This window comes from Nomascus leucogenys, chromosome 2 (genome assembly GCF_006542625.1).
Source record: "Nomascus leucogenys isolate Asia chromosome 2, Asia_NLE_v1, whole genome shotgun sequence".
NCBI lineage: Eukaryota > Metazoa > Chordata > Mammalia > Primates > Hylobatidae > Nomascus > Nomascus leucogenys.
Window position 1 is genome coordinate 110,313,008 of NC_044382.1, and position 121,896 is coordinate 110,434,903.

Below are 121,896 nucleotides of genomic sequence, written 5' to 3' on the forward strand. Positions count from 1 at the left end.
TCTCCCTGCTTTCCATGAATGCACCATCATTTTGGAAGAAAGAAGACTACACTCATCAGACAACAGTACTACAATAGTGGACACAGATGGTCAGATTTAAGAGTCATCTAATTAATCATAGAGAAACAAATGTTTTTGCTGCAGTGTTGTGATGAAAACTTTGTTTAAGATTAAGCTTGATATTCAAAAAAGAATTCCTTGCCAAAAATCTCATTGCAATATGTTTTAAAGTATATCTGTACATAAATATTTCATGTCACTTTAGACCAATAAAGCCAAATGCCACCAATATTTCCAGCCTCCCTTCTATGAAACAACATGTTTATATTTATGGAAACTGAGTTCACATTAACCACCAAATAAGTATGTGTCTACTAGCTTCTTAAGAAAACTATTCACAAACAGAAATGAGACCAATTACATGATGTACTTGGGTTTTTTTTTATTTTATTTTATCATTTATTTGAGAGGAATAACTGGTTTAGATGTTATCATGTTTCTCCATGGCCTTAGTCAAAGAATTCAGATATGCAGACCAATTCTCGCTCTTTATGCACGGTTTTAAAACAGAGTGTAAAATGTACTTGGTGCTTTGCTCTTCATGGCTAAGAGATGTGGTGCTTTGCTCTTCATGGCTAAGAGATGTATGGAGTGTGCTGAAGGGGTTCAGTTCAAGGCACATTTCACTACACATTATAAAACACTTATAAGATAATAACAATTTTCAATTATATCCAGTGAGGCAGCAACACTCAAAGGAGATTTTAGCAAAATATCCTTCCTAGTCTTCCAAATAAGCAGTGCTTTTTCATCTAGAGGCATGTTTTTCAAAGTGTAGTTGCAATTTTCCATGGACATGTAAGTTTTTCTTAAAGCATAGAGCTCTGAAGCAGGACTGTATATTCAATTTTCTTTCCCCGTCATTTTATTTTTATTTATTTTTTTTTTTGAGACGGGGTTGCTCTGTCATCCAGACTGGAGTGCAATGGTGCAATCTTCTCGGCTCACTGCAACCTCTGCCTTCCGGATTCAAGCGATTCTCCTGTCTCAGCCTCCTGAGTAGCTAGGATTACAGGCACATGCTACCATGCCTGGTTAATTTTGGTATTTTTAGTAGAGACGTGGTTTCGCCATGTTGGCCAGGCCGGTCTCAAACTCCTGACCTCAGATGATCCTCCCACCTCAGCCTCCCAAAGTGCTAGGATTACAGGTGTGAGCCACCACACCTGGCCCGCTTTTTTTCTTTACTACCATAAGGATCCTTGTTCAGCCATCCTCCATCCTCCACCATTGTTTTGCTTTCTCTAGTTTCACCATCTCTCTCCTTCATTTACCGGTGTTGCTTTACTGTCTTTTCTCTCTCCTCGCCTTCTCCTTGTCCTTTTCTCTTCTTCCTGTTCTTCTTCACACACAGCCACAAGAACTTTTGTCTTCTGCTCTCTATAGAGCCAGATGTTAAGAAGTGTGTTCCCCCCATACAGTGTGATCTGAGAGACAAATGGAAGCTACTCATGAGCAAATAATGACACCCCTGCAGTGGCAGCAGTTCTTATTTTCCAGATGATCTGTGGACAGGTGATCAAAGCGGAGCCAATAATAGCACCCTACTCATAGTTGCTAAGTTTGGGGCAAGGGACATGAACCAGGCTAAATAGAATCTTACCCTGGCGAATTTTCTGTTGCTTCTGATAAAAAAGAACTTCCCTCTGGATAGAAACTAAAAGAACATGACTTCAGGGATGCTCAGGGCTAGGCTCTTTATCGAGGAGAGAAGCCTGAAGGAATGAAGGTGGCACTCTGAGAGAGAGAGGAGTGGTAAAGGAGGATCCATGTTGCATAATTTCCTAATTTTAGTCTATAAACACAACAAGGTTTAATGTTTTTTACATCCATTTTTATCAAGTCTCCTTCCTATTTTTCGAATAAATATTGTATTTACTTTTAAATATTTTGCTATCGTTATTAGAGTTCAAACTGTTTCAGTTATTTGCAATTGAATAAGTTCTAATTAATATAACTATTTTATACAGTCCTATTCCTTGCCAAGACTTTCTGATATTACAAATTCCACTTTTAAGTTGTAAGGAAATTATAAGGAAATGTTCACAAACATTCCGACAGAGATGTAATAAGACACTACATCTATGGAGAATGATTTGTTGATATTGACCAGAATATAAAATGAACCAAATCACTGACCTCACAATCCCACTTGTAATAATTCAATCTAAAAATATACCCACTCTGTGATAGAATTTATATATGTGAGTATGTATACTTCAGTATTTCTTTTTTTTCCTTTTTCTTTTTTTATTATACTTTAAGCCCTGGGGTGCATGTAAAGAAGGTGCAGTTTTGTTACATAGGTATACACATGCTCTGGTGGTTTGCTGCACCCATCAATCTGTCACCTACATTAGGTATTTCTCCTAATGTTATCCCTCCCCTAGCCCCCCACCCGCCAACAAGCCCTGGTGTATGATGTTCCCCTCCCTGTGTCCATGTGTTCTCATTGTTCAACTTCCACTTATGAGTGAGAACCTGCAGTGTTTGGTTTTCTGTTCTTGTGATAGTTTGCTGAGAATGATGGTTTCCAGCTTCATCCATGTCCCTGCAAAGCACATGAACTCATTCTTTTTTATGGCTGCATAGTATTCCATGGTGTATATGTGCCACATACTCTTTATCCAGTCTACCACTGATGGACACTCCTCCTTTTTCTGCTAATATCAGGCCTAAGGCTATCCTATTTTTCCCAAGATGTCTGGCTAGTAGCCCCTAATTGCTCAGCTATTCCTTTAACAGCATCTCTAGTGTAGTTAATAGATCACTGTTGGTTGTAATAGGTGTGGTTTATCCAATTTACATTTTATTAATTGTCACCCATCAAAATATTGACTCAAATCCTGCAACTATTTGATTTCAGGCTTTAAATTGATCTGGTATACCCCATGGGACTCTAATTATGTCTAAATAGACTTGAGAGTCGAAAGACCCATAAAGGGCTTCTTTTGCTTTACGATGTCTTATTTTTCCTTTCTCTGGTTTCTGAAATGCCAGGGTGAAAGGGATAGCTACTTCAATTACTTCCGTTACTCAGCAGAGTGTCCAGTAAAGGCCTACCATAATATCACTACACATCTGCTCAGGGAAGAATAAGGGCTGACTGATTGGTAAGCTTTTGAAAATTTTTAAGCTCACTGTATCCCTTCAGGTCTCCAAGGAATGCTAAGTTTCCTCCCTGCCATGAGAGACACGAAGTGAACTTAGTGTTGGGAGATGGAAGCTGGATGGTCCTCAGGGGCTGACCCACAGGGTGTCAAACTTCAGGATATAGCAGAGAGAGAGGTTGACACAACTTGTTACCCCAGGCTGTAGAATCCTGGAAAAGAGCTACCCCAGAGCCCAGGCCTAGATGACAGGAAGACCACCCTACTGGAAAAGGGATAATCTGGGCCTCTGTCCTGCCATGTGCATAAGCATAACAATTGCCTTTGTTTAACATGTGGACAGAATATTTAATCCATTTTAACCAGGTGTTTACATCTTTATACCCTGTTTCAATAGCTATGGTTTGCCTTAGGTGTCCTATTTCTACTACTGAGACCTTGCTTTTGTCATTTGGCATGAGGTGCATCATAGTTTGATTTTGTAGGTTTGGGAAAGGGGCAGCCACAGCAGGTGGAGGAGGGAGAACATAGTGCACCTTAAAGAAGTCTATAGGATCCTTTCCAGTGACCTCTGCTCCTAAACCACAGAAGTGCTCCAAAGTGGGGTTAGAGTTGCTAATGGTAGGAATAGTAATGGATATAAGCACTGGGTAAACCACCAACAACTTTAAACAACCAAATTTATTTTAGGACAAGAATTTACCATATAACATTCCTTTTTACATAAATTCTCCCTCTTCCCCTTTTTTTTCTCAAAGATGATAACCATTCTTTTCAAAAGCGAACTTCTTTCATGTCTGCAGACTAGACTGTCAAAGGCCACAAGACTAGAAGTTAGGATAATACATGTTACACTGTTAACTTTTAGCAAATTTTACTTTTGTTGAAAACCTTGTAAGTTTTGGATTTCAATTATTCTTTGCTATTAATAAGACCTCGTTTAGTCCATATTAACTTAGAATTCATATAGACGGCTCCTTCCTGTTTCTGTAAGTACTTTAAGGCTTGGCTGAGTGCAAACAGCTCCCACGTTTGAGCAGATCAATTATTATGCAATTTTCCAAACTCTGCTTCTATAAGAGTTTCCTTATCACTTACTGAATACCCATTGTGTCTTTTTCCCTCAATCACCTGGCAGGAAACATCTATCATCCTGTCTGAAGGGAGGTCCTCCTAGGTCTGGTCAGACTTTTGTATGGTAATTAAGATTTAGATCCCCTGTTAGGAAACCTACTGGGTTAAGGGCATTTTCAGTGGTTAATGTTAAATCATCTTTTTCTAACAGAATAGCCTCATACTTTAAGGTTCTTGAGTCAGTAAGCTACCTTTCTGCTTTTTTTTTTTTTTTTTTTTTTGACTTAGGGTAGTTCTGACCTGATGAAGTGTGCTCAATGAGGTTTCCTCTAAACGTCATTTTTCTACTTTCTTCTAAAAGTCATTTTTCTACTTTCTTCTGTTAGCAAAGCAGTTGCTGCTACAGATTGAATGCATTTGGGCCATCCGCGGGCTACTGGGTTTAGGAAGGCTATGGGTTATCCGTCGCCTCAGTGCTTTCGGGCTACGCACTTGTTTACACTGACAACAAGGCGGTATTGGAGTGTTATAGGGTCACAGAGAAGACCTTCAATTACTAATTATAGGTTTTAAATTTACCCTGGCTTTTAAAGGAATAGGGTACACTGTTTTCTCTTTACTACTTCTACCTCTCTCTTTCTGTCCCTCTCTTTGACTCTCTTTCTCTCTCTCTTTGACTCCCTCTTTGTCTGTCTCTCTCTCTCTCTGCCTCTCTCTCTCTCTGACTCTCTGTCTCTTTCACTCTTTTTCTCTCTCTGGCTTCCTCTCCCAGTTTCTCTTTCCTCTCTGCTGCTTTCCCTGCCTCTGCCAGCTGCTTATGCTGCTGTTCTCCCCACTCCTTCCCCTTGCCCTACGGGAGGGACCGGCAGGAGTGGAGCTGCTCTTTCTTCCCCTGAGAAGAAAGGAAAGGGGAGTTCTGAATATAAGATTTTCTTACTACTGGAGGTTTGTGTGAGGTTCAATCCCCTGAAATTTGCAGAAGGCTCAACCTCTCAAACCAGGGATGTCTCGCCTTGCCTGTCCTGGAAGGCTCAACCCCTCAAACCAGGGGGTATCATGACTTGCTGCTCTGGAAGGTTGACCTGTTTCCTCCCTTTCCCCCTCTGAAGGTCCCTTGCACGCTTCCTAATTATGTTGTCCTCTCTGGCTGCTCCCCCAAGGAAGAATTAGGCCCCTCTTAGTGTTGGTGTGCCAGTATAAATCCCACAGCAGGATCAACCCTAAGTCATATGAGGTAGCTACGGAACCACGGAGAGGACCCACTTACTCCGTCCAGCAGTAGGACTTGTCAACATCAACACGAACAACACCGCAAGCAGAGTTGTCATCATTCACGCACGCACACATTTAGCCCTGCAGAATTTGACCACCAAGGAAGTACTTTACTTACTCCCATGGCTTCTCCTTCCTTGGTCTGTGCACAGAGTCATCACTGCAGTATGTGAGGATCCTTAAGCTAGGTTGCGGGGCTGTTTCTTTTTGTGTTGCTGAGAGCTTGGGTTATTCTTTGCACTGGGTGGGTCCTGATTTCTCACCCCTCAGGCCGCCATAAGGGAGTGGGGCATGTCTCCTCATGAGAGAGAACCAGAGAACACCTCTGGAGGGGAATGTAATCCCACCCGAGCCCCCAGGTTTGTATAAACAAAGTTTTGGTGCTGCAAAAGAAATAGCACTCAAATATAATATTTTATTTTTAATTATCAGCAAGACAATGTACTTCTATATAAAGATGTGCCCTTACAGATGGAGCAATGGTGAGCACACACCTGGACAAGGGAGGGGAAGGAGTTCTTATTCCTGATGCTCGTGGCCCCTGCTGCTGTGTCATTCCTCTAGTGGCTAGGGTTAGACCGCACAGGCTAAACTAATTCAGACTGGCTGATTTAAAGAGAGTGATGAGGTGAGTGGTTTGGCGGGAAAAATGGTTATGGCAGAGCAGGAAATCGGAATGTGTCAGGGTGGAGAATGAGTCACGGTGGAGCAGGTAATTGGAATGAGTCACAGTGGAGCAGGTAATCTGAATGAGTCACAGTGGAGCAGGTAATTGGAATGAGTCACGGTGGAGCAGGTAATCTGAATGAGTCACGGTGGAGCAGGTAATCAAAATGAGTCATGGTGGAGCAGGTAATTGGAATGAGTCAGGGTGGAGCAGGTAATCAAAAAAGGTTGCTTTATAAGAAAGTTAGTATTAAAAGTAAAAGGCAAAGAATTGAACATATTGACATATTGATTCATTGAAGAGAAATTTAGAACTTATATCTAACACTGGAAATAGTTGTTTGGGTATGACACCAAAAGCACAGTCATCCAAGGAAAAAATAGACAAATGAGATTGCATCAAATTAAAAAGTTTCTCTACAGCAAAGGAAACAGTCAAAAAAAAAAAAAAAGGCAACCTAAAGAATGGAAGAAAATATTTGCAAGCCATACATCTGATAAAGGGTTAACATACAAAACATATAAGGAACACATACAACTCAATAGCAAAATAACAATAACCTGATTTTAAAATATGGAAAGGAGCTATGAAAACACAGACATTTCTCTAAAGAAGACAGACAAAAGAATGACCAACAGGAACATGAAAAGGCTTTCAACAGCACTGTGAAATGTGTTGTGGAAATGTACATCAAATCTTCAATGAGGTATCACCTCATACCTGTTAGAGTGGATATTATCTCTGGGATTTTCCTTCAAGGGGCTGACACTCATTCTGCAGATTTTAATACTACTGTTCTCTTGGTCTCCCAGAATGTATCAACAAATTTCTTTTCTAAATAGTCAAAATCATTCATATTCCTGTAAGTAAGTAGTTCTTTTTTTTTTTTTTTTTTTTTCTGAGATGGAGTCTCACTCTGTTGCCCATGCTGGAGTGGAGTGGTGCAATCTGGGCTCACTGCACCCTCTGCCTCCCAGGTTCAAACAATTATCCTGCCTCAGCCTCTGGAGTAGCTGAGATTACAGGTATGTACCAACATGCCTAGCTAATTTTTGTAATTTAGTAAAGACAGGGGTTTCATCATGTTGGCCAGGCTGGTCTCGAACTCTTGGCCTCAAGTGATCCACCCACCTCAGCCTCCCAAAGTGCTGGAATTACATGTGTGAGCCACCGTGCCCAGCCAGTAAATAACCCTTAAAACTGGTTTGTCTGTTAAAATATATTTCAGTTAAGTTGTCCAGTTACGCCACATAAAAACAAAATCAAGCAGAAATGGCAAGCATAATCATTATAGCCAGGAAAAAATCTCCCTGATTTCAGAAATGTTAACTGTCTGGGAGTATGTATGTATGTGTAACTATTTATGTACACACATGTTTGATTATATATACAGAATATTCCTGGAGATATGGGAGAGAGTGGTAATAAGGGTTTTCCCTAAGGAAAGAGCCAGATGTTTTGGAGACAGAAAAGTGGAAGGGAGTATTTTTTTTTTATCTTATATCCTATATATCAATTGAATTTTATTCCGTGAACAAATATTACCTTTTCAAACATAACTTTTAAATATTAATTAAAATTCTACTCCTATTGATTTATTCTCTTGTGTTAAGGCAATGTTTTTTAAGGGATACTGTATTAGAGTTCTTCAAAGAAATATAACCAATAGGATATATATCAAGAAAGATTTATTTTAATGAATTGGCTCATGTGATGGGCTGGCAAATCCAAAATCTGTAGGCCAGACCAGCAGGCGAGAAATTCTAGCAGGGTTTCTTTGTGGCAGTTTTGAAGAAAATTTCTTTTTCTGCAGGAAACTTCACTCTTTGTTCTTATAGCATTCAGCTGATTGGATGAAGCAGGCTATGGAAGGTAATCAGCATCACTCAAAGTCCACTGATCATAAATGTTAACCGCATCTGAGAAATACCTCCACAGCAACATCCAGACTACTGTTTGACCACACATGTGGGCACCGTAGCTAAGCCATGATGACACATTATATATTCACAGATAGTATATGGACAACTAATTGTGTACAACTGATTTGAAATGAGATATTAATAAACATTTTGAAACAGTTATATACGATACTTCTTTCTACATGTGCTTGAAAAAAGATAACTAAAGTATTAATTCTAAGATATCAAGCAGATTACTGCAAATAATAATTCCAAGTCTATTTAAGATAGAATAAAGGTGTTAAGTAATAGTACAAGTGGTATGTGGCAAAAAGTTGGAGACGGTGCTAAAATGACTGGATTTTGATAAACCTTGGCCTAACACCTGCACCCCTACAAAGAAAAATATCCTTTAATAATGAAAATATCCTTTAATAATGAAATAACAGATACTTTCCCAGGAGTTAATTTTGATGAATGAAAGCTGTATGCTAAGGATAGCATAGCATAGCAGAGTATCTTAGTTCATTCTAGCTGCTGTAACAACATGCCATAAATTGTGTGACTTATAAACAAGAGAAATTTATTTGTTATAATTCTGGAGGCTGAAAACTTCAAAAGTGAGACACCAGAAGATTCAGTGTATTATGAGGGCACATTTTCTGGTTCATGGTTGGCACCTTTTCACTGTGTCCTTACACAGTGGAAGGAACTAGCTAGGTCTCTGTATTCTCTTTTTATAAGAGCATTAATGTAATTCATGAAGGCCCCACCCTCAAGATCTTATCACTCACAGAATCTTCACATACTGATACCATCAATTCTTATGACATATTTTGTTTTTAGTTTTGTTTCTTTCATAGCTGTTTTTTTCTTTCTAGTTTTAGGTCAAGGAGAAATACATGAGAAAAAATAGTTTTAAATGAGACACATCATTTAAGATTACAGGAGGAAACAAATGCTAATATGGTTTGGCTGTGTCCTCATCCAAATCTCATCTTGAATTCCCATGTGTTGTGGGAAGGACCTGATGGGAGGTGATTAAATCATGGAAGCTGGTCTTTTCCATGCTGTTCTCATGATAATGAATGAGTCTCACAAAATCCAATGGTTTTAAAAGGGGGAGTTGCCCCGTACAAGCTCTCTCTTTGCCTGCCACCATCCATGTAAGATGGAACTTACTCCTCCTTGCCTTCTGCCATGATTGTGAGGCCTCCCCAGCCATGTGAAACTGTAAATCCATTAAACCTCTTTTTTTTCCCAGTCTCCAGTGTGTCTTTATCAGCAGTGTGAAAATGGACTAATACAGATGCTGAGAAGCAGTGGGCTAATTGCAGGAAGTTCACGCTGTTCGAGTGAATGTTATCAACTGGTCACATAATGAGCAATACTTGGGTGGAAGCACAGACTATTCAACCACAGTTATAGAAGAGAAGACAGAGTAAAAACATGATGATGCAAGTCAGTGTGCAGAGTTGGAGGTGCAAAGATGACATCGTTTCTTAGGATTGCTCAGATTTTCTTGGGAAAAGTAGAGATAAAATCAGCAAAGAGTTGAGATGAGGGAGAGTTAGTCTAGACCTTTGAGATGGGATGAAATGGGCAAACAGTTTTCTTGGAAATAGAAGAATGAGTGGACACTCTGCCTTTACTTCTATAACTGTGGTTACATAGTTCATGCCCTTACTCAAGTCTTGCCCATCCTGTGACCAGTGGATACCATCCACTCTGACATCAAGAATCAAACTAGACCATTGCTCCTCAGCATGTTCAATGTCTTCTTCTGTACTGGGTAATGGTTTCACTAGACAATCCTGAGGACCACTTAACATTTATTATCATAAATTTAAAATGAGAGCAATAATTGGATGTTTTTCTCTAACCACATTCAGCTAGTTGGGGGCAAGCAGCTAGTGCATAGAAATTTGGATTTAAAGAGTCTTTTGCTGAACGAGTACAATTGATGGAGAAAAAAGCAAGGGAGTTAGATGCTCCTGTACTTCAGATTCTCGTAGCTAATCATCACCAATCCTTCCTGCTACCCTGGCAACTCACTGCTTGCATGCATGCACGGACACACACACACACACATACACACATCAGATAAACATAGCATTTACATGTCATATGAATATTCATAAGTTTGCTGCATACTCAAGTATACTATGTACAAGCATCTTGAAGATTTTAAACCATGTTGAGTTGAACTCTCACAAAGGAGACAATATAGCATATGCTGACAAATCAAAATAGCTTTTGATCAGCTCACGGAAACCGTAGACACCAGGTAACATATGAATTCAAGCATCCAAACATGATGCCTTGTGAGTAATTTCTGATGCAAAAATTATAACAAAACCCTGCTACTATTAAGAATTGAAACATTAGTCAACCCAATTTGATGTGAGGTTAAGAAATATATAAATAAGTATGTTTTGATGGAAGAATATAAACTATAAATTTTAGAAGCTGATACACCATGTGTGGTGTAAACAAAATTTGAGCACTGCACATAGTTGCTAATGCTACAATATTATTCCTAAACTGTCTTTCTGATTAGTTTTTCACTTACTTAAATCATTCATGATCATTACGTTTTACTTAATTTATTTGAGAAAAAAAAAAGATGTGATGTGAATATTTTAGCATTACTAGGAAAAACAAAGTAACAATTTAGTCTTCCAAGCACCTGTTTATTGGTACTAACTTACACAAGTAGGAAAATCAAAGAATAACATCTGTTGAAATATCTCCCAATTTATATTATCCTCTTTGTGAAGTTGTTTCCCCCCTCCATACTCCCTGCCTGTGATCTGGATATCAAGAAAAAGAGAGAATACAATTAAGAAAGGACATATTGACTTAAGGGAATTGCTGGCACACAAGAAGAGAATAGAGAGGTATCCCTTGAGGTCCCAAGAAGAAAAGATGATGGTGAAAGAGGTCAACCCATGACCTCATTTTTCCTTTCTGGAAAAATCCTAATGGGCATGGTGAATCTTGAGAACAGGAGAGAGGGAGAGAGGATAGTGACACATTTTATCCAAGATACCCTGGGAAGGCTGTAAGTCTCTAGAGCAGGAGTCAGCCGATGTCTATGAAGGGTCAGATAATAATTTTAGGCTTTGTGACCCAGGTGGCCTCTGTCACAACTACTCAAACTTCGTCCTCCTAGCACAAAAGCAGCCATAGATAACATATAAATGAATGTGTGGCTGAGTTCAAATACAATACTTTTTCACATCAGGTGGCAAGCGGATTTGGCCTCTAGGCTGTAGTTTGCATACCCCTGTTCTAACAGAAGACTTGTATGTGGCCACGTTCAACATGACGTGTCAGGAATCATATAGGGTTGGCAGCAGGACATGGTTAAAGAGATAGCCTAAGGTTGCCCTCTCCTCTGGCTCCCTTCCAATTGTGGGGACCCTAAAGAGTTTTAAATAGTTTTCCTAAACCCTCCTAAAGAGATATAGTGGACCTTCGGAAGAATATACGATTGGGATAAAGACAATGCTCTGAGTACCTATTTTCTTATCCATGGCAAAAGGTGGTGTCCGTGTATTTCAATAGTAAATGTCAGCACAATGCCCAAGCATCCATTGACCCAGCACAGCAATCATTAGTTCAAAGAATCTATATAACTAGTCACCTAGTCACACCAACAGCAGAGGTCAAAGAAAATCACTGGATTCCACAGACCTTGTATCCTGATAACACTATGGAGACATATAAACCCCATATCATATTACCAGAAGGCATGTTGGCAAACAGCTGAGGATGACAGAAAAAACATTTGAGAAATTAAGTCATCCCAAAAAGAATTAAGTTTCCAAGTTAACTGGAATAAAAGGACTTAAATTGCTGGATTTGAAGAGTTTACTGTATTGCAAATGAACATAGTGAGGTGTGGATGGGAGGACATGGGGACTCTGTTCCACCCTACAATGTCAAGGCATTAAAAAGATCATGAGAACTCATGGACACAGGAAGGGGAACATCACACTCCGGGGACTGTTGTGGGGTGGGGGGAAGGGGGAGGGACAGCATTAGGAGATATACCTAATGCTAAATGACAAGTTGATGGGTGCAGCAAACCAACATGGCACATGGATACATATGTAACAGACCTGCACACTGTGCACATGTACCCTAAAACCTAAAGTATAATAATAAAATAAAATAAAAAAAGAAAAGATCATATAAATTATAGGATGAAAAGAAACCTTTTTATTTGAATAGGTAAGTATCAAAAATAAATATTTAACCCTACTACACATGATTTCACATAGAATATTTCTTGTTCCTAGAAAACTAATTTTGTGAAGAAAAGACGTTAATTCAATGGCTATACTGACAATTGTGTACCCTTCCTGTATATCAAGATAGGAAAAAAATCCCAATGCAATTTTCACCCTTAAGTCAAAGATTGTTACATGGCTTGAATTCTAAAGATTGTTACATGGCTTGAATTCTAATGGGAAAACAAAAATCAAACAAATAGTATGGTCCCACAGAAAAATGATTTTTTTTTTTTAAATTATACTTTAAATTCTAGGGTACATGTGCACAACATACAGATTTGTTACATAGGTATACATGTGCCATGTTGGTTTGCTGCACCCATCAACTCATCGTTTACATTAGGTATTTCTCCTAAAGCTATCCCTCCACCAGCCCCCCACCCCCAAGCCAGCCCTGGTATGTGATGTTCCCTGCCCTGTCTCCATGTGTTCTCATTGTTGAACTCCCACCTATGAGTGAGAGCATGCGGTGTTTGGTTTTCTGTCCTTGGGATAGTTTGCTTAGAATGATGGTTTCCAGCTTCATCCACGTCCCAGCAAAGGACATGAACTTTCCTTTTTTATGGCTGCATAATATTTCATGGTGTATAAGTGCCACATTTTCTTAATCCAGTCTATCACTGATGGACATTTGGGTTGGTTCCAAGTCTTTGCTATTGTGAATAGTGCCGCAATAAACATATGTGTGCATGTGTCTTTATCATAGAATGCTTTATAATCCTTTGGGTATATCCGAGTAATGGGATTGCTGGGTCAAATGGTATTTTTAGTTCTAGATCCTTGAGGAATTGCCACACTGTCTTCCACAATGGTTGAACTAATTTACACTCCCACCAACAGTGTAAAAGTGTTCTTATTTCTCCACATCCTCTCTAGCACCTGTTGTTTCCTAACTTTTTAATGATCGCCATTCTAACTGGCATGAGATGATATCTCACTGTGATTTTGATTTGCATTTATCTGACAACCAGTGATGAGCATTTTTGCATGTCTGTTGGCTGCATAAATGTCTTCCTTTGACAACTGTCTGTTCGTATTCTTTGCCCACTTTTTGATGGGGTTGTTCATTTTTTTCTTGTAAATTTAAGTTCCCTGTAGATTCTGGATATTAGCCTTTTGTCAGATGGGCAGATTGCAAAAATTTTCTCCCATTCTGTAGGGTGCCTGTTCACTCCGATGATAGTTTCATTTGCTGTGCAGAAGCTCTTTAGTTTAATTAGATCCCATTTGTCAATTTTGGCCTTTGTTGCCATTGCTTTTGGTGTTTTACTCAGAAGTCTTTGCCCATGCCTATGTCCTGAATGGTATTGCTTAGCTTTTCTTCTAGGGTTTGTATGGTGTTAGGTCTTACATTTAAGTCTTTAATCTATCTTGAGTTAATTTTTGTATACGATGTAAGGAAGGGATCCAGTTTCAGCTTTCTACATGTGGCTAGCCAGTTTTCCCAACACCATTTATTAAATAGGGAATCCTTTCCCCATTGCTTGTTTCTGTCAGGTTTGCAAAAGATCAGATGGTTGTAGATATGTGGTGTTATTTCTGAAGCCTCTCTTCCATTCCATTGGTCTACATATCTTTTTTGGTACCAGTATCATGGTGTTTTGGTTACTGTAGCCTTGTAGTATAGCTGGAAGTCAGGTAGCGTGATGCCTCCAGCTTTGTTCTTTTTGCTTAGGATGCTCTTGGCTATGCAGGCTTTTTTTTTTTTTTTCTCCATATGAACTTTAAAGCAGTTTTTTCCAATTCTGTAAAGAAACTCAGTGGTAGCTTAATCAGGGTAGCATTGAATCTATAAATTACTTTGCCATTTTCATGATAATCATTCTTCTTATCCATGAGCATGGAATGTTCTTCCGTTTGTTTGTATCCTCTTTTATTTCATTGAGCAGGGGTTTGTAGTTCTCCTTGAAGAGGTCCTTCACATCCCTTGTAAGGTGGATTCCTAGGTATTTTATTCTCTTTGTAGTAATTGTGAATGGGAGTTCACTCATGATTTGGCTCTCTGTTTGTCTACTATTGGTGTATAGGAATGCTTGTGATTTTTGCACATTGATTTTGTATCCTGAGACTTTGCTGAAGTTGCTTATCTGCTTAAGGAGATTTGGGGCTGAGATTATGGGGTTTTCTAAATATACAATCATGTCATCTGCAAACAGAAACAATGACTTCCTCTCTTCCTACTTGAATATGCTTTATTTCTTTCTCTTGCCTGATTGCCCTTGCCAGAACTTCCAACACTGTGTTGAATAGGAGTGGTGAGAGAGGGCATCTTTGTCTTGTGCTGGTTTTCAAAGGGAATGCTTCCAGTTTTTGCCCATTCAATATGATATTGGCTGTGAGTTTGTCATAAATAGCTCTTATTATTTTGACTCTTTATCCAATTTGCCAGTCTGTGTCTTTTAATTGGGGCATTTAGCCCATTTACATTTACGGTTAATGTTGTTATGTGTGAATTTGATCCTGACATTATGATTCTAGCTGGTTATTTTGCCCATTAATTGATGCAGTTTCTTCATAACGTCAATGATCTTTACAGTTTGGTAAGTTTTTGCAGTGGCTAATACCGGTTGTTCCTTTCCATGTTTAGTGCTTCCTTCAGGAGCTCTTGTAAGGCAGGCCTGTTGGTGACAAAATCTCTCAGCATTTGCTTGTCTGTAAAGTATTTTATTTCTCCTTCACTTATGAAGCTTAGTTTGGCTGGATGTGAGATTCTGGGTTGAAAATTCTTTACTTTAAGAATGTTGAATATTGGCCCCCACTCTCTTCTGGCTTGTAGGGTTTCTACTAAGAGATCTGTTGTTAGTCTGATGGGCTTCCCTTTGTGGGTAACCCGACCTTTCTCTGTGGCTGCCTTTAACATTTTTTCCTTTATTTTAACCTTGGTGAATCTGACAATTATGTGTCTCGGGGTTGCTCTTCTCGAAGAGTATCTTTGTGGTGTTCTTTGTATTTCCTGAATTTGAATGTTGGCCTGCCTTGCTAGGTTAGGGAAGTTCTCCTGGATAATATCCTGAAGAGTGTTTTCTAACTTGGTTCCATTATCTGTGTCACTCTGCAGTACACCAATCAAATGTAGATTTGGTATTTTCACATAATCCCATATTTCTCAGAGCCTTTGTTCATTTCTTTTCATTCTTTTTTTCTCTAATCTTGTCTTCTCACTTTATTTTATTAATTTGGATATCAATCATTGATATCCTTTCTTCCACTTGATCGAATTGGCTATTGAAGCTTGTGCATGTGTCCCGAAGTTCTTGTGCCATGGTTTTCAGCTCCATCACGTGATTTAAGGTCTTCTCTACACTGTTTGTTCTAGTTAGCCATTCATCTAACCTTTTTTCAAGGTTTTAGCTTCTTTGCGATGGGTTAGAACATGCTCCTTTAGCTCGGAGAAGTTTGTTATTACTGACCTTCTGAAGCCTACTTCTGTCAACTTGTCAATCTCATTCTCCACCCAGTTTTGTTCCCTTGCTGGTGAGGAGCTGCAATCCTTTGGAGGAGAAGAGGCACTCTGTTTTTTGGGATTTTCAGCTTTTCTGCTCTGGTTTCTCCCCATCTTTGTGGTTTTTATCTACCTTTGGTCTTTGATGTTGGTGACCTACAGCTGGGGTTTCGGTGTGGATATCCTTTTTGTTGATGTTGATGTCCTGCTTCAGCTCACCCTCTGTGGGCTGCACCCACTGTTCAACCAGTACCAGTGAGATGAACCAGGTACCTCAGTTGGAAATGCAGAAATCACCCGTCTTCTGCATCGATCCCACTGGGAGCTGCAGACCGGAGCTGTTCCTATTCAGCCATCTTGGAAGCGGCCAGAAAAATGTTCTAAAAATTCAAATAGCTGGTTTCTTTCTGTTTGTTAGTTTTCCTTCTAACAGTCAGACCCCTCAGGTGCAGGTCTGTTGGAGTTTGTTGTAGCTCCACTCCAGACCCTGTTTGCCTGGGTATATCACCAGAGGAGTCTGCAGAACAGCAAATATTGCTGCCTGATCCTTCCTCTGGAAGCTTCATCCCGGAGGGGCACCCACCTGTTTGAGATGTCTGTCGGCCCCTACTTGGAGGTATTTCCCAGTCAGCCTACCCAGGGGTCAGTCATCCACCTGAGGAGGCAGTCTATCCATTTTCGGAGCTCGAACGCCATGCTGAGAGAACCACTGCTCTCTTCAGTGCTGTCAGACAGGGATGTTTAAGTCTGCAGACGCTGTCTGCTGCCTTTTGTTCTACTATGACCTGATCCCAGAGGTGGAATCTATAGAGGCAGTAGGCCTTGCTAAGCTGTGGCAGACTCCACTCAGTTCGTGCTTCCAGGCCTCTTTGTTTACACTGTGAGCTACTCAAGCCTCAGCAATGGCAGACACCCCTCTCCCGTCCAGCTGCAGTGTCACAGGTGGATCTCAGAGTGCTGCGCTAGCAGTTAGCAAGGCTCCGTGGCTGGGGGACCTGCTGAGCCAGGCACGCAGGGGATCCCCTGGTCTACCAGTTGCTAATACAGTGGGAATAGTGCAGTATTTGGTCAGGAGTGTACCATTTCTCCAGATACAGTTTGTCATTGCTTCCCTTGGCTAGGAAAGGGAAATCCTCCGATCCCTTGCACTTCCTGAGTGAGGTGACACCCTGTCCTGCTTCAGCTCACCCTCTGTGGGCTACACCCACTGTTCAACCAGTACCAGTGAGATGAACCAGGTACCTTAGTTGGAAATGCAGAAATCACCCGTCTTCTGCATCGATCATGCTGGGAGCTGCAGACCAAAGCTGTTCCGATTCAGCCATCTTGGAAGCGACTAGAAAAATGTTCTAAAAATTCAAATAGCTTGTTTTACTTGTAAGGTTAGAAATTTGCTTTACTTTACCTTAATATTAGTTTGTCTACTTCCAAATTTCAAATGATGAAATGCCAACTTGTGAATACTACCAATGACTGAACAGTTTTTAAATATATGACTTTAATCCAAACTGAGTGATAAACAGAGAGAAATTTTGACTTGGTAACAGTAGCTTTTCCACCCTAGGTAGACTTGCTCTTCCTTTAGATTAAGAACCCCTGAAGACTATCCCATGTCATCTTTGTATCACAGTGGTGGTAGTTGGGAACAAAACACAGAGTTGATCCATGTTATTCTAAAGGCAACTTTCCTCTAGCTGTTTATTGTAGTCACATGCCAGTTTCTAAAATATTATAACCAAAGACAAAAATTGAGCTCCATTTTCCCAGATGACTTTTCCAAAATATCAGTGACAGGGTAAGTACAAGAGTTTGGCATTATGGCCGTAGTTTAGAATTAAAATTTTGGTTTTTTTTTTTCATTAGTTCTAAAGCATTTCTATTAGGATACTTCTTTAAAGCCTCAGTCAATGAGGTGAAAAGCCTTTCCAGAAACCCCATGCCTATTATTATGTTACTACAATAAAGCTTTTGCAAAGGTCCCTGCAATTTTTTTACATTAATAGATGCCTCATTCTCGAAAACAGAGATTCTCGCTCAGAATATTGTGAGAAATGGAAAGAACAGATCCTCAAAGTTACATGTAACTAACAGTATGTGAAAAAGCAGGGTTGAATGTTCAAAACAAAGTAGTAAATCAGATATTAAGAAGTAATACCATATTTAATTATAAAAATCTGTATTTTTCCTGACAATTTCTAATTGACGGGTAAGTAAGAGGTATACAAGCATCCAGGTTCTGATCTATGGATACTTTCAACATATTCATTAAATCTTACCACTGAATGAAGAAGAACGACTGTATTTAAGAGTTCCTTTTAATTAACGATGTAATTAAAAATAAAAGAGCACTCTTGAGACCTCTATTTCCTAATATTTATTTCTTTTAACTATCTAATTCCACAGAGTAAAATGTGTCTAATCATGAGGAAAAAAGGTCAATCATCAAACCTTTAAGTTTTGAACTTGGAATTTTCAAGCAATATTTTTTGTGAGATAAATAAAAACAAGTCAATGTACTTATACTTGTTAAGAGTTTATCCTTTTCTACTACCAAGGAGATAAGTAGATCTGTAATATTTCACTCCTAAGAGAGTTTTTCAAGGAAGGAAAACAAAATATTCTTGAAGTGAAGACTTTTTTCTGATTTTTGAGAAATATTAGTATAATGAAGAGATTATTTTAAGTGTGATTAGTGGGGACAGAAAGAACCAAAGTTTTTAGAGGATTATGACCCTTGATACTGAGAAATAGATTGGGAAGTAAATCAAAAGAAAAGGAGAAAAATCTAATGCAGTCATTTTTTTTTCTGAGACAGCAACCTTGCAGAGTTTCTCTAGGGATGTTTCACAATTTCCCAGCTCTTCATGTTTGCCAGTGGCAAGAAACGCCAAAAGAATGGATTGAGAGGGTGAGGAAGGAGTCAATCGTAGATTAGAGGAAGGTGAAGAGAGGTCTAGTAGAGAAAGTAGCATTCACATTTCTATTATGAATTCCCTGCAGGGGCAATGCTGGCCCAGATGTCTTTGATACTGATATAACCTAATTTCTGAGTTATTTTATGAAGAAAAGTAAAAGTTACAAAATACAATATATTAGAGTATGAAATATTCCAATATATCCTTGCCTACTTCATAGTGGGCACTTAATGAATCAATAAAGATTAGGTATATGAGAAACCTGTTTTGTGCCTGAAACTGGTTCAAGTGTCTTCACATATACTAACTTCTTTAGTCTGCATAACTGTTCAGGGTGGTTTTAACAGATGAAGAAATAGAGATTTGAGAAGGTTAAATTGCTATTTGTTATCTAAGCTTACTACTATAAAATGAATGAAAGAATATACTTTAAGGCTGTATAGGTACAATAACATCAGGATTCCACTCCCTCTTCCCTCCACACAACGCACAGAAAAGATGTCTTTGAGCAATTTTGGGTCTAGTAAATAATTGTTCTTAACAACTATAACTAAAGTTAGTCCAGGAAGTGAGCTTCAATACTTATAATTAATAGCATACATCATAAAATTTACTGTATACTAATGGAAACCCTGAATAAGTAGAAAACAATAGAAATAATCTAGATTTTTTAAAAAAATATTTTTGACTTTTTCTGGTAATTAAAAAGAAACAACAAAATGAAATACATCAGTTGCAATAACTATATTTTATATTTTGTAACTTTTACAAAATATATTTTACAAAAAATATTTAACTTTCACTGGGCCATCTCCTAATAATATGCCTAGCACTAATGTTTTCACCCTGCCTAATTAACCTTTTTCAAAGATTTTTAACCAAAAGGATCATGACCATCTCACAGACAACTACCCCAAAACATCTACAGACAACGTTACTCCTGCAGTCTATCTGAGAGCAAAGAATAAAGATAGCCCAGGAAATGAGTTTCAATACTTATAATTAATAGCATACATCATAAAATTTACTGTATAGTAATGGAAACCCTGAATAAGTAGAAAACAATAGAAATAATATAGATTTTTAAAAAAATATTTTTGATTTTCTGGTAACTAAATAAAAAGAAACAACAAAATGAAATACACCAATTGACAATTGAACTGGTTTCAAGCACAAAACAGGTTCATAACTAATCTTTATTGATTCATTAAGTGCCCACTATGAAGTAGGCAAGGATATATTGGAATATTTCATACTCTAAATTTCTGAGGCACATTCATGACTAGGTCAGTAGCAGAACCTGAAGCATGACCCAGCAACCTTGTTACATACTAGTATTCTGTCCCTAACAATGGTTTGTGAGAAGTCCTTTATGTACTTCCTACCTAGGCTATCGGGAGGCTTTCTACCAGAAACTCAGAACTATTACAGCACTGACTAGTCAGCAATACCAGCATCATCTGCAGCACATGAAGATTCTTGCTGGGCTAGAGGTCTGTATAAGGCACCCTGGCTCTAGTTCCACCATGTTTCTCTTCCCTGACCCATGGTGCTACACTATCATTCCAGTCATGACCTTGCTTTACTGCTTAGGGCAAAATTTCTACCAGGTCATAGGTAAGCCGCATAGGAAAATGGAGCCTCATAATAAATATGCCATAGAACAAAATGACTGACAGATAATATCCTGTTATAGGAACTCGGAGGATAGGTAACCCATTTGCTAGATTTGTGTGACAATGAGTGTAATTTCTGTGATTTATTTAAGGCAAGAATGTCCACATCTTCTTTAAAAGATTAGGCAACACAATAAAATAAATGTATGTGTTATGCTAGCATCATAAGGACACGTTGACGTTTCTTTTCATTTTATGACAAGTGTTTTACAAGTTTCTCTCTAATGTTTTCATAAATCAGTAGTTAAGTATATAAAATTATGATTCTATATCTCTAGAAAAAATCACAGAAACCTTTCTTTAGGTGATTAACTTCAATATTTTCAAAATTCATAGATCTTAAATGTTAGCTTAAACTTTAAGCCATCAACCTTCTGACATTTCCAGCTTGCACTATACATGACACAAGCATACTCCCACAATCAGAGACTCAGGGACTTTCCTCATGGGATGAACTGAAGGGATACGGTTGGGCATTGACAGTATCTTGGTAGAGTAAGGAATGCTTGTAAGAGTTAAAGAAAGAGAAAAGAAACATGAAAAGCAGCTTAACAGTCAAAGACAAGTTTATTTTGGAGAATAAATCTGAGAGGGGCTTCTGGCTGATTTCAATCAGGAGCATTCCCTCTTACAGATAAAAGGTATTTAAGGGTTTAGAGGGTGGGAACTTACTGCAGGCTCGGAATGTTTCTGTGTGAAGGAGAGTTTGATTGAGGGGTTGGAATGTCTCTGGTCAGAGGGGACGTTATCTTAGGATTGGCATGTTTCTGGTCAGAGGGAGGTTTATCTCAGGGTTGGAATGTTTCCAGCCATGCTGACATTAGCCATTAGGCTGTTTTGGGGCTGGATTTAGATGGTTTTTAATCGAGGGGAAACTTAAAATGGTGGTGTTTGCCCAAGATGGTGATGCTCCTGCTCTGTCAATCCAGACCCTATAGTTATAACAGGACAAAGGGCAGTGTGTTCTTTCTGGCTACTTCCTGCTGAGGTGAGGAGGGAGAATTCTTTGGTCTCAAATTGACTGTAGGAGTAACGTTGCCTGTAGATGTTTTTGGGTAGTTGTCTGTGAAATGGTCATGATCCTGTTGGTTAAAAATCTTTGAAAAAGGTTAATTAGGCAGGGTGAAAACATTAGTGCTAGGCATATTATTAAGAGATGGCCCAGGAATGGGATGACCCATGATATGATTTTGTTCCCAAACCAAGAATCTATTTGGTTGTTTCGGTATTCTTGTAGCATTTTAACCCTTTCTTTAAGTTTTTCAGCAGCATTTCTTAATTGGTCTAATTGGATGAGATAGAAGCAACATTCATGGCAATGTTCCTGCTCTGTCAATGCTAATGAGTCAAAAACATTTAAGATTGTTTGAATCTGTGTGACTGAGAAGCAAGTAATGGAATAAGTATAGTCAAAAAGAACAGCAGTGTTTGGACTCTAAATCTAGTCTTGGTAGCACTGGGCAAGTGAGGCTATTGGGACAATCAGAAACATGTGTCTGAAACCTGAGAACTGATGTGGGTAATACACAGCATGAACAAGGCTGAGGTTGGTAACAGTAGAAAAACTGACATCTAGGAGGCAAGAAGAAAAAAGACCCCCTAAAAAATAAGCATAAAGATTGAAAGAGAGCCAGATTTTAGTGGCATTGAACTAATAGCATTATGCTAATTTTGTAACATAGAATTTTTATCCAAGTTAATTTTCTTTGAATATTATTAGGTTGGGGCAAAGTAGTTGTGGCTTTTGCCATTGAAAGTAATAGCAAAAGCCACAATTACATTTGGACCAATAATAATTCAGAGATGTACCAAAGTTTATGGAATATCAAATTTTAGGATATTAAGTTGCACCTATTGCTGATTTAAGAATGGCAATAAGACGAAATATACAGATTAACATTTACTAAAATAGACATTGTTTCCTGAGAGTCAGTTTTCTAGTACTGCTCAATATTTTTCCACCTTCAGAAATATTACCCTCAGGACATCCATAGAACAAATGTCAAAAACTTACAACTAGATTTTAACTTGATTTTATTTTAGTTAAACAAGGTTTTAACCACTCGGAATTAACTAAATTCAAACCTAGTTTTAACACTACCTTAAACGCATTATTTTAAATCACTTCAAATTAACAAAAAAAGAGAGAAGTTTGTATAAATGCCTGCATAAAAAGGAAACAAGGCCTCAAACAACCTAAATGTTTACCTTAAGGCACTAGAAGAAGAACAAACTAAGCCCAAAGTTAGCAGAGGGAAAGAAATAATAAATGTTAGAGCACAAATAAATAGAGAATAAAAAAATCAATAAAACTGTATATTTTTTTAAAAGATAAATAAAATTGACATAACTTTAGTTAGACTAAGAAAGAGGACTCAAATTCATAGAATCAGATATAAACAAGGCAACATTACAACAGATGCCTGAGAAATATGAAGAATCATAAGAGACCATTATTAACAAACACATGCCAACAAATTAGATAAGCTGGAAGAAACAGGAAAATTCATAGAAACACACAACCCACCAAAACTGAATCCAGAAGAAAAATAAAGCTTGAACAGACCAATAACAAAGAAGACTGAATTAGTAATTAAAAATCTTCCAAAAAAGAAAAGCATAGGGCCAGATGGCTTCACAGCTGAATTCTATCAAACATTCAAAGAAAAATTAGTACTAACCCTTCTTAAATTCTTTCAGAAAATAAAAAAAAGGAACACTTCAAAACTTACTTTATGAGCTTATCCACTACAACCAAGTCGGCTTCATCCCTGGGATACAAAGCTGGTTCAACATATACAAATCAATAAATGTAATTCATCACATAAGCAGAACTAATGACAAAAACCATATGATTATCTCACTAAATGAAGAAAAGGCCTTTGATAAAACTCAACATCACTTCATGTTAAAAATTCTCAATAAACTAGGTATTGATGGAGCATATCTCAAAATAATAAGAGCCATTTATGACCAACCCACAGCCAATATCATACTGCATGAGCAAAAGCTGGAAGCATTCCCTTTGAAAACTGGCATAAGGCAAGGATGCCCTCTCTCACCATTCCTATTCAACATAGTATTGGAAGTTCTGGCCAGGGCAATCAGGCAAGAGCAAGAAATAAAGGGTATTCGAATAGGAAGAGAGGAAGTCAAATTGTCTCTGTTTGCATACAACATGATTCTATATTTAGAATATCACATCATCTCAGCCCAAAATCTCCTTAAGCTGATAAGCAACTTCAGCAAAGTTTCAGGATACAAAATCAATGTGTAAAAATCGAAAGCATTCCTATACACCAACAATAGAAAAGCAGAGAGCCAAATCACAAATGAACTCCCGTTCACAATTGCTACAAAGAGGATAAAATACCTAGGAATACAGCTAGCAAGGGATGTGAAGGACCTCTTCAAGGAGAACTACAAACCATTGCTCAAGGAAATAAGACAGGATACAAACAAATGGAAATATGTTCCATGCTTGTGGATAGGAGGAATCAATATCTTGAAAATGGCCATACTGCCCAAAGTAATTTACAGATTCAATGCTATTCCCATCAAACTACCATCGACGTTCTTCACAGAATTAGAAACAACTACTTTAAAATATGGAACCCAAAAAGAGCCTGAACAGCCACGACAATCCTAAGCAAAAAGAACAAAGCTGGAGACATCATGCTACCCAACTTCAAACTATACTACATGGTGCTACAGTAACCAAAACAGCATGATACTGGTACCAAAACAGACAGATAGACTAATGGAACAGAATAGAGATCTCAGAAACAAGACCACGCATCTACAACCATCTGATCTTTGACAAACCTGACCAAAACAACCAATGGGGAAAGGATTCCCTATTTAATAAATCATGCCGGGAAAACTGGCTAGCCAGATGCAGAAAATTGAAACTGGACCCCTTCATTATCCTTTATACAAAAATTAACTCAAGATGGATTAAAGACTTAAATGTAAAGCCCAAAACTATGAAAACCCTAGAAGAAAATCTAGGCAATACTATTTAGGATATAGGCACAGGCAAAGATTTCATGATGAAAACACCAAAAGCAACTGCAACAAAAGCAAAAATTGACAAATGGGACCTAACTAAAAAGCTTCTGCACAGCAAAAGAAATTATTATCAGAGTGAACAGAAAACCTACAAATTTGAGAACATTTTTGCAATCTATCCATCTGACAAAGGTCTAATATCCAGAATCTGCAAAAAAAAACTTAAATATACAGGAAAAAAAACATCAAAAAGTGGGCAAAGGACACGAACAGACATTTCTCAAAAGAAGACATTTATGTGGCCAACAAATACATGAAAAAAAGCTCAACATCATTCATCATTAGAGAAATGCAAACCAAAACCACGGTTAGATACCATCTCACACCAGTCAGAATGGCGATTATTAAAAAGTCAAGGAACAAACAGGTGCTGGCGAGGTTGTGGAGAAACAGGAACACTTTTACACTGTTGGTGGGAATGTAAATTAGTTCATCCTTTGTGGAAGACAGTGTGGCAATTCCTCAAGGACCTAGAACCAGAAATACCATTTGAGCCAGCAATCCCATTACTGGGTATATACCCAAAGGAATATACATCATTCTATTATGAAGATACATGCATGTGTATGTTCACTGCAGCACTGTTCACAATGGCAAAGACATGGAATCAACCCAAATGCCCATCGATGATAAACTGGATAAAGAAAACGTGGTATATACACACCATGGAATACTATGCAGCCATAAAAAGGAAAAGGATTATGCCCTTTACAGGGACACAGATACAGCTGGAAGCCGTAATTCTCAGCAAACTAACTCAGGAAAAGAAAACCAAACACTGCATATTCTCACTCATAAGTGGGAGCTGAACAATGAGAACACGTGAACACAGAGAAGGGAACAACACATACCAGGGCCTGTCCAGAGGGTGGGAGAAGGGAGAGCATCAGGATAAATAGCTAATGCATGTGGGGCTTAATAGCTAGATGATGGGTTGATAGGTGCAGCAAACCACCATGGCATGCATTTACCTATGTAACAAACCCACACATTCTGCACATGTATCCCAGAACTTAAAATAAAATAATTTTTTTAAAAAAACTTTTTTTGTGAAGCTAGCATCACCTTTATACCAAAACTAGAAAAATACAACACAAGTAAATAAAGCTAAAGGCCAATATCCCTGATAAACATAGATGCAAAAATTCTCAATAAAATACTAACAAGTCAAATTCAATGGCACATTAAAAGGAACATACACCATGACCAAGTGGTATCTATTCCTGGGATAAAAGTATGGTTCAACATACACAAATCCATCAAGTGATACATTACACTAACAAAACGAAAGGGGGAAAATCACCTCAATAAACGAAGAAAAAGCATGTGAAAAGTTCAATTCTCATTCATGATTAAAACCCTTAACAAAATAAACACAGAAAGAACTTACCTTAACACAACAAAGACCATATATAAAAAGTACTGCTAGTATAATCAATGGGGAAAATGGAAAGCTTCTATCTCAGATTCGATACTAGACAAGTATGCCCACTCTCACCACTTCTGCTCAACATAGTACTGAGAGTCCTAAGCAGAGCAATTAGACAGAAAAAAAAAAGAAACAAAAGTTATCTAACTCAGAAAAGAAGAAATGAAATTATCTTTGTTTGCAGTTGACATAATAATATATGCAGAAAACCTTAAAGACTAAACAGAAATTTTATTAGAACTAAGGAAAATTCAGTAAAGTTCCAGGATACAAAATCAGGATACAAAAATCAGTAGCATTTCTTTTTCTTTTTGAAACAGTCTCACTCTGTCACCCAAGCTGGAGTACAGTGGTTCAGTGGCATGATTATGGCTCACTGAAACCTCTGCCTCCTGGGTTCAAGCAATTCTCCTGCCTCAGCCCCCCAAGTAGCTAGGAATACAAGCGTGTGCCAACATGCTCAGGTAATTTTTGTAATTTTGGTAGAGATGGAGTTTCACCATGTTAGCCAGCCTGGTCTCGAACTCCCGGGCTCAAGTGATCCACCCACCTTGAGCTCCCAAAATGCTGAGATTACAGGTGTGAGTCACCATGCCCAGCCAATCAATAGCATTTCTATACAATAATAACAAACTACACAAATTAAGAAAATAATTCATTATAGCAACACAAATAATAAAATAGGAATAAACTTAACAAAAGAGGTGAAATACTTGTACAATGAAAATTATAAATTTCATTACTGAAGGAAATTGAAGAAGACACAGATGAATAGAAAGGCATCTATTGTTCATGGATTAGAATTAGTATTGTCAAAATTTCCACACTACCGAAAGTGGTCTACAGATTCAATGCACTCCCCATCAATATCGCAATGCCATTTTCTACTGAAATAGAAAAAAAAGTATTAAATTCATAGGAAATCTATAGAGACTTGAATAATGAAAGCAGTCCTGAGTAAGGAAAACAAACCTGGAGGCATCACACTTTTTGACTTCAAAATATGTTACAAAGCTACAGTAAAGTAATCAAAACACTACGGTGACGGCATAAAAACAGACATAAAAAAACAGTACAAAGGTTCCGCAAAAAATTTAAAAGTACAACTACCTTATAACCCAGGAATCCTACTTCTGGGTATAAACACAAGGAAAATGAAATCAACATCTTTAAGTGATACCTTCACTCCATGTTCACTGCAGCATTATTCGCAATAACCAAGATATGCAATCAACCTAAGCGTCCATCCATGAATGAATGGATAAAGAAAGTGTGGTATATATACACAATGGAATCTTATACAGTCTTTAAAAGGAAAAAATCCTGACATTTGTGACAATATGGATGAATCCAGAAGCCATTGTGCTAACTGAAATAAACCAGACAGTAAAAGACAAATATTGCATGATCTCACTTATATGTGGATTCTGAAACAACCAAACTCACAGAAATAGAAAGTAGAATGGTGATTTCCAGGGACTGGTAGTGGAAGGGAAAAATGAGGAAATGTGAATGATAGGTCTGAAATTTCAGTTATGCAAGTCTCAGTTATTCAAGTTCTGGAGACCTTACATACAGCAATGTGAATATCGTTAACAGTACTGTATTGTACACTTAAAATTTGCTGAGAGAGTAGACCTTAAATGTTCCCATTACACACACAAGCGCACACACACACACAAATCAATGATTAGGAAATTTTTAAAATTAAAGACAGCATATTTTGTGAAAAGCTAGTTTATAATCCTAGCTATTGTATTCATTATTAGATACCCGTAATATAGTCATTTGTTCCAAACAACTTTTGCCTTTGTTTAATAAGAAAGTTGTTTCCATATTTTCCTAATTCAGAAAGAACTTAAAATGGCACTGCCACTGCAAAGTTAGCTATTGTTAGGATTGCAAATGTTGCTCTCCTAATCGATACCGTACTTCAGGTCCAGGTGCCTAGCAGTTTTGTGACTACAGAAAATATAAGGCAATAAAAGCATGCCAGAAATGTGCTAGCAGGAAGAAAGGGGAAAAAGACAATGAGGTCCTTTTTGAGAGATTCTTCAGGCTTATGATCTCTCATTGTAGTATCTTAGCAGCAAAAAGAACTGGTTTTATTTTTTTGTTTAATGTTAAAACTTCTAATATCCAGATATTAAATTAACTCAGTGATAATTTCAGTAAATTAGTTCTCATTTTTTCAGACTTTTAGCTTAAGCCTGCTTATCAGTAATGGAAAAATAATGATTACTTTCGTCAGAGTGTTTTATGGTAACTTATCCACAGATATTAGGTTAACAAAGCCATGTGGAGCACATAGTTCTTAAAGTCCATATTGAGCCAAAATTGATCTCACATTAAAAAATCACAGAACTTGTCTTTCTGACCAATTCCTGATTATTTTCATGCCACAAGCTGACAATATTTAGTTTTCAATCAAATAAATTTAAGGTCATGCTTCTGACCATAAAGTATTCTGTCTCCACATATTTTTATTACTTTGTTTAAAAATGTTTACTCCTATAGGATTTTGTGTGTATGTGCAAAACCTGGAAGTTATAATATTTAATCAATTACAAAGCAGATTTACTTTCAAAAACTTTTGCATAGATGCTAGAAATGACTAAATGCATGTCTATAAAAGACTGAAAAAAAACTTGGCAATGAGACAAAAGACTTTTTGCATTCCCTTGATTGCCTAAATTCTTCACTTTGGAGCTGATTATTCTGGCATCATGTAGAGTGTAGACAAGAGTATTAGTATTCTGTCTATTCTAAATTTTCAGACAAATCACAGTTCTCACAAATTGGCACTTGGACAATGTCTTCAAACTCCATGTTTCACTTTGAGATCCATCAATTTTTGGGCAACCTCTTCTTAAGTACACATGAGAAGTACAGCGAAAGAGGATATCCTACGAAAGGTGTCTCAAAGCTTCAGCAATCATAACTGAAGGAACATTCTAGATATTGCACTAGAAAATTCACTAAACCCTTGTAAGTCATTTTTCCCTGTAAAATAATCACTTCTGCTCTAAGAATCAAGAGGTTATTTAACTTTAATTTAGTCTTTATCAAAAAATATTCAAAGAGTTTGAAATGTCAAATAGTTCTGAAAGCGTAACAAACACAAGTTTTCACGTATCCCTACCTCTTCACCTCTCCCATACACAAACACCATCCTACTGACCACAGGCAACCATTTTCATGTTTACTGTCTCTTTCTTGTTATTTATTTACTTCTCTATTACTAAATAATATATTTGTTGTCAGATCTTTGTTCATCAATTCTAGCTATTATCCTTTTGCTTCCCATTATAGTAAGTGAAAATATCAGGTCCCTTACAATCTATCTTGCCCTCCACTCATCTACCCACCATAATATAATTTTTGCCTAATCTCTATTTATTCATGTATTGTTTGTATTACCACATATTTCTTCACCAAATAAGTATATTACAACTATGTGTCTTTCCTGTCGACCCTTGTGGTAGTGTTTGCCTGGCAATTTTTTTTACTTGCATGTTACTTATTTTTGAACCACGGGCAGTTTTTCCTGAAACAGGACCATTTCCCCATAATAAGCTAAAAGCGCTTCTTGGGAAAATATAATTAAAATAAAATCTCGTCCCCGTCCAGAAAACTTCTTCACAAAGGTAAAAGAGAAATAAAGCAATTTTATTATCTAATAAGCATTAAAACCAGAATGTGATGTGCATCATAGCATAATCCACTAAAGAGACTGCAAGAGCAGAAAGGATTATCGCAGTTATACAGCCAAATAGATACAACTCACATGCATATTCTCAGAATAAACAATAACTAGTTCCCCAGTAAGACGACCTATCAGCACCATCTGTTATACGTAGAATTAAGATTTGTAAATTTACTTAGTAACTGAATTGGCTTTATCCAAAGGAAAAATAAACTTCTCATATCTTTATAACAGGAGGTAGTTTGAGACCAAGGACCTGACTACCTTAGGTTCCTTCCCTTCCATACAACCTGGGAGATAGGGGCTTTATCTTCCTTGATGATTACATTTCAAAGAGATGGTTCCCAGGTTTTGAAGAAAAAGACATTCCTGGGTCATTAAGTGGGCAAGAGGCTCTTTTAGCTTTTGAAAAGATTTACATACATTTCAAAGATACAGAAATAAGTTACAATTACAGGTTTTCTAAAATAAATGCTCTAAGCAAAGGGACGGGAGAGAAGTCTCTTTCCTTATTTTCAACAGGGAGAATTAAACCTTTTATTTTTAATTTGCATTTGCCTTTACACACCCCATCGTATAGTAACAAACCCACAAAAGCCCTGTGGAATATTTTAAAAATTTTTAGAAAAGCAAAGCAATACTTCATATCTGTTGAACTTTGTACAAACTGCTAGATTGAGGAATACAGCATCTTAATATTTAATTGTACTGTATTCCTTAGGTGACGTCGTATCTTTGCAAAGCTGGGTCTTCAACAATCGCTATGATAAAAAGAAATTACTTGTGAAAATCAATGTGAGATATAAAAGGAGGAAGTCGGTATCCAATCCAATTTCGAGGTTTAAGTTGTGCAGTCTCCGACAGGTACACACATTAGTAATTGTGATTATTTAAGAATGAAATAAAAATATATTAATACACTTTATGAGTATTGTTTTCCTATAACTATCTAATTTTAGGAAATAAATATTTACTAATTTTTGGACCTATTTAGTTCATAAAAAAGTTAGCCATTTCTTAGGGTCTAGGTATTCCAGGAAAAAAAATTACGGAAACATTGTTTGCTGTGACCAGAGAAAATGTGAGAACCCCTGGACTAGTATCTAATCTATGCAAAACTGCTGTACTAATTTATAGGGTTACAGTAAACTCACCTCAGTGTGTACGCCTTTTCTTCCTTTTTTTTTTTTTTCTTTGAGACGGAGTCTCCTCTTTCACCCAGGCTGCAATGTAATGGCATGATCTCAGCTCACTGCAACCTCCGCTCCCGGGTTCAAGCAAGTCTCTTGCCTCAGCTTCCTGAGTAGCTGGGATTACAGGCACCCGCCATCATGCCCGGCTAATTTTTGTATTTTTGTAGAGACGGGGTTTCGCCATGTTGGCCGGGTTGCTCTTCAACTCCTGACCTCGGCCTCCCAAAGTGCTGGGATTACAGGCGTGAGCCGCCACGCCCGGCCCTTTTCTTCATATTAATGGCAGAAAGATATTTGCTCCCTCCCATCCTCTGAGAGTTAAGGTTATATTCATTAGAATGGGAATAATTTGAAGACAATCTTTTCACCTGGGAGGAAAAAAACACGAATCCAAGATGGCGCCTAACACGCTTTGTTTACCCTCCCCACCCCCAGCAGGGGTCCGCTGCTTTATTGTCATGGGAATAACAAGTCTTATTATTCACATATGTGCATGGGAGTGAATTTATGAAAAAATAACTTTCCCCCAAAATAGAAACATCCATCCAACAGAGCACCAGACCACCTGGGCCTAGTAATTCACTGAAAATTGGGAAAATGCTCTCAAAACACATCCCTTCATTAACCAAATAGTTATTAATGTGTAAGTACAGCAGTTTTGTGACTGGTGAGGAGGATATGACATTGGAAAAGTCCAATCTGCAGCTAGATAAATATAGCCCATTGCATCTCCATTCTTGGTGATTTTATGTATATACATTGTGTATCTGCAATGTAGCTAATTATCCAACCCATAAAGGGAAATAGATAAGGAAAGAAACAAGGAAAAGAAAAAAGAAGTTGGCCAGGCGCGGTGGCTCACGCCTGTAATCCCAGCACTTTGGGAGGCCGAGGTGGGCGGATCACAAGGTCAGGAGATTGAGACCATCTGGCTAACGGTGAAACCCTGTCTCTACTAAAAATGCAAAAATTAGCCGGGCGTGGCAGCATGCGCCTGTAGTCCCGGCGGCTGGGGAGGCTGAGGTGGGAGAATGGCGTGAACCCAGGAGGCAGAGCTTGCAGTGAGCCGAGATTGCGCCACTGCACTCCGAGAGCCTGGGGGACAGAGCGAGACTCCGTCTCCAAAAAAAAAAAAAAAAGAAAAAGAAAAAAGAAGTTAACCTGTATGCTATCAACTATTGTATGACTCTGTGTTCTTTTATAAGTACTAGATTCATGAACCATTGCCAGAGAAGGTCATTCACTTTAACTGCAATAAAACACAATAGCAAAGTAATTTTCTTAATCTCTTTTATGAGTTTCCTTTCGTGCATCACATTTCCATCCCTCATTTCTTTTGTCTCATTTCATGTCTTCTATTATAGTGGTTTTAATATGCTTACTCCCCAATCTCTTATTGGCCCACATTCAAACCATTTACTGTAGCTTTAGTGCGTCTGAGCCTGTGTTATCTCAGCCTGCTCTGTTCACAGCAGCCTTTTCTGAGTACTCTTCTTCTATCAGAATTCAAAGCAGAAAAATAGGATCAATGTCTGTCGAGGACACTGTGGCTTAGTTTTTCAGTTTCTAGCAACTAATTGCTCTGTTATACTCATTCGATTAAAACCACAAATCCATTGACAGATATGCTGTTTAATAAAAAAACAATAGGCTAAGCCTGACTGAAATTTAAGAAGGGCTTCTATGTTAGTGAGTCCCTGAATCCAAAATCAAAAACCTAGCAACCACAGGATAAGCTACACAAAACGTGCTTACAGAAACTTCAGACAAATTGAAACCAAGCTAAAGAATTTGCATCCCCGTTACTCTCTTAACAGCTTTCACATTTCCCTCAGTTTCACTAAACTTTAGACTTGCTTTTTCCTGATTCTAGGCACCTGACATCTCTTTTCCTAGAGCACTTACTCTGAAAAGCTTGTAATTCACTCTTTCCCTGCCCCTTCGAGATGTAAATACTTTTAAAGGTCTCTTGCTGATTTTACAATTCAGGAATGTCTTTCTCAAATAGCTAGGGGCCATCCCATGAAAATTCAATCATAAAGGAAGGTAGTGCCCCTATTTCCCAGTTTTTGCGAGAGAATAGGAGCCCAACTTCAGTGGGCTCCTCGCTCTAAGTTGTAAAACTACCTCCTGTCTTGAAAATAAAAAAAAATAAAAAAAATAAAAAAGTTTACTTTTTCTTGGATTAAAGCCAGCTGGCAAACACAGATGGCCTATGAGCTTTCTCTCACTCCACCTCCTAAACACTCTACCTGGTTTTTTTGAGCAGAGTTGAGTTCTGGTCTTCCTCTTCTATTGCAAATAACCTTGAATAAAGTCTTCCTTGTCTATTTAACTTTGCTTGATGCAGTTTTTGCTTTGACACCCCAAGGCTGGACAAAATTACAAAAATTTTTTAAACTACAAGTTTTACTTTATAGCTTTTTCTGGGACTGGTTCTGGGCTATCAGCCAGGTATTGTAAAGCTGGAAAATAAGAATTCAAAACAAACAAGCATTTCCATTTCCAGTTTACATCAGAAGTGATTCATATTGAAGATTATTAAACTGTCATATATTCATGAGAGAAATAATGCTTGAAAGTAAAAATTAAACCAAGAAATTAAATATTTTGTCACTCTCGATTTTTCTCTAATTATTTCTTGAGAATATATATATAGGTAATACAGGAAAATGTTTAGTCTATATCTACATATGGCATTCCATTTATTCTGCTTTTACATAGTAAAATCCAGTATCTATTCAATGAAGGAATTTTAAATGATGTTTATATCTTATCCTTTCTTTGAAATTATAGTCACTACATGCAATATTTCATGCTAGTTTATAGTTCACTGTTGACATAGGGATTGCTGATGGGTTTAGAATGCAAAGGCAACAGATAAGGTACTGCCGTTACTCAAAAAGAAGAAAGCAAGCAAGGTAGAATGGTGGGAAGGGAAGTTAGATGTTGAGGTCAGTTGCTGACAAATTGAGTTTATGATGATTATGATTTACCCCAAAAGAGATGTCTGCTATGAGCAAAGACATGAGAAGACAGATTAGGCTTGGAATTGGGCATTTGGCAAGCATGAGGGAAGGGGGAGAATATTCTACAGAAGAGAGAACTCGAAGTCTTCAGATGGAAAAAGATGAAAGAGAGAAGAGATTAATATATTCTAGAGAGCGGAGAGAAATTAACTGAGCAAGGTCCCAAAGAAGATGATCAGGAAGATTCATAATAGAATGAAAGGACTAGGTTAGAAGGGACCTCTTTGCCACTGACATGAGATGAAATAATAGATATATGTTAATTTGTAAATGGGAGGTAAAGTGGTGTAAATGAAAGCTGAGAATGATCCTATTTAATAATTTGTCTTTTCTCTCTGAAGTAAGAAGTAATACCATCCATGGCAAATAATATTAGGATGCAAAGCACAATAGAAGCTTCTAGATGTCTGCGCCATTATGGAGATAGCTCTAACTAAACCAGTTTCGGCATAGAGCTGTGCAAGTCATTTGTGATCAGGCATTGCTTTGTAACATTATGTCAGTTCATCACTTTCTAAATCACTAAAACAGCTGTCACTGTCCTGCATAAAAATCTGAGTTGGTGAGTCACTTTCATCATGTGTTGTGGTGACAATTTGAACACTCTCTATTGTATGCTTTTACTGCTTTATTGACTGTATGTAAGCACTGGCTGGCAGGGGTGGAGTATACTTGTGTATAACTGGTGTTAAGCTTGACTCTCTAAACACCTCCTCAATAAAATACCTTGTAAAAAATTGAATTGTTTTAATAAAATTGACTAATTCCATATCTGCAGACATATCTTCTTTACTGTGCTTCACTTTATCATGCTTTGCAAGTTTTGCAGTTTTTACAGAGTGAAGGTTTGTGGCAAACCTGTGTTGAACAACTCTATCAGTGCCATTTTCCAACAGCATAGGTTCCCTTTGTGTCTCTGTGTCACATTTTGGTAATTCTCACAGTATTTCAAAATTCTTCATTATTATCTGTTCTGGTGATCTGTAGTCAGTGCTCTTGGACGTGACTATTAAAATTTCTTCTGCAGTTTCCTCACCTCTCTTAGCCTTCACAGAATTAAAGAGAGTTTGAGCCTTGCCCTGGGTTAGGCTTTGGCTTAAGGGAGTGTTGTGGCTGGTTAGATCTTCTATCTAGAACACTCAAACTTTCTCCATATCATTAATAAGGCTGTTTTGCTTTCTTATCATTTGTGTGTTCACTGGAGTAGCACTTTTAATTTCTTTCAAAAGCTAATTCTTTTTGCATCGACAACTTGGCTGTTCAGTGCAGAAGGCTTAGCTTTCAGCCTATGTTCACTTTTTGACATGCCTTCTTCACTAAGCTCAAACATTTCTAGGTCTTGATTTAAAGTGAGAGATGTGTGACTCTTCACTTGAACACATAGAGGCCATTGTAGGGTTATTAATTGGCCTATTTTCAATATTGTTGTGTCTCAGGGAATAGAGAGACCCAAGGACAGGGAGATAGATGGGGGAAGGCCCTGTCACGGAGCAGTCAGAACACACACAGTATTTGTTTATTGTTTGCCATCTTAGAGTTGTATAGTTCAAATAAGGCAAAACAGCCTTATTAATGATATGGAGAAAGTTTGTGCATGAAGGCTAAGAGAGGTGAGGAAACTGCAGAAGAAATGTTTGAAGGTCTTTGCCTAAACCAATGTCTAGAAAATAACAGATATTGGTTAGTGAGGTTTAAAGAAATAAGCCATCTTCCTATTTAGAAGTGCAATATGAAGCAGCAAGTACGTAGAAGCTGCAGCAGGCTACTCAGAAGATTTAGCTTAGATCATTGATGAAGGTGGCTAAACTAAACAACAGATTTTCTTTTTCTTTTTTTAACATCTAATAATTCATTTTTTTATTTCAATAGGTTTTTTGGAATCAGGCGGTGTTTGGTTACATGAATAAGTTCCTTAGTAGTGATTTTGGAGATTTTGGTACATCCATCACCTGAGCAAACTACACTGTACCCAATGTGTAGTCTTTTATCCCTCGCCCCTCTCCCACCCGTTCCCCCAGGTCTGCAAAGTCCATTGAATCATTCTTATGCCTTTGTGTCCTTATAGCTTAGTTCCCACTTATGAGTAAGAACATACAGTGTTTGGTTTTTCATTCCTGAGTTACTTCACTTAGAACAATGGTCTCCAATTACATTCAGGTTGCTGCAAATGCCATTATTTTGTTCCTTGTTATGGCTAAGTAGTATTCCATGGTATGTATATACCACAATTTCCTTATCCACTCATTGATGGATGGGCATTTGGGCTGGTTTCACAATTTTGCAACTGAGAACTGTGCTGCTATAAACATGCATGTACAACTATCTTTTTTGTACAATGACTTCTTTTCCTCTGGGTAGACATCCAGTAATGGGATTGTTGGATCAAATAGTAGTTCTGATTTTGTTCTTTAAGAAATATCTACAGTTTTCCATAGTGGTTGTACTAGTTTACCTTCCCACCAGCAGTGTAAAAGTGATCCCTTTTCACCATATCTATGCCAACACCTATTATTTTTTTATTTTTTGATTACGGCCATTCTCACCAGAGTAAGGTGAGTGTTATTTGCATTTCCCTGATTATGAATGATGTTGAGCACTTTTTCATATGCTTATTGGCCATTTGTATATCTTCTTTTGAGAATTGTCTATTCATGTCCTTAGCCCACTTTTTAATGGATTGTTTTTTCTTGCTGATTTGTTTGAGTTCTTTGCAGATTCTGGATATTATTCATTTGTCAAATGTATAGATGGCAAAAATTTTTCCCACTCTGTGGGTTTTCTGTTTCCTCTGCTGATTGTTTTTTTTTGGTGTGCAGAAGCTTTTTAGTTTACTTAAGTCTCATTTATTTATCTTTGTTATTGTTGCATTTGCTTTTGGCTTCTTGGCTATAAGGTCTTTGCCTAAGCCAATGTCTAGAAGGGTTTTTCCAATGTTATCTTCCAGATTTTTTATAGTTCCAGGTCTTAGATATAAGTCCCTGATCCATTTGAGTTGATTTTTTTAGAGAGATGAGGATGCAGTTTCAGTCTTCTACATGTGGCTTGCCAATTATCTCAACACCATTTGTTGAATAGGTTGTTCTTTCCCCACTTTATGTTCCTGTTTGCTTTGTTGAAGGTCAGTTGGCTGTAAGTATTTGGCTTTATGGGTTCTCTATTCTGTTTCATTGGTCTATGTGTCTATTTTTATATCAGTACCATGTTGTTTTGGTGACTATGGCCTTATAGTATAATTTGAAATCAGGTAACGGGATGCCTCCAGATTTGTTATTTTTGCTTAGTCTTGCTTTGGAAATGTAGGCTCTTTTTTGGTTCCATATGAATTTTAGGATTGTGTTTTCTAGTTATGTGAAGAATAATGGTGGTATTTTAATGGAAATTGCATTGGATTTGTAGATTGCTTTTGGCACTATGGTCATTTTCACAATATTGATTCTACCCACCCATGAGCATAGGATGTGTCTCCATTTGTTAGTGTCATCCAAGACTTCTTTCAGCAGTGTTTTGTAGTTTTCCTTGGAGAGGTCTTTCACCTCCTTTGTTAGGTACACTCCTAAGTATTTTGGAGTTTTTTTTTTTTTTTTTTTTTTTACAGCTATTGCAAAAGGGGTTGAGTTCTTAATTTGATTCTCAGCTTGATTGCTATTGATATATAGCTGAGCTACTGATTTGTGAATATTTATTTTGTATCCTGAAACTTTGCTGAATTAATTTATCAGTTCTAGGAGCTTTATGGAGGAGTCTTTAGGATTTTCTTTGCATACAATTCTATCATCAGCAAACAGTAAGAGTTCGACTTCCTCTTTACCAATTTTTATGCCCTTTATTTCTTTCTCTTGCCTGATTGCTCTGGCTAGGATTTCCAGTACTATATTGAATAGAAGTGGTGAGAGTGGGCATCCTCATCTTGTTCCAGTTCTCAGGGGGAATGCTTTCAACTTTTCCCTATTCAATATAATGTTGGCTGTGGGTTTGTCATAGCTGGCTTTTATTACATTAAGATAAACAACAGATTTTCAATGTAGACAAAACAGCCTTCTATTGAAAAAGATGTCATCTAAGACTGTGCTAGCTATAAAGAAGTCAATGCCTAGCTTCAAAATTTCAAAGGGAAGGCTGACTCTCTTGTTAGAGGTAGCCAGCATCTTTAAATTGAAGCCAATGCTCATTTACCTTTCTGATTTTTCATAAAGAATTTCATAATTTCATGAATTTCATAATTCTTTAGGTTCCTAAAGAATTATGCTACATCTACTCTGCTTGTGCTCTACAAATGGCACAACAAAGCCTGGATGACAACACATAAACAGAAAAAGCTCCTGGTTTACTGAATATTTTAAGTCCATTGTTGAGACTTACTGTTCAGATAGTTTCATTTCAAAATGTTACTGCTCATTGACAATGCACCGAGACACCCAAGGGCTCTAATGGAGTCATCCTCATGAATGATTTTGAGACGTTCAAGATTTCAGTGAAGGAAGTAACTACAGATGTGGTAGAAACAGCAAAAGAATTAGAATTAGAAATGGAGCCTGAAGATGTGACTGAATTTCTATAATCTCAAGATTAAACTTGAAGGAATAGGATTTGCTTCTTACGGACAAGCAAAAAAAGTGGTTTCTTGAGATGGATCTACTCCTGGTGAAGATGCTTTCAACATTGTTGAGATGATAACAAGGGATTTAGAATATTTCATAAAGGTAGTTGGTAAAATAGCAGCAGCAGGGAGTCAGAGGATTGACTCTAAGTTTGAAAGTAGTTCTACCATGTGTCAAATGCTTATCAAACAGCATCACATGCTGCAGAGAAATCTTTCGGAAACAGTCAATCAATGTAGCAAACTTGATTGTTGTCTTGTTTTATGAAACTGTCACAGCAACCCCCACCTTGAGCAACCAACCACCACCTTAATTATTCAGCAGCCATCAACACTGAGGCAAGAAACTTGACTATCAAAAAGATTACAACTTCCTGAGGGTTCAGATGATTCTTAATATTATTTTAACAATAAACTATTTTTAATTAAGTTTACCAACTTTTAGAAATAATACTGCACATTTAGTAGACTACAGTGTAGTGTAAACATTAACTTTTATAGGCACTGGGAAACCAAAAACACTTGTGTGCCTTGCTCTATTGCAATATTTGCTTTGTTGCAGTGATCTGGAACCAGACCCACAGTATCTCTGAGGTATGCCTGTATTTACAGAAATCCATGGGGCTCTGAGAATAAATATTGACAGAGTACCTCCGTCTCTGTCAATATCTTTTCTATCTCCCATTGCTCAATCATTTTTGGAGCTCACAATAGTTCTTTGCATTAAGTAAAGGGTCAATAAATGTTTCTGGAAGATGACTGTATTGTCTTTGACTTTTTGTTTAAATCTTGTATTGCTTTACTTTTAAACTTTTCATATATTTATGCTTTATTTCACCAATTAGATTTTAAGTTTTTGAGGAGAGTAACTCTAGTTACAACATTCCATATTAAAGCCTGAATTGACTTAAAAAGAAAACTTTGGAAGAGGCATTTTGTAAGAAAATCACATTACATAATTCATCCCATGGCTAGCAAAAAATGGTTTGAGAATTATAAGCACAATTGACATATTTTTAATCGAAATTATATAAGAACATATCAATTTTTACAGATTTGATTTTTAAATTTTATTTTGAAGCAGTCTTACTGATATTCATGGGAGGAAATGCTAGTACTAATAGTAGAACATGTTAATATTTTTAGCATATACAGAATTCGTGCTCTTCAGTGAGAAGACAACCTTGTAAAAATTTTGAAGTTTTTTATTTTTTAGTACATTTTTCCAAATTCTTTTTATGGATGACAATATAAATGGCTATTCAGTATCTTAAAATAAACTATAGAATAGTACAAAAATTTGCTTTTGGTCAATATCTACAGTGAAACTTGTGAAATGAGAAACATGTGCTATTCTATTTCCAATCTAGAAAGGAGGTGAAAATAGTAAAAACTGCATCCACAAAATAATTCTCATTCGTTACTAGTTTTTCTTTTAACTGGAAATCTTTTCCAATGATCTGCAATGAGAAAAGAATTCTTGCAAAATTAGTAGGAGTATGGGAACAAAGAAAATGAACAAATGTAAATGCAAATGCAATTTTTACTCCAAGAACAGAAAAAAAGTTTAGCAAACAAAGCACCTTGTTGTCTTAGTATTATAGAAGCAACACCGCCACCTTCTGGTAAAAATAGAAATTGCAATCCCAGAAAGACTGAAAGGACATTTAACACATTTTTTTTCTTTTTTTCTTTTTTCTTTTTTTTATTTGTTGATGGTCCAGAACTTAGAGAACATTTTCTTTTCTTGAGAATATCACGTTTTTATGTCTAGGGCCTCAAATTTGTTCAATTGCTTAATTAAATATGATTTTTAGGATTAAAAGAAATACTGTATAATACCCATGACTAAAAGTTGTGGATTGTGTTCCTTTTAATCTATAAAGTGAACTTCAGCATATACTAGTGAAAAGAGAAAGCCTGAACTTTGGAGCCACAGATACCTGGATTCAAGTTCTATCTCTGATTCTACCTTTGTGGCCTTGACAAATTAATTTCCCTGGGTTTCAGTTGTTTCACATGCAAAACAATAGTGGTGTCGTGAGCATAAAATGTGTGATACATCTAGTACATTTTGTCACACCGAGTAGATAAGCAATAACTGATAACTACCTTATTTTCATTAGAATTACCTGATTTCTGCTATACTTTTTTTGAAAGTGTTTTCATGGATAATGTTATTCAACATGGTTTTACTGCTTATAATTAATTTTCAGACCTTCAAATCAGCTGTCAAAGATACCTGGTAGCTGGGCGTGGTGGAGCATACCTGTTGTCCTAGCTATTGGTGAGGCAGAGGCAGGTGGTTTGCTTGAGCCCAGGAGTTCTAGTCTGCAGTGAACGATGGGGGTGCCACTGCACTCCAGATTGGTGTCAAAGTGAGACCATGTCTCAATAAATAAATAAAGACATATGGTAATTATGAATACATTATTTACTTATATCAAAGGAAAGCCAATAACAGATTTATTTAATCTTACCAGGCCCCAAACAGGATGTATATAGGACAAGGAAAAGAGAGGGAAGAAGGAAAAAATTAGAACGTATCCGATATTGTGATTTACGTTCCCTTTCCTTGGGTAAGCTTTGCTGACAACAGTCAGAGACCAGTCAAAATATTGTGTCATTGTGCAGCCAGATGGATCAGTTGTTTCCATATTACTAGCAGAGTATGTCCTAGGATGTCTTTTTTTTATGTCTGAGTAGAGTGTCTTTAGCACCTGTACCTTAGTTATGCCAAATCTGCCCCGTTTTCCTTATCAGAATTTCTCATATTACTATCACCATATGTTGCCTGTACTCTGCCAAACTACTTCTGGATCTATTCATGAAATATCCAGTAGTGTTATATTCATACTATTACTGAAGTAGCTCACGAATGCAGAGAAAGAAGGAATTTACCAAGCGGTGTTCTCTAATTTGTTGTTGTGGTTATTTCTGAAAGGAAGAGCCCTGGCAAAATTTAAAAACAAAGAAATTTCTCTTTACTCTTTCCCAATTTTCTGACACCCTTTCTTCTCCAATTAACCTCATCCATCTTAAAGAACACATGCTTCCATATTTTCAGAAGAAGCCCAAGTAATGTCTTAACCTCAAAATTACCCCATTATTTTTCATGTCTCTTTCACTTTCAAAACTAAATGTTTATTCTCTGAGACTAAAGTTAGAAATAAGAAATCATCATTAAATCACTGACAACAAAAAGTGAGTCATGTCTGCCTCCCGCACTGCATCTTCTTCAATGCGATAGTTTATATTCAGCAGTTTGCCATCCTAACTTTAGAATCACCTGGGAAACTTTTAACAAGTTAATTTAATTTGTCCTGGATGGAGCTTGAACATTGTTAATTTTAAAAATTCCACGAGTGATTTCAATTGTAGTCATTGTTGCCAATCCTTAACCCAAACCCTAGTTAATAAATTTCACGAGGTAAGGAATAAGTTTCTTCATAGGTTTGGAAGGGAGAACTGTACTAAAATTATGTTTATTTTCTCTGTATAAGTAAAGCAAGAATACAAAGATAGTAACTGGAAGAGGTGGGGCTGATAGGATTCAATCTATAAAGGGCCTTATTTTTATCCCATTGCTATCTTCAAGTATATTTTGTAGGATCTACCTTCCCCACTCCCTTGACAACAGTCTAAGATTTCATAACTATATGGTAATTTTAGGCATTAGAAAAGTCTCATTTCTCTTATACCCCCAAATTAGAACTCACTCATGAAAAAGGTACCAATAAGGGAAGAGAGGGTAGTTCTTCATTGGTCTGTTTTGTTTTCTGTGCTCTTTGCATCAGGAAAGGGATGAAAGAAATACAGGAAGAGGGACAAAATCCTTACATGACCAAGGCCTACACCATCTTCTCTTGGCAGACACTGGCTGACTTCCACACCCTCCGTTATGGCATGGCTTCAAAGACTGCTTCATTTATGAGGTGCAATATTAGGTCCATGTTTACCTCTGAACTGATCAATTCCCAGAAAGACCGACGCTCTTACAGAACTATCCTCCTTTGTTCCTTACTTTAGTAGGAAGGACCTCACAGCAAGGAGCACCTGAGGCAGAGTTCCATCAAGTATAGTAATGCCTCATGGCATCTTATTGCATGGGAAATTCTCATCCTCAGATGTTAGGAATGCAGCTATTCCTGTAAGACTCCCTATCTTTGCACTGGGGGCCCTAGTCTTAAGACAGTAACCCATTTCAAAGTTCCTTTACACTTCAACATATTGGGGTTCATACTCCATTCTGATTGGACTGCAATTCAACAAGCATCCAACTAGAAATATTTTATCAGCCTCCTCTCTTACGCCTTCATCACTAGGGATTTCTCATTCAACTTGGTGGAACCCATCAACGCTGTTTTTTTGTTGTTGTTGTGGTTGTTTTTGTTTTTTTTCTTAAAATAGCTTATTTTTTAAAAAAATCATTGTTTCTAATATTACATTCTAAAATGTTCAAATCAGTGTTATTAAGGAAAAAATACGGTATCACAAAATGCACCATTTTTAAGTACACACTTCAATGATTTTTAAAAAAGACACAAACATTGCCATCACTGCTGTGCCATTCTCCAATGAAGCATTAGCCATATCGCCAGAGAGCTCTAGTTTTGTTTTTTGTTAGTTTGCTTGTTTTTTAATAAAGAATGGTTGTTGTTTGGAAAGCAACATCTGTCTGCTTACATGTGCTCACTACTGCTGGATTACCAGTATCTCTGCCTCTTCGACAAACAGAGTCTATTCCATCTTTTCATGTGCTTATTTGCCATATGTGTATCTTTTTTGAAGAAATGTCAATTCGGATGCTTTGCCCGTGTATTCATTGGCCCATTTATCTTTTTATTGTTGAGTTGTAACAGTTCTTTATATGTTCTGGATGCAAATGAGTCCCTTATCAGATATATAATTTGAAAATATTTTCTTCTACTTTTGGGTTACGTTTTTAATTTTTATGGTATTGTTTACAGCATAAAGTGTTTAATGTTAAGTCAAATGTTTCCATTTTTTAATGTTGTCATTGTGCTTTTGGTGTCATATCTAAGAAACCATTGTCTAACCCAAGATCACCAAGATTTACCTTTTTTTTCCTTCTAAATGTTTTAGAAGAAATACTTACAAACTTTAGCTCTTACATTTAAATTTATGGTTTATTTTGAATTTAGTTTTATATAGATGTGAGGTAGGGGTCTAACTTCATTTTTTTGCATATGGATAAATTATCATTTAAATCAGTTAAGATAAATATGAGAAAAAATATATATATATAGTCTTTCATATTCACCCATGTACTTACCTTTTCTAGTGCTCTTTATTTGTTCATGTGAATTAGTTACAATCTAGCGTCATTTCTTTTCAGCCTTTTCAGCACGTCATTTCATTTCTTTCAGAACTTACTTGAGTGTTTCTTGTAAGGCAGGTTTGACAGGAGGAAATTCTTTCAGTCTTAGTTTATCTAGGAATGTCATTTCACCATCACTTTTGAAGTATATAGTTGCTAAATATATATTTTATAATTGTTTTTTTCTTTCAATACTTTGATTCTGTCATTCCCCCCTACTTTCTAGCCTCAATTATTTTGGAAAAACGTCAGCCATTAGTTGCATTGTTTTCCTTCTGTGCATGTTGACTGGGTTTCCATTTGCTGTTTTCAAAATATTCTCTTTCAATAGTTTGAATAAGATGCGTGTAGCTATGAATTTGTGTTCACCTTTCTTTGGACTTTGATGATGTTCTTGGCTATGTAATTTAAATTTTTCAGCAAATTGGGAAGTTTTTAGCCATTACTTCTTAAAATATTTTTTGTCCCTTTACTTCCTTCTATGATTCCTATTACCTTATATATTGGTATGTGTGATGGTTTCCCATAGTTGCTGAGGCTCTTATTTTTACTTATTCTTTTTATTTTCTAGTCCTCAGAATAATTGGGAGATCTTCAAGGTTGCTGATTATTTCATCTGACATTTCTAATCTGATGTTGTTTCCCCAGTGAATTTCTCCTTCATTACAGTTATTATACTTTTCAATTCCAAAATTCCCCTTTCTTTTCTATAATTAGTCCTTATTAATATTCTCTTTGAGGTATTTTTATCATAATTTCAAAAACTCTTTAAACATGGTTTCTTCAGTTATTTGGGCATATTTGTAATAGTTCTGTTGAAGTCATTGCATTATAAAGCTAATATCTGCTCACCTTCAAGACAGGTTTCACTGACTATTTTCTCTGAGTATGGGTGATGATTTCCTGCTTTAGACCCTTCACAATTTTTTATTGAAATCCAGACACTGAAGAAAATATACTGTAGCAAACTTTGAATTCATTTTCCCCATTGGGTGAGTCCAGAGATCCCTGTTAAATTTCTTGCTAGTCTGCTAGCACTGCATGTTTCAACCAGCATCTCAACCTCACACTAGCTGCAACACTGGCCACTGAGATTGCCAGTGACTGAGAAAATGCCCATGGGCCTTGAGTTTCACTGCATTCCACTCCAAATCAAGTCAGGCTTCTCCACCTGCAAAACTGCTAGTTTTCAGTCTGACACCCTTATAGTACCACCACGATGATGAAGGTGGTGAAGGAACAAGAGCATCCCCAGGCTAAAATACATCAGAGACTCCTATCTTTTTTCCTTTTTTTCCCCTCAAGACAGGGTCTCACTCTGTCATCCAGGCTAGAGTGCAGTGGTGATCACAGCTCACTGCAGCCTGGACTACCCAGGCTCACATGATCCTTCTTCCTCAGCCTCCCAAGTAGCTGGGACCACAGACGTGGGCAATATCCCTGGCTAATTTTTCATATTATTTGTAGAGACAAGGTCTCCCTATGTTGCCCTGGCTGGTCTCAGACTCTTGGGCTCAAGTGATCCTCCCATCTCGGCCACCCAAGCTGGTGGGATTACAGACATGAGCCACCATGCAAGGTCCGCTTTTCTTAAACAAGATTTAGTAGGTTTTTTTGGTGAATAAATATTTCCCGGTCTGTCATATGCCTGTGTTTGATTTCCAGGAATCTGAAGTGATTGTTTTTGACAATTTTGTATAGTTTTGTTGTATTGCTGCATTTTAGGAAAGGAATTGATGAACCCCTCATTCCATCATTCCAGTGGATCAGGTTTTTTACAGTGTATGTGCAGAAATACTGAAACTAATTTGCGTGTTTATAAGATGTATTAGACAGAATTCTAAAGATGCTTCTTCCCCAACATGCCACACCCTGGGCTACTCAAAGAAGCTCTTAACTGGACACTGTGGTCAAGAGACTTTGTAAATGTAATTAAGATGATGGATCTTGAAGTAGAGTTTATCCTGAATTGTCCAGATTGGCCCAATCTAATTACTTGAGCTCTTAAAAGCAGATAATTTTATCCAGCTAGGGTCATAAAGAAGCAGCAAAAGAGAGAGCAGGGAAGATGAGACAGAGGGGAAGTCAGACAGATTCAAATCTTGAGAAGGATTTCACATGTCATTGCTGGTTTTGAAGATGGAGGAAGTGGGGGAGGTACATAAACCAGGAAATGTGGATGTTCTCTAGGGCCCAAGAACAACCACCAGCCATTGCTGCAAAAAAAAACAGGGACCTTAGTCCTACATTGCTATGTGTATTAGTCTGTTTTCACGCTGCTATGAAGCACTACCTGAGACTGAGTAATTTATGAAGAAAAGAGCTTTAATTGACACACAGTTCAACAGGCTTAACAGAAACTATGACTGGGAAGTCCCAGAAAACTTGCAATCATGGCAGAAGGTGAAGGGGAAGCAAATACGTTTTACCATGGTGGAGCAGAAGGGTGGAAGGAAGTGCTAAACACGTTTAAACTACCAGATCTCGTGAGAACTCACTTAGACAGCACTAGGGGGATGATGCTAAACCATTAGAAACTGCCTCCATGAGCCAATCACCTCCCACCAAGCCCCTCCTTCAACATGTGGGCATTACAATTTGACATGAGATTTCAGTGGGGACACAGCCAAACCATATCATCATGCAACTGAATTTGCCCAACAACCTGAATAAGCTTGGGAGTTAATTCATTCCCAGAGCCTCCAGAAATGAATACAGCCTTGGACAACAACTTGATTTCAACTTGTGAATCCTGGAGCAGAGAATTACCTGAACCACACTATTCCTGGACTTCTAACCTACAAAACTGTGAGAGGTAAATAGATATTATTTTATGACATAAAATTTGTAGTAATCTGTCATGTCAGCAATAGAAACTAATACTCTATCTAGTATTGGACAAATGATGTGTTGTGGATAACAAAAGCCAGTTTTCTCACTCTTTAAGAAAGTATTTACAAATGAGGAAAAGGAAGATTAACATGAACTCTATGATGTTGGATTGCAATTGGATGAATCCATATTCATACACACATAAACTAACATAGAAATAGACGTTATGTATGTTAACATGCACATCTTGGTTTTCAATTATTCGCTCCTTAAATAATGGAAAGTATAAGAGGAGCCTGGAGTATCTTGTGGTGCTAAAAAGTAAGGACGTCCTCAAATAATGATGTAAATATGTCCAAAAAACACAGAAGCCAATATAATGGGGCTCCAATGTCTACATATAAAACAATTTGACAAAAAAAAAAAAACTAGTGGATAATAACCTAGTCAATTAATTTATATTTATTCAAATAATAGAGTAACTTTAAATAAACAGAGAGAAAGGGACAGTTCTTTCTTAGATTACAATACCAATTAATACATGTTAAAGAAGTGATGAATACAGAAAATCACTATTAGCAAAAACCATATTAAGCATGCAAGAATCAAAAATGGATGCTAAAATTAGTGGACTAAAGTTTTTTGAGAAACAGAATATTTGCATGGTCTCAAAGTATCCCTTCAAGAGCTAGTTATTAATAACACAGGAGAAAATAAAATTAGAGTGGTCATTGCTGGCAGATACATACCTTAACCAAGTGGTCAAAGTTCTGTCATATTTAGACAACATGTACTCGCTAATATGAGCGCTGAGAAGAGTATATCATTTTTGCAAAAAAAAAGTATAATGTTAATATAATCATGAGAAAACATCAGACTCATCCAAATTGATAGATATTCTACAAAATAATTGGCCAATCCTTTTCAAAATTGTCAAAGTAGTATATGTTAGCTAGCCCCCAATATCATCCCAATGATAATCACAATATTCATGCCTCTTGGTACTCACCTTTGTCTTTTCTTCCCACACTATACCAGGCATGGTAGGCAGAATTGTAAAGACCTCTTCTCCTCCCTGGCTTATTCAACCAAATATGAATCAAGGTGTTGTAGTTTACTGCAAAGTTCTTTTAAATCCTTTTAAGGACTTAAGGTCATCTGTATGACCAGTAGACTGTGGTAGAAAAGATGATATGTCACTTCTAAAATTAAATCATATAAGACACTGTGATTTCAGTTTTGGTTGCTTTCACTCTCCTTTGTGTCATTCACCCTGGGGGCAGTCAGCTGCCATGTCACAAGACCTATGAAGAGGCTCACATGTTGAGGAATGAAGTTCTTTTTCAAACAAACATGTGAGCACACTTTCTTACAAGCAGATTATTCAATCCCAGAGAACCCTTCAGATGATTACAGCCCCAGCCAGTATCTTTATTGAGACCTCTTGAGAAACTTCAAACCAGAGCCACCCAGCACAGCTGCTCCTGAAATCCTAACACACAGAAATGGTAGGATAATAAATGTTTCCTGATTTAAGCCACTGAAGTTCAGAGTTATTTGACACATAGAAATAGAGAGGAAATATATCATGAAGAAAAAAGACTGGGGAACCATTCCAGATTGGAAAAGATTAAGAAGCAGTAATAAATAAATTTAACGTGGGATCCTTGACTGGGTTCAGATCAGATAAAGACCACTGAAGCAGGAAATTACCCTGATCCCTTTGCAGGCAGGAACTGGAGTGTGGGCACGGAGCTAGCTGGTTGCTTTGGTGCCGGTAGGGGTAAACTCCACTCACTAGAACCTGTTGTGCTCAACCCCTTGCGACAGAGAGCACCTAAGTGAGTGGATGCAGGAGCCAGGGTGAGTGCACCCTGGAAACTCCAGGCTTTCAGGGTGGGCACCAACAGGAAACTCCGTGCAGGCCCCATGGAAGCATCTAATTGGGAGTACCCGTGACCCCCGAAGCCCCAGGGGCATGCTTTACAGCGTTCTTTTAGCTTTGCTGTCTGCTGATGGCTTAAGTGTGCAACAGCTCAGTAGGCCCTCTGCCTTTTGGCATGAGGCAGTTGCTCTCCACCAGTGAGGGCAGAGGGTCAGAGTGATAGCCTCGCATTCGCACCCGTGGCACCTGAGCTGTTGTTCAACATCCAGGAAAAATCAGGTTGCATGAAAAAATTGAAGGGTGGTGAATGTGAAGGACTTTATTGCCTATGAAAGTGGCTCTCAGCCGCAAGGGGAGCTGGAAAAGGAATGGAGCAGGAAGGTGATCTTTTCCCGAAGTCCAGTGGCCTGGACTTCTTCTCTCCAACCCCAAACCATGGTTTCCAATGTCCAGCTGCTTTTCATCTTCTCCTCGCCTGCTCTGCTGGCAGAGCCTGGAATGGCACAGGAAGGGGGGCGGAGTGGGCAATGGGTGGTTTTGGAAAAGGCAACACTTGAGCAGGAAAACAGGAATGCATGTTCTCACTTTGGGCTGTGGTTCCAGGCTTGAGGGTGGGGCCTTTATCAGGACTCACTCTCTTCTGCCCAGAATTTCCCAGCCTCCTGTCCTTGTCACCACTAGGGTTATGATTTGCAAAATTATAATAAAATCTGTAGATTAGTTAATAGTATCATGCCAATGCTAGTTTCTTTGTAATTGTTTTTAGTTTTAGGTAACTGTTCTATGGATTTTAAAAATATTAACACTAGAGAAAGCTTATAGAGGAATTTTATATGTACTATTTTACAAAGTCTAAAAGCACTACAAAATAAAAATTTAAATGGAAAGTCAGATGCACTAAATTTGAAAAGAAAAAAGATCCAATTCTTGTTAATTTTTATAAGCTAAATTAATTTTAGCTGAAGCACTAAAATGTTATAATCCAATTTACCCATTGAGTTTTTCAAAGTGGATTATCTTTCATCTATTTTTGATTACTCATATGTGCTGTAAAAGTTAGTGTTTATTGGACTTTACTGAAAAAAAACCTGAAGGAGCCTAGGGGGAAAAGAACATTATATTTCAAATTAACATCTAATATTATTTCCTTAAAATATTTTACTATTATAATAAACTGAGATAAATTAAATACATCCCACACTTTTTTATCAGATATTTTACAAATAAACCATCTGTAAAATGTATCCTTATATAATTCTTACATATTAATCTGTCATATATAGAAACTCGTGTAAGAGAATTTCCCTAATATATATTTCATAATAAATGTGGTTTGTATTGAATTAAAAACATCTGTTGAGATATGAGAAATCACTGGATTAAATTATTAATACACTCACAAAGTTCAAAAGTATACTAATTTCCCTTTCCCATCCATAAAATATGCTTATGTTCACAGAGATAAGGCAAGTTTCAAACCTGTGTCATTTAATGAGCTCAAACACAATTTTGTATAAACATTCTGATTTAATAAATGATATGAATGTATTATTTTGCATACTTTACAATGAAGAAAATTTTGAAAGAAAATGGATCTAAAACTTTGTTTCCCTCCAATTTACATAGTAAAGTCAACTGCATACAGTTCTTTCCATGTATAAGTTTTACATCTGTATTTTCTACAATTAAATAAATCTAAATGTTAAATTTTAACACATATATCCAATTATGTACAAAATTACAATGTCAATTTATAAGTCAAGCTTACTGAAAAATCATAAATTACAAAAAACACATTATGAATAATTTTGTTCTAGAAGACTCATACCAGCTCATATGATCTAGGTGAACCCAAAAGTAAAAAATAATGATTATAAATTACAGTAGTGTCTGTAAATCCCTGTTATAATGGAGGTATTCTTTTAAAATACGTGCCTTATATATAAAAGTTCCTGACTCCTTTTAAGGACCAAAATGATTTTCAGTTTAACCATTTTCATTAAAACGCTTATTTAAAAAGTATCACCTTATAAAACTGAGTATATAAAATACAATGCAGCCCTTGATAACTAAGAATCTTTATAAACGCCAATTATTTAGTGACCTGTTTATCAAACTATTTCTATGGATGGGGTGATTTTTTTTCTTCCTCTAAATTAAGTGGCCCTAGATTAATATATTTGTATAGTTACTCTGTTTTCTTCCTTACTTCATTTCACATCTCTATCAGTGAGTTCCTCAGGATTTGCCTTTATTTTACAACTATGAAAGTCTTCAATCCAATTTCCTGCTTCCACATATAGGACACAGAAAGCCTAAACTTTCCTTTTTTCTGGGCTCCAATAAGCAGCATTTACAACGTGTCTGGCTTGGTGGGAGGAAGATTGTCAATTGAGGTATCGTGTGTTCACCTGCCTATCTTGCCCTATTTCTTTGGTTGCTATAAATTTCCTGCTTCTCAAATATCTGGATTTTTGGCTACCTATTTGGCTTCCGTCTTTGGTGTTTATATCAGTCTGGTTTTAGCAGGTCTCTCTGATTCCTGACTCACAGCTCCTCTCCTTCTCTAATATTCAAGTTTGCTGCTTGCCTAACTCCTCATTCCTTCTCCTTGAATTTCACTTTACAATTGCACTAGATTCTATCATCGTCAGCCATAGATTACCACAAAACATAATTTCTTAAATTCTGCAAATTTCTAATGTTTCTAATCTTGGTTTCCTACAAGATCTAACACTAAGCTTGTTTTTATACACTTGTTTTTATATACACTGATTACAGTGTATATAAAACAATGCTTGTGGAAAACTACCCTAGGAGAAAGCTTATGGGGAAACCTGATAATGAATTTTATTAAATTAATAACTCATAAAAATTTCAAATGTAATACTATCTGGATTTGAACTTCAATACTTTTCTTAAGTAAAATTCTTAACCATGGTAGAAGTTACGTTTGTTGATGTTCACTCATCTATACCTTCCATATTCTCAGCAAAGGTGGCATAAATCTGACCTGAATAAATAGGGTTATAACATTATCAGGCTTGTAAAATACTTTATCAAATCAAAGCATCAGTTAAAGCAGGGGTCCCCAACCCTGGACTGTGTGTGGCCTGTTAGGAATCGGGCCACACAGTAGGTGAGCTGAGAGGCAGGTGAGCGAGCATTACTGCCTGAGCTCCGCCTCTTGTCAGATCAGTAGTAGCACTGGATTCTCATAGGAGTGCAAACCCCATTGGGAACTGCACATGCAAGGGATCTAGGTTGCATTCTCCTTACGAGAATCTAATGCCTGATGGTCTGAGGTGGAGCAGTTTCATCTCGAAACCATACCCTCTTCCCCTATGGAAAAATTGTCTTCCACAAAAATGGTCCCTGATACAAAAAAGGTTGGGGACTGCTGAATTAAAGGGTAGCGTTTAATGTTTTAATTAAACAATAATAATAGATGACTACACTATGAAAGACACTGTTTTAGGTGCTATGAGTAATGTGTTAAGTGATTGGCTTTTCAAATAAGAAAAATTAAAGGCATATAAGTATTGATCGATAGTTTCATGTTTAGTCGGCATTTTTCTTTACTGACTGGTACTTTCCTCTGAAATACATGTAATTGAATAATACTATCACAGAATCATAAATGTGTTAAAAATTATAATATCAACAAATTGCCTCCTGGAATTCTTGAGTTAAAGTGAAAATATATGTATACAATGCTGATGTTTCTGTATTCACTATATACCAGGACACAAGGATGATAACTAACATATTCTAATAGTTCAGTAATTTGCTTGGAGAAAAGCCAGACTAGTATACGTAAATTTCAAAACAAATTACATGATAAACCTGGTTTTAAATTCATAGGCTTTCAATAATAATTCCTGGAAATCATCACACAACTTTGATTAGTTTAAATTTTTACGCCATAAATGTTCTAAGCTCAAAATATTGGCAATGAAAATTAAAATTAAACAAGTTGTAATGGGGATAGAAACATCATTGTTTTTTAAATGTAAATTTTTCTAATTGTAGGCCTTTTTTCTTGTTATTACTTGAGGATTTCATACCTAGAGAATGGGAATGGGAAATAAGTGTGTGTGTGTTCGTGTGTGTGTGTGTGCTGTGTTTTGAGGCTTTAGGTGGGCTTTGAAGGCACAGGTCTGTTTCTTGCATAAAACAAAAACTACATATGTAAAAAAATACATTTGATTATAAAAACATCAATTTTGTAAATATGATTGTCCATATTGGATAGATAATGCTGCCATGGCAATGTGTGTTCTTAAAAATCGAGGTAAATTTTCCAGGTGTAAAACAGTCTTCTCTTTTCCCATTTCACCCTTCTTTTACTATTTTGTTGAGATCCTGTTCTGCTAAAACATTAGTCACAACTGCATTCTCTTTATGAAATGACACATCTGTGGCTGATGGAGGTGGTTTATACAAAAAGATTGCAAATCCATTGAAGAACATGGTGATAACTTTACAAGTAACACCTAAGTGAAAAAAAATTATGTGTTTTTGTTTTTAATTATGATAAAAATTGTCACTGAGAAAAACCTTCATGAATAGAACATTTTTAAAGAGAATAATTACATAACCCTTATAGTTCTATGTTTAAAATTTTTGAAACATTAAGGGGAAAGAAAAAACATTTGTATACAATTCAAGGCACCAGTACTTATTTTCTTTCTAAGTAGTAATAGAGTACAATAATTAACTTATTCTTGGTTATGCTTGTGCATTCTTGTAAAATAAGTGTTGTATATAACTAAATAGGAATTGGGCCACCATCTAGATTTGTTAACACAAGCCCATAATCCCAGTACTTTGGGAAGCTGACAGAGGTGGATGTCTTGAGCCCAAGAGTTCGAGACCAGGCTAGGCACCATAGGAAACCCTGTGTCTACCAAAAAAAAGTACAAAATATATCCAGGTATGATGGTATGAGCCTGTAGTCCCAGCTACTTGGGAGGCTGATGTGAGAGGATCACTTGACCCCTAGAGGTGGAGGTTGCAGTGAGCTGAGATCACACCACTGCACTCCAGCCTGGGTGACAGGCAGAAACTCTGTCTCAAAAACCAATAAATAAATTTGTTAACACAATATCATATCTACAAAAAATTGCAAGCAACCAAAAGTCAGTAATGAGGGAAAGTAGTTTGTAACATTCTTGAACCTGAATAAATTGAAGAACATTCCCATCCAGGACAGAAAATAATTCTAAAAATTAAAAAGGTTTTGGAGTTCTTAAGAAAAAGCCTCTGTGGGAGGATATCATACTCAATACTTAACCAAATCTACTCTACTTATCAGCTAAAAATGTGAAACATTAAGACTCACTTCACAAACTTTGATTTATTTTCAAGTAAATCTGATTTTAAGTTCAGTTATATGAAGAGAAACTAGTTCCAACCACAGTATAACCATTTAATAATTGCCAGCCTAATAAATTCAACGTGGTCTCACAGTATAGTTCTTGCAGTAGCTGGTTTCTTTTTGTTGATTATTAATATTTTGTTTAAAAACATGTATTTGAAAAACAGGAATGCTCATTCATCTAGGCATTACTAGATTATAGAATGATTAGTTACATAGGTACAACTACAACCTTTTTATTTGTTTCATTCTGAAAATTTTAAGGTTTTTATATATTTTGTGAGGGAATTCCCACATTCATCATTGACTAGGAAAATGAACGATTTGTTATCTATCTACATCTTTGACCAAAAAGTACAAAGAAAATGAATTAAATAAGTTTTAAACATAAAAACATTGTATGTAGGCATGATTGTGGTAAAAACATATAATTTAAAAAATTGAATAAAAAATGGTTTTTAACAACAGGTAAAGTAATGGGATGATTAATTTTGCCTATACTTGTCAATACTTACTCCCCAAGTGCTATATGAATGTATACATTATTTCTTCAGCAAATATTCTATTACTCTATCAACTCAGAAAGTATACTCTGGATTTACATGCATGTAAGAGTAATAATAAGCCTATGTTGATACCTGTGTCAAAATAATCACAATGAAAATCGCACATTATATTAGCTACATATGTATACATACATTCAGGATTTCTCTAAGATATTTTAGTTTCTTAGGTTATTTTTCAAATTTTAAATTTTTAAATTTCAACTTTTATTTTACTAGTATAAAGTAGATACATTGTTCTACTTAATCTTAATCTTGCCTTAAATTTCATTCATTGCTTAACCAAGACATTACAAACTGCAAAAGGCAAAAAGAATTAAACATCACAGCTAACCTTCTAAATTATAAAAATATTCCTTACAATGTGCCTTAGAGACAAAGGATACTTCCCTGCCTGAGCTGTATGTGTTTGCAACACCTAGATACCTAGATGACAATCATTCCAGGGAGTTTCTCAGAATTCTCTTTTAGCTTTCAAGTATATTTTTCAAAAATGTTTGAGATAAGTTATTTAAAAAAAGGTATATACTGTATGACGTAATGAAAGCTAGAATTTTATCTTCTTGTATTTAATACTGAGCCTTGCAGACTCCATCTGTTCAAAGCCTTTCATAACATGCTGTGATAAGTGTTCTCTGCTTCAGGAAGACTACTGGATGGTTCAACAATGTGGACTGAACATTTCAAAATACCTGTGACCCTAAGTAACCAACAATGAGATTTTTTTTTTTACATCCTTAGTTTACTCTAAAATTATCAAGAAGTCACCACTTACTTATGGCTACTACCATATGGGCCATCTTGATGTTATCATAAATCCAGCAAGCTCCTTTAATTCCACAATCATTTATATCCCAAAGAATACATGTGCTGTCTATTGTGAAACCAAATATAATTGGTCCAGGTATTGTTCCTAAAAGAATTATGGGTGAAATATACAAGGGTAAAGATTACAGTTTAGAATTACAGATCTTTTTATACATGATCATACATATATTTTATGGAAATAAAAATAGGTATTCATCTGTCCACATGCAAATTAATTCATGTACAAGTCAAAGGAATATAAAGCACAGATACAATATTCTAAAATAATTTTATGTAATTACTATGTATTTCTAATCAATTCAAAAAGTATTTCAATAGAAATATCCAATATATATTGGGCTAAAAGTTAATATTTTAATTCACCGCTTTTCTAATATAATGAATAAATATGCCTTTGAAATTAGCTATTATACTTTTTAAAAATCAAGATAAATTATTCATGATGCACAAATAAATCTGCTGAACTACAGTATATGTTGTATCTATGTGGGTGTGCATGTGTATATAAACTAACATGGGCCTCTGTATGTATTAGTATATGTATATACAAATATATAGTCTTATAATACCATATCTAGGAATATCACTATCTTATATACCCGTCACCATTTCCAAGAGGCCATGAGGTATTCAACTTCCATATAGTTACGGAACTTCCAATTATTTGAGGTTGTAATTTTTAGACAAAGATTTCAGCTACATCCAGTCTGTTCTTTCATGACCTGTAGCATGATACAGTCAGAGTACTAGACTCAGAGTTAGGAATCATTTTCCTAGTTTCATTTCTATCACTAGTTGTTTAACTATGGGCAAAACCCTGCACTTCTCCGGGACTTAATTTACTCATCTGAAAAAATTGGCAAGTTGGACTAGGTGATCTCTAATGCCCCAACTTAGGTGATCTCTAATGCCCCAACTTAGGTGATCTCTAATGCCCCAACTTTTTGTTTTTGCTTTAATAAATAACCTTAATATTATGTTTACTATGTCTGTCTTTCTTGTAATTTGTCCTGTATCTGGAACCTTATAAAATTTTCTGGTATAAATTCTTTCTTCCAATAATTCTTAACTAGTCGCAATATCCATACCACAGTTGCTATTGAAACATTTTAACATCATTTTTAATTGCTAACGTAATACAATAGTGTCACAAATAGAGACACAAGCAGAGAGAAAAGGAATTATGTGTTGGTGATCATATTTTATATTTGAAATAGACATGATACACCTTTTAAGGTTTTATTAGCAACAGAGTTGGAACAGGTAACCAGTCAGGTAGGTTAAAAGTATGCAATATATAAATAATCCTATATCTGAAACACTGGAAAATGGCTTCCTTCAATGAGAATGATGCAGGCTTCCACTATAATTTTTTTTTGCCACAGGCCATAAATTAAAAAATCAATAACACTAATGAACCAAAATAGCCAACAGTTAGCAATGAATAAAGAAAAATGGCATACCTAATAATCGAAGGACCATAAATTGTATTCCCAAGGCTAGGGACCGTTGTCTGTGATTAACACACCTGGAAATATTAAATACATATGAGACCAAAAAAGGTGGTATAGTATATTCACTCTTTGAGCAAGTTCACATTTATAAGAGTTTAGCATTCCTATATTAAAGCAAATGTTGTAAACACAAAATAAACAACGTATTTGTAAGAGCTTATAAATGGTTTAATCTTCCTGGAATTATAAAAGAAGAAAAATGTTATCTGACCTAAAATATTCCAAAGAACACCAGAGTGACTAGTCTTTCTTAATTTTAATAAATGTAAAGGAGAAAGGGTATTCATTAACAAGACAAATTTTCCATAAAATCATCAATAAATTATGTATAGAAGGAGTGTACCTCAATATAATAGAGCCCAAATATAACAAATCCACAGCTAACATCATACTCAGTGGTGAATACCTGAAAGCTTTTCCTCTAAGATGAAGAACATGACAAGGATGCCCACTCTCATGAATTCTATTCAGCATAGTACTACAAGTCCTATCCAGAGTAAGTAGGCAAGAAAAATAAAAGGTATCCAAATTGGAAAGTAAAAGGTAAGATTATCTCTGTGAAGATGACATGGTCATATATGTAGAAAACACTAAAGACCCTGCCAAAAAAGCACTACAACTAGCAGATGAATTTAGTAAAGTTTCAGTATACAAAATCATAATACAAAAATCAGCTGCACTTCTATACACCAACAATGAACAAAAGAAATCAAATAAACAACAAAATTTACAAAAGCAGTGAAAAATAAAATACTTAGGAATAAAGTTAATGAAAGAGGTAAAATACTTGTACACTGAAAGCTATAAAACACTGACGAAAGAAATTGAAAAAGCCACAAATAAATGGAAAGATATCCCTTGTTTATGAATTGGAGGAATAAATATTTTAAAATATTTATCCTACATCAAGTGATCTACAGAATTCAGTGTAATTTCCATCAAAATTCCAACAGCATCTTTCACAGAAATTGAAAAAACAATCCTAAAATTCATAGGGAACGAAAAAAATCCAGAACAGCTAAAACAGCCAGAGGGTGGAACAAGATGATGGACTGAAAAGCTCCAAGTTAATAATTATTTATACAGAAAAAAAAAAAAAAACACTTTAACAAGAATCAAAAGTCAGGTGAGCACTTATAATACATGGTTTGAACTTTATATTCCTGAAAGAGGCACTGAAGAGATTAAAAAAAAAACAGTCCTGAATCTCAGACACCACACCTCCCCGACCCAGGTAGTGGCAGTGTAGTACACAGAGAATCTCTGGGGGTGGGGAGGGAGAATATAGCAATTGTGAGGAATAAAATCACTGCTGTCCTGTTAGAGCAGAAAGGAAAACCAGACCAACTCACCTGACACCTGTCCACAGAGGGAGCATTTAAACCAGCCCTAGCCACAGAGGTTAATCTCCTATGCAGCAGTCCAAACTTGAGTGCTTACAAAACAACTCACCACCAAGGGCTACAGCACTGTGTCTCCAAGTTAACTTGAAAGGCAGTCTAGACCATAGGAACTGCAACTCTTGGGCAAGTCTTAGTGCTGAATTAGGCTCAAAGACAGTGGACTGGAGGCACACGTGACATACTGAGACAACAGCTGGGACAGACAATGGAGTCCTGGTATTACTCCTCCACTAATCCCAGGCTGCACAGCTCCAGGTTCCAAAAGAAACCCCTTCCTGCCACTTGAGGAAAAGAGAGGGAAGAGTGGGGAGGATTTTGTCTTGCATCTAGGATACCAACTCAGCTACAGGAGGACAGAGCACCAGTCAGAGTTGTGAGGCCCTCCCACTTCAGGCCTTAGGTCCCAAACAACATTTCTAGACACACTTTGGGCCAGAAGGGAGCTCGCTGCCTTGAAGGAAAGACACCAGTCCTGACAGCATTCATATCCTTTTAAGTGAAGAGCCCTTGGGCCTGAATAACCAGCACCAATACCCAGGTAGTACATTGAGGGCCTTGGGTGAGAACTCTGAGACTTACTGGCTTCTGATAAGACTCAGCACATTACCAGCTTGGTGGCTATGGGGCAAACTTGTTCTGCTTCAGAAAAGCAGAGGGAAAAGTAAAGGGGACTTTGTCTTACACTTTAGGTACCATCACTGCCACAGGGGGGTAGAGCACCAAGCAGCTTATTGGAGTCCCCAGTTCCAGAACTTGACTCTTCGACATTTCTGGACCTGTCCTGGGCCAGCAGGGAGCTCTCTGCCCTGAAGGGTGAGTCCCAGGCCAGGCAGCATTCACGACAAGCTGACTTAAAGAGGCAGTGGGCTGTAAGGGAACATTGGTGGCAGTCTGGCAGCAGTCCTTGTGGTCTGGGTTGGAGGTGCCTGTGGGGTGAAGCATCTCTGCCTTTGCAAAGGGGAAAGAAGAATGGAAAGGACTACATTGTGTGGTTTCCATGCCGGCTTAGCCTCAATACAATAGACCAGGTAGACTTCTAAGGTTTTTAACTCTAGTCCCTGACTTATGGGGGCACTTCTAGACCCACCAGTGCCTGTAGACCTCCCCACCCAAGGGAAGGACACAGGCGTGGCTGGCTTTCCCACTTGCTGATTGTAGAACGCCAGGTCCTTAAGCAAACAGAACCAGTAACCAGAGAGTGGTTACATAAGGCCTTGGAAAAGACCCAAAACTGTGCTGGCTTCAGGTATGACCCAGTGCAATCACAGTGGTGGTGGCCACAGAGGTGTTTGCATCACTCCACCTTCAGCTTTAGGTGACTCAGGACACACAGAGAGAGAGACTCTGCAAAAACCACAGCATTACTGGCCTTAGGGTGCCCCTTAAAGCAGATACAACTAGAATCAGAACACCCAAGTCCTTTCAAATATGTGGAAAGCCATCCCAAGAAGGATGGCTACAAATAAACCCAGACAATGAAGACTATAATAAATACTTAACTCTTAAATACCTAGATGCTGAAGAACATCTACTAGTATCAACACCATCTAGGAAAACATGAACTCACCAAATGAGCTCATGGCACCAGAGACCAATCTGAGAAACAGAAATATATGACCTTTCAGACAGAGAACTTAAAATAGCTGTGCTGAGGAAACTCAAATAAATTCAAAAAACACAGAGAAGGAATTCAGAATTCTATCAGATATATTTTACAAAAAGACTGAAATAATATTGGCCAGGCATGGTGGTTCACACCTGCAATTCCCAGCACTTTGAGAGGCTGAGGCAGATGTATCACTTGAGGTCAGGAGTTTGAGACTTAGCCTGGCCAACATAGTGAGACCTTGTCTCCACTAAAAATACAAAAATTAGCTGGACATGGTGGTGCACGTCTGTCATCCTAGCTACTCAGGAGGCAGAGGCAGGAGAATCACTTGAACTTGGGAGGCAGAGGTTGCAGTGAGCCAAGATCATGGCCACTGCTCTCCAGCCTGGGCAACAGAGCGAGACTCCATCTCAAAACAAAAAAAGAATCAAGTGGAAATTCTGGAGCTGAAAAATGCAATTGGCATATTGAATAATGCATCATAGTCCTTTCATAGCAGAACTGATAAAACAGAATAAAGAATTAGTGAGACTGAAAACAAGCTTTTTGAAAATATACGGTTATAGGAGACAAAAGAAAAAAGAATAAAAAACAATGAAGCATCCCGACAGCATCTAGAAAATAGCCTCAAAACGGAAAATCTAAGAGTTATTGGTCATAAAGAGGTAGAGAAAAAGATGGGTAAGAAAGTCTATTCAAAACGATAATAACAGAGAACTTCCCAAACCTACAGAAAGATATCAATATCCAAGTACAAGAAGGTTATAGAAGACTAAGCAGATTTAACCCAAAGAAGACTACCTCAAGGCATTTAATAATCAAACTCTCAAACATCAAGGATAAAGAAAGGATCATAAAAGTAGCAAGAGAAAAGAAACAAGTAACATACAGTGGAGCCTCAATAAATCTGGTAGAAGACTTTTCAGTGGAAAACTTACAGGCCAGGAGAGAGTGGCAAGACATATTTAAAGTGCTGAAGGAACAAAACTCTTACCTTAGAATAGTATATCTGGTTAAAATATCCTTCAAATATGAAGGAGAAATAAAGACTTTCCCAGACAAAAGCTGAGGGATTTCATCAATGCCAGGCCTGTCCTATAGGAAATGCTAAAGATTGTACTTCAATTAGAAAAAGAACATTAATGAGCAGTAAGTAATCACCTGAAGGTACAAAACTCACTGGTAATGATAAGTACAAAGAAAAACACAGACTATTCTAACACTGGAACTGTGGTGTGTAAACTACCCTTATCCTAAGTAGAAAGGCTAAATGATGAACCAATAAAAAATAATAACCACAACAACTTTTCAAGACATAGTACAATAAGATATACATAGAAACAACAAAACGATAAAAAGCCAGGGGACAAAGTTAAGGTGTAGAGTTTTTATTAGTTTTCTTTTTACTTGTTTGTTCTAAAAGGACTAAACTCTCTAATCAAAAAACACAAGCCTGGTTGAATGGATGATAAAAGAAGATCCATTGACCTGTTGCCAACAAGCAAGACACTTCACCTATAAAGACACACATAGACTGAAAATAAAGAAATGGAAAAACATATTCCACGCTAATGGAAATCGAAAGAGAATAGGAGTCACTATACCTAGAAAAAAACAGATTTCAAGACAAAAGCTATAAGAAGAGACAAAGAAAGTCACTATGTAATGATAAAGGGGTGAATTCAGCAAGAGGATATAACAATTTTAAATATATATGTAGCCAGCACTGGAGCACCCAGATATACAAAGCAAATATTAGTGGAGCTAAAGAGAGAGACAGGCCCTGATACAATAATAGCTGGAGACTTCAACACCCCATGCTTTGCATTGGACAGATCTTCCAGATAGAATATCAAGAAAGAAACATCAGACTTAACCTGTACTATAGACCAAATGGATCTAATAGATATTTACAGAACATTGCATCCAATAGCTACAGAATACACCCTCTTTTCATTAGCACATGTGCTGTCAGCACATGTGCAATCATTTCGTCAGCACATGTGCAATCATTCTCAAAGACTGACCATATGTTAGGTTACAAAACAAGTCTTAAAACATTCAAACTAACTGAAATAATATCAGTCATCTTCCCTGACCACAATGGAATAAAACAAGAAATTAATAACAAGAGGAATTTTGGAAACTATACAAATATATGGAAATTAAACAATATGTTCCTGAATGACCAGTGGGTCAATAAAGAAATTAAGAAGAAAATTGAAAAATTTATTGAAACAAGTGATAATGAAAACAACATGCCAAAATCTATGGGATATAGCAAAAGAAGTACTAATAGGGAAGTTTATAGCTATACATCAAAAAAGAGGAAAAATTTCAAATAAATAACCTAATGATACATCTTAAAGAATTAGAAAAACAAGAAGAAACCAAACCTAAAATTAGGAGAAGAAATGAAATAATGATCTGAGGAGAAATAAATGAAATTGAAATGAAGAATACAAAAGATCAATGAAAAATTAAACAAAATTGACAAACCTTTAGCCTGACTAAGAAGAACCGGAGAAGATGCAAAGTAATAAAATCAGAAATAAAAAAGGACACATTACAAGTGATACTGTAGAAATTCAAAGGATCATGAATGGCTACTATGAGCAACAATATGCCAATACTTGGAAAATCTAGAAGAAATGGACAAATTCCTAGGTACATACAACCTACCAAGATGGAATCAAGAAAAATCCAAAGCCTGAACAGACCAATAACAAGTAGCAAGATTGAAGCTGTAATGAAGTGTCTCCCAGTAAAGAAAAGCCCAGGACCTAATGGCTTCAGTGCAGAAAAGCCAAAGCTACCCCAAGTAAAAAGAACAAAACTGCACATGTACCCCTGAGCTTAAAATAAAAATTAAATAAACAGTAAAAAAAGAAAATGTAGTGAGTAAATATTAAGGAACAAAAAAAGAAAAAAAGCTACAATTCATTAGGAAAGATATACAAAGACTGATGATTCTATGGAAGGACAGGTATGAAATGGAGGTATGAAATGTGTTTGTACAGTGGGATAGAAGGAGGAAGTGCTAGGCCGGGCGCGGTGGCTCACGCTTGTAATCCCAGCACTTTGGGAGGCCGAGGCGGGCGGATCCCGAGGTCAGGAGATCGAGACCACGGTGAAACCCCGGCTCTACTAAAAAAAATACAAAAAATTAGCCGGGCGTGGTGGCGGGCGCCTGTAGTCCCAGCTACTCGGAGAGGCTGAGGCAGGAGAATGGCGTGAACCCAGGAGGCGGAGCTTGCAGTGAGCCGAGATCGCACCACTGCACTCCGGCCTGGGTGACAGAGCGAGACTCCGTCTCAAAAAAAAAAAAAAAAAAAAAAAAAAAAAAGAAGGAGGAAGTGCTACTGGAAAGAAAACACAGGTGAACAACACATTTAATAACCAGTTTCTTATTGATTAGCACTGCTCAAGGAAGATTTAATGTCACAGTGCCTAACGCATAAGGTAGAATGCATGCCATTCTGATTCTGGCATATTGGAATGCATTTTATTTCTGCGATACGCAAAACTGACATTTCTCCAGTTCACAGCTGAAGCTTCATGAAAGAAGCAGAGAAAACACCAAGCACAAGCCAGGCAGGCAATGTGAAGACACTTTCATGTGCATATCATTTAAATCTCCTACATCTGGGGTTCTATGGAGGCGCTTATCCAATGCCACAGAACTAATGATCTTGTAAGGGATGATTGGTATTGAACCAATGGTCAGTATGAACCCCAAATGAACCCCGAGTCCATTTGCTTTCCATCAACATGTTGCCTCAGGGAATGAAAATTTCTCAACATACTACATACCTTAGGATAGACACAGTTATAGGAGTACCGGCCATAAAGGTAAAAATAATTACAATAAAGAAAATGCAAAGGAATATGGGCAGGTTCGCACAATGAGTTTCACATTTTCCAGCTTTAGCTTCAAAACCAACAGTTTCTGCAGTGGATGTTATTTCTGTTTTCCTTTCAATACAGGAACAGTTGTAATATACCTAAAAATATTAGACATGAAAACAATGAAAGTGATCATTTAGAAAATAAATTATTGTAAATTAGGTATTCTCTAGACATGGCAAACACTCTCATACTGTCTTAATCCATATACAACAAATTATGCTGAGAGAATATTTAACCCTTAAGAAATTAAGCAAGTGGAAACAAACCATATTTATGATGTGGAATTATCTGTATTTGATTTTTGTGGCCATTACTTCAGCTTATAACCTGCTATAGTAATTACTGACTTACAAAACAATTTAATGGGAATGTAAGTTACGTGATCTTGCACATTCTACACTTCTTTCAACAGTAATTATTTCGTAAAGGCATTTTACATCTCAACTCCATCCTTCCATTTCCTTTATCCTTGCTATAAATCTTTTTTAGACATGAAGGCCTCAATGAAATCACAGCAGAGCCACAGAAATCAAAGAGAAGCAGTGCTTTCATTGTTCCAAAGGCCAGAAACTTTTTTTTTTTTTTTGGTGCTAAAGCCACTCTAAGACCACTGGTACCAATTCAGGAAAACCAAATATGCAGATGACACCTCCAAAATTGACTATTACATATTCAGCAGTCAGTTATATCAAATAATGAGGTAATTCAGCCTTTAAAAATTTTAAGGACAGAAACTGAGAACAGTATTTTCTATCCTAATGAAACTTTACAACTCTCATTCACCTGCAATACAGCAGTTAGTCAAGGTCAGATTTCGTAGTTTGGGTCACTGGTGTGAAATATAAGATTAAAACTGTATTGCTGTGAACAAATGTATATGGGTGCTTATTGAAAGTATTATAGCCGGGCGTGGTGGCTCACGCTTGTAATCCCAGCACTTTGGGAGGCCGAGGTGGGCGGATCACGAGGTCAGGAGATCGAGACCATGGTGAAACCCCGTCTCTACCAAAAATACAAAAAATTAGCCGGGCGTGGTGGCGGGCGCCTGTAGTCCCAGCTACAGAGGCAGGAGAATGGCGTGAACCCGGGAGGCGGAGCTAGCAGTGAGCCGAGATCGCACCACTGCACTCCAGCCTGGGTGACAGAGCAAGACTCCGCCTCAAAAAAAAAAAAAAAAAAAGTATTATAAATGTATATTGCCTATCTGAAATATTTCATAAGAAATATATTGTGAACCAATTGATTATTTCATGGGCTGACTGGACATAAAAAAGTCAGGACAAATAGAAAATTTGCAAGTCAAAATCATTTGCTCTTCCTAAAAAATTCTAGAAGACAACTTGCCGTGTAAGGTAGTAATTATCTTAGCATTTGGTGAAAAATATAAATATTAAATCAACCATATCAAAATAACCAAAACTATTTTAAGTATGCTCTGGGTATTAGATTTTCTGTGTTGTTTCCTTGCACAGGATGGTATTTGTGTCTATATATATTTAGTTATGTGACTAAAACCCTTCCTAATAACTCCTTGTCATAATCTGCTTCTAATCAAAGTTAGCCAATAGCATTTATTGGTCATATATAAAGAAAAAAATTCAAATATTCAAAATTGTCATATAACTCTTACACATCTTATTCATTGTTTTCATTTACACCACAGTATATATTTCCCTCAGATCCTTTTAAAGTTATCACATTATCTACTAATGCATAATATAGTGTGTACTACTCATAATCTGAATACTATTTATTTCCAAGGCTCTTAAGTTTAGCTAAGATTAAATATTTAGATTCTAAGATATAGTACCATAAAATTGTATTGAGTTCTTTTAAACTATTTAACTGTACAAAAAAGAAATAACATCTAGGCACACTGATTAGTATTCAGATCCAGAATTAAATATGAATTTGTATTTAAAAATAAATTGATTTGAATATTTTAAATGTATTCATGGTACATCAAATAAAACAAATACTAAGTTTCTATTATATAAACTGTACCTAGTGAAAATAGGAAAACTCTCTTGCCTTCAAAGATCTGAAGTAGTTAAGGAAAAATAAAATTGACCCTTGAACAACACAGGTTTGAATTGCACTGGTCCACTTATATGCGGATTTTTTTTTTTCAGCCAAACATGGATCAAAAATACAGTATTTGCAGGATGCAAAACCCATATATACTGAGGTGCTGACTTAAAGCAAGTTCTTCAAGGCCATCGGCGGGACTTAAGTATGGCATATTTTGGTATATGCAGGGGTCCTGGAACCCATCCCCCATGTATTGTGAGGGATGACTATAAAACAATTTGAAAAGGTAAAAGATATTTCATAACTGCAACAAAGTGATGTTACTAAAATGTTTGTAACTTCCAAATTGATTTTTCAACGATAACTGCAAGAGGCATGAAGGAAAAATAATCTATTTCACCTGGAGACATCATGGGCTGCTTAATGGAGGCAGTGGAGCAGGAAGGCAAGAACAGGCATTGCATAACCCCATTAGAGAAGTCAAGATAATCCATAAACATATTGCCTCATTAAGGGAAAAGTAGGACACATAAGCTACCTTTGGTTTCCTGTGTGCAACTGGGTTTGAACAGCCTGCAAAGCAGGGAGAAAAATATTGGACTCCATCTCCACAGACAGGATAATAATATGATCGCAAACAGTTACAATTGGCATTACAAGGGGCTATCAAGTTTCCCAATTCTCCAGTCCTGTAAATAAGAAATGAAAGAAAGATAAATGATTTATGTCATAACTTTTAACTAACGATTCAAAGTACTGTTATATCTTACCATTAGGTCATTTATTCACTCACTCAACACATAATTACTAAATAAATAAAAAGTCTTCCTTTGCACATAAAGTTTAACTTCTTGTCGGAGACAGGCAATAAAAACAATAGTCATATAGTATAGTATCTGTCAGTAATTAAAAATATAAGGCAGAATAAGTGAAGAAAACAAGAGTTTCTCATCTGGCACCAGGTAATTCTCTTGTGGGGCTGGTTCTGTGGACTGTAGAATGTTTAGCAGCTTCTCTGACCTCCACCAGATACCAGTAGCACTCTCCTTCATTACAGCAACCAAAATATCTCCATACAGGGCCAAATATCTCCAGGATGCAGAAAATATTTTAAACTTGGAAGGATGAACAAAATCATGCTGTTGAACATAATCATCTCATCAATGGGAAAACTGAGGTCCAGGGAGATTAAGTTACTTTTCTTTCCTTACCAAATATAATTTTCCCAGTCCCCAGGCTCAGTGTCATTTCAAGCTGCCTCTTAGAGAAAACATCTTCCCTAATATAAAGGGTTACACTAATCAAAAATGCATCCCTCATACCTCATTTGTTTATTTACTCATTCAAACAACATATATTGAGCAACTGCTATGCCCTATGCTGGGTAATGGGAATACAAAGCTGCATAAGATAGTCTCTGCCCTGAAGGATTTCACAATTTAGAAGTAGAGAGAGACTTAGATAATTATTCACTAATATGCTAAGTGTGGTTACAGATATCAGCAAAGTGCCTTTTAGAAGCAACAAGGAAGGACACCTAACACAAGCCAAAGTTTAGAGAAAAGGGGCTGGAGGAGCTACTGCCTGAGATGCAATTTAAAAAATGAGTAAGAGGCTGGTGCGGTGTCTCACACCTGTAATCCCAGCATTTTGGGATGCCAAAGTGGGTGGATCACTTGAGGTCAGGAATTCGAGACCAGCCTAGTCAACATGATGAAACTCATCTCTACTAAAAATACAAAAATTAGCTGGGCACAGTGGCAGGCACCTGTAGTCCCAGTTCTCGGGAGGCTGAGGCAGGAGAATCTCTTGAACTCACGGGGCAGACGTTTCAGTGAGCCAAGATCGCACCACTGCACTCCAGCCTGGGCAACAGAGTGAGACTCCAAAAAAAAAAAAATAATAAATATATAAAGAATGAGTACAAGTAAGCCAGTCAAATGGGGAAGGGGAAATGTACTTCAGAAAAAGCTGGTACAGAGGCACAGAATAGAGAAACAGCAGCCTCTGTGGAGAAATATGAATGATGTCTGAGGCACAGAGTGATAGGAAATGTTGCTGGAGAGGAGTAAAGGACCAGTTTAATTGAGAGCCACATGGGCCTGACGAAAGGTAATCATTAAGGTATTTTTAGGCTGGAAAGTGACACTGTCAAAAGTTCGTTTTAAAGAAGTAATTCTAGGAGTTGTACAGAGTATGAATTTGAAGAAAGGGACCAGTTACAATACCCTAGATAGTAGTTGATGACAATATAAAGGAGAGCTAAGATAGAACGTATGATGATAGGAAGCAGATTAAAGAAAACTTTTGGATGTAGAATCAGTAAGATTTGGTGATGGATTGGTTGAAGATGACTCTTCCTGTTAAAAATGGAAGAGGCTACTCAAGAGGCTTAGGCAGAAAAATCACTCGAGCCCAGGAGTTTGAGGCTGCAGTGAGTTATGATTGTGCCACCGCACTCTAGCCTGGGCAACAGAGTGAGATCCCATTTCTAAAAAAAAAAAGAATGGAAGAGTCAAAGGTGACTCCTAACGTCTAACTTGGTGTTTAGGTATAGGAGAACAATGATGAGTATGGTATTGTACGTAATAAGATTATCTCCAATTTAGTGAAGAAATCTTGGATGGAGCTATATTTCTTAATAACCATTTGGACATAGATGTAGCTGAAACCATGAACACTTATAAGATCAGTCATATAGTATGTGGAATGAGAAGAGTACTGAAGTCTTGGGAGTCCACTTATTTAATAAACACACAATGAACACCAATTATGTGCTAGACTACTCCAGGTGGTAGAATTATATTTACAAGAAAGAAGGAGCTAGAGTTAGAACTAGAAATGACAGATTGAGGGAGAGAGAGAAATGGATGGAAGGGAGGGAATGAGGGAGTGAAGGAGAAAAGGAGACAGAGGGAGGGAGCGGGAAGAAGGGAGAAAAGGGAGAAGGAAGGGAGACGGGGGAAAGAAGGACGGGCAAAAGGGAGGAAGGGAAGGGAAAGAGATAACGAAAGGGAAAGAAGGAAAAGGGAAGGGAAGAAGGGAGGGAGGAAGAGAAGGAAACCTCTGCCACCATGAAGCTAACTTTCTTGCATCAGGGGTCAAACACAGTAAATGAGTGATTTCTGTAAGTATTAGAAGATAATCGACACTGTGTTGGAAAATGATGACATACAAATTTGGTAGGCGGAGAACAAGAAAGTCATGAAGAAAACAAATTAAAGAGAAAAAAATGACTAAATCAGTAGGGAGTCTGAAGGAAAGAGTGATCAATAGTAATCTACCACTCTGCCTGCAGTCTCATCTTATTCAAATCTATTCCACAGACGCTGCCAGATTTATCTTTATCAAGTATGATGATATATCAAGGGTTGATCACATTCACAAAAGCAATCACCAGAGTGTCTGCTGACAGAGCTCATAACACAGATGCAGAAATAAGATAACCAGAGAAAAACCATCCCTGCAACTCTAGAAATAGCCTTTACACAGCAATTTTTAAAGTTCTCAATACATAATTCTCATATTATTGACAAATAATTACTGAGATCATACAAAGTATAAGATAGCATGATGCAAATTATAGTAGAAACAAAGAAATGTAGCTTATATTCCTTAATATCAAGGGTTGGTCACATTAGTCTACATATTTTACAAAGGTTTACTTCTTGGGGTAACTAGAAAACTATTAGTAGAAAAACAGCAGATGCTCGTGAAGTTTATTAAATTTTCTTAGTGTATACATAATATTTAAAAAATATTAAAATATCCTATTTTGAAATGTTTAATAGTTTTTAAAATATAATAAAATAAATGTGCATATATAAACATCTTTATGTTTGCCACAAGTAGATTTCAAACATTAATTTCTTAAATACAAAGTATTATTCTATAATTATGCCTCTATAACAGGCTAAAATTTCCCTAAAACTATTGCAAAATATTGATATGCCTCTTTAAGATGCTATTTCATATAATCAATAAAATTCTAGCTAAAGGTCAGATACAGAAAAAAAATACTGTGTGTATACACTATGGTATTTCTATATTCTATGAGGTTTTAAGTATTAAGTAAAACACAAATCATCATTACCACCACTGATCACCAAAATAAGACTCAAAGTTCCTATAGATTGTCAAGGCAACAAAAGAGCAGTGGGGAACAGTGGGAAAATAAACAGTATTCATGCAGTCGAATTTAGTATTGTGCCCAATTAAAGAATAATAAATTACTTTAAAATATTATTGAAAAATATCCTGACCATTATCTCAAGCAAATTAACACAGGCACAGAAAGCCAAATACCACATGCTCTCACTTAAAAGTGGGAGCTAATCACTGAGTACTTATGGAATAAAGATGGCAACAATAGACACGGTGGACTACAAGAGGGAGAGGAGAAGAAGTGGGGCAAGGGTTAAAAAACTATTAGCCAGGCACAGTGGCTCACACCTGTAATCCCAGCACTTTGGGAGGCCGAGGCAGGTGGATCACCTGAGGTCAGGAGTTCAAGATCAGCCTGGTCAACATGGTGAAACCCTGTCTCTATTAAAAATACAAAATTTAGCTGGGCGTGATGGCATGCCTATAATCCTAGCTACTCGGGAGGCTGAGGCAGGAGAATCGCTTGAACCCAGGACGCAGAGGTTGCAGTGAGCTGAGATCGTGCCACTACACTCCAGCCTGGGTGACCAAGGGAGACTCTATCTCAAAAAAAAAAAGAAAAGAAAAACTATTGAGTACTATGCTTGGTACCTGGGTAACAGAATCAATTGTACCCCAAACCTCAGCATCATATAATATACCCAGGTAACAAATCTGCACATGTACCCCCTGAATCTAAAAGTTGAAATTATTTATATATATATATATATCCCCTGATCTTACATTTTTTGGATATGCTGTTATATTAAACAGGGACTTTCAAAGAACATATCAGTGAACCTAATTCATTAATTCACGGATGCAAAACCTCTTTTTACCCATCTGTGCTTACCATGGCAAAGGTCAAAGATTCTTCGCACCCCTCTACTAGAAACCCTACATCCTCAGAACCTCTTCTGTCTCTCACTCCCTAAAAAGGTATTTCTTGAGCTTCTTAGTCTGTTCTTTCCATAGACAGGCTTACCTAGCTTTACTTCACTTTGTTTTATTGCACTTTGCAAATCTTGTGTTTTTTACAAATTGAAGGTTAGTGACAACCTAGTGATAGTGATAGTATTCAGTAAGTCTATCAAGTGCCATTTTTCCCAGAGTACACGATCATTTTATGTCTATTTCATGTTTTGGTAACCTTGCAAAATTTCAAACTTTTTCATTATCATTTCTGTTGTGGTGATCAGTGATTTTTGATGTTACTATAATAATTGTTTCAGGACACCATGAACCATGCCCCTTTAAGAAGTAAAATTTAGGCCGGGCGCGGTGGCTCACGCTTGTAATCCCAGCACTTTGGGAGGCCGAGGCGGGCGGATCACGAGGTCAAGAGATCGAGACCACGGTGAAACCCCGTCTCTACTAAAAATACAAAAAATTAGCTGGGCGTGGTGGCGGGCGCCTGTAGTACCAGCTACTCGGAGAGGCTGAGGCAGGAGAATGGCGTGAACCCGGGAGGCGGAGCTTGCGGTGAGCCGAGATTGCGCCACCGCACTCCAGCCTGGGTGCCTGGGCGACAGAGCGAGACTCCGTCTCAAAAAAAAAAAAAAAAAAAAAAAAGAAGTAAAATTTAATCAATGAATGATGTGTGTTCTGACTGCTCATTATTGTCTTATTTTAAGAAGCTGCCACAACTATCGCAACCTTTGGCATCCACCACCCTGGTCAGTCAGCAGCCATCCACATTGAGGCAAGACTCTCTACCAGCAAAAAAATTACAACTTGCTGAAGGCTCAGACGATTGTCAGCATGTTTCAGCAATAAATATTTTTTTAATTAAGGTGTATACATTGTACATTACTTTTCTAGACATAAGGTTATTGCATATGTAACAGACTACAGTATAGGGTAAATATAACCTTTATATGCACTGGAAAGCCAAAATATCCACTGGAGTTGCTTATTGCAATATATGCTTTATTTTGGTGGTCTGGAAGCAAACCCACAATATCCTCAACATGTGCCTGTACCTTTTCTTTTATACGTGTTTCTTAGATGAGACTAGTTTGACTGACCTGTTTGTAATATACACATTTTAATACTCAGGGTATAGAAGCTAAAACCAAGAATTTGGGGCCATGAGAAAAAAATGATCTGAAAATGTCACACCTACTTTGTGACATTAAATTCTGTCCCTATTTCTATCTATATACACACACATACATAAATATGAGTAAAAACATATACCTTTAGTGATATTTATGTGTATTCACTTTCAGTTTTTCTCATCACTAAGAAACGTGTACGTGTATTAAACACTATATCCCAGATCTTAATATATCTTAATGGCCAACCCCTACATGAACCTCAGAATTACCCCATCACACATGCCTTCCTTTCTGATTACACTAAGGACAGCACACCTGGTAGTAACTATTATTTAAGGTAGACAATATTAAATGGATTCACATGTACTTTGTTACTCAAGGTGATAAACTATGTGTTAAACTATCCAGAACTTCCTTTTTTTTCTAAAAGGAACATACAAAAAAAGTTTACTGGGATAAGTTTGGGTGAAGTTTATAGGGGTGAAAGTCAGGTCTACACAACTTAACCTCCACCTACTTTTCAACATTCCAAAATATATTTCTACTATTTCTAGACACATAATCTAAGTTCCATTCAACCTGGTCTCTGAAACTAGCCTTCACATTTTATAGCATTTATAACCTTGGTTTAGCATATTCCCTCTCTCCTTCTCTCTTCTCAAATCTTTATTTCTCAAAACTCTTTGTATCCTTGAAGGATTTTTAAACCCCATTTCACTATTATGCTATGAAGTTCTTCCGGATTCTAATGAAATAAAATTGAAAAGCTCACCTTCTTTTCAATTCCATAGCAATTTGTTTATCTCCCATTACCTAATTGACTTTTGTTCACTGTTTTCTTTTACAATCTCTCCTTTAGAACAGGTATTTTGCCATGAAGGTCTGCCAAAGGAAGCATTCAACAAATGTTGAATAAATGTAATGGAGCTTGGCTGGGCGCGGTGGCTCACACCTGTAATCCCAGCACTTTGGGTGGCTGAGCCAGGTGGATCACTTGAGGTCAGAAGTTTGAGACCAACCTGGCCAACAGGGCGAAACCCCATGTCTACTAAAAATACAAAAATTAGCTGGTCTTGGTGGCATGTGCCTGTAGTCCCAGCTACTTCAGAGGCTGAGACAAGAATCATTTGAATTCAGGAGGTGGATGTTGCAGTGAGCCAAGATTGTGCCACTGCACTCCAGCCTGGGTGACAGAGCAAGACTCTCTGTCTTAAAAAAAAAAAAAAAAAAAAAAAAGAAAAAAGAAAAAATGTAATGGAGCTTAACTAAACACTGCTTTAGAACGCTCAGCATTAATGTAGAAGAATCACAGATGCCGGGCGCAGTGGCTCATGCCTGTAATCCCAGCACTTTGGGAGGCCGAGGCGGGTGGATCACGAGGTCAGGAGATCGAGACCATCCTGGCTAACACGGTGAAACCCCGTCTCTACTAAAAACACAAAAAAATTAGCCAGGCATGGTAGTGGGCGCCTGTAGTCCCAGCTACTCGGGAGGCTGAGGCAGGAAAATGGTGTGAACCCGGGAGGCGGAGTTTGCAGTGAGCTGAGACCACGCCATTGCACTCCAGCCTGGGCGAGAGTGAGACTCCGTCTCAAAAAAAAAAAAAAAAGAATCACAGATATATTAGCAGCAACTACAAATCATGATAATTGTCATTGGCAAACTTTTCTGAACAAAGTAGATTATATTTATATCACTTATATGTCATATTATACAAAATTATGGAGTCCTTGACCTAACGTACCACCTTCCTTGACAGCCTTAAACACATGTAATGAAACAATTAAAGCAGCACTGTGAGGTATAAAATGCACTGCTGTGCAACACCCTCCTGCCTGACCACCTACTTATGGCTTAAAATTTCAAAGCAAAACAAAAAAGGAAAACAAAGAAATGTAAATGGTCAAATCAGTTATAGCTAGAAACATGTCTACAGGTGAGAACAATTTATTTATTTATCTACAATAAACATCAACCTCTAAGTAGATACAATAATGATAAGCATTAGCTAGGACTAGCTTTATTCTAATTTCTCTTCTTGTCTGTTTGCAACCAACCTAATAAGATAATTTTTATCATAGGGAGTTATTTCCATTTTTAAAAATTTAGATCAATAAAAACATATAATATGAAATTCTCCCTAGGATGTGAATAGCTTAGAGGCAAAAATCCTACTGTATTAATCTTTGTATCCCTGAGGAAGCATAGTGCCCAGCATATGAAAGTTGCTCCTTAAATGTTCTTTCTATAAATATCCCCAACTTTTAAGAAGACATCAATTATCTAAAAACAAAACCAAATGTTCTTAAGTAGGAAAAAAGGCCTTCCAAATTTTTAAAAAGCCAATTTCTCACCATTTTATATAAGAAAACATATGCTTGGAAATGCTTAGTCTATTATTCTGGTATTAATGTCAAAAAGCACTGAAATGTATTTACCCATTATATGATTCAGATACACCAGCAAACGGCTCATTTTCACATTTGGCATAAATAAATACAAAACTCAGCGTAAGCGCAACTCCAGATGTGAACAATGCAAACTTCATTGTGTTTTTACATGTCATTTTGAATTTTGAAACAAGGAAGCCACCTAAAATTTGACCGAGAGCAGCTCCAGGAATTAAAACAGCCCCTAATAAGAAAAAAGAATGTAGATTGTGAGAAACCATACACATATACTCACTCATACTGACAACTGGAAAACATCAAAAACAGGTGTCAATATGGTTTTAACTTATATTTATTCACCTGATATAGAAATACATGTACAAATGACTTAAAGGTCCATCAAGTAGGGAATTAGTCAAATTAATGTATTGAACATTAAGATTAATACATATTCTCTTTAGGCATTTTAGCCTTTGTCTTTCTCTACTTCATACAATAGATTGCCTAATGTCAGAAAATCAGAAATTTTTACGAAAATTAAGTTTAAATGTCTTTCTTTTTTTTTTTTTTTAAAGACAAGATCTCATTCTGTCACCCAGGCTGGAGTACAATGGCACAGTCTCGGCTCGCTGCAGCCCCTACCTCCCAGGTTCAAGTGATTCTCCCACCTCAGCCTCTGAAGGAGCTGGGACTACAGGTGCGTGCCACTATGCTCGGCTAATTTTTATGCTTTTTGGTAGAGACAGGGTTTCACCACGTTGACCGGGCTGGTTTTAGTTTAAATTTCAAGGAGGGCTACCTCAAATTATACACTATCCTCATAAAAATGTAATATAGTAAAGTAAAATTTTTAGATTAAGTTAAGATAAAGAAAATGTTTTACCTCCAAGAGTAGCTGCGAAGCTGGATGTCAATCCGAATTGATTTTCTATAAATTTAGGTAAAAATGTAGCAAATCCAGTAGTAATTAAGGCTTCTGAAGAAGTTGATAGAACTAAACACATAAAGACAGCATTCTTCATCAAATTCTAAACAAAAAAATACATTTCCTCAAATGAATAGCTATGATTGTACTGCAAAGTACAGAATTAGAAGGTTAGCATGATGAATTAACAAAATTTTACAATCATCTGTAAAATTTCAGCATTTCCTCCAAAATAAAAATATAACTATGGATAATTAATAGAATTACCCATACACGATGAGAAAATTTATATGTGGAATACATAGAAAATTGATAGATAATTCCTCAACATGGTGGTTGTGCTTTTATTGCATTCCAAGGGCTACAGAAAGAAGGTAAAAGCCTTCTTGGAAAAGTTCCCTTCCCCAGTGTTACTGTAAATCTCCACACTATAAATCTACCACCTACTTGGTATTTTATTGTGTTCTGAATTCCTATGTACAGTAAAGAAAGAGTTTGAGACTATGAGCACAGATGAGAATGGTCTCTAAGTATCAAATTCATAGTATTGTTCCATGATTAGACTCAGCAATTAAGAACTTTAGAAACACAGTTAAGCAACTTTAAATAGGTGTCTATATGGCTAGACCTCTCAGAATCTTACTTAGTGACAGAGGGGAGTATGGAGGTTAATTGTGTTAATACATTTAAGGACAAAGTGAAAACCAAATTATAGTTCTCAAATATTAAATGCCAAAAAATTTTTCATAAAACCAAGCAAAACACACACACACACACACACACACACGGAGTCACAAAGGAGCAAGATGGGAGCTTTAGAAGTCAGAGCCACATAGACTGACAAAAGGAGGAAAAAGTACCTAAAAACATGCAATAATTTAAAATAATTAATAATAATAAAAATAGCAATATTTTAAAAAATTGTCTTCAGATTGAAAATAATCAAATCTTGAGAAGAATTAATGAAAAAAGACACACACTTCAGCATAACTAAGTAAATTTCCTGTAATCAAAGATAAATGAAAAAACTTACCAACATACAGATGAAAAGAATAAGTTAGAATCACACTAGCATAAAACTTCTCAAATACAACACAATTAAGTAGCAAAGAGCAAACAATATCCACAGACTACTGGGATTAAAGAGGAATGATCCAAAAGTATTCACCTAGTAAAATATATTATTCAGACATTCAAGGATGTCTAGGTGGTATCCTATCTAAGGAAAACCAACAAGAAAATGGTGAATTCACAGAGATTGAAATCAGAATAGAGAGATCTCTAAGTAGGAGGACACAAGGATAAAAAAACGTAATGGTCAGTAATGACTCTATATGGTAATGTAAATTAAAATTTATAAGATAAACTAAACAGGAATAATGAAACAGAACGGAACTACTGTAAGAGAAAATAATAGTAGTTGCAATTAAAGCATGAACAATATCAGCAAAACACAAGAATGTGCATGTATGGTGTGGAGACTTGAAAGATGGGCTGAGTGGAGAAGTAAAAACATTTTAAGGCTTTTATTTGACAAGAAACCAAAAACAATGAAAAGCAAACAATTTCACGTCTTGAAAAGGTAAAATTATAAAGTCCTTTATGAATAAAACTTTTTTTTTTTTTTTTTTTGAGACGGAGTCTCGCTCTGTCACCCAGGCTGGAGTGCAGTGGCGCGATCTCGGCTCACTGCAAGCTCCACCTCCCGGGTTCACGCCATTCTCCTGCCTCAGCCTCTCCGAGTAGCTGAGACTACAGGCGCCCGCCACCACGCCCAGCTAATTTTTTGTATTTTTAGTAGAGACGGGGTTTCACCGTGGTCTCGATCTCCTGACCTTGTGATCCGCCCGCCTCGGCCTCCCAAAGTGCTGGGATTACAAGCGTGAGCCACTGCACCTGGCCTATGAATAAAACTTTTATAACACTAAATAGAAAGAATACTTTTCTGCTGAGTACAACTTAATGGACCATAACACTTTTGTTCTTTAGCCTCAAATTCATAACAAGTTACCACTAACCACCTCTTTCACAAAAGAAAAATATTGGTTCAGAATTCTCAAATATATTTACAATTCAGTGATAATTGACTAATCAGTTTCATAAGAAAAATGTCATGGAATAATGGGATACTAGTGTTAACAAGGAACCACTGAATATGATATTGCCAATAAGACAACTCATGCTCTTTCAACCATTCTACCCTGGAATAGTTTTCATTTACTCAAAAGACAATAAAACTGAATCCAAAGAGTTGTTTATAAGAGCTCGAATTGTAGTAAACAAGCAAACAAAATTGTACTATGAAAAGATGGCATGTGTGTGTGCACGTGTGGGTATGTGTTGGTGTGTGTGGGTTTATGCGGATGTTTATATGTATGTATACATGTGTGGTTGTATGTGTATATATATGTGTGTATATATAATATAAAAACACATCTACACATATGTACGTGAGAGTTGTATGTGTGTATACGTGTGTGTGTCTGAGACTGAGAGAGAGAGACGGAGAAGAATTTTATTTTACCTTTAGAGCAGCTGGAAAATCTTTAATACTTTTTCCAAATTTCGCATCTGCATTAGTATTACTCTGATGAGCCTGGGAAGTTTTTCCAGCTTGAATTTCTGCTGTACCTAAAAAAAAATATATATATAGTAAGTAAATGTGCTCTATCATTTTATTCTTCATGTAAAAAAAGTGCTTACTTTTTAACTGACACATACTTCCACTAGTATATAAATTCTATAAGAGGCTAGTTCTTCTGTTAATAAAATTGTCCAAATATCTAAATATCTATGCCTGTAATCAGGATGCCCCAAGAACTAGTATTCATTACTACTAGCTTAGGAAGTTCCAACCAGTCTAAACATTAAAATGAGACAATTTTGCTCCAATCACAAAGCTATGCTTTTCATTTAAAATCTCTTAACATTTTTTCTTCCTTTCAAATGGTTCTCTTTTTTATCTTTTGTATTAAAGTATTTTTGTGGCTTTTTTCCTCTGCTCTATTAATCCTAACATGCTTGACAAATGAAATATATTTGTCATCTTATTACCATGTGCCTTTGATTTTTAATAATGGTACTGCCAATAAATTTGAGAAAACAGTTAACATATGGAACTATAAATCAATGGCTCAGGGTAGAAAGAAATTAATGAGTCTACCTACTCACAGTCTGTCAGATTTTCTCTTACCCATTTCCAAAAGTTAATAATCTATCCTGCTGCAAATAACAATGTAAACAACTAAATACCTTCAACCTAAAGAAAAATACTTCTACAGGTATGTATTTTAACTACATGATTATACAGAAGCAAGAGCTCATAGAGAAAAATGAATATTCTTTCTTATTAACCTTTTCTTTTTATATAGAATGTTTAGTTTTCAAGCCGAGTGTGGTGGCTTATGCCTGTAATCACAGCACTTTGAGAGGCTGAGGCAGACAGATCACCTGAGGTCAGGAGTTCAAGACCAGCCTGGCCAACATGGCAAAACCCCATCTCTAACAAAAATACAAAAATTAGCCAAGTGTGGTGGTGCATGCCTGTAGTCCCAGCTACTCGGGAGGCTAAGTCAGGAGAATTGCTTGAACTCGGGAGGCAGAGGTTGCAGTGAGCGGAGATCGTGCCACTGCACTCCAGTCTGGGCAACAGAGAGAGACTCTGTCTCAAAAAACATAAAAGAAAGAAAGAAAATAATGTTTAATATTCACATACAGTAAAAAAAAAAAAAGTACCCTACAGAATGACTTCAGTGATAATTGAAAATAAAAAAGTACTTGCACTTTTAACTACAAATAATTCACATGAATGATTTAAGACAGATTGAAATTAATGACTAACTAAATATAAACTAACAGTTTAAAAGATGTTATACCTTGCATACACATAAAGCAGAATTCCAGATAAAACATAAGAAACAAATTTATTAAGTACTAAAGAGGTAAATATTCATAGTTTTATTATTAATTGGAAATTGAAAAAAATATCAATATTAAGATTGTTACCCAATATTTTCTAGAATGAAGAAAATACAAAAGTTTACATAGGCAGACAGTTGAGATTCTATAAAAGAAACAGGGTGAATCTATAGTTCTTATTAATCATACAGAAAATAACAACTGGCCTACAATTAAAATAAACTTCTCTGGTTTTAAAGAAAGCATGTTTACCTGGTAAATGTTTTGGAAAGCAAGAAAAAGGTATTATTAAAGACCAAGCAAAGATCCATGATAGAAGAAACCCAATCCACCAAGCTCCCAACCATCGCGGATCATCCTCAGTGACATTAGTGCTATATGACAGAAAAACAAGAGGTAAAAGTCAACTCTACCTTATTAATTAAAACTCAGTTAAGATAATTATATACTTTATACTTCAAGTGCATATAGTAGAATATGATTATAATATCCAACAGTTTAATGGTGCCATAGCAAAGAATCAGAAAACAGGTAGCAGACATAATTGAGAGTTGTAAGAATAATGGTTTACAAAATGTTTAAAAATGGCAAATATGACACAAAAGTTTAAAATATCTAATACTAAATATGACAAATATTTGAAAACATACATAGAATTTCTCAACATTCTTTTAACTTTGGCTAAATTTTCTTCTCTACTGTATTAAATTAAATATATATCACAGCAAATCACTGATCTATGTTAAAAGTCCAGAGTGTGCCTCAATTAGAGCATTTCTTTAATGTAAAATTATTCTTAAAGCGACTATTTATTTGTCTATTTTTCTTTGAAACAGGGTCTCGGTCTGTCACCCAGGCTGGAGTGCAATTGCATGATCATAGTTCACTGCAGCCTTGAACTCCTGGGTTCAAGTGATTCTCCCATCTTAGCCTCCCAAGTAGCTGGCACTTCAGGCACAAGCCACTCCTGGCCTCAAGTGATCCTTACACTTTGACCTCCCAAAGTGCTAGGATTACAGGTATGAGCCACCGTGCCCAGCCAGGGGTCTCATATTTTAATACACTTTGGCCCTTTCCGAAAATATACTATGCCTACAACTCATGTAATTTTCCACTGAAATTAAAATGTCCTTTCTTAAATCTCTGGGTCACTAATTGAAGAGTTCTTCTGCATGCCTTTGTATAGGTTGTGAAAGATTAACCTAGGACTAACACTTTAGAGAACAAATCACATACCTATGACCACATTTTTGTACTCACTGCTCATGGTCATGTAGAGGATTGTGCAGTTATTATTCCCAGTGGCAAAATGAAAAAAAATATGACCTCAGCAAAGGCACAAATTTCTCTAATCAGGAAATGGAGAAGGTAACTAACTCAGTGTTGAATTTTGGAGTCAAAGAGATCTACTTTAATTCATGTCTTAGCCACTTACCAACCTGTCATATCAACTACTTTGTAGTATACTTGAGAGGATTAAATAAGACAGCACGTAAAATAAGTTAACACTCAAAACATATGATGTCTGGTATATAGTATAGGACAAATAAATATTATCTATTACTATCTTTCATTGTCATCATTGTTAAAGTGGTGTAATTGTGATCTCTGACATTATCAGAGTTACTATGGAACATTTTCTGAGAATCATAGACTCTTGAGACTCTTCAGACTATCTAGTCCCAACTAAATCTATGGAAAATACTGCTAATTTTTATTGAATTCTTATTTTTAAACAATGCATGGGGTCCTACATATTTATTTTTTTAAATTTCACCAGATGACTTTATTAAATATCGTTATTTATGAAAATATGTTATTACAATAAAAGATGGTATAGCACTGACCCAAAAGGTAATGCAGCCAAATAAGATATTATATAGGAATTCTTTGTATTCAATTTTGTTTCCTGAATAATTCCTCATGCTATATTGAGGGAAGTACTGTGAAAATGTTCTGTCTATGATGCTGGCATAATTAAAATAAAATGACTTTAAATAAAAGAAAAATAGATACTGCCTTGCCTTTCTCCCATAGCAACATCAATGTATATGGTCAGCAGTTGTCCTCCCAATACATAGCCAATAGCAGGGCCTAAGATTGACATAGCATAACCAGTTCCTAGAAGAAGAACAGAGACATTGAATACAGTCATATGTACAACTTCACTTTGCATATCTAACAGTGAAAACAAATGTTTTACTATAGAAAAATCTAAACAATTAAACATATCAAAATCACACATATTTTCACTAAAACAATACCATTTGAATTGATAGTCAAGTCAAAAAGCCTAAAACATACAACTCAACGTAAAAGCTATTTGTAGTAATAATTAGAACAAAACCAAAAATTATAAATCCATGGGAAGTGTTGTTAACTGGCAGTAGAGGTAGTATATCTACTACTTATCCTTTACTGATAGTGATCATAGTTACTCTTTACAATATCATGGAAGAAAACAATGCAAGCAATGTGAAACAAGAAGCCTTTTCTACTCTGCACAACTCATACAGAATTTTGTATTTTGCACTACAGCAGCTGACTTCAAATCTGGATCTGCTGATAAGTCTATTTCTTAAAAGTAAGCCATTCGATTTCTTGCTCTTAGGATAGGGACTCTCCCTATTTTTACTTGCAGTAGAATTAAATTGAGCTTATTTCTATCTGTGAGATATTTAAAATGTTGCCATATATAACTCTGAATCTTCATAAAACAAAAGTTATTTGACCACTCATGTCTTTTTATTGTTGTTGTTGCTGTTTATTTAAGCTCCCAAGTATTCTGGGGAGTCAGTTGAATATAGTTTCACTTTTTTTCCCTTTTTTTAGTTGACATGTAACCATCGTACATGTTTAGAGGGTACATGGTTATGTGTCAATACATCTATACAATGTGTAACGATCGAATCATAGTAATTAGCACACCCATCACCTCATACATTTATGACTTGTTTATGTGGGGAACATTCAACATTCCCTCTTCTAGCTTTTTGAACATATACAATGAGTAGTGGTTAACTATATTCAATCTACAGTGCTATATAGAACACCAGAATTTTATTTCTCCTAACTGTAGTTTTCTATCCATTAACAAATCTCTCCATATCCCATATCTTCCCCAGCCTTTAATAACCATAATTCTATTATTGAATTCCATGAGCTGATATTTTTTCTTTTTACCTCCCACATATCAGTAAGAACATGCAGTATTTATCTGTTGTGCCTGACTTGTTTCATTTAACAGGATGTCCTCTAGGCTCACCCATGTTACTATGAATGACAGGATTCTTTTTTTTAATGGCTGAATAGTATCCTGTTGTATATACATTTCGCATTTTCTTTATTCATCTGTTGACGAATATTTAGCTTGATTCCATCTCTTAGCTATTGTGGGAAATGCTACAATAACATGGGGACACATGGTGGTCATCTGTATATCTTATTTTGAAAAATGGCTATATCGATTCTTTGCTTATTTTATAATTAGATTATTTGGACTTTTTGCTGTTGAGTTGTTAAAGTTCTTTATATATTCTGGAAATTAGTCCTTTGTTGGATGAACAGTCTGCAAATAATTCCTCCTGTTTTACAGGTTGTCTCTACAACCTGATGATTGTTTCATGTGCTGTGCAGCAACGTTTTAGCTTGATATAGTCCCATTTGTCTAATTTTGTTTTTGTTGCCTATGCTTTTGCAGTCTTAGCCATATAATCTTTGCCTGGACCAATGTACTAAAGTGTTTCCTCTATGCTTTCCTCTGGTAATTTTATAGTTTTGAGTCTTACATTTAAGTCTCTAATCCATTTTGAGTTGATTTTTGAATATGGTGTGAGTTAGGGGTCTAGTTGTATTCTTCTGCATATCAACATCCAGTTATTACAGCATCATTTATTAAAGAGTCCCCAGTGTATATCCTTGGTATCTTTAGCAAAAATCAGTTGGCCATAAATACATAGATTTATTTCTGAGTTCTCTATTCCGTTCCATTGGTCAATGTGTCTGCTTTGATACCAACACCATCCTTTTTTGATTACTAAACCTTTGTTGTATAGTTTGAAATCAGATAGTGTGATGCTTTTGGCTTTGTTCTTTGTGCTCAGGATTGTTTTGGCTATTTGGCATCTTCTCTAGTTCCATATGAATTTTAGGACTGTTTTTCCATGTCTGTGAAAAGTGACATTGGAATTTTGATAGGGATTGCATTGAATCTGTAAATTGCTTTGGGTAGTATAGACAGTCATTTTAACAATATTCACTCTTTGAATCCATGAGCATGGGATGCCTTTCCATTTTTTTTCTGTCTTCAGTTTCTGTCATCAGTGTTTTGTAGTTTTCCTTTAAAGATTCTCGCCTCCTGGGTTAAATTTATTCCTATGTATTTCTTTGTAACCATTATAAATGATATTACTTTCTTGATATGTTTTTCAGCTAGTTCATCATTGGTGTAAAGAAATACTACTGATTTAATGTGACTTTGTACCCTGAAACTTCACTGAATTTATTTAATAGTTCTAAGAGTTTTTTGGTGGAGTCTTTAGATGTTTTTATGTAAGACTATGTCATCTGTGGAGAGAGACAATTTGGCTTCCTCTTCTCCAATTTGGATGTCCCTTATTTCTTTCTCTCGCCTAAGTGCTCTGAATAGGACTTCCAGTACCATGTTGAATAAGAGTGATCACAGTGGGCCTTCAGCCAGGCCTGGTGTCTCATGCCTGTAATCCTAGCACTTTGGGAGGCCGAGGCGGGTGGATTACCTGAGGTCAGGAGTTCAAGACCAGTATGGCCAACATGGTGAAACCCCATCTCTACTAAAAATACAAAAATTAGCCAGGCGTGGTGGCAGGTGCCTGTAATCCCAGCTACTTGGGAGGCTGAGGCAGGAGAATCACTTAAACCTGTGAGGCAGAGGTTGCAATGAGCAGAGATCACACGGCTGCACTCCAGCCTGGGAGACAAGAGCGAGACTCCATCTCAAAAAAAAAAAAAGAAGAAAAAAAAAAACAGAAAGTGGGCTCTCTTGTGCTTCAGTTCTTAGAGCAAAGGCTTTCAGCTTTTTCTCAGTATAATGTTAGCTGTGGGTTTGCCATATACGGCCTTTACTGTGTTGATGTACGTTCCTTTTATACCTAATTTCTTAGAAGTTTTTATCATGAAGGGATATTGAGTTTTTTCAAATACATTTCTACATCTACTGAGATGATCATGTGATATTTGTCCTTCATTCTGTTTATGTGATGTGTCATATTTATTGATTTCCATATGACAAACTAATTCTTGCATCACTGAAATCCATTCCACTTGATCATGGTATATTATTTTTTGATGTGCTATTGAATTCGGCTAGCTATAATTTTGTTGAGGACTTTTGTATCTGTGTTCATTAGGGATATTGGCTTGTAGCTCCTCTTTACATTCTGTTTTTCTCTGGTTTTGGCATCAGGGTAATACTGGTCTCAGAATAAGTTAGGAAGAATTCTCTCCTCTTCAACTATTTGGAATAGTTTGAAAAGAACTGGTGCTAAGTTCTTCTTTACAAGTTTTATAGAATTCAGCAGTGAAGCCATCCAGCCCTGGGCTTTTGTTTCATGGGAGACTTTTTATTATTGATTCAATCTCATTACATGTTATTTGTCTGACCAAGTTTTCTATTTCTTCCTGGTTCAATCTTGGTAGGTTGTATGTTCCTGGGAATTTATCCATTTTCTCTAGGTTTTTGAATTTGTTGGATGTATTTGTTCGTAAGACTAATAATCCTTTGCTTTTCTGTGGTATCAGCTGTGATGCCTTCTATTTTGTTTCTGATTTCACTTATTTAGGTCTTCTCTCTGTTTTTAAGTCTAGCAAATGGCTTTATTTTATCTTTTCCAAAAACCAATTTTCATTTCATTGATCTTCTGTAGTTTTCTTTTTTAACTCTTGTTTAGTTCTCTTATAGTCTTTATTATTTCTTTCCTTCTACTAATTTTGGGTTTGTTTCTTCTTGCTTTTCCATTTCCTTGAGGTACATCATTAGGCGGTTTATTCGAAATCTATTTTTATGATGTAGGTGTTTATTGGTAAAAAATTCCCTGTTAGCATTGCTTTTGCTGTACCTCATAAGATTTGGTTTATTGTATTTCTACTTTCATGTAATTCCTTCTTAATTTCTTCATTGGCGTATTGGCTGCTCAGGAGCATGATGATTAATTTTCATCTATTTGTACAGTTCCCAAAGTTCCTCATTATTGATTTCTAGTTTTATTTCACTGTAGTCAGAGAATATACCTGATATATTATTAATATTTAAAAGTTTTTTGAGACTTATTTTGTGGCTTCATGTGGTCTACCCTGGAGAATGTTCCATGTGCTGAAAAGAAGAACATGTATCCTGTAGCTACTGGATAAAATGTTCCGTAAATACCTGTTAGGTCAATTTGGTCTATACTGAAGTTTAAGTGCAATATTATTCACTGATTTTCTGCCTAGATGATCTTCCCAGTGCTGGAAGTGGGGCATTAACGTTCCCAACTGTTATTATATTGGAATCCATTTCTTTAACTCTAATAATATTTGATTCATATATGTGCATGCTCTGGTGTTGGGCGCATATTCGATTATAATTGCTATATCTTCTTAGTGAATTTATTTTTGTATTCTTGATGAATTTGTAATTGTAAAATGATATTCTTTGTCTCTTTCTTGTATTTTTTGACTTAGACTATTTTGTCTAAGTATAGCTACTGCCACACGCTTTTGGTTTACAATTACACTAATATCTTTTTTATCCCTTCACTTTCAGTCTAAGTGTGTCTTTACAGTTGAAATGAGTTTCTTCTAGGCAGCATATAATTAGATATATTTTCTTAATCCATTTAGCCTATCTATATTTTTAATTAGGGAATTTAAACTATTTACATTCAAGGTTGTTATCATTGATAGGTGAGGACTTCTGTCATTTTGTTAATTGTTCTCTGATTGTTTTATAGATCCTTTGTTCATTTATTCCTCTCTTGTTCACCTTAGTAGTTTGGCAGTTTTCTGTAGTGATAACATTTGATTTCTTTCTTTTTCTTAAGTATCTGCTCTGCCATTGAGTTTTATGCTGTCTCTTGTGTTCAGAGTGGTGATTATTGTCCTTTTGCTTCCAGATGTAGGACTCCCTAAGCATTTTTTGTAGGGCTGGTCTAGTGATGATGCACTCCCTCAGTTTTTGCTTGCCTCGGAAAGACTTTATTTCACCTTCATTTCTGAAGAATAGCTTTGCTGGATATAGTATTCTTGACAGACAGCTGTGTCCCCCCCACCCCCAGACCCCTGCCTTTGAGCATTCTTAAATATATCATCCAATTCTCTCCTGACCTGTAAGGTTTCTGCTGAGAAATCTTTCTAACGGGAATTCCTCCATATGTGACTTGACGCTCTTCTTTTGTTATTTTTAGAATTATCATTGTCTTTGATTTTTGCCAGTTTGAATATAATATACCTTGAAGAGGACCCCTTTGGGTTGAGTCTATTTGGGAATCACTGAGCTTCCTGTATCTGGATGTCTAATTTCTCACCCGCAACTTGAGAGGTTTTCAGCATTATTTCATTATATGGATTATCTATACCTTTTCCCATTTCTTCTCCTTCTGAAATTCCTAAAATTCAAATATTTGTATACTTAATAGTGCCCATACGTCACATAAGCTTTCTTTATTTTTTTTTCATTTTGTTTGCTGTGTTGTTTGACTGGGTTATTTCAAAAGACCGCTCCTTGAGGTCAGAAATTCTTTCTGTTTGATCTAGTCTATTGTTAAAGCTCTCAACTGTAATTTTTCATTCAACTACACTTGTAATTTCATTCATTTAATTCATCAGTTGCATGATTTCTATTGGGTTATTTTTAATGATATCTATCTCTCTTGAATTTCTCATTCAGATCATGAATTGTTTCCTTGATTTCCTTGTGTTGTTTATCTGAGTTCCCTTGATATCGTACTGAGTTTCTTTAAGACCATTAGCTCAAATTCCTTTTTAGGCATTTCATAGATTTTTATTTTATTTTAGTTCTGTTACTGTATAATTATTGTATTTCTTTCAAAGTGCCATGTTTCCTTGCTTTTTCATGTTTTTGCTTTTCCTTGTTACTATATTGATATCTGCACAGCTGGAGTAACAGTCACTCCTCCAATTTTACTGAGTAGTTTTCACAGGATAAGACATATTCCTATAGATATATCTATGGTGTTGGTTGGGTAGGTATCCCTTGGGTTTGATTCTGGGTGGGCGCAGCAGTGTAGTCTCCATTTGAATACTCTGGCTGTAATCAAAGCCAATGGTATCTGTGAGTTCCTCAGTGGCTTAGGCTGCACTGAACATACTGTCTTCCAAATGCTATGGTAATGAATCTCCTATGTTAGATTAACAGACTGATAAAGAGAAAATTCATATGCAAATAAAGTATTCAATAATTAGATATAGGGCTGTGCATTGTCTAGTTAGCTTTACCTTGCAAAAACATAAGAGAAGGAATTTAAGAGAAACTTATGCTACCAGGAATTAGATCACAAATGAGAAACAATGTTTCCTTTTGTGGACTGTAAGTCAATATAGGATGTAATAAATCACACAGAATGGCAGAGCTCAATCTCTACACCTTGTAGAGATTTGCCTCTATGTCACTTGTGAAAGTTACCCTATGATTCAAGCAATCTAAAGAGAATGCTACTTAAATGGCTATTCCTGTCGTGCAAAGCTGGCATGCCTAGAGCAAGAAATACAGCAGAGGATCAACAAAAATCATTATAATTTATATTTACTGACATTATATGGCAGGAAATAAAAGTAATGCTGCATTTATTTATTGGGAAAACCTATGGCATTACAACTAACTTTTTAATAAGCCTATGTGATACTTTACTTCTAAAGTGGACAAATAATAAGATAAAGTGATACTGAGACAGTTTAGAGAGTAAACTTACCTATATAGAGAGAAGACTTGTGTGTGGGCACAGAATCATCAAGAAAGGCTGTTCCCAGAGTATAAAGAGGAGTTCCTCCTGCCCCCAGCAATAGTTGTCCCAAGATGAAGACATACAAGTGGTTAGAAAGTGAAGAAGTTGAAGACATACAACTGGTGCTATTCCTTGTTGTTACACAAGTGTCTTTGGGGAAAAAAAAATTGTGAATTTATAGAAATTTTGCTAATGATTTAAATTTCTATCACATAAATTAGACTTGCCTGATATAATATAACCTTATTTATTTCTTCCAATCATTTTACTTTGATTTAAACTATTTAAAAATACATCAAAAGAAAAATACACTTTCTTACCCCAGCCTGCCCTCACTTTATGAAGGTAACCCTTATTCACCTTTGTCACTTAGATGGGGGTAACCACTGTTAACAGTTCTTTTCAGTTTTTCAGACATTTATTCACACATTTACATGTTGTATACCCCATTTAATTTTTTTACACAATTATAGTCATAATAAAACATGGTATCTTTATATTCAACAATGTCCAGTTTTCACTTATTATGTCCCGGATGGCTCTGATATTAGCACTTAAAGCTATATTTAAATTTATTTATTGGCACTGTCATAATATTCTACATCATAAATGTCCTGTAATTTTATTGCCTAGTCCAGCACATGTATTTAATAATAAATATTATTAATATTATATTGTATTATACATAGGTTTAGATCATTTTGTTATTTCCATCAGAATGTTACGATGTACATATTTTTTTAAGTTTACCCTGGCACATTTTGGGCAAGGCTATCTATAGGACAGGTTACAAAGAGTGAAACTGCTAGGTCAAAGTGAATAAATATTTATATTTTGATACTGCCAAACCACTTTATCAAAAAGTCATACAAATATGCAATCCCACCAACAATTCATTAACACTTTACATAATAAAACTTAAATGACTACCTATCTCATTGGTTAAAAATATATATATATAATTTTTTAATTTCATTTTTAAAATCAGTGACATTAAGCATTTTTCCATACATTTATTGTCACTTGCATTTTTTTCTGTGAACTAATTTTTCAATTAGTTCAATTTTCCTAGGTTCTGAGTTTGATACATGACTGCTCCTTATTCCATAATTACACAAACAATGGTTTTATCCTAGCATTTTTACTACTTTATTTAGATATAAGATAGGTGGATAAACATATACACACAGAATGGATCACGTGGCTATGTCTATGTAATGTGTGTGTATATGTTGCAAAAAAGGCCTCGGAAGAAAAGTAGGTCAGAGGTCATCTGCAACTCAGGTAAATACATTAAGCCAATTAGCTCAGCCCAGGTGATTGCAGTAAGCCAATTAGATCAGCTCTGGTGAATATAATCAGTCAATTAGCTACCTTGAGAAAGCAGAGGCATCCAGGCAGGCCCCAAGTAGAAAACGTGAATAATACAGGCATACATTGAGAAAGAAAGCAGGGCTGTGAAGTGCTAAGTTAATTCGTATGTTAGTGGGAGAAGACAGAGATCCAGCATTCTACTGCATTAACCAAAAAGCACATCTCTTACTAACTTGACTATTTGGGGGTTTATTTATGGCCGTTTGATCTTGTGTCACTAATCTCTGCAATCCCACTCCAGCACAAATCTCTTGTTATTACTTCAGCTTTCTAAGGTTTAAAGGCATCAATATGTCAACCCAGCTATAACCCATTTTACAGTGTTTCATGAAAAGCTCCATTTAATTGATCCATTTTCGTAATACAGATGGTCCTGTATTATGAAATCTAATACAAACATCCCACAAAAAGCTGACAATGAATAATTCACCTCATTCAAAGTTGAATAATAACCAGAAAAGAAAAACAAATGGCTAGTAAGGGAGAACAGTCTCCAGAAAAATACTGTCATTAATGTAGATTTTAAAATTACTATATTGCCATATTAAAAAAGGAATGGAAACTATTGCCTCTTAAAATCCAGAGCTCAAAACAGGGATTTAATAAGCTCATAGAAATGTGTTGAGGCAGGGCGTGGTGGCTTACACTTGTAATTCCAGCACTTTGGAAGGACAAGGTGGGTGGATCACTTGAGGTCAGGAGTTTGAGACTAGCATGGCCAACATGGTGAAACCCCGTCTCTACTAAAAATACAAAAATTAGCTGAGTGTGGTGGCACACTTCTGTAGTCTCAGCTACTTGGGAGGCTGAGGGCAGGAGAATTGCTGGAACCCAGGAGGAGGAGGTTGCAGTGAGCCACTGCACTCCAGCCTGGGCAGAAAAGCAAGACTCCATCTCGAAAAAAAAAAAAAAAGAAAGAAAGAAATATGCGGTGAAATAGAGAGAAAAGAAAAAAACACAAACATGGGCTAAAATAACTCAGTATCATGTTTTGTTCTATAAAACATAAAAGAACAAAACTATCAGAAATGGAGGTCACCCTGGAATGGTCAAAAAAGAATAGAGACTGTGAGAATTATGACAGAGAGAATAGACTTGAGAAATATGAACAAAATTAAATAAAGGAAAAATAAGACACCAAGACTTAAAAGGTTACAGAGAAAATTACAGATATAGAATTCAGGCAAATGCAATCAAACATATGCATAGTCAACCAAAATAGAAAAATAAGTATGTTTAAAGGTAAAATTATGGAAAATTTTCTGTAATAAAAATTGATCTATGATTTAAAAAGATATAGAGCATCCCAGGAAAATTTGATGCGGGACTTTCAAAACCAAAATATTCCCTTGTAAAGTTTGTGAATTTTAAAGATGAAAAGACTTCTTTGAACAGCTAAACAAGAAGATAAAGTCACTATGCAGAAGGAAATAAAAAACATAAGCTTACATTCAGACTTCTCTAAAGCAACATTAATCCCATAGAGGCAGTAAAGGGATGCCAAAAAAGTAACCAGTGCAAGATAATGTGACCCTCATATTTTATGCTTAGCCAAATTGTCATTCAAATATAAAGACAAAGAAAAATATTTAAACCTATATTATTTAAACCTATTAAATCTCATAAAATGAACTTGCCCTGAAAAACACTACTAAAGGGTACATTTTAGCCTATAGAAAAATACTTCATTCAGAGATGCCATGTGTACCTCAAGATAATCAGAAGCAAATTGTACTTTTATAATACAGTTTATAAAATAGCTAGATTTACCTATTCAATGAATTTTGTGAGATTATTAGTTGAGGAAACCATTTGAACCTAGAATTTCAACTTCTAATGAAAAATCAAACAATTTCTGACCAAATACAGTTAGCCCTCCATATCCACAGATTCTGTATCTGTGGATTCAACCAACCACAGATGAAAAATATTCAGGGAAGAAAAATAACAATATATCAATAAAAGAAATATAAATAAAAATACACTATAATTATTTACATAGCATTTACACTGCATTAGCTATTATTTGTAATCTAGAGATGATTTAAAGTTTATAGGAGGATGTAAGTTGATTGTATACAAATAACACACCATTTTATAGAAGAGACTTGAGCATGCAGATTTTGTTATCCATGGGGGTCCTGGAACCAATCCCCCATGGATACTACACTTTCAACATTAATTAAAAGGCATGTGATCCTACGATACATCACAAGAGGAAGCTCCTATGTTGTTTATAAATTTAGAGGAACATTGCCAATAAAATTAAGGATTAGAACTTTACCTAATGAACAAAGAAGTGTCCAGTCTTACCCACTAATATTGGCAGGGCTGTGACAAAAAGACAAAAGGAAATCCACATAACATACCAAGCTCAGCCAAATGCTTAACCCCAATCAAAGACCCACAGCCTGCTGCTCTCCAAGCATTTGCCCTAAAGACCTAGAGGCTAAAGGTACCTCTTTTCCCCTGGGCCTATCCTGCTGCCAGGGGTAGGGCAGAATGGACTCTGCTGTGATGTGATTCCACTTCCCCAGCCACACATTTGATGAGATTCCCAGGAGATGTGTATCTATGCATCCTGGAGAGGGGAGTAAAGAAGCTTAGTTTTGAGGGAACCCAGTCTCCCCAGTTACCTGCATCAGGTGCTTTGAGGTGGCTAACTTTAAACAAACACAGTCTCTCTTTCTCCTTTCCCAGGGGTTAGCTGTACTTTTCTTCCCTCAGCCTCACTCCTCATCTCCTAACCTCCTAACCACTGCCCTGAGGAAGGAGAAAGAGCTGCTGCTTTTGTTTATAGTTGACCACCCCGAGTCTAAACGCATCTTCTGGCCTGGGGAATTTAGCTCAATCCTACATTCCTCTCCTATCATCTCTGGTACCACATCTCTGGTTACCACGGCATTTACAGAAAGATGTCATAAGAAAAAAAAAGGCAGCATAATTTTATTAAAATTAAGATTAGGGCACTGACCACAAAAATATTTTCATGGAGCAAATGAGAAATGTGAACACCGAGTTCATCACGAGATGAGGCAATTATTTATATAAATAAATGAAGTAAAAGAAAAGAAATGAAGGAAAGAAAGAGGAGATCAAATCCTGACAGAAAAAAGTAAAAGGAAAAAACTAAAACCCCATAGAAAAGAAGATACAACGGAAAGGGGCACATGGGTTAACTGACTGAGAAAACATAGTTATGGGCATATAGAATACAAATGAGAAAAGTGAGCAAAATTCATGATAAAAAAAGAAGAAATGTTAACATAAGGAGGCCAAAGAAGATCATACATGCACATAGTTGAAGTAGTTGATGTACCTAAGAAAGAAAACTAAAATCATAGAACGAAATACTTAAATATATAATTTAAAGAAATATCACTATACTTTAAAAGTATGTATGTAAATCTCTATAGGTCAACCTGCATAATTGGAGGCCAGGAAACTATGACATGAATGGTCATCACCAGGACATAGCTTAGAGTAGACTTTGAAGAGAGACTCCAAGTCGCAAATGTACTTGGACTATTGAGAATCTTCTTTGTAGAGAACACCAGCAGTATACTGTATATCACGTGTCACAAGCACTTCTAAATAATTTCAGAATGCACAGGCAAACAAAGGCTTTGTATCTTTTCTTCTTGGAGAATAACAAGTGGAATAACCACTTATTTATATGTAACATGATAAAGAATATTAACTTTAAAAATCATCTATCATATATTCAAGTTAGTTTTTTTCTTCATTAATGTCTAACATCTCCCAGAACTACCGCTCTATAAATCACTTTTGAAAAAGACTGGTTAGAAGTATAACAAAAGTGTCAAAAGAAACAAAACAGTCCTAGGTCATTAAAAATATTTAAATTTAGCCCTTATACAAACAGACTTAAATCCTAGAGGGTTACAGTGGCACACAGCCTCTCCAAACCACACCAGTGGGGAGGACACCAGGAAAATGCACACTTGGGACCTCTTTCTTCCCAACATGCAAACTCCTGTTAGCTAACCCAACTACAATCCAGGGCAGAGGAAAGTGCCAGATTGACATAGTCTGTTGGATTTTTCTACTAAAGCACAAAGCAAAAGTGATAAATAGTAAATATTGGCTCTGGAGGGACACAGAATATCCAACACAGCTCCCCCTCCTTCTTTAGCATCCACTTTTATCTTTGTCTGAATTTAAAAATCTGTATGTCTCCCACATAAGAAACCCACAAAAAGCTATCAGCAAAATATCATCATGAGGTAGCATGCATTCAGTTATTCTCCCACCTGAAAGCAACACTGAAGTGTTAGCCCCAGCGGTGGTCTGCATCGAAGGTGGCAGAGGAAAACAAGAACAGGGCGACAATTAACCAGCTCCATAGTTCTCTTTCTATAGTTGGTCAGAGGGCCCAACTGATAAGCATAGCTTCCTTCTATCATGCAGTTCTTGTTCCCTTTACCACTGCCTATACCTTAACTGGTCAGGTATTTTACAGTCTTTTACAAGTCTCCAGCTGTTCTTTCCCTGTTGAGTTACTGAAGTTTTCTTTTAACAAGTACTATTGAGTATGGGAATGTTAAGAGGCACCTAAGTGGATCTTGCAGTCCAAAAATATACTGTTCCTTGCAACTGGAAAGGAACAACTCAATTTTCCCTTGGTAACTAGGATCCATTAGCTCTGTCAATTTAGTGAACTCTCCCTGTTGAATATTTACTATGAAGAGATCAAAAAGGATTAGTGAACAGTTATTGTTAAGCTTTGGATTTAAGGGAATAATGACTGTGTGCCTTGATGGAAACTTGCATCCCTTGGGTACTAGAATTCAACAAGGCAGGGTGTAAGAATTCCATTAAGTGGATTATTAGCTATAGTAGTGAGAGGCACCAATCCATTGCCGCTCCTTAGTTCCCTAGACAGTACCCAACGAACATAGTGGTGAGTTTCTGGGGTTTTATTTTTGCTTAATCTATCCCAGATTTGCAGCTGAATAAGTTAGCAACCCACAAATGCCAAAGGCTGCTTACAAAACAAAAAAAAGAGCCACAAGAAAATTATCATCATTCTAGCCAAAAGATCAAGAAAGAAGCAGCTTGGCAAGGCAGAAAAATTATACAGTAATCATGCTACTCTAGTCAAATACCACAGAGAAAAACTGCAGTCTCACCCACACTCACCCCTGCACTATATGGTGTAACAAGGTGCCCCACCCCCCTTCCAGGGTGGTGTCAGAGAAGGCTGAGAAGGGATCTGGGACTTCTACCCTCATCAGGAGGTAATGATCCCCACCCCTCGTGACAGTGAAATCTACACTGGTAGCCTGGGTTTCCAGCTCTATGTAGCAACAGAAGCGCCCCCACTCCCTCTCTGCTAGTGCAAGAAGAAGCCTAGTGAAGAGTCAGAACTTACACTGTAGTCTAGTTGGAATTAGGCCATACTTCTCCTCTGTGGTGTCAGCAGAAGAGTAGCAAGTCACTCCTACCCTTCCCAGACAGAATGATATCAGTGGAGTTCTAGTGGAGATCCAGGACTGCCACCACCACCCAACAGTAACAAGAAGCCTGTCTTCCTACTAGGTGTCAATTGAGGCCAAGAGGTGAACTTGGACTTCGATGCCACTCGGCAAATAAGACATCACCCACCCCCACCTCAAAGCCATCAGAGCAGTGTCAAGTAGTTAAGACAGAAGATTTAAATAAGAACCAGAGTCTAATAATGTAATACAAAGACTATACTTATATACATGTAATGCAATATCTAGAAAAAAACACTCAAAAAGCTATACAAAGAAATATACTCAAAACACTATAGATAAATCAAAATGGAATTCTAAAAATGTTCAAGCAACTCATATTCAGGAAAGCAAGAAGCAGATAACAGAGAAACAAAAAACAGAACGAACACAAAACAAAATATTAAAAGTACAGGTTTAACCTTTAACATACTAGTATTTACATTACATGTAAATGGTCTGACTATTACAATTAAAGGATATTGACATAATGAATAAAAAAACAACCCAACTATGCCATCTACAAGAAATTCACTTCAAATGCAGGCTGAAATGTAAAGATTGGGGGAAAAAACATATCATCCAAGCATTAATCAAAAGATTGTAGGAGTAGCCATATTAATATCAGTTGAAACCGACTTTAGAGCAAAAAAATTTACTTGACACAGAGAGACATTACATAATGAAAAATAGTCAATTTACCAAGAAGAGTAACATGTTTTCACCATCATAGAGCTGTAAAACATGAAGCAGAAATTTATAGAATGAAAGGAGGAACAGACAAACCCACAATTACAATGAAAGATTTCAAAACCCCTCTCTGAGCAACTGATAGAACAGAAAATTAGCAAGGATATAAACTAACTTATCAACCACATCTACCAACAGGATCTAACCAACATTTTTTAAGCACTCTGCCAAACAATAGCAAAATACATTTTCTTTTGAAATGCCCACAGAACATATGCCAAGGCAGACCACATCCTGCGCCATAGAGTAAACCTTAATAAATTTTTAAAAATTCAAATCCTACCTAGTATGTTTTCTGACTACAATGGAATCTAAGGAAACATCATTAACAAAATGATAACAAAAATATCTCCAAATATCGGAAACTAAACAACATGCTCCCAGACTTTCAAATAATCTATGGGTCAAAAAGGAAGTCTCTAAGGAAATAAAAAAATTCACTGAATTAAGTAAAAATGAAAACACAATATATAAAATTGTGAAATACAACTCAAGCAGTACTGAAAGAAAATTTTATAGCACTAAAATGCATACGTTAGAAAAAATAAAAATAAAATCAGTAATCTAAGCTTCCATGTCAGCCACCTAGAGAAAAATAATAATAAAATAAATTTAAAATAAGAAGAAAGAAAATAAAGGGCAGAAACCAATAAATTGGAAAATAGAAAACTATAGAGAAAAATTAATGAAACTAAAAGTTCATTTTCTGAAAAGATGAATTTAATTGGCTACATCTAGCAAGACTGACAAAGAACAAGAAAAAGTAGACAAATACTGTCAATACCAGGAATCAAGCAAAGGATTTCACAACAGATCCAGCAGACAAAGAAAATATAATAAATAAATACTAGGAACAGTTAGCTTTATCTACATAAATTTGACAACTTAAATGAAATCCATAAAAAGGATAAATTATATCTACTCACCCAAAATGAAGTATAAGGTTGGTGCAGAAGTTAACTGCAGTTTTTGCCGTTAAAAGTAATGACAAGGCCGCGCGCAGTGGCTCACGCCTGTAATCCCAGCACTTTGGGAGGCCGAGGCGGGCGGATCACGAGGTCGGGAGATCCAGACCATCCTGGCTAACACGGTGAAACCCCGTCTCTACTAAAAATACAAAAAATTAGCCGGGCGTGGTTGCAGGCACCTGTAGTCCCAGCTACTCGGGAGGCTGAGGCAGGAGAATGGCCTGAACCCGGGAAGCGGAGCTTGCAGTGAGCCGAGGTCGCGCCACTGCACTGCAGCCTGGGCGACAGAGCGAGACTCAATCTCAAAAAAAAAAAAAAAAAAAAAAAAAAGTAATGACAAAAATCACAATTACTCTTGCACCAACCTAATAGATTTGAATTACTATTAAAGATAACTATTAAGAATATTAACTTTTTTAATTAAGGAACTCCCCAAACAGAAATCTATAGGCTCAAATAGTTTCACTTGCAGAATTCTAACAAACATATAAAGTAAAATCAATTTCAGAAAATAGTGGAGGAGGAACATTTCTCAATTTATTGTATGAAGTTTATAATCCCCTAAAATCCACAAAAACTACAAAGCTAAATAGAGACAGTACATAAAAGAAAATTAAAACTAATATCCCTTTTGAATATAGACACAAAAATGCTTAACAAAATAGTACCAAACAGAATTCACAAATATATCCAAAGAATTGTACACCATTGCCAGGTGAGGTTTATTCTAGGATGCAAGGCTGGCATCAAAAAAATCAAAAAATAAAAAAATGTTAACTACTGTATTAACAGATTGAAGAAGAAAAAAATCGCATGATCATGATCACATAAACAGAAATCACATGAACAATTGATGCAGAACAAGTATTTGGCAACATTCAACAATGATTCCTGATAAAAATTCTCAGAAAAAAAGGAACAGAGTAGAACTTTCTCAACTTGATAAAGAGTATTTATAAAAACAGGCAGCAGTGGTGAAAGACTGAAAGTTTTTTCCCTAATATAGGGAAGAAGGTAAGAACAATCACTCTCACCATTCTTACTCAAAATAGTACTGGAAGTTCTAACCAGTGCAATAAGGCAAAAAAAAAAGAAAAATTAATGTCATACAGAAGGTAAACAAGTAATAAAACTGTTCCTATTTGCAGAAAACATGACTGTCTACACAGAAAACACCAAGGAATCCACAAAATAATATCAAGAACCAATTAATTCAGTAACGTTGCAGAATACACAATAAAACATACAAAAATCTATCATATTTCCACATACTGGCAATGAACATATGGAAACTGAAATTTAAAATACAGTACTATTTACAACCATTCAAAAAAAGCAAAAAGAAATACTTAGATGTTAATCTAACAAAATATATATACATAACTTGTATGCTAAAAATACAAAATACTGATGAAAAAAATTAAAGAAAGTCTAAATAAATGGAGTATAAATCCATATATATTCATGGATTGGAAGACCCAACATAGTAACTGTATCAATTTAATCCCAATTAATATACAGGTTGTATTAGTTCATTTTCACACTGCTATAAAGATACTACCTGAAACTGGGTAATTTATAAAGAAAAAAGTTTAGGCCTCAGGAAACTTACAATCACGGCTGAAGGGGAAGCAGTTACATCTTATATGGTGGCAGGCGAGACAGCATGTGAAGGAAGAACTGTCAAACACTTATAAAACCATCAGCTCTCATGAGAACTCACTCACTATCAGGAGAACAGCATGGGGGAAACCACCCCCATGATCAAATAACCTCCCACCAGGTCCCTCCCTTGACATGTGGGGATTATGGGGATTACAATTTGAGATGAGATTTGAGTGGGGACACAAAACCAAACCATATCAAGGTTTAATACAATTTCCCTCAAAATCCTATTAAGATATTTTGTAGATATTGACAAGATTATTCTAAAATTTATATAGAAATAAAAAGGAATGAGGCAAACCAATATGGAAAAATAACAATGAAGTGAGAGGAATGTCTATAGGATTTCAAGACTTACATAAGTATAATAGTCAAGAATGTGATACTGGTAGAGAGATACATAAATCAATGGAGCAGAGTAGAGATCCCAGAAATATAGCTATACAAATATGCCCAACGGATTTTTGAAAAGCTACAAAAGTAATTCAATTGTCAAAGGACAGACTTTTCAAACGGAGCTAGAGCAAATGGACACTTATAAACAAAAATCAAACTTTAAACCTCACATCTTTTATACAAATTAACTCAAAATATATCACAGACTAAAATGTAAAATAGAAAATTATAAAACTTTTTTTAAAAATAGAAGAAAATCTTAGGGATCAGAGCTAGGCAAAGAGTTTTTAATCTTCACAATAAACGCATAATCTATAAAAGGAAAAAACTGATAAATTCGACTTTTTTAAATTGAAAATTTTCACTCTCTGAAAGACCCTGTTAAGAGGATGAAAAGACATGCTACAGACTGGATGAAAATATTTGCAAACTAGCTTGTGACAAGACCTACTACTCAGAAAACATAAATGTCTCTCAAAACTCAACAGTAAAGAAACAAATATCCAAAGACATGAAAAGACATTTCACCAAAGATGATATGCAGATAGCAAATTCACACAAGCAAAGATGCTCAATTTTATCAGCCATTAGGGAAATACAAATTAAAACACAGCGAGATTTCACTGTACACCTATCAGAATGGCTATACCAAATGCTGGCAAGAATTCAAAAAAACTGAGTCACTCATACATTGCTGATGGGAATACAACGTGATACAGTGAATCTGGAAAACAGTTTGGCAATTTCTCAAAAAACTAAACATAGAATTTTCATATGACCCAGCAGTTTTACTCCTGGGCATCTATTCCAGAAAAATGAAAACTATGTTCACACAAAAATCTGAACACGAATGTTTGTAGCTTTATTTGTAATAACCAAAATCTGGGAAGAAACCAGATGTTCTTTAATAGGCAAATGGTTAAACAAACTATGGTACATCCATACCATGGATTACTAATCAGCAGTAGAAAGAACAGAACAATTGATATATACAACAACATGATGAGTATTCAGATAATTACTCAGACTAAAAAAAGTCAATTCCAAAACATTATATACTGTATAATTACTGAAATATAGTAAAACCTTTAAACATAAAAATGTTCATCATGAGTTAATTTATAATAAAAAACTTTTTATATGTAAAAATTCAGTTCTATGAGAATGTTTAAAATGTAAAACAGAATGCTATGCAAGAAAATGCTCACAGGTTGCAACATATTTTATTAACTGTATTAAAAATAGGCACAGAAAAACAGTAAGACAATACTGAAGCTGTTTTCCTTGAGAAAAGAAAAACAGTGAATTGGGTTTTTTTCTCTTTCCACTTCTTAGTATTACCCAAATTGACTGCATGACCCATAGAACCTCTCTAACCAGAAAAATTAAATGTATTAACAAAAAATATAACAAAGGAGGGTTGGTTAAATAAGTTATTTATAAAATGAAATAATAGAAAACCAAAAAGATTCTGCAGCTCCATCTTTACTAATATAAAATGTGTCCAACACATCTTCCAAGAAAAAGAAGTCAACATTCATAGATTAAAAATCTTGTTTCCTTCAAACAAGGATTTTGAATGTGTTTGTGTGAATGTGATGTAAAGATGTGTGAATGTTAATAAAATTATGTGAGTGTGAATGTGTGCATGAATGTGTGTTAATGACTGTGTAGTGTAGTTTATGTGTGACAATATACGTATGAATGCGTATATACATTTTTAAAAGACTGAACAGTGTTAACAGTGAATAACCAAGGTGTGTTACCATGAAAACTCTTTCTTTCTTTGTTTATTCCATTTTTGTTTGTGTGTTTCTATTTTCTGAACATTTTACAAAGTACATATCATGTTCAAAGTCAAAAAATTCAAGATATTTTCAAAAGGCAACTTGGCTATTTAAAAGGCAATATTTTAATGTGTTATTCTAAGTGGACCCAGTTAAGCTGAGCTACAACAAATGAATTCTTTTCTTATCTCATAACAATATGATCTTAGAAATATATCTAATTAAAACCCTTTCTAATGTACTAGTTCAAAAGTGTTTGGTCAGACTTTGGGGATATGTCAACACCAAGTGACATCCACAAAAAAAAAAAAAGGACTTTATTATTCATTACTACTATTTAATGAGCACTTATCACACACCAGGCACTGCCTTATCACCACATATGTATACTCTTCTATGTGGCATTGATTATTATCAACATAATTTATAGTCAAAGAAACTTATCTCCAGGATCACTATAGTTCTATCACACTGTGTGAGCAAAAACTTAAACTCACTTATTTCTGACTCTCATATCTCTGCTAAAGTGCTGAATACTTTCATTAAATCGGATTAACTAATAGCATTAAAATGAAACAGAAAAAATATATTAAAACACACATTGGCAAATTTGTGCGTTTTTAAGAACAGTGACTAAGAAAATAGAATTTCCTCATTTATTTCCTGCCACAAACCACCAACCTTTCTAAGGAAGCTACAAAAAAAAAAGAAAAAAAAAAAAAAAGACATTGCTTAATCATTACCTTACACACAATATACCTGGTTAGACACAACTACGCCTATGGCCACTTGAATGCCCTATCAGAGCATTTCATTTTATATACGAAGATTTTAAAAAGTCCATGAAAAGAGAATTGCTAACATTTTAACATTAAGAGCCTAATGCCTTGTCCTTCCACGGAAGACAGTAAGAGTAGGTAATGGCAGATAAAGGCAATTTGGGATTCTCTGTCCACATTTTCCATAAACTTGGGCTAAAAAAAATGGAACATTAAAAGAGAATTTTCTTAGAAGCACTGAAGTGAAATCAACATCTTAGCAAGTCATTAAGACAAAAACCAAAAGTAGAATATCAAAGCATTCTGCTACTATTTCTGAATATGCTTCTCATTTTAGCTTCCTTTTCACACTGCAAATTTTTCAGATCCCAAATCTTACTCAAAAAGATTATGGAAAATAATTTTTGCCTCTAACAACATAATTTGTCCTAATTCAGTCGCCAGAGAAAAAAAATGGAGAGAGAAAGAGAAAATTCTCTTTAAATGTTACACTATTTTTTTTAGCCCAAGTTTATGGAAAATGTGGACAGAGAATCCCAAATTGCCTTTATCTGCCATTACCTACTCTTACTGTCTTCTGTGGAAGGACAAGGCATTAGGCTCTTAATATACCTCATCAAAGGACTCCATTCATTAATATATGTGACAACTCAACAAATAGCTCTTAAGGACCTAGTTTATATCGCATGCTGTTCTAGGTGCTGATCATAATAAAGTTTCTAAACTCAACAAGCGCTTTCAAATTCACATAGTTAAACCTAAAGCAGATAGAGCAGATTTTACCAAAGTGTGTTCACTGCCTCACCTACCTAGAGGACGACAAAGTAAGGGGCGAAAGCAGGATGAAGGGGACAAGTTTAACAACGGAGCCTCTTCATCAACTCTACATATCATACCCCTAACTAAAGATTTGCAAAATCCATTTGCTTTATAGTACTGCAGTAAAGACACCTGCTTAGTGTTCTTTTTTTTTTTTCCAAACTCATTCAACCATTGAACACATTTTTAACATATTCCTAATACCTCTAGAAACTGTTCTCTGTAGATAGTACTTTCAGAAATGTTTGGACATGTTTTTCTCTTGCTGAAGGCCATGGATTTTTTAAACCTCTACCTACCAGCAAACTATAGCTTGTAAGGAGAATTGAGTTCGTGCTTAAATTTCATTGACACATTTTTTTCCTACTTATTTTTCTCTGTAAGTTTCCTCTATTTCAGAAGTTTGGTCATTTGCATTTCAACAAAACTGGCTGCATTAGAGCACCTAGCATTTCATGATGATTGTGAAACTCCTATTTTAAAGGAAGACATAAAGCAATAATCTGCAAAGGAAAAGAAACCTTTCTCTCTATATCCACAGTTAAAAGCTTTACAAAGTAATCAGACACTAAAATGGACATGTATGTCCTAAATTAGACTAAGATAACCCGGGCAATTTTTAAAAAATATTGATTGAGTCCTACTCCAAACTTACTGAATCAGGATCTCCAAGAGGCAGTACGGGAATAGCAACTATCCAGGATAATTCATATATATACACACACACACATATATATACACACACATATATATATATACATATATATATATATATATATTTTTTTTTTGAGATGGAGTGTTGTTCTGTGTTGCCCAGGCTGGAGTGCAGTGTCCCGATCTCAGCTCACTGCAACCTCTGCCTCCTGGGGTTCAAGCGATTGTCCTGCCTTAGCTTTTCAAGTAGCTGGGATTACAGGTGCCTGCCACCATGCCCGGCTAATTTTTGTACTTTTAGTAGGGACAGGGTTTCACCATGTTGGCCAGGCTAGTCTCAAACTCCTGGCCTCAAGTAATCCACCCACCTCAGCCTCCCAAAGTGCTGGGATTACAGGTGTGAGCCATTGAGCCTGGCTCAGGGTAATTCGTATTATCTAGGAAGTATGAGAAAGACTGAAAAGCCTCTGATATAAAAAATTGTGATGGTTTTATCTAGAGCATTGACTATTGCTAAAAGGTAGCTCTAGGCCTTTTATTGTATGTATTAAATTTAAAAGTGAATTATTTGTTTATTACACCATTATAGCTTCTAATCTAAAAAAACACCTCTTCTCATTACTCCTTTATTCATTTCAGTTACAAAGAAGTAAAATGTAAGAAAAATAAGTGATTTCCATAAAATAAAAAATAATATCAAAAAAGGAAAAACACTCAGAGGCCAAGCAAAATTAAAGCTTCCTGTATTGAATTTGTGCTTGAAAACCTCTAAGATTCTTTGCCCTAGGTCTTCTCAAATCTAGGCAAGAATTCCATTAAAGAAAAAAATATTCTAAGAAAAAAAGATAAAATAGTAACCAGAAGTAAAGTCCACTTTGAGTCCTACTCTAATCATTTTCCTAGCACAGCTTTTGTAAGTAGTTACCAAGCATAACCGAAGTCCTTTGATGAAGCATTCTCTCTGAAATGCCAATAAAAAAAAAATTAGAAATTTAGTGCTACAGCTAATGTGAATTTTTATCATTTAAGGTTTCTTTGAGGGAAAGGGGATGGAAAAGAGAAACAAAGATATAGTGCAACGTAGGAAAAATTATCTAATTATTGGTCAATAAATAAAAAGAGCTTTACTAGCTTAAGTAACTACTTTTCTACAATTCCTCAGTATTTAATAATGCCTCTCTCCCAAAGTCTCAAAGAGACATAAAGATTATTTTGCATGGTAACATTAAAATAACACTCATCTAAAAGAAATTAAGGTTGCTTAGATGAAAAAAATGTTATGTGGTAAAGATTTATTTATTGCATTTTAAATATTTTAAAGTCATATTGCAATATGTTGTGTCATATTAATATTATGTTGAAGTAAGTCAAAATGAATGTCAAATATGACTTATTTGAAAGTGTTTTGACACTATTCTATGTTTGGGTTAACTTGTACAAAAAATTAGCCCTTAATAGTATGTATTTGTTCCTCTTAATTTTAATACTACCTCTTTTTTTAGTCCAATAACAACCACAACTTCCCTTTGATCATCTCCATTCAAAGTTAATCACCTCTAATGCTTATGTCTTTCTAAAAGCTTCCCTTAAAAAAAAACTTTCTCTACAACCTACTTAAATTTATTATTTACAACACAATAGAAAGTCCAAGCTGTTTCCAAACATATCTTCCTAACTTTTGTTCTTAACGTTCTTTTGTGTTATTCTCACACCTGTAGAAATTATACATGCTTATCGTATTTTATGTTTTGTTTTTTTCTACTTACTAGCTATATTACATTACTTTAGTCTCCTCTTATAGAGATTATTCCATCCAAAGTGAGCCCTGATTTTGATTTCCCACAAGAACAACAGAAAAAGCACAGAAGGGTATGTTAATTTCCTCACTGTCCATTTTAAATTAAATTACACGTATAATTTCAATTAATAAAATCATTTATTAATATTATGCTCTATGTTATGTTAAGTTACTTAGGAAGATTACACATCCCCTTGCCTCTAATTAATTTACAGGAAGCTTTCAACTAATCTGTTTTCCTTTTGCAGTTTCCTTTTCCTAGGTTTTCTTCTCTAGTCTCCCTAAAGTTTAACAAATAATTCAGATTTTTCCTTACAGATTCCCTAACTTGCAAAAGTAGATTAATACGGACCACTGTACCTGACTACTAGAAATTGGGGAAGAAATGGTTGAAATTCATAAAAAGTATTAAAATCATTCGATATAGTTAATAACTTAGCATACACGTTTGAAAAACAATAAACAAACCATAAAAATTAGGATTAGTTTTAGTTGTTGTTAACCATCTATGAAATCAATTCACCTCTTGCCCTAAGGCTTACACTGCAAGAAGAAGAGGTTTTTCACTTCTTTTTTTTTTTTTTTTTTGGAGATGGAGTCTCTGCTCTGTCACCCAGGCTGGAGTGCAATGGTAAGGTTTCAGCTCACTGCAACCTCGGCCTCCCTGGTTCAAGCATTTCTCCTGCCTCAGCCTCCAAAGTAGCTGGGTGCCACCACACACAGCTAATTTTTTTTTTTTTTGTATCTTTAGTAGAGATGGGGTTTCACTGTGTTGGCCAGGCTGGTTTCGAACTCCTGACCTCATGGTCCGCCCACCTTGGCCTCCAAAAGTGCTGGGATTACAGGCATGAGTCATTGTGCCCGGCTGGGTTTTATCATTTCTAACATCCCTTCCGTTTCTAAATGCCTGGATTCCTTTAAATGTGTAATGCAATTTCAATCCTGAATTTTGTGTCTGTCATATTATAAACACCTGCACACACCACAATGACACTTCTGTTAAGAAAAATCACAGGGAGGCCGGGCACGGTGGCTCATGCCTGTAATCCCAGCACTTTGGGAGGCTGAGGCGGGCAGATCACCTGAGGTCGGGAGTTTGAAACCAGCCTGACCAACATGGTAAAACCCCATCTCTACTAAATATAAAAAATTAGCCAGGCATAGTGGTACGTGCCTGTAATCCCAGCTACTCAGGAGGCTGACGCAGGAGAATCGCTTGAACCCAGGAGGTGGAGGCTGCAGTGAGCCAAGATCGCACCATTGCACTCCAGCCTGGGCAACAAGACCAAAACTCCTTCTCAAAAAAAAAAAAGAAAAAAAAAGAAAAATCACAGGGGAAAAAAAATGCAAAAATCCAACACAACAGTGACGCATTTTCATTCACCAACAATGGGAGAGTAACTAATATACCCCTTCCTGAAAGTCAGTGTGACATTATCTATCAAAAACTAGAATGAGGAAGGCCTTCAAATCCAGTATTTGCACTTCTAGGAATCAAACCAAATGAATGACTTGCATGATTATGTAAACACATATGTTTGAGGATATACACTGCAACACTGGATATATAATATGCAGTTCATACTAAAAAACTCCAAACCCAAATTCTTAATTTCATTCCAATTCTGTTCTACCTAGTCTTCCACCTTCTAGTAAAAATGGCCCCAGCTGATCAAGCCAAATACCAAGGACTCCTTCATTCCTCCTTCACAATATATCCAACAGAGTCCTATTTCTTTTTCCTATAAAACACACTGAGAATCATTCATCTTCTGGATCTCTACTCCTACCACCCCAGTCTCAGCCACGTTTATCTCTCACCTGGACTACAATAAAAATTTCCAGAGTGATTGGCTCCCATTTACTCTTGTCTCTTGAACTCCAGTAAGATCATGCACTTCCCTGTATAAAACTCTTTCACAACTTTGCATTGCATTTCAAGCACAATCTAAATGCCTCCCTAGTGTCTACCTGCCTCTCCAAAACAGCCTCCCTTGCTTTGACAATGCTGACCAAAACTGACAATTCCTAAAACCTACCAAGCCCTCCTCTGCTGCAAAGCCCTTAACCATGTTTTTCTCCAGCCTGGAAATTATCTTTCAAGGTTAGCTCTTCACTATCCAGATATTATCATTGTAGCCTTTCTTGGCAAACATACTTAGCCTTTAACACAGTATTACTTCATTCTATTTGTCTCTTTACCCACTCACCTCAATTTTCAATTATCTTGTTCATTTGTTTATTAATTGCATACTTCTTCCCACTAATACATAAAATCCAGATGGCATGGAACTGTTTTACTGGTGTTATCTCAACACCATGTGTAGTCCATATCAATAAATATATATTATACGAATGGCAGAATAACAGGAGGGCAAGCTGAGTTTTTGCTTTCATTTGCTACATTTAAGCTATTATTTAAATTGAGTCAATTTACAGTAAAAATCTTAGATCAGCCAATTCCTCTATCTAACCTATTTCAATAATCTGCTAAAATAATGAAAAATGTTAATTAGATCAATAAGAACTTGGTGAAAACCTGCACAGTACACTACTAAAAGTTTATGATCTGGCTTCAGCAATCTTAGCTTCATCTCTGGTCACACACAAACACCTTAATTTGTGGCAATTTTCCTTTAGGAAAATAAGTTCTTCAGAATGGCCATAACTCCAGGTATAAATGGCAAGAGAGGAAGCTGAGAAGATCGTGGAAGACAGATCAGGCTTTGTACTGGAAGAAGTATTTACGTTTCAGTTTAGAGAGTCATAGATTTTTGAGCAAGATTTGTTTACTTAAGAACAAGAAAGACATCTGAGCAACTGAAAGGTTGAGGGCCTAGAAACAGCACAAAGATTACCACCTAAATGCTATGAACAAATAACTATCATAGAATCAGTAATATGTTTTCTTGTGTGGCAGATTAAAATTTAGATATTCCCTTACGATTTAGATTTCAATAGTGTTATACTAAAGCCTACGCTGCAATATGTGGCTTGTTCCTAAAACTACTCCCAGTGAAATTATGTCAAGTTGCCTTGTGCAGTCTTGTCCAATCTCGGATAATGTGCTAGAATCTATGTAAGTGCTCTTTCTGCTGATAACTTATTCTCCTTATCTTATTCATTCCAAACTCTACCACATTTTAAAAATACTCTCCATTCATCCACTTACATATTCTATTTTTACTTCTAAAATGAAGCCTACTTACCTAATAAGTGCACTTCTAAAACCATGCTATGTAATATATAATTTGTTATTGAGAATATTTTCCTGTTTGTTATCATTCTAGAATTGGAAAATTGATCTTGGGAAAGATTAATACTTTAATATTGTCTTAGTCCATTTGCATTGCTAAAAAGGAACACCTGGCCGGGCGCAGTGGCTCATGCCTGTAATCCCAGCACTTTGGGAGGCCGAGGCGGGTGGATCACAAGGTCAGGAGATCGAGACCACGGTGAAACCCCGTCTCTACTAAAAAAATACAAAAAATTAGCCGGGCGCGGTGGCGGGTGCCTGTAGTCCCAGCTACAACGGAGGCTGAGGCAGGAGAATGGCGTGAACCCGGGAGGCGGAGCTTGCAGTGAGCCGAGATCGCGCCACTGCACTCCAGCCTGGGCGACAGAGCGAGACTCCATCTCAAAAAAAAAAAAATAAATAAATAAAATAAATAAATAAAAAGGAACACCTGAGGCATTTATATAGAAAAGAAATTGATTTGGCTCACAGTTCTACTGTACAAGAACATAGTGCCAGCACCTGCTTCTAAGGAGGGCCTCTGGCTGCTTCCACTCAGGGCAGAAGGCAGAGGGGCAGCTAGCCAGAGATCACAGAGATCACATGGGGAGAGAGGAAGCAAGAGAGCTACAGGGGAGGGGCCAGAATCTTTTTTTGTTTGTAGAAAGTCTCACTATATTGCCCAGGCTGGTCTCTAACTCCCGAGCTCAAGGGATTCTTCTGCCTCAGCCTTCCAAAATGCTGTGATTTTAGGCGTGAGCCCCCATGCCTAGCTCAAACTCTCTTTAACAAACAGTTTTGTTGGGAACAAACAGAACTCACTGACCCCATTCCCAGGGCATTAATGTATTCATGAATGATCCACCTCCATGACCCAAACACCTCCCTCCAATATGAGGTTTAGGGAGACAAACATCCACACTATAGCAAATACTAATTTTCAATATTAACACACAAATCTAACAATCTTAACTTTTTAAAAATAATACCTATAGCATAACAGGCTGCAATTATCCTTTGTCTTTCATTTTCAGGGGTTAAGTAAGTGAATAAAGCCTCTGAGTTTATAACCATCTGATTTTATTCCTAATTATTTCAATATTTGCTATTAGAAGTCCCAGGAAGGACATTAAAATGTTAAGGTCTACTTTCATTTGTCCACCCTTCTGGCTCTACTATATTTGTTTTTTTATTAAAAATGTCATTGGGAAAAAATATGTATATAATTAAATTTCCTTTCTGAGACTTTGAATAATATATTTCTCCATCTAACGAAAGCAACCTACGATGACGGTTGCTCTGAAGTTCTGTGTTTCTTATCTAGGTCCAAAAGTAGAGCTAGTTTCATTTCTTAGGAAAAGTTCCACTTTTCTAAATGTCACCTCTCTTTGTCTCAAATCAGGAATCAACATGTCCAGGGTGCAGAGCTGTGAACACAGCAAATAAAAGTACAAAGGGAAAAACTAAAGATCTCAGAACTCCAATGAGGTCACAACCCGCAAAGGAAAACAAGTCATCTCTTTTTGAGGAGGACTGTGTATAATATGGGGAATAAGAATCAGAGGCTTAAAAACTTGGAGAACCACTGAAACGATGAATAATGTACAGTCTCTCTAATCTCCTATCTCATACAGTTCACACAATGAACAAACCAGTGAGCCATGGAAGAGATGTAAACCCTTACCATACTGTATAAGTGAATTGCAATATAAAGTTAATGACCTAGTTTTATCCACTTCTTTAGATTAAAACAAACATAAACACAACAGAAACTTACCTTCAAAAAGAGACCCCAATTTATATTCTCCACTGACAAATTGTGGCAATGAGAATACAAGTGCTCCCAGTCCAATCATAAAGGCTGCAAATGCAAGCCATCTCGGCTTATGTCCTCTTTCACCGAAGAATGATACAAATAAAGACAACAAACAGAATGAAATATCGTAGCTTGATGAAATCAGGCCAGTCAGGGAACTCTTCATTTCATAACGCTTCTCAATAGTGGAAATGCTAATATTTACTAGGCCATTAACTACAATACCTAAAAAACAGAAAAGTTGATGTGCATCATTAAAATTTTACCCTATGATTAAGATTATTAACACAATGAAGTAGAGTTTGATTATTCGTTTCTTTTGTTTTTTTAAATGTACCAGTTTTCAAAGTCTCAAAGTTTCAAAGTTAGGCAACCTAAACATATTTCCTTGAAAATCAGTTTGAGTTTTATTTTTATTTATTTATTTTTAATTTTTATTTTATTTATTTATTTTTTTGAGACAGAGTTTCACTTTCATTGCCCAGGCTGGACTGCAATGGCACGATCTGGGCTCACCGCCACCTCCACCTCCACCTCCAGGGTGCAAGTGATTCTCCTGCCTCAGGCTCTGGAGTAGATGGGATTACAGGCATGCGCCACCACACCTGGCTAATTTTTTGTATCTTGTTAGTAGAGATGGGATTTCACCATGTTGGCCAGGCTGGTCTTGAAATCCTGACCTCAGGTGATCTGGTGACCCGCCTTGGCCTCCCAAAGTGCTGGCATTACAGGTGTAAGCCAACGCGCCTGGCCCAGTTTGCTTTTTAAATTGTACACTTGTGAATTTTCAGGTGTCCAACAAAACTGATGCTTGCTGCATACTAAATTATAGTTAACTAGCCTTAATTCATTTTTCTTTAAATGATGAAGTCAAACTGGTAAAGTCCCATGAAGCCAGTTTGCTAGAGTTTCCAAGTATTAATATATCATACTCCCAGGGACCTCACTCAGAAGACTACAAAAGGTACAAGAGACCCCATAGGCCATTACAGTTAGGCTCAATTGCTTCCCAAATTATTCAATCCTTAAACATATTTATCTATGACAAGAGATAACTTTGACTATTACTTTGTCTCTTCCCTCCTCTCCCCAACTCCAAAAAAAGAGATAACCTTGATTTAGTCTTAGGAAGAAGAAATTGAGCTCTCAAACCCCTATTTTTTTCTAACATTCTTACAGATATCAAAGTTACCGTGCAAAGGATTCTAGAGCAAAAGTAAACATAAGTCTTTTAGCCACCTGTATTCTAAATTATATCCAAAGTAAAAGAAAAAACATACATTTATTATAACTATAGCGAAGGAATAGAAGGTAAACAAGGTAAGACTGAAAAATCTGAAAATTTTGACTTACTTAAAAATGTCCTGTCCAGATATAGATTAAACTTACAGGAGTTTTAAACATAACTATAAATTGAAAATTTTAAAAATCTGATTGAATTAACTAGAGATTCCTTTTACTTAGGTATGATAAATTGTTTTCATTCAATACCAGAATGAGTATATACATACAAGTCATGATCTCCACAAATCTCTTTAAATTTTGACTAAGACCGTAGCTTAAAATATATTTCAAAAAAAATAAATTCAACAAATTTAATAAGTTTCAAAACTCATATTTTTTACTTTTGTACCAGTTTCACAAGACTATAAGCCAATTTACAATTCTTGGGATTTCAAAATAAAGTACCTAAAATATCTTAGGATGACATTTTTATACGTTATCTAATAATACAAAATTTTCCGCATCCAATAAAATCAACTTCCCTATCACTTGCCATACTGATTAAAAATTAGTTAATAGAAAGCATTGTCTTTATGGTAAAACTTCTCTTTGAAAAAAAAAAATTTGTAAACTCCTCAGGAAGGATAGCACATTAATCCAATGACTTTTTTTTTTTTTTTTTTTTTGAGACGGAGTCTCGCTCTGTCGCCCAGGCTGGAGTGCAGTGGCGCAAACTCGGCTCACTGCAAGCTCCGCCTCCCGGGTTCACGCCATTCTCCTGCCTCAGCCTCTCCGAGTAGCTGGGACTACAGAGTGAATTCTATGCTATACAAGTTCCAAGAACATTACTTAAAAAAACAAAAACAAAAAAATCAGGAAATGCTCCGTACTACATCTCTCTATTGTAAATGAATGACAATAGGAAGCACATTAGAAAATTAAGTACTTAGAGAACCCCTGTTTGTCTTTGAGAAATGCTGGGTTAAATAAACTCATTTGACAAATTTTGTTTTTCTTTCCAATTAAATGTATATTTAAATATACCATGGAAATGATCTTAAGGATCGTGTTTGAGAAACATGGCAATAGTTTTCAGGCATTCAAACTTAAACTGAAATGTAAACTAATAATTTATTGGGTCGCACTTTTTATTATTATAATTTTTTTTTGAGACCTTGCCTCACTCTGTCACCAGGCTGGAGTGCAGTGGCGCCATCTCGGCTCACTGCAACCTCCACCTCCCAGGTTGGAGTGATTCTCCTGCCTCAGCCTCCTGAATAGCTGGGACTACAGGCGTGTGTGCCACCGCACCCGTCTAATTTTTGTGGTGTTTTGTTTTGAGACAGAGTTTCGCTCTGTTGCCTAGGCTGGAGTGCAATGACACGATCTCGGCCCACTTCAAACTCCACTTCCTGGGTTCAAGTGATTTTCCTACCTCAGCCCTCCAAGTAGCTGGGATTGCAGGCATGTGCCACCATGCCCAACTAGTTTTTGTATTTTTGGTAGAGACGGGGTTTCACCATGTTGGCCAGGCTGGTCTCGAACTCCTGACCTCAGGTGATCTGCCTGCCTCAGCCTCCCAAAGTGCTGCAATTACAGGCGTGAGCCACAGCGCCCGGCCATAATTTTTTGTAGTTTTAGTGGAGAGGGGGTTTCACCATGTTGGCCAGGCTGGTATCCAAGTTCTGACCTCAAGTGATCCGCCAGCCTCGGCCTTCCAAAGTCCTGGGATTACAAGCGTGAGCCACCATGCCCGGCCTATTAGGTCACTTTTATCTCAGATTAAGCTTCTTAAATTGGGGACCTCTGGGTAGATGCTGCTCCAGACTAAACCTGACAAATTTTCTACGAGTGACAATTATATTTGATAACAATTTTAGGCAATATTTTATATTAAATATAAAATGATATATTCTGGAATAATATAGAAATTTCAGAGGAATTTTAAGATAATACACAAGACTTTTTTACTTGTGTCCAACTTTTTTATCTTCGCATTCCTTTGACACTGTGATGCTTCACAATTACCAATTTTGTAAAACTATGATCAAGACATTAATGGAGTGGAACTTTGGTAGGGACAAGAAAAGTGGACAGGGAAATAATTCTTCAACACGAATCTACCTTCAGTAGAAGACCTGCAGCTGACTTGCAATCAATAAATGGTTTCTTAGCAAAGCAAGGGGCCCTGGGTTCCTTGAAGAGGAGGAATAAGAACAAAAAGTATACTTAGGCTTTGACTTAGTTTTCTATTAACTTTAAAAAATGAGCTGTTTCCAACCCTCTAAAAAATATATTTCTAAGGTTGTATTTCTTCCAATTAATCCTTGACTGATTATACAGAAAATATTCTCGGACTATGCCTCAAGTGACCAAAAAATATCTACGTGCCAATTCAACTAAGCTTCGTCATGTCCTTCATGATTCCTCTCCACCTCTTCTCCACCCTTCCTCAAAGTCAACTCGGGTTAACTTCCTATTTTCGTTCAACCTCTGTACTGAACACACCAGAAGCAGCTTTAACCTTCTCTGTGCCTTCTTTCAAGGGAGCTGTTCTCCCTCCAGGATATCACTCCTCCAAACTGAGCTTAGATTGCAAACCCCTGAGGGTATAAATCTGAACTGAATCTGTAACTCCCAAGAGAACCTAACAGAGATCCTAGAACAAAACAGATACTGGCTAACTAATGTAACACAATGAAGGTTAAGGCTCAACAAAGTCGGGAGCCTTTGCTAATTTACTCACTGGGCTCTTCTGGTGCCCACATACTCCCAAACTAAATACACTCACAAAACATGAATGTTTGTATCTAATTTATACGATAGATTTTACATAGCTTTCTTCCTTGTAAGGCGTCCCACTCCCACCTGCAAAGGTATTACTCCTTCCCCTGAGGCAATGAAACAAATGTAAAAGTAAAAGACCTTTAAAGAGGGCCTAGGTAAATTTTTGTCTTTATAATGTAAAATAAACTCCCCCAGGGTATACCTTTCCCAAAGGAAGGTTCTTGTAATCTTCCCTGAAAGTCTTGAATCCGCTAAACTGAGGTAAAATACAAAAGAGAAAAAGGCTTGTATAGCAAGTTTGAACTGTAGCGATAAAGGAGAAGCTGAACTTTGGAAGGCTGGCTGGGGCCGGTAGGTTGGCCTTGGTGAGAACGCACGCAAGTTCCAAACCCGGGGCCACCTTGCAGGGCGCGTCCACCGCCCCACGTACCCCGCTCACCTGCCCTCTCCCCCGGCTGGCTCGCCGTGCCCACCTCGCTCTCCACTGGCCCGAGCCTCGAGCGGGCGCTGGACTTTACCTTGTGTGACGGCCAAGAGGCAGTAGTGAAGCAGAAAGCCTCGAGGTGTGTTGCACCGCTGGAGACATTGAGGATGGAAGTTCCTCCAGCCGTAAGGCCCCTCCTCAAACTCGGACAGCGACAGTGACCGGAGCTTCTCTTCGGAGACATTGGGAGGGGCTGAAGGCAGAGATGGCTCTGGTGACTTCTGGGGCTCCTGGGGCTTCTGAAGCTCCTGTGGCTGCGAATTCTCTCTCTGAGGGTCAGAGGACGAGGCAGAGACTTCGATCTGGGAGGGGGACGCAGACAAGCGGCGCAGGATGTCTGGGCTGGAGGGGACGAAAGCCAAGTTCTCAATACCTTTGGCGCTCTTCATGTCTGGATGGGTTCTCCCGACTCCGGTGCTTCAGAGCAGCAGAGCCAGGTCCCTCTCTGGCTCCTCCCATAGGCAGGTGACAGCGCCCCCGTGCGGGAAGCTTCCCGCCTCCCGGCCCTCCAGCCTCCAGCGCGCTCTCAGCCACCGCCTGAACCTTCCTACTCCAGCTCGCGGCTGTCTGGAGCGCAGAGCGCGCAGTGGGGGCGTTAGCGCCCCAGCCTGTGGCTTTGGCTCTCAGCTGTGCCTCACCCGTCGCCTCAGGGGCCAACCGGAAGGCGCGGGGTGGGCGTGCCACCCGGCGGCAGCTGAGGGGGCGAGTGTTCTCACCCCACAGCCTTCGACCGGAGTCCGCCTCCGCCCGAGCCCCTGCGGTTCTGACCTGAGCCTTCAGCCCGCAGCGCGCCTCCCTTGAGCCCAAGCACTGGGAACACCCAGAGACTGAGAGTCTCTGGCCAAAAGCTCCCCCTGGGTGCTGACAGGAAACCTGTAAACAGTTGCATCAGGAGATTGTTCAAGAAACTATCTTGCGTTTTTCTTCCTTTGCTGTTTACCAAACCAGGCTAGGCTTGGACTACAAGAATCAAGACGTCAGAGGTATACTTTGGTTCATGAGCATCTTGATAAGACTTTTGCCTGTCATCCTGTTACTGGTAGAAGGTGTCCAGGTTCTTGGCATCTTGAAGAAAGAATTGAAGAAAACGCACAAACAAAGCAAGGAAGGAATGAAGGGGTTTATTGAAAATGAAAGTACACTCCACAGTGTGGGAGCGGGCGAGCATAGGGGCTCAAGGGCCCGGTTACAGAATTTTGGGGAGTTTAAATACCCCCTAGAGGATTCCATTGGTTGCTTTGGGTATGCCCTATGTAAAGGGAGAAGATGAAGTAAAGTTACAAAGTCATTTATGGCCTACGCCCTATGGAGAGGATATTTCCTGTTATAGCTGAAGTGTGAATAGGCCTTATGTTTCCTGCCTCCAGACCCTATTTTCCTGCCTCAGTCCTCCTTAGAAAAAGAAATGCACCCCACCCCACCCCCATCACTACCAGGATGAACACCACAGCATAACCACCGCTTTGCTTTTCCTTCGAAACTGAAGGACAAGAAATTGTCTCTGTGCTGTATATTGCATATCCAAGATAGACAGTGATGACAATCACGTAAATAATTTCTTTTTTTTTTTTTTTTTGAGACGGAGTCTCGCTCTGTTGCCCAGGCTGGAGTGCAGTGGCGTGATCTTGGCTCACTGCGAGCTCTGCCTCCCGGGTTCACGCCATTTTCCTGCCTCAGCCTCCCAAGTAGCTAGGACTACAGGCGCCTGCCACCACGCCTGGCTAATTTTTTGTATTTTTAGTAGAGACGGGATTTCACCGTGGTCTCGATCTCCTGACCTCGTGATCCATCCTCCTTGGCCTCCCAAAGTGCTGGGATTACAGGCGTGAGCCACTGCACCGGGCCCGACAATCATGTAAATAATTTCTACTGGGCCAGGAGCGGTGGCTCACGCCTGTAATGCTAGCACTTTGGGAAGCTGAGGCGGGTGGATCACCTGAGGTCAGGAGTTCAAGATTAGCCTGGCCAACATGGTGAAACACTGTCTCTACTAAAAATACAAAAATTAGCCAGGTGTGGTGGTGCAGGCCTGTAATCCCAGCTACTTGGGAGGTTGAGGCAGGAGAATCACTTGAACTTGGGAGGTGGAGGGTACAGTGAACCAAGATTGTGCCACTTCACTCCAGTCTGGGCGAAAGAGTGAAACTCTGTCTCTTAATAATAATAATACATTTCTACCTGTGGAATAAATAAGAAAAACACTTTGAAGAGCTTAACACCACTGTGTCATGGTAGGTACAATTTAGTCATTCATTCTTTCACTTAACACAGACACAAAAAATTCTTGTGTCCTGGGTGCCAAACATTGTTCTAAGTTCTAGGGGTACACAAGTGAACAAAAACTGGCAAATACCCCTACCCTTACGGTGCTTGTGTTTTAATAGGAAACAGACAGTAATAATACATAGCACATGGCACATAGTATGATTAATACTATTTCGTGAAACTTTTGTTTCAATTATGTATGCTGTGTTTACTGGGTTGAGAGACAGATATAAAATATGTATCTTACTTTGGACAGAGGTACATTCTGTTGCCTGTTCCCTCACAATTGAAAAAACTCTAGACTGGCCAGCCAGGCGCAGAGGTGCAGGCCTGTAATCCCAGCACTTTGGGAGGCCAAGGTGGATGCCCTGAGTGCGGGAGTTTGAGACCAGCCTGGGCAACACGACAAAAGCCTGTCTCTATCAAAAATACAAAACTTAGCCTGGCATGGTGGTGCACGCCTGTACTCCCAGATACTTGGGAGGCTGAGGTGGGAGGGTCGCTTACAACCTGGGAGGCTGAGGTTGCAATGAGCACTCTAGTTGTGCCATAGAGCCAGACCTTGTCTCAAAAAAGTAAGAATTAAAAATAAAAATAAATACTAGATTGGCCTAAAACATGGGGAAAGAGTAGAGTAGGAGCTAACATTTAAAATGTCTGCTATATGCCCCATTATTAAAATCTTTACAAAAGCAGCTGCACTGTTATATATAGTTTACATACTGAGGAAACCACATCTCATAAAGAATTAGTAACTGTCCCAAAGTCACATAGCTAATAAGTGAACTGCCACTTAAGGATCTGAACTCAGCTCTCTTAGCCAGAAGTCTTCCCTGAACTTTGCATTTTCTGTCTTTTAATAACTACAGTGTATCTCCATCAGGTTAAATTATTGCATAGTAATTTTAAGAGATCAAAATTCAAAATTCTCTGATATTTGTGAGGCTTAGAAGATTAATGCTGCTCTGAAAACCTCAGATTTTGGAGGTATTCAAATTAAGCATGGTATGTAATCCTCCTGGGCTTGCTTTCTACAAAAATGGACCCAAAGTAGGTAACTATTTTGATGACCATTTTATCTATGGAATACGAAGTAATTTACACAACCAGCAAATTTTGTTTTGATGAGATGTGGTTACATACAATCATGGCTTAAGACTATTTTGCAGCTGTGACTTAATAAATCCATGCTATACTATCAAAATCAGAGTAGTGTAATCATCGTGCACTTAAATTCATACTAAGGAGAAATCTCCACTCTCACAGTGTTAGAGAGAGAATTTTGGTTAAAGATTAGCAAAATTGCTATTGCTTCATCTTAAATACATCTTGCTCTTACTGAAAGTTTCAATTTCCTGTTCCCTTACATTCTTTATGCTGCAGGGATGGAAGGGGCTCAGGTTTGCAACAAAAACCAAAAAACAAAAATAGAAAAGAAAACTTGGTAGTTTTCATCTCTGATAATTCTATGGAAAAATGCACATTTTAAAATTAATTATTTGGTCAATCTAGGTTAAATCTGCCTCTAATAAACACAGTCAAAATATACCATCTTAAATTTCAGAAGGTAATTGATAGTTTACTCTTCATATAGTACATTTTATTTGCTATGTTTTTAAAGGGTGGAGAATGGGAGAAAGAAAATGTCCAAAATTTATGGTAAGGCTACAACACTGTAAACAGAAGCAGTCCCTGTCTCTGGATATCATTCTCTGGGATGTACAGTAGGTCTTTCCTTTCAGGAATTGGATGAAACAAGGTGAAGTGGCTTAATGACAGAAGTTTTCAAGATTGTCCTATTAACTCCCCTTGCTCTGATTCCATGCTTAAGAGCGATCTTATGATTTGGGCCTTCCATGTAGATATGTATACTGGATGAAAATGTATTGATATGCCTATCTTGAGTACTTCATCATTTTCTCCTCTGTGTTGTTAATGCTTTATTAGTTCCCTTCTGGTTTTAGACTAAATGTGAACCCTTTAGCAGTATAACATTATAAGCTCATAGAATATTAAAATTAGAGGGATCTTGACAGTGGCTGATTACAAACATGGTCAAATGTGAATATTGTTAAGGTTAATTACAAATCCTAGTATTAAAGGTTTATTAATATCACAGCAGCTTACATTAACTGAATAAAAGCAACCAATCTAAGTGACCATCTTAGTATTATTGATTTATCTTTTCAATTTTAAATGTTTCACAAAACATATAGTTAAAAATAATAAGTTAAATCTAAGAAAAAAATGAACACTGAACTGTATTGTTTTTAATACTGTTTTAAATTGCATTTACACAGAAATATATAATCATATTGAGAAGAAATGCAACTGTACTTTTTCTTTTCATCTTATTAATCATAAATCATTAAGAAATGCATACACAAGCAGGGCGCGGTGGCCCACACCTGTAATCCCAGCATTTTGGGAGGCCAAGCCAGGAGGATTGCCTGAGCTCAGGAGTTCGAGACCAGCCTGGGCAACACGGTGAAAACCCATCTGTACTAAAATACAAGAAATTAATTGTGGCATGTGCCTGTAGTCCCAGCTACTCAGGAGGCTGAGGCAGGAGAATTGCTAGAACCTGGGAGACGGAGGTTGCAGTGAGCCAAGATCACACCACTGTACCACTGCACTCCAGCCTGGGTGACACAGCGAGACTTGATCTCTAAAAAAAAAGAAAGAAAGAAAAAGAAATACATACATAAACATGGCTGATAATAATTATTTGAAACAAAAACATGTCAACATTTAATACAGTAATCCTATAAGAAAGCAAACAAAGTAGATAGTAAAACACTAGTGTAAAAATTACAGAAGTCCCAGAAGACTCTCCAAGTTGAGCAGACAGAGCTGAAAGTCCAACAACACTAAGACAACTAGAATTTGCAAAGCAGAGTACCTAAAAGGAGAAAGCTGTATAGAGGGATGTGCAGAGTGTCCCCTCCTGTATTCAGCAGATATAGAGAGCGTATGGGTGTGAAGAGACTGTTCTAGTCCAAGGAAAGAATCATCTTAAGGGATTAGAGGAATAGTGGCTCGTGCTGGCTCACACAGGGCCTTAGGAAGGTGGAATAAAGAAGTTTTCAGACATTGAAAAAAAAACTGAAATAACCAAAAGCACCTACAACCAAGAAATGTTAAAAAGAAGTCCTTCAGGCAGAAGGAAAATGATACCAGGTAGAAATACTTTTCTATATGAAGGAATGAAGAGAATCAGAAAGGAGGAGATGGAGCTTAAGATGCATAGATAAATATGTAAGATTTTTTTCTTATTATTTCCATCTCTTTAAAAGATAATTCACTGTTGAAAAATAATAATAAATTATTACAGGAGTTATAAGATATGTAAAGGTAAAATGTGTGACAATAATAGTGCAAAGGCCAGGAAAAGAGAAATGGAAGTATGCTATTGTAAATGTCTTTTACAGAAAGTGATGTATGTGTCTCATAAATGAAGTGATATAATATCAAAGGTAGAATATGATAATGATTGTTACTATAAGCCTTAGAGCAACCTCAAAATGGCTACAATAAAAAACAGTAAGAAAAGGAGATAAGGTGGAGTCATGAAAGATATTCAGGTAATCCAAAAGAAGGCAGCAAAAGAGGACAAAGGAAACAAAAACTGTATTGGAAAAAAAAGAAAATCAGTAGCAAGACAATAAGTTGGGCCTAACCATATTAATAATCACATTAAATGTAAACAGTGTAAACATTTTATTTAAATGGAAAGGATTGCCAGATCTGATATAACATGCAAGAACCAGTTAAATACTACCAATAAGAAACACATTTTAGGCCAGGTACAGTGGCTCACACCTGCAATTCCAGCACTTTGGGAGGCCGAGGCGGGTGGATTGCTTGAGGTCAGGAGTTTGAGACCAGCCTGGCCAACATGGTGAAACCTTGTCTCTGCTAAAAATACAAAAATTAGCCAGGGTGGTGGCACATGCCCGTAATCCCAGGTACGCAGGAGTCTGAGGCAGGAAAATTGCATGAACCCCTGAGGCCAAGGTTGCAATGAGCCGAAATGGCACCACTGCACTCTAGCTGGATGACAGAGCAAGACTCCATCACAGAAAAAAAAAACAACAAAACAACAACAACAACAACAAAAACACATTTTACATATAAAGGCTAATAGACTAAAAGTAAAAGAAAGTGGGAAATCATGCTTACACTAAAAATGGCCTAGAAATTTGATAGTTAGATGAAATGGACAAATTTCTTATAAGACAAATCACAAAGATCTCTCGAGGTAATATAGAATCTAAACAAGACTTTATCTACTAAAGAAATTGAACTTTCGGTTTAAAACCTTCCCATAAAGAAAGTCTTAGGCTAGATGACTTTAGTGGTGAATTCTACCAAGCATATAAGAACTAATACCAATTCTAAACAAATTCTTTCAGAAAATCAGAAGTGATTCCAACTCATTCTATGGTGCCAGAATTATTCATCATTTGTCTGGACTTCATCATAGTATCCACCCCAAATTACCTTTTATCCTTGTGGTTATGATAAATAAATGTGTATTAATTGACAGTAACTATTAGTATACTTGAGACAGATAATTCTTTTTGATTGAATGACTATAACAAAACAATGACTGAGTAACAGATTCGTGTCAACATAGAGAAAGAACTTTAATAAATGCTGAGAACATGTATTAGGATAAGCTATCAAGAATGTGAGGGCCATCTGGCTGCAACATCTTTCACCCCATTGATCATCAGGGTTGATTCGGCTGATGTGGCTGGCTAGGGGGGGTGTCCCCTTCCTCCCTCACTGCTCCATGTGAGTTGCTCTGGAAGCTGTGTCCTGGGTCTAAGAGGACAACCGTCTCCAGTAGAGGAGGCCGGGTCTTCCCTCAAGAATATACGAGTAGCTGTGCTTCCCTGCTAGAACCTCCAAACAAGCTCTCAAGGACAGGCTATCAAACAATCCCATGTGGTAAAAACAATAAACAATGGCTCTCCTGGAACGTTTTCCTTCAAATTATGAATTCATGGATCCATGTTCTTCCCGTTTTCTGATTCTCTCATTTCAGAGTTATTTTCTCCCTGCAAGTAAATTGGGGACAGGGTGAAGATCTTCATGCTAGATGTTTCTGCCCAGCACTGAAATATATCATATGGTATTTTTGCCCATATGCCGCTGACCAAAACTTAGTCCCTTGCCCTACCAAGATATGAGAGGGGTTGGTTATGTAGTTGTCCTGTATGCCAGGAGGAAAGTAAAATAACTTGGTCAACACATAGCAATGTATCTGCCATAAATATTATGAATACTTTGTATGACAGCATCAGGACCAAACAAGCTAAAGCCATGATTCATATCTAGCAAGCTGATATAAGTTAAAAAATTTTTACAAATCAACTTAAATCAAAACTGTAAGATAAGAGAGATTTATCTAAACATCAGCAAATTAAAACATAGGTC

General features: G+C 36.7%; 1 protein-coding gene across 1 annotated transcript; it reads right to left on the minus strand.

The window, feature by feature from the left end:
* Positions 1 to 50,008: 50,008 nt before the first annotated feature.
* SLCO4C1 (solute carrier organic anion transporter family member 4C1) lies at positions 50,009 to 114,862 on the minus strand. The gene is made up of 13 exons (XM_003259799.4): positions 114,221 to 114,862; positions 109,653 to 109,916; positions 88,120 to 88,302; positions 81,199 to 81,295; positions 79,427 to 79,548; positions 77,781 to 77,887; positions 75,215 to 75,359; positions 74,380 to 74,575; positions 66,277 to 66,427; positions 63,612 to 63,802; positions 56,736 to 56,800; positions 55,220 to 55,357; positions 50,009 to 52,997 (listed from the first exon to the last, which is right to left on the minus strand). The coding sequence occupies exons 1-13, from the start codon at positions 114,573 to 114,575 to the stop codon at positions 52,837 to 52,839; spliced, it is 2,175 nt and encodes a 724-aa protein (XP_003259847.1). The 5' UTR covers positions 114,576 to 114,862; the 3' UTR covers positions 50,009 to 52,836.
* Positions 114,863 to 121,896: the final 7,034 nt, after the last annotated feature.

Excerpts from the sequence above, each read along its gene's own strand:
- SLCO4C1 (XM_003259799.4), bottom strand. The coding sequence starts at position 114,575 with ATGAAGAGCGCCAAAGGTATTGAGAACTTGGCTTTCGTCCCCTCCAGC. Across the intron at positions 88,303-109,652 it reads ATTGGGGTCTCTTTTTGAAG|ACACTTGTGTAACAACAAGG; the intron begins GTAAGTTTCTGT and ends TTTTCCCCAAAG. Across the intron at positions 66,428-74,379 it reads GTATCTGAATCATATAATGG|GACTGGAGAATTGGGAAACT; the intron begins GTAAATACATTT and ends TCTTATTTACAG.